Source organism: Daphnia magna, linkage group LG2 (genome assembly GCF_020631705.1).
Source record: "Daphnia magna isolate NIES linkage group LG2, ASM2063170v1.1, whole genome shotgun sequence".
Classification (NCBI taxonomy): Eukaryota; Metazoa; Arthropoda; class Branchiopoda; order Diplostraca; family Daphniidae; genus Daphnia; species Daphnia magna.
The window spans coordinates 1747402-1890720 of NC_059183.1; the positions used below are offsets into that span (position 1 = coordinate 1747402).

A 143319-nucleotide genomic window follows, 5' to 3' on the forward strand; every position below is an offset into this window, starting at 1 on the left:
TTTTTCAACTCACCGAGAAGATCTATTTTAATTGTTCTCCCAAAACAGCTGGCTCTGCCAATTGTTAGGTCGAATTTGATTTCCTCCTTACGTTAACTGATTTCTTCCTCCATCCATTTTCTCCCTCCTCTGCAAAGCATCGCCGCCATTTTCTTTTTTTCGGTGATGCGATTTACGACCACTGAAAACCGTTCGTCAACGAATGACCAATGCAAAGCCAGTAATTCTAAGGCGAAATCAGACAAGCCGGAAATTCTTTTTTTCCAACTCACCGGGAAGGTCTGTTTTAATTTGTTCTCCCAAAACAGCTGGCTCTGCCAATTGTTAGGTCAAGTTTGATTCCTCCTTACGTTAACAGATTTTTTCCTCCATCCATATATTTTTTTCTCTTCTTCTCTGCAAGCATCACCACCGTTTTCTTTTTTACGGTGATGCAATTTACGACCTCAGAAAACCCCTCGGCAACAAATGCCAATGCAGCGTCAGTAACTTTAAACCGAAATCAGACCAGCCGGTTTCTTTTTTTTTTAACTCAATTGGAAAGCCCAATTGAATTTTCTCCCCAAATCAGCTGGCCCCGCCAATTGTTAGTGCACAGTTTCATTACCTTCTTATCTTATCCTCACCCCCACAGTTTTACAGCCTTGTTCAGTATCACGGTCATTTTTTTCCCTTTACGATATTTTTTTGGGTGATACAATTTGCACCATCTGGATCGAATGCGTGCACCGTCCCGACCGCAGAAAACCACTCGCCAACGAATAGCCCACGCAACGCCAGTAGCCCCTAAAGCAAAATTAGGCAAGCCTAGCTTTTTCAACACACTCGGGAAGTCTATCTTGACCACTTTCTCTCCGAAATCAGCGGAACGACGCCAGCCCGCCGTTGACGACGACTGTTACTCAGTCGACGCCTATTTCGAAAACGAGAACGACTACCTTGTCGAGCCTAAACCTCTGCCCGGAAATTCCTCGTTCGAAGAAGACCATGAAGCATTTTTAAGTAAAGGAAAAGGTTTACATAGCACGTCCAATCCAATTCGAAACTTGATCGGGGAAACGTCCAGCCAGCGTCAAGACGATTGGGCCCACGCCGTCAGCAAATCCCTACCTAGGACACCTGTCACCCATACTCGCCTTTATCCCGAATTAAACACTGACGTGGAAGACGTCGAACTTCGCACCGAAGAGGCACCTGAGCAGTCGGGTCCGGGTCTAACGGTGCGGAAAAATCGCAACATCCGAGTAAAGGGCCAGCCGCCGACCCGAGTCAGTGAACGTAATCGAAACAAAGCTTTCCAGCCCCTTGTGCCAGAAACGATTAAACCTGTCAAGTCCACTCTGATTAACGACATCTATCTCAAACTCGAAAGTGATCCCGAGTCAGCAGATGACAACGATGATTTCAGCAGCGTGAAGTCTCATAACGATTTAGAAGTCGAGCAAGACCTTGAACGCACCAGAGAACGTGTCGAGGCAGATTTAAGAAGGAAAGAGAAAGTAGAAACGCCGGCCGACGACCAGTCACTTCCACCCCTCAAATATTCTTCGACGCCTATTAGCAGATATCAGAATTTTTATACAGACCAATCACCACAAACGACAGAGAAACTAGCTCCTACTAATCAAGTAGGAACACAGACGATCTCCCCTTCAACCCGATTGGTGGAAACGCAGACGCCTCACCCGTGCACTCGACAAATAAAAACTCAAACGACCCATCCCCCCTTCGAAAAACCCCAGCCGTCCTCGTCAAAACAAATATAAACAAAGTTAACTCCGTACAAAAGCGTAAATTTCAAATCGACCCCTTCTCAGCAAACGGTCGACACGAACCCATCTAGACCAACGATGGCGCATCCAAACCCATATGAGACTTTGTACAAATGTCTGCGGGAGACAGGGGCGTCAAGAGAAGATGCCGCAGCAGGAGCGAAAGCCGCCTTGGCGTTGACAAAAATAGCTTGTGGCGCGAGCGAGTTCCGTGCGGTAGATATAGTCGAAAAAGAGGTCAACTGCTCCTCTGCTACGAACCAGAGCTATTACAATAGTCAAAGTTATTGCAGAACCAGCAACAACAAACGATAGTATTATTAGCTCAGGTACCCGCTTTCAATGGAATGGGGTCAACCAAATTTGAGGACTGGATACAACATTTTGAAAGGGTAGTCGACACCGCTGATTTTGAAGAAGGGAGAAAAATAAAACTTTTAGGCTCAAAGCTTTTTGGGTCTGCAGGGGACTGTATTACAACCTTCCAGCTAAATTATCCAAGGGAAGCAAAATCATTCGTTAAGGTTAAACAGAATCTCCATGAACGCTTCCACGGAGGGGATAACAGAAAAATGTACTTTACAGAGTTTAAAAATTGCATCCGTAATTCTGGGGAATCTATCAGGGACTATGCTTGCCGGTTACAGAAGCTTTACTCGTTTTCCTACCCAACGGAAGTAGGAAAGACAATTGATGCAGATGTCCTCAAATTAAGAGAGACTATGTTAATGGATGGCTTTCTGGGAGTGTTAAAACCCAACCTACGCGAAAGAATGAGTTTTAAAGACTATAGGAACTTAAAAGCCACAGAAAAATGTGCAGCTATCTTAAATGAAGGGAAACTAGAGAAACGGAGCGTCGAATTTGTCAACGCCGTTTCGGAAAATGCTAATGCCCAGGAATTGAGGGAAACAAAAAACGATATCTCAGAACTAAAATCAGTCATTATGCAGCTTTCGCAGAAAATGAGAGCCACGAGTCAATCAATGCCGTCGCCACGGGCCATAACGCCCAATTAGCGGAAAGCAAACAGGAAATAGAGGAATTGAAAAACCTTTTGAAAGCTAGTAATAAGAGTTATAGCGATATGATGAAACAGTCCAGAGACTCAGAGAAAATGATGAGAAATTTGCAGCTCCAGGTCGCCGGTATGAGCCAAGCGATCCCCCAGGCTCAACCAATGAGACAGTATCAAAAAAATCACAGTGGCTTGGTTACAGACAATAGTACTCGGTTTCCGCATCAACCACCAGTACATCGTAATCCACCACCATTTTACAAGGATAATCACAATAATCCGGTTAATGGACCCCCTCACAGAGGAGAGCGTTATTGTGCTTATTGTGTAAATAATGGCAGGAACCCAACAACTCACAACACTGAAAAGTGTGGGTGGGGACAAAATGGGCCAACTTGCTTCAAATGCCATCAAGGTGGGCACATTGCGCGTGATTGCCCATCCGCACCACTTCGTTCCGACGCCCGATATGCGTCGCCAGCTCAGAATCCTGGTCAGCTCAACCCCTGGAATCAGGAAAACTAGAAGCCACCAATTGTAACGTGGGGCAAAACGGTGGGCCTTGTCCTAAACCCCGGCAGATTATAAATCAAGTAATAGAAACCAGAAAAAATAAAATACCGCGGCTTCCCATCCAAGTTGGAAATAAGAAATTCAAGGGCCTTTTAGGTAGTGGGGCGGGTAGAAGTTTAATTAAGACAGAAGTTTTTAACAGATTGAAGGAAGGTGTAATGAAGTTTACTGCTGACGTTCCGGTCGATTTATACGGTGTAGAGAACACCAGACTAGTTACAAGAGGGCTAGTGACCCTACAAGTTCAAGTTTAAGGCGATAATCTTCTGCAGGATTTTTTCGTCATTGATAGCATCAGCGAGGAGTGCATCTTAGGTTTAGATGCATTGTACGAGCACAAGTTCATCATTGATGGTAGCGAAAGGAGAATTTACCGAGTAAAACAAACCTTGAAACCGGACTCCTCGCCCACCATCGTAGCAAGAGAGAAGATCACGATCAAGCCCTTTAGTGCCACTGTCGTTGAACCGGAAGGGAATGGGGCTAAGCTACCTCCCAATCTTGCGTTTTTTTTCACAGAGGACCGGGACTGAACAGCGGAAAACGAGTTGATCCTTTCATCAATAAGAGTAGTGAGGAGACCCTTTTTACAATAGCGTTAGTTAATGAAACGAATAAACCAATCTCCCTACCAAGGTATGAAATAATCGGAACGTTAGGATTCTGCCGGATAGAAAAAGATAATATCAATTCATGTGATGAGCGCGAGCTGTCGTCCAGTGCTGTAGATTTTGCCAACAATTTGCCACCTGATATGTCAGAAGTAGATAGAACCAGCATTACAAATTTTTTAATCGATTGAAAATCAATATTTGCATCCACTACAGGAGAATTAGGGAAAACGGGGCTAGTAAAGCATCACATTAATACGGAAGGACAAGGACCCATTAGATTACGCCCCTATCGGATACACCAAAACGTAAAACCAGAGCTTGACAGTATTTTGCAGGAGTTATTAGTTAACAAGATAATAAGGCCGTCCGTATCTCCATGGGTGGCCCCCCGTAGTATTAGTAAAAAAGAAAAACGGAGGAATCCGACTCTGTATGGATTATACAAAACTCAATGGTATAACAAAAAAAGATTCCTTTCCCTTGCCTAGAATAGACGATGTTCTAGACTTACTCCACGGGCAAAAGTATTTCACTACCTTAGATTTAGCTTCAGGCTATTGGCAGATAGAAATGGACGACAGCTCCAAAGAAAAGACAGCGTTCATAGTGGATAACAATCTGTACGAATGGAATAGGTTGTCGTTCGGGTTGACTAATGCGCCTGGCACATTTCAACGGTTAATGAATTATGTTTTACGTTCCGTCATCGGGAAAATATGTTTAGTTTATCTCGATGACATTATATTCTTCTCAAAATCGAAAGAAGAACATTTAGTAAATTTACGACGCATCTTCAACCTTTTAGAAGAAGCCGATTTAAAACTCGGCCTCTCAAAATGCAAATTCATGTGTGAATCAGTGCAATATCTGGGGCATGTGATTTCAGCAAGAGGAATCGCCCCGGACCCAGAGAAAATTACACTGTTGAAAAATTATAAAAGGCCGACAACCATTGTAGAAATTCAATCGTTCTTAGGGCTCGCATCCTACTATCGGCGTTTTATCAAAAATTTCGCGGATATCGCGCATCCGTTAATAGAATTGACCAAAAAGAAAAAGAACAAGGATAATCACAACAAGAAAGTTAAGAAAATTGTAAGAGAACAAGATGCTGGAGACGCCACCTTCACATGGGGAGAGGCCGAACAAAAGGCTTTCGAAACGTTGCGCGAATGTCTCATTACGCCACCTGTCATCGCCTTCCCTGATCTCGATAAAGAGTTCCTTATTTTCACCGACGCTAGTAACTATGGAATCGGCGCGGTGCTCAGTCAAATTCAGGATGGGAAGGAAGTCGTGATTGCGTATTCGAGTAGACACTTGAATGCGGCGGAACGGAACTACTCAGCTATAGAGCGCGAAGCTTTAGCCATCGTTTATGGAATAAAAAGATACCGTCACTATTTACAGGACGACAAATTTGAAATCATTAGCGATCATAGACCACTCCAGTGGTTGGAAACCCACAAGGATGAGAAAAGCAGACTAGGTACATGGGCGATTGAATTGTCGGCAGTCAAGTATAAAATTACTCACAAACCAGGAAAGGAGCACGCAAATGCAGACTTCCTCTCTCGTATTCGTGTTGTAACTGCCGAGGAACGAACGGATTTCACTGACAATATTATCGAGGAGCAACGAAAAGATGAAACTTGTTCAAAAATAATTCGTTATCTCAACGAAGGTACATTGTCCGAACAAGCCGAATTGGAAAACCCAGACTGGATAAAGGAGATTGAACTGTTCCACATTAAACAAGGGGTTTTGAGGAGGGATTTTCTCCCACCTTCGAAAAAAAGATGGCAATTCATTCAAGAGCAAACGGTCGTGCCGTATTAATTGAGGAAAAGTATTATTAAAGAATATCACGCTTCGCTATTAGCAGGGCACCTCGCCTTTTTACGAACGTATCTCCGGATACGGGATAAATACTATTGGCCCCACATGTTGCGTGATATTAAGGATTATTGTAAGTCGTGCGAAGCTTGTGCGTTGCAAAGACGGGTAGTAACGAGAGCGTTCTCACACCCGTTAGAGATCACGACGGCTCCATTCGAAGTTATCGGCATGGATTTTCTAGGGCCTATTAAACCCGAATCTTCTAAAGGAAATAAATATGTACTCGTCATGACTGATGCTTTCTCTAAATGGACCGAGGTCGTAGCCTTGCCCGATCAAACGGCAGAAACGACCTGCCGGGAGCTGATGGACAAAATCTTTTTATGTCATGGGCCCCCAAAAATTATCATAACAGATAGGGGGACGAATTTCACATCTCAATTATTCAACAGTTTATGTCAAGAGCTCAGGACTAAACATAAGACAACGACGGCGTATCATCCTTAATCGAATGGGATGACAGAACGCTTTAATAAAACAGTGGTGGACATGGTGCGAAAATATATTGCTAACGGCTTCGAGCAATGGGAAGAAGTCCTCGGCCCAATGGCCTCGGCATATAGAAACTCAGTACACTCTTCCACGATGGAGAGTCCGTATTTTTTAATTACAGCTAGGGACCCAAACATGGTTGTCGACAGGTTTTTAAGACCGGAACCGGAGTTAATCACCCCTCGTGATTACAAAAGCAAAACGATGCAACGTTTAATAGAAGGTTTTGCGCTAGCCAGAGAAAACCTATTGGAAGCTAGAAGGCAGCAGAAGATCCAGTATGATAAGAGAGCCAAGGAAGAGAACTTTGAAGTAGGTGATCGCGTCCTCCTGGACGTAAGGGTCACTCAATTAGGAACGAGCAAAAAATTAAACCCTCGATATCAAGGCCCCTTTCGAGTTTCAAAAGTCTTCCCTAACCATACGGTAGAAATCCGTGCGTACAATGGAAATGGTACCCAGCTTACGCACGTCAACCGCCTGAAGGCGTTGACAGAGTGCATGATTTGGAGAGATGAGGAATGCGTCGATTTCGACGATTTACGAGAGTCTAAGCTAAGAGCCACCAGGCTAAGAGAAGAGGACTCCGACAACGAAGAGGATTTTGCCGACGTAGAAGCAGGAGATGAAGTCAATACCCCGGATCACGAAGGTGACGGGGAACTGATCGATTTGGACGCTGTCGCGCCGAATGACGTCAGAGACGCCCACTTAATTAATTTCGACCCTCTCATCCACTTGAACCAGACGGCTAAAAAAAAAACCAACGGACACCAGATCGAACCAAATCTGGGTCATGAGCCAAGTCGAGTTGACTGGTCAAACCTCCCCCCTCCGCTAACCCCCCTTAGAGTACCTCCAGCACCCCTGGAAGAAAGTAACACAATTTCACGCCCAAAAAGAGCTACTCGTCCTCCGGACAGGTTCCGAGACTTCCTATTAGATTAGCGATAAACACCCAGCCCCACTCCCATCTTCCTCTACCGTTGTATACTCGTCTTGTTCCGTAAATTTTTTTTGTTGTTGTTTGCCCATTCAACATGTTAGTTCGGAATATCAGACTCAATTTGTCTTCTTCTCTAGTTATTTCGTGTTAGTTCTCCTCGCCAGCCTACACACGACAGGGGCAATCATGACCACTGTATGTGACTGTAGTAACGAGCGAAAGGATGGGTTCATCGCCTTCGACGATGAAGACTGCCTCCTTGGATCGGAAGATCCTGCCCCCCCCCCCCAAAAAAAAATGTTACGTACACCCTGTACTCCTATTTACCAGAAGTTAAACGATTCCCAGGACACGTTTGTCGCATGTGGGCGGTAACTCGATCTATCTTTACCGACTTCTTCGGTTGGCATTACACTACTGAAAATAAATGGGCCGTTCCAGTATCCACTTCCGACTGTGAAGAAATGCGGGATCTAAGGAAATGCAAAAACGAGACAATGTACGCGAGAGGCAGTCACAAGTACACCTATAACGTGACATGACTGATCGTTACAGCCGGTTTGGATGACAAAACGTTGGGCCGTCACATTCCATTGTAAAATCGCGGAGGTCGCGCTGAAAAGTGAGTGCGACAATTGCACTATCAACTCCCTTGTCGGTACAATCGAATTCCCCTATAACGGTTCCGTAACCAGAAACCTTTAAACGCTTATTTGGGAAGACGCGTACAAAGAAAAAAAACCCTGTGATCTCAAACTAGCAGGCGAATTGGTAAACGACGGCCTGTTGTACAAGACTCACGATCCAAAAATGCGGCGCTTACAGGACCGGATCAACCAAACAGACTACCTCGTTAATGTTACGAAGGAATTAGAACGGTGTGGCAAATCCGCCTTGTTCAGCATTAATGGAATGGAAAAAATCCTTAATGTCATTAACATACCAACGCCGGAACTGTATACCTCATATGCCTCGGGTTTTACGAACGCTACAGAACCACTAGCCACTCCGTTATTAGTCGAAGTACACACAAACGGGTCTTACGACAGCATCGATTCCCAGAATACCACAGAGCGTAAGATTCCTGCGTCATCAGCAGCAGAGATCAAGCAGGCGGCTCATCATCAATATACCAGGGATCTGGCACTAGACCAAATAAATCGGCTGGCGAATGAAATTAGACGCCTCCAATGCGAGAACCGAAAAGCAACACGCAATAGTATCCTCTTGAGTGCTAAGAACGACTGGTGGTACGCGGCTACCCAACTTCAACTGCCTAGTTGTTCAAGATTGACGGTGTATGGAGCGCAGGTTGAGGTAGCACGTTGCGCACCTTTTAATGTATCCTTCGGGGCCGAGCGGACGAAATGTGGAAATCAGCCCCGTTTTATGAACTTCACAATAGCCCATAACGGATGGCAACTTGTTCCATATCACCCATGTTATTGGCCTGAACCTAACTACGTCAAATTTAATGGGAAAACTCACATCTACGCGGATGGTGGGTGGGTTCCGGTAATCACAACAGTTCCAACAAACGACAGACGCCTGGTCGGATTGGCGACGTATGAAGCTGATAATTCTCTACAAAATTTTTTGCAAATGAATCCCGCGATGCAAAACGGGCCATTGAGTCACGCGTCGGTGATGGCCGACATCTTGGCTTCTATTCATGAGCATTACGCAGAAAATAACTCACGTCAATTATTGACATCAAACGTACTCATTCATCACGGCGACGCACCGAACATTGATTTCGTTGCTAAGATCGGTGGATGGGTAAAGAATTTTGGAGCAGTCTCGGGATTTGGTGCGTTGTCAGTATTGGCCGTGAGATTTTGCGGAATCGGTTCGCTACTACTCAAGGCTTTCCCCCTCCTTTCCAAAATCCTCCAAATGACTTTTTTCAAAAAGCCTCCATTGGCCATCACCGCTGCAGATCTACCCATGTCCATCGACGTACAAACAACCACCGTGACCAACCCATCCCAATCCACCGCATCCGCATCGGCAGCAGTTCCGCCACGCCGTACGCGACCGCGCCAACCACGACCGCCACACATGACGCAGGAAGGCGAGGACTTCTTACCACGTAGACCCCGATCACAGCCACGAAGAGTCGAATAAAATTGCCATAGTGTCGTTTTTCATCGCTAGCACATTTCCTTTTCCCTTATAATTTTGCCAAGGTGTTCCCTTTTTCTCAGTTCTTAACGTCGTCCCCTTATACTATCATTTCCTTTAGTAGTCGCCATAGTGTCGTTACCTTTTTTTTCCCCATTGCTTTTTCATTTCCCTCCACTTATTCTACGTATAATTTGGTCACAGTGTGCCTTATTAATTCTTGTCGTACTGCTTTTCACTCTCACTCTTCCAGCAGTAATCATCGCTTTGTTCTTTTCCATTTTTTCTTTTATCGTGTTGCCATTGTTTGCGCTATTCATTTTTCACATAATTTTGCCACAGTGTCTCTTCTATGTTCGCGTTCGCTCTCTCTACTTCCGTATCCATAAAATTGCCGCAGTTACTTCGCTTTTACTTTCCATTTTTCATTCTTATAGTGCCTCCTTCTGTTCTATCTTGCTCTTCCGTCGCATTCCCTTGCTATTCGCGTTCAGAAGCTGGGAGTGATTGTTGCGGGGCGCCACAATTGAGGAGGGGGGGTGATGTAAAGAATCGAGATCTCTGACAACAGAGAAACGATGTCCTTCGACTTTCTAAAAAGTCACCCCTCTGGCGCCCCAAGCAATACGGGGAGTAGACCGTTGCGGAAAAAGCCCCCTTGTTTTCGAACAAAGAAGAAGGTCAAGTTGACCGTTGGAAAGGACTCTCTCACGACCTCCACGCCAACCAAGGAAAAAATGCTTCCTCAAGACCTAATAAATAGAACTAGAATTAGCTTGCCCCTTCAGTCTTCCGTTAGCATTCTCGCTAGTTGTTCCGGTCTGTCCCGGCCTGTTCCAGCCCTACAAATACAATGCGGTAAAGTCAACGATTCTTTATTACTTTAAATTCTTGTGATAGTTTGCACGCTCCACGCTCGTGTAAACCATTACAAAGGCATGGCCTGAAGGATCTCAAAAGATGCCAGAAACGGTTTATACAATTGAAAACAACAATTAGCTTAACGAGATGGCACTACCACAGAGAAAGGGCAGTATCCATATGTCTACATAGACTCACATCTTGACACAACTACATCAACGCCTTCAAATACAGGATAGACTCCGATGCAGATCCAAGCTGCATAAAAGGCTGGCAAGCTTTGGAAATCACACACTTATATACTGATGAACTGCCAAGCATTCGAACCACACCGCAATAAATTGCGACAGCTGATTGAAAAAAGAACCTTAGCTTTGACACTAACACAATCCTTGGCAATAAAATAAGGGACGTACTAGGGAGATACCTTATCCAGACTGATCTGATCCACACAATTTAAAATTCACGAAAGACAAGAAGAAGAAAATGGCAATATGGAAAGAAGACTCACCCGAGTAAAACAGATATGCCCTCACGCAGAACACGCAGATGATATAAAGACCAATAACCAGGACAACAGCACTCTACTCTATCGCCTATAAAGCATGCATCAACGTAAGAAAAAGGATCATAAGTACTCGCCACATTGGAAAATTGTAAAAAAAAAGGAAGAAAGATGTTACGGACAGAAAATCTGACACCAAAGCGCCCTAAGGGCATCGAAACTTCTGTCCCGAGACGAAGCGAGGCAGACAAGGGGCTAGTGAAAAAACCGACACGGTAGAGTGAGCTCTCGTGCTCGATTGGCGTTTTTCTGAGACAATTCATCTCACCTATGCCGAACATTTTGTCATATTTCGTGCTAATACAAAGTGTTAGTTTTTTCTCACACAATCTGATCAGTCGATTTATTTGACCGTCATTCCGCCCGTAACGTCAATGCTTCTCATTACTTCTTTTGTAGTCATCTTGGTAGTTCCACTTCCTCTCCTTCACCTTTAACTTCTTATCTTCTAACTTCGTATGTAATTCACTAATCATGTAGTTTATCAGCCTTTGACTTAGTCCAAAATATATCGACATTGGAGAAAAAACGCCTTCGATTCTCTTTTTAATTCTGGTCTTAATTTAGTAAAAGGTATACTTTACCAAAGAGGGTGGATTCATACCTTTTACACTCACGAAGACCATCATTTATTTCATCTTTCTCTGTTTTTGGTACCTCAACATATTTATTCCCGTGTCGAATTTTGGCACCGCTTTTTTGCGATTTCTTTCTCATTTATTATCGTTTGTTAAGTTATTTTAAATTCGCAATCTCGGTGTCATTTGGCACGTCTAGCGACCTAATAAATTCATGGTTTTCACGGTCTGTTTCTAATGCTTCTGGCTGAAGTTAAGAAACGTGTGTCGTTGCAACAAGTTCGTTAAAATATTTAAATTCTTTATATTTTACTGATAACTGCAATTTCGAATCCAATCCCTCAATAATTTTTTTTTTATAATTGAAAAAGAAAGTTCTGAATTTCTTGCATTATACGCATGTTAAAAAATTTCCTGCAAACAATGAGCATAATCTATAATCTTTTCTCCTGGCTTACGAGTAGATTTATTGAATTTCTTTTTGTATAAATTTATGGTTTTATCTCCATGAAAGTGATCGAGCAGGAATTCTTTCATTAAAGTATTATTCGGATGATGAATTGTGGTCTTTTATAATAGATTGGATAATTTAAAAAGCCGTATCTAGTAATTAAAAGCAGCATCTGAATAGTTATTCTTCTGACCATCCTGACCCATCTACGATATTTTCACAAAATTCTAACCATGAGTAAAAAAAGTTAATTGCGGTTTCGGAAAAGGAAGGGAGTAATTGTAAACGGAAAAAGTGACCAATTGTTTTGATATTCATTTAGGTCACTGAAAATGGTTGATCTGGGGCCGTATTCTAACCTTGGCTTGAGCACGGTTTTTTTTTCTTAAATTACAGTTTTTTCCTTAAAAAAAAAATTGTTGCTTTAATTTACTAGAAACTGTATTCTAGCCTTTTTTCGCTTGGATTTTTTACTCAAGAAATCTTTCAAAGTTCTCTTTTTATGCTTAATTTAGAAAATTTTAAAGCCAACTAATAGATGGCTTACAGCGATTATTTCCTTGAAATTCCCTGCTTTGAATAATGCTAAAAGCTACTGCTGTCCTAGTTTTCCTTAAACATAGCATTTTCCATGTGTCAATGTTTTGACTTTCAATTTTACTACAACTAAACATTTTCTACAAAAAAACTTAAAGTAAGATGGTGTCGTGAGTATATCTACTTGAAATTCTTCAGAGTTGCATGTTTTTTTTTTGAACAATAAATAAACAAATATTTACATGCTATAATTTCATACTATTTAATAAAAAAAGTGTTTACATATAAAACGTATAAATATTTAAAACTTAAATATATACTTTATTAAAACATTTAAACGTCACTTTTTAAATAAAACTTTTTGTTGACTAGTAATGGATATACTTTACTTTATATACACGAAATTTAAATACATTAATATCTTACTTCAACGAGATTTGAAACATAAGCCTTATTCTTATCCATCAAGTGCTATACCACTAATCTACCCAGTACTGCAATGTTATGATACTTTACTTATGGTATAGAACCAATGTAAACAGGATACCATTTAATGACGGCGAAGAATAAGAGATCCGTTCGTAGACATGATATAATCAATACTAGTATTACGTAAAAAACAAGACCCAATTAAAATTAAATAAATTTAGTACAGTATTATTTAACTACATGTTCCTCAGACTAGAAATAGAAATACTATACTTTACTAAACTTTACTTTTTAAAATAAAATATTGTTGAATAGTAAGGTAAAAAGTAACTTTACTTCATATATACGTAATTTAAATATAGAAACTAAAAATATCTTACTATCACTAGATTCGAACAATATGCGTCATTCGCAGTTATCCAGTGTTTTATCACAAAGCTACCCAATACTGCAAACGTTTGAGTTTGGCAACATTGTTTTTCTAAATGCACTAGTATACTGTCTACCAGTAGAAAACAGAATAGCACAGTAATATTGGGTCTCCACGTTAAGTAACAGTTAAATAATACCGAGGTTACTTTAGTCGGCTAAAATAGACTTTATCCGTTTCCGTAACAATACCCAAAATGGAGTAATGAAATAAAGTTGAAATGATTACCTGAAAATCCACCTCCATCCATATCTGAAATTCCGCCTTAATCACCTCTAAAATTCTCCGCATTTTGCAATTGTAGAGCTCTAAGGTCTTCTTGGTTATCAGCATTTACACAATCGGAAACGACTGTATGACGGAAAATGATTAAGTTATTCGTTAATATTTATGTTTAGGCTTTTCCATTAAACAGGATGTAGACCGTAAAGAGCTGATAGATAAGTGAGGAACGGAATGAAACGTCCCGTTGCTGTAAATCTGGCTATTTGCACTGACTTCCGACAGAACTACTCAGTGGAATCTATTGCAACTAAATTTTCGTTCCAATAAGACACATAATTCTACATAATTTGCCGCGAAAGATTTCTTTTATTTATTATTAATGCTCGGCCACGATCAGCCATAGCTCGATGCACCGCACAACCCAGCCCCCAAAAAACTTATTGGTCCAGAACAGTGCGGGTTTTTTCCCTAGCGGTGCGTAGTCCGCACCACTTTCCTACATCATGCGTGTTAATTAAGGTATTGAAATTGGAGTCGATGATCAGGCTATACACGGTACAAAATTAGGGCAATCTGGGTTTCTGATCGGGTATGGTGATTTTTTTTACACCAATCTTGATTGAGCGAAATAAACGGTGCACGGTACACCGAAAAACCTGCACTACCAAACCAAAGAAACCCAAAAACTTGGCTAATCACTGCCCAAATAACGCAGGGATAAGCGTTTTTTATTAAATCACTCATTATTATTATTTTCTTTAAATATTTCATTTCAATTTATTATTATTATACATTAAGTTCGTTGTTTTACTATTTCAAAGATTTCTTATTTTTAATCGTGGTTTAAGTTAACAGTAGAGTCATTATAAAAATTCATAAAAAAATATATATTAAAATTTAATCGAGATAAATCAAGTTTGTAATTGAATGATCAAAATTCAACTACAAAACTCGTTTTTAAGCGGTACTATTAAAAAAGCCATGAAAACAAGATGTCACCGTGTCTCTTGGGTTGAACCCGACTAAGTCGTACCCGTTCAGCCATTTTCAGGTGGAGCGGTTGGCCCGATTTGGTTGATCGAGGACGAGCCCAAATACCTATTTTTAAAAAGAAATAAAAATAAGAATTTTTTGGTTAAAATATTTATATCAACAATTTATCTAAAATCCTTCGATGCTGTTAATCAGAGGTAGACTGGGGCCTGTCTCAAAACATGCTGTATACATACAAATATTAATAAAACTGGTACGTATATCGGTCTCCATTGGATTAATCAAGCATTGAATAAAGTAAGGTCTGTAACACAGGGGTAGGTGTGTCGCATGCTTTAAAAGAATGGGTAGTTGTGTTGGGCTCTAATAAACGAAGGCGAAAGTATGTCGTATTTATGAAAACGAAGTGCTAGGTTTGTCGTACAGTATTAATTGTAGGGGTAGGGCTGTCTATCAGTTTTAAACGAAGGGGTAGGTATGTAGGACTGTATTAATAGAAGGGGTAGGTATGTCGGAGTGTATTAATAGAAGAGGTAGTCATGACGGACTGTATTAAACGTAGGGGTAGTTATATCAGTCAGTTTCAAACCAAGGGGGTAAGTCATGGCGACGAAGGGGTGAGTCAGTCTAAATAAAACAAATTAGTAGATATGACAGCTGTGATTTTAATATATTTCTAAGAGGGTAGGTGTGACGGGATCATTATACAGTGATATTCGCGTTCTAACCTTGGATGAGACAACCATTTACAAAATTTTTTCGTTCCTGAAAATAGTGTAATGGTTTAATAATAAAATAATCATTAAACATATATATACAGTATATATATATCATTATACATTTTTAATAAAATGTGTGTCATAAAATATTTCTTTCATTGCAATCGTTAGCTAAATTTACTTTGAAAACTAATAACGCAATCAAGCTTTAAACACGAATCTCCCACGTCGCCGACGGAAACCGATCCTATAAGCCATCAACAATTTAGTCGCAGATAGCTAGCATACCGTTAAAAGAATTTTGTGTTTCTATATGCTACCCGATTACCCTACCCGATAATGAAAATAATGAGTAATGGAAAGGCTCTCTTTTGTATTGCAGACATTTTTCTTGTTAGCCTGGGGTAGGGGAGTCTACCGACAATATAGCTTACACTTTTTTTAGATATTTAATACCTGGGGCCAAAAAAAGGGGTCTGTACTTATATTAACTAACCCCCCTTATGATAAATTTGCGCCAAACTCGTCCTACCTCTCTTTAAAATAGTGAACAATTAATATTTTCTACCCACAGATGGCTTTTTCAAAATAAATCGGTGTTCTTCTTTTTCTGTATGATACTGTTCGTATGGAGAGGTTCGTACCAACAAACGGCTTCATTTACAGCTTTCTTATAGGCTCAGTGGGATGGTCTCGTGACCATATTTTCAAGCCACGCAGTGTTCGGACCCTTGCCCTAAAAGTTCCAGCAGCCAGCGTCGCATTTAAACCAGGAATTGTTTTTTTGTTGTTTTTTTTTTCGTTTGTTGTCATTCTGGTTTTTATATGGCGTCCTGCTGTCATTTGAAATGAATGAAGATATTAATTTTTAAAAGGAGCCTACTGCTCGTGAATTGGAAAAAATGAACGTTAAAGGGAAAAAAGAAAACAAGAAAAGGCTAAAGCTCACAGCTAAGCAAACAACGAACCCAAAACCAATAACAAACCAGCTCGTTGTTTGGGAATCTTACGTTCTGCAGAAACTTCCGAATCTAAATAAGGAAAAATAAACTGCTAAACTATTAGTTTCAAAGCAACCTCATGCGGAAATACTGATAACAGTTCTAGCCTTTGTTCTAGCAATATTTCAACCATATTGGAATCTGAACCTCAACCAGATCACAGGTTTCATGTCCCCTACGAAGAACACAGATGACAAACATGGTGCTGCTAAGAATACGGAGGAAATCAAGGGACGGAAGTCCATTTTGGTTAATGACCCTTATCCAAAAGCAAGACACAGTCTGAACTTTCAGTCAGACAAAACTGCTGAAAAGCGTCCTCTTAACAATGGAGATACAGAAGTTGCACTTTCATCTGAAGAGGTATGACGGTTAAGATTTTATCAACTTAATAATTTATCTAATTCACACTTCACTTGTCTTGCATTCGTTATATTTTAATAGGAAATCAACGTATTGAGAGTCAAGATAAAGAGATTAGAAGAGAAACTTGCTAAAGCTGGGGCACAGAGAAATGTTATAGTTACAATCGAGACCAAGGTTATTTCACTTGAAAAGCAGCTGAACCGGATGGCAGAAAAGCTAGGGTAGAGGTAGAATGAGAACATGACCTTAAATGAGCAAATTGAACAGCTCTAAAACACTCATCCGATCACCATAAAAACAGGCATTTCTATTTTTGTCTTTGGAAATGATAAATATTTATTTGTCTTTTTTCTTTTCTAGAGTTGCAGAAAAATTTCACAATTTCCATTAAAGAGACAATCATATGTCTATTCAAGAAGCAATGAAGTCGATCAGCCCGGTTCCGCCTATTTTAAGCCCTCCGAGAGCTCCTTCGACTCCTAACTCTCTGCAAGATTTGGGTAATCAACTGATAAGTTTGAACATATCGTATAATTTTCCATTACTTTCATAATGATTTGGTTTAGCTCAGGTTCCTCTTAGAAAGCAGCAAAAAGGTTCTCAACCGGCAATGATGGTAAATGTCGTAGATTTGCGTCGTACTGCTGGTAGAATGCGAGCAGCACAGCCACAGGTCAACTTCTGCGTCAAAGAGATTTCGTCGGGATTTATCTCGGACGCAGAACTCGCCAAGTTGTCGTTATCAGGACCAAAAAGTCCGACTAAACAAGACGAAGAAGCCAAGGAAAAGCTTCCTGAAAATATTAAGCTATCCATTACCGGCAATTTTGTTAATTTTTGTCGTGTTTTAAACATCCAAGTTTTAATTAACCGTAATTTAAATTTTAGATTTTGTGATTGATCGCTTGAAAGTTTGGCATGGTGCCAAACTTGATCAACGTAATGTGAACAGTGCATTCACAGCAAGATTTGGTGGCGCGAATACAAATCAAAGGAAGCAGGAAGAAAAACATACCAGTACAGTAGATCCCGATAAAAATATCTTTCTCAATGGACCAGTTAGGAGAATGCTGTTTCATGTTTTAGAAGAGATCCTAGTCTATCTCTAATAATCAGGACCTGTGCGGATCTTCAAATCGACACAGAATCAGTGGTGCAATACAGTAACGAATTATAAGCAGACGAATCTGATTATGAATTATCTTCATCAGAAGAAGAGGACGATTAATGCTCGATGTTGTGATTGTAAGCTGAATAAATTACATGAAAATACAACCCGATGTTTTCTTTTTAAATATTATATAAAATCGTAAAATATGCTACATTTTTTCATTGATGTCAGGCCCGATTGCTAATAACGGCTCAAAGCAAAATTAATGAACCATTTCGGTTACTAGTAGTTCAAATTTTAGCACTAACTGTGAAGAAGTTTTTCACGTGGTTTCGTCGTCTGAAACAATAAATTGGGGAAGGGTGGTTTAGTAGTCAATAGTTTAGAGGGTCTGTTTGACATGTTAAAAGCAACAATAAACTACAAAAGGAGTATCGAAACATGTTAGACATCACAAACAATTGTTTCATGCAACAATCAACATTTTATTGGTGATAGAAAATACTGTATGTGTGCTCTTGAATGGCAGTATTTTGGTTGCCATTTTGGCGATTCCAAGACACCCTTTATTTTTTGTATCGCGACTTTTCTCACCCAAGCAACACAGCCGGCAACCATAGGGGCTGTTCTATACTTTTCTCCTTCTTGAAATTCAACCTGGAAACTTTTTTCTTGCTATAAACTTTTTATTTAATGCTATTTTTTTTTGTAATTTTTACATATTTCGATAGGTCTTGTTGTTGTTAATTCTTTGGTTGTTTTTTATAATTTTTTTTTCTAATTCGTTATGATTTTCAGAAGTAGAAATGGAAGAACCGCTGAAAAAGCTTTTTTTTTTACTTTTACTTGACTCAGGTGCTAGGCCGTATACCCTTTGGAAGGAATTGGAAGAAACAATACCAAAAGGTGTATTCAGACGGTTAAGAATTCCTGAGCCATTTCCAGAACAAAAACATCAGCGACAAGAGCACCGAAAGATTACTCCATACTCGAGGCCGGTGCCAGAATCACTCGCCATTCCGCCACTGCTAAGCGCCGATGAGATGACCCAGCTCCACGCACTACATAGGGCCGAGCATCGCACACGGCAGTAATTGCCGCAGCCCAAAAGGCAGCCCAAGAGGCGGAGCTGAAATAGAAATTAATTCTGGAAGCCTCCCAGATAAGAAAGGAAAAAGAAAAGCTCATTTTAAAAGAGAAGGCTCGCGCAAAGGCCACAAAGAAGCCAGCAGCACCAGTTTTAGCACCAGCAGAACCTCAACCGGGAACGTCAAAATCCTCTAGACCTCAGACACTACTAGAGAAAATTTATCAGGAGATTAAGGCGCAGACAATACCAAAGCCATTACAGTTTGATCAACCTCTTCTACACCAAGAAAACGATATTCAAGAATCATTTCATGAGACCAAGTGGAAAAAGTTTTATCCAAAAGATTTGCGAAGCGAATCTATATAGAGATCACTTCTGAGGAGTGAGAAGTATTGAAATCCCCTGTATCTGCCTAAATAAATAAAGAGTAAAAATACAAATACGTTATTAAAAAACAAACAAAATTTCAAAAAAAATCTTTCCCTTGGCTTCTTATTTTTTTGTATTTTTTAAATAGATCTAAATATCACAGTCATATACTATTAAAGGCATTTCCTTACGAGTTTAATTTAAAAAGTTAGATTTTTCCTAAGTTTCGGTTTTACTAAAAATTACTCTTAATGGTTTAATCTTTTGCTTTTTTTATAGCGTTTTGGAAATTTTGATTAACAATAATTTAGTTGTCACGCTAGCTGCTAATTACCACATTTACCAACTTCTCTGTATTTTAATAATTTTTTTTTTGGTTTCTGATGTTTTTGAGATCTATTCAAATTTGATCGAATCACGAGACTTTCGCCAAACAATGAAAGCTTTCCATTGTCTCGGATACCTTGCATACGAATTAACCGCAAACTCGTCTGCTTCCAGTTGCGGAGTTTTTCATTTCAAGCAAATCCAAGTTCCAACTGTGTTTGATTGATTACAATTGAATTTGTTTAATCTACTACGTGTTGTTGATTATGTGTAAAAATATGTAAGTTATAACCTCGTTTACATTCTATCCTATCTATTTAATGTTGTTGTTTTGTGTGATGGTTTTTTGCGTTTATTAATAAATCATTGGCCTGAAAGGCAATGTTTTTTTGTTTTGTTTTTAAATGAAAAATAGACATGTTTTTCTTACGAAGCTGGAAGAAAACATTCTAATACAAAACAATTCTGTGTCACCAAACATAATGATCAAATACAAATTGAATCAGCAAATTAAAAGTTAAAAAGTTGTCTTCCGAATCCTCTACAGAATGAAATGAATAATTTTTTATAAAATTCATAGTTGAATTATGGATTTCCGTAGGGATACTTGTTGCTCTCAAGGCATGTTTCTCATTCTAAAAATAGAACATTAACGTAACAAAGATAAAAAATATGTATAAATCCTTTTAAACTTTTTTCTCCCGCATAGATTTCACTTAAAACAAAGTTCTTCTTGTGATACAGTCCAACTAGAAGGAATGTCAACCTTGATAGCTTGACTTGCATCGCACAGGTGAATCTTGAACTGCATTCTAGTTTTTATTTGTTCTTTCCGGGGAAGATGGGGCGAAGAATTACAAATGTTGGCAACAACTACTGCTGGCATCTGTGCTGGTTCTATTATTGGGTCCTTATTAGGCCTAGCAGTGTTAATTCTTAAAAAATTATTTAGCACCGCTCAATGGGTGATATTATCTTTGGGAGTACAAGTTGATTCTCGTGGACGCTTTGTAGAGGTTAATTTTGACAGCAATACTGGAGTTGACTCAACATTGACTGTAGGTTGATGATGAATAGCAACATTGTGCTTTGGTATTGTCCTGCCTAAAGTTTTCAACATTGTTGCATGAATTTGACTTTGCGTTCAATTCTGTTAATTGAACCATTCAAATAATTTAAAACACAACACTTTAAATAAATTTTGTACGAGGGAAACATGATTATAATAGCCTACACAACTTGTACCTTCCGATAATTCTTCATGGTATTCCAAAATGTATTTCTCAACTGCTATGGCTTTCTCCGCTGTGGGCTTTCTCTTGTCTTCTTTTTTCCCTTTGCTGTTAATTTCTTTTCCATTCACGAGCAGTAGGCCCTTTTTAAAAATTTATATCTTCATTCATTTCATATGACAGCAGGATTCCATTTAACAACGAGAACGACTACAAACGAAAACAAAACAATTGCCGGTTTAAATGCGACGCTGGCTACTGGGATTCTTAGGGCATGGGTCCGACCACTGCGTGGCTTGAAAGTATGGTCACGTGACCATCCCACTGAGCCAATAAGAAAGCTGTAAATGGTGCTGTTCTTTGGCACGAACCTCTTCGTACGTACAGTATCCTGCACGGTGGAAATGGATCAAAATAAGACGTTTTCAGAGGGACGTGATTTATTTTTTTAAAGGGCCGTGGCTTAAGCGCGTCCTTATAATGTATTTTGGCGGTCCAGTACTTCACGTCCTAGTTAGACAGATTTAGGATGAGTTCCTGCATTAAATTGTTATTTGGGATGGGTTTGGATGAGTGCCTTAGGTTTGGCATAAACCCTTTTAAATTTAGCAATAGCGATGTTGTTATACACAATTCTGCATTCCCTTTGAAATATTCTTTGAGATCTCGAATTTTTGCACAGCTGACATTGTTGACGAGTGGATGGAGGCCTTAAAGCTCTACTCAAACGGCGTCCACTAAGGAATATCTCCTTTAAAATGTTTTATTTTCCTTTGGGACAGGCGTGTTGGTTATGGCGCAGCAACAGCTGCCCCTGAAGCAGGAGCGGCTGCTATTTGTGCTGTAGGCCTCAGCGTCCAGTTTGCGTTTTTACTCTGTTTTTGGCGTGAGCGAGTACAATACTCATTTCTTCTTCAGCTTCCGCTACTGGGGAGTAGTCTTGCTTGAACTGCACCTCGGTTGAGTTTGCAGCTTGCAATGCCTATCGTTCTTGGCCGCTGGCCTTGATGAATTTTTGGTAACGTTGCTTCAGGAGCTCAGTCTCCGGGGCAAGGTCGTTTTCGAATTTTGCTGTCATGGAGACTGCTTTATTTTCTCCATTTTCCTAGTTTGATGGTCTTTCTGGCCTAAAGGTGTTGCAATGGCCGTTCGTGATATCTTGTAATTGTTTGCTGGAACTAGCAAAAGCAAAAAATGAGATATATTAGGCTTGGATTTCCTTGCTCCTATCCGGTTTTCCGACTTTTCACTTATTGGATGCTTAGTTGTTCACAGCGGGGTCCACTTCTGGATTTACTTTGATGAAGTGAAAAAAAAATAAGGTGAAAGTTGTCACTTTCGCTGTTGCCACCAGTTGTCGGCTAATGAAAGGGAGCGGCGTTAGCACTGTGCTCCAGACAGTGGGCGTAATGTTTAAACTCCATTGTCTTAGGTTCTTCCTCCTTCCTTTGAACAGGGGACTGGCTGATGTGGCAAATTTGGATTTTGGCTCTTAGTTACCTTTCGGTAACTTCGAGCAATGTACCGACCTTGTTGTCAGTAATAAATTATGTTACGAAGTTTGGTTTAACACGTTTTTAGATGGGTGGGTGCCAAATACAGCTTTCAAATGGCATAAGAATTATCAAGGCAAGATTGCAAGCATTGAAAATAATGGGTATATGACATGGGTATGTAATTTTGGTAAGAAAATGACAACATGGTCTCCACGTACAGTATCCTGCACAAAAATCTGAACAGCGATTTTTGTGGCAAAATCCATCTATTGGCGGGAGAACGCAACTTATGCCGTTTTTGCCATGCATGGCTTAGGGCTGAGATAGTGGGTTACAAAATGCATGTTTGTTTTGGTAAATCATGGGAAGGTGGGTTACAAAATGCATGTTTCTTTTGGTAAATCAATACATTTTAATAAATAACTTGATGTTTACTTTAAATATAACTAAAAGAGTATAAATAATACTTTGCTAGAAAGCAATTTTCTATGCCATGTTTTAATAGTTTTTTTTTCAAAAAAAAAAGATTTTAATGAAAAATAAGAAAAGAAAAGTTTTCCTTGAAGTGCGATTCGAACCCGGATCTCCGGAGTGCAAGACCGAAGCCTTAACCATTAAGAAATTGTGACTGTTATACCTGTATATAAAAAAATTTAAAAAAATTTAATTTTATCATAAGAAGAATGAATTTAATCCGATTTGATTGTTGCTGTAATGTATAACAACAACTAAAAGAATGTCTGTGAATTTGTTGTTATACATTACGGCAACAATCAAAACAGATAAAATACTTTCTTTTTATTATAAAAAAATCTATTATTTTTTATTTTATTTTTTTTATACGAATAATCTAGCTATGTTAAAAAAAAAATCTGAGCACTTGAAATTGATCCCAGTGCCCCTGGTGGCGCAAGCACAAAGCTTAATTTTCTCTGTAAAACATTTCAGTGTTACAACTTTGGGGTATAGGGAAGAACTTTTTTAGTTCAAATAATTCAAAAACATGCACTATATTCTAATAGAGTAAAGAAAAACGCGTCCTTCGGCATAAAAAAAAATAATTTAAGGATGTTTTGAAGTATTTTATTTATATTTTTGGAAACGCCGGTATTAACATGGCATTTATGGGGAGAAAAGTGGTGTACCTAATCATGTGAACGATACTTTAGCGCCCTGGGTGTAATTCCTACAGTTTTTTCATGTTAAGATAATTTTTAGAGCACTTTCTCTTCTGATAGAGGAAAAAAGAAAAAAAATTTAGTCCTTACTAGTAAAAAGATATTGAAGTTTTCCTGAGACCCGTAGCGCCATAAGAATGCACTAAAAAAACGGGGGTGTACCTAATCGTTTGGTGGGTACTGTATATAAACTATTTAATAAGCTGCGACGGGAAACATTTGCTACCCTTTTTTTCCAGAAAGAGGGCGTGTCCATATAATAATAATGTTTTACAAAATGAGCTCAAAATAAATAAAGAAATATCTGTCAGTTGGTTTTTAAATGTATTAATACTTAGTCTAATAACCTTCGTTTTCTATTACCATTTGCAATCTGTTAATCATAGAATTGGCTAACTTTCGCCAATAAGTTCGCCTCCCCTTATACCCTTCCCAAATTGCATTTGCCTTTTCGAACACTTCATCCGCGGAACGCGGATGGAAAAATTCCGAATCCTTCACGATATCTACCCAAACGTTTTCGATGGGGTTCATGTCCGCCCCTTTCGGCGGCCAATGAAGTATTCAATGACTTCCTGGTGATCTTCAAACCACTGCTTGATTAGGTTAGATTGATGTATTGGGGACCTATCTTGGATGAATTTGATTCGCCTGCCAGGGAATTTTTCATGAATCGAAGGAAGCAGGACGTCCCCGAGAATTTGAAGATACTATTCGCTATTCAGCTTCCCTTCAATCCGAACAAAATCTCCGGCTCCGTTAGCTGAAAACCATGCCCAGACGGGCACAGTTTTCCTTCCGCTGCCATCCTTAATTTGGGCGTGTTTTCTGTCGAAACGAGTGCCATTTACTATATAAGCAAACACCCGCCCGCACTCGTCCTTTCTTAATAAATTTTGTTAATTTCAAAATGGGAGCTAACTAACATAAATTATCCTACCCAAATAATTTTTCGTCGCAAAAAATAACGTCCTCCCACCATTCCTAAGGCATGTTCACGAAAGTGGCTGCTAACTGCAGCCGCTGTTCCGCACGCCCTGGAGTTTAAAAAAAAATTCCGTGCCACCCGACGCGGATGAATATTGCGCTTTTTCAGGACACGCATTATTGTCGAAGGGGTTACTCCAATTCCCACTACGTCTTAATTAATATACACATAATTTTAAATACGGATTTTTAAAAAATGGTTTCAAAGTTACCTGCAATTTCCTGCGCGGTTGTAATAGGTTTAGCTTGCGCGGCGGAAACAATGTCGTCTTCGTTTGATTGGGTTAATTTTCTTTTTTTCCCTGAACCCGGTTGCCTTTCAACATCCCCTGCCTCTTCAAATCTTCTCTTCCAATAAGCCACGTTTGAAACTGAAACCCCTAATTTCACACTGATGTAACACAAAGATTTTTCAGCTTCCACAAGCGCAATTATCGAAGCGCGCTCTTTTGGATTTAGCTTTTTCCGACCACGATCTGCGCGAAACATTGTTGCGCCATTGGCGTGTAACAAAAACTAAACAAAGCTGCTAATTTTCCGAAAATGGATGAAAAAAAAATAAGGGGTAAGGGTCATGAAACAATCACTAAAAGTTGTTTGTGTTTCTTCATTTTTCTTTTCCGGCTTAAGCTATCGCGCAAAGTCACATAAACTGTTATGTCCAATGTGACGTAATAAAGTTTAAGTTAATTGTTGAACCTATGGGATGGGAGATAAAATGCTCCCAAAAAATGCATATGAAAAGCAATAAGCAAAGGTGCGCTTAGCGTGCCCAAGGCGGTTAGGTTGATTGATGTAGGTAGCGTATGGTAGCGTATTCGACAATCATGCGGTAGGAGGGGGTTCAAGTCCCTGATCAGAGAAAAAGAATTTATAATGTTAATTGTATGCAGATGGTTGAAAATACCCCGCGAAAAGATTTAATTCGAAAAATTTATATTTTAATTTTTCAATTGAAATTATTTCACGCAGCAATCAATATATTGCAAATATTTTTTCAGGTACAACAGTTACAATTGCTTAATGGTTAAGGCTTCGGTATTCCTATCCGGAGATCCGCGTTCGAATCGCGCTCCAAGGCGAAGTTTTTTTTCTTAGTTTTCATTTAAATCTTTTTTAAAATGAAAATAAACCATTAAAACATGGCATAGAAAATTGCTTTCTAGCAAAGTATTATTTATACTTCTTTAGTTATATTTAAAGTAAACATCAAGTTATTTATTAAAATGTATTGATTTACCAAAAGAAACATGCATTTTGTAACCCACCTTCCCATGATTTACCAAAACAAACATGCATTTTGTAACCCACTATCTCAGCCCTAAGCCATGCATGGCAAAAACGGCATAAGTTGCGTTCTCCCGCCAATAGATGGATTTTACCACAAAAATCGCTGTTCAGATTTTTGTGCAGGATACTGTACGTGGAGACCATGTTGTCATTTTCTTACCAAAATTACATACCCATGCCATATACCCATTATTTTCAATGCTTGCAATCTTGCCTTGATAATTCTTATGCCATTTGAAAGCTGTATTTGGCACCCACCCATCTAAAAACGTGTTAAACCAAACTTCGTAACATAATTTATTACTGACAACAAGGTCAGTACATTGCTCGAAGTTACCGAAAGGTAACTAAGAGCCAAAATCCAAATTTGCCACATCAGCCAGTCCCCTGTTCAAAGGAAGGAGGAAGAACCTAAGACAATGGAGTTTAAACAATACGCCCACTGTCTGGAGCACAGTGCTAACGCCGCTCCCTTTCATTATCCGACAACTGGTGGCAACAGCGAAAGTGACAACTTTCACCTTATTTTATTTAAACTTCATCAAAGTAAATCCAGAAGTGGACCCCGCTGTGAACAACTAAGCATCCAATAAGTGAAAAGTCGGAAAACCGGATAGGAGCAAGGAAATCCAAGCCTAATATATCTCATTTTTTGCTTTTGCTAGTTCCAGCAAACAAATACAAGATATCACGAACGGCCATTGCAACACGTTTAGGCCAGAAAGACCATCAAACTAGGACAATGGAGAAAATAAAGCAGTCTCCATGACAGCAAAATTCGAAAACGACCTTGCCCCGGAGACTGAGCTCCTGAAGCAACGTTACCAAAAATTCATCAAGGCCAGCGGCCAAGAACGATGGGCATTGCAAGCTGCAAACTCAACCGAGGAGCAGTTCAAGCAAGACTACTCCCCAGTAGCGGAAGTTGAAGAAGAAATGAGTATTGTACTCGCTCTCGCCAAAAACAGAGTAAAAACGCCAACTGGACGCTGAAGCCTACAGCACAAATAGCAGCCGCTCCTGCTTCAGGGGCAGCTGTTGCTGCGCCATAACCAACACGCCTGTCCCAAAGGAAAATAAAACATTTCAAAGGAGATATTCCTTAGTGGACGTCGTTTGAGTAGAGCTTTAAGGCCTCCATCCACTCGTCAACAATGTCAACTGTGCAAAAATTCGAGATCTCAAAGAATATTTCAAAGGGAATGCAGAATTGTGTATAACAACATCGCTATTGCTGAATTTAAAAGGGTTTATGCCAAACCTAAGGCACTCATCCAAACCCATCCCAAATAACAATTTAATGCAGGAACTCATCCTAAATCTGTCTAACTAGGACGTGAAGTACTGGACCGCCAAAATACATTATAAGGACGCGCTTAAGCCACGGCCCTTTAAAAAAATAAATCACGTCCCTCTGAAAACGTCTTATTTTGATCCATTTCTTTAAAAGCAACGTTTCCACAATTAACAGTGTAGCGCTGGGGTTCAACTTTGTAAGAATTACGTACACCACATCAAATAATAATCCAGAATTGCTTGTTCAATACGTAGTGATTGGTTAACAAGAAGAAGTTCAGTCGAATGATCAAAAATCATAATAGTTATGTTTCTCTTCTGGTAATGAGGTCAAAGAGCGCAAGGTGTAGATTTATTAAATGCTAAATTTTAATCAAAAATTCATTTCTTAATGATGGAAGGCAAAACAATTTCACTGTAACATGTCTCAGTTTAAAATTATCTAAAATTAAATGAATGTTGACTATGTGGTAGACTACTCGACTGTCAAGAGGGAGACCCGTGTTCGAACCCGATTGTAGGAACTTACTTTTTGCATTTTTTTTTTTAGCAAAAAGTCGTCTCAGTAGACGCCAAAATGTGAGCTTTGGTGACCATAAAATTACGTGTATTAGAGCAGTTTTTGCCGGTCATCAACACCTGCTAAAATGGTCTTTCAGTCGTCATTGTAGGATTTCAGGACAGAATAAAGAAATCATAGTAGTGCCGTTAGGATGAATAAATATCCTTAAAAAGACGTCAGTGTGCTGTGTGGAATTTGTGCAAATTTGACAGTCTGCCTCCCGTCAAAACAATTACGGACGTATCAGCACTGCGGAGACTACAACTCAGCATCCAGTCACATAAAAACGCCCTGGAAACAATCGGACTGCAAAAAGACACCTTTGGAGGACTCCTTGGCACTAAAATAATAAAATTGTTTCTTGCAAAATTGCAGGAAGAATGGTCGATTGCTCTCATGCAAATGACATTACGACATCACAGCTCTATTGGATTTCATTAGGAATCAAGTGGATGCTGCCGAAAGATACAACCGATATAAATCGGAAACTACAAAACCACCGCAGCAGGCGACACCAACCACTCCAGTGAAACAGCCATAAATGGCTACAGCCTCACAGCTGGCGAACGGAGCCAGATTCTCAACCAGCTCCACATACCAGCAAAATCTCGAGGCAAAGTGCACAGCCGTCAAATTCAGCAACAAGGCTACATGACAACTACATCGTCCAAGAATGCGAAAGACCGTGCATATTTTATGGGGAAATCCATTACCCAACAGTTTTTCTAGTAAGCCTAAAGGAGAAAAAAGCCATTATCGGAAGGCAGAAACGGTGCGTCAGATGTTTCAGTGCAAACCACGAAACTAAAAATTGTCTCACCAACTACGTATGTAAGCATTGCCAAGCAACACACCACACTGCTCTCTGCGACCAAAAGCAGACTCGCTTTGCACAGGAAACTGTCAACGACAACAGAGCCCTAATCAGTACTTTCAGATTTCCATCAGCAAGAACCTTGTAGCGTTGCCAGAAAACCTAAAATATGTTGGTTAAAAAAAAACCTGACATTTTTCATTTTAAAAATCAATGTTTGGCAAAAGCCAAACATCAATTAGTGATGGTTATAGTTAAATAATAGGAAAAATAAGAAGATTACCAATATTGTTTTTGTTGTTAACACTATAAACAACAGCAGACGACATCTACAAAAAGTTAAATTAAAATAACTTCAAAAACACTTAAGGTAAAATATTTGTAATCTAAATTTAACCTGAATAATCTAGTTTATTACCTTGTGTCTAACTATTTTCTATCACTAACCACTTTAGAAATAATTCAACTAGAAAAAATAATCCCATAAGAGACCCTGTTAAAAAAGGGTGTGGTTTTCCTAAGATGGCGGATAGAGACATTGCCGAACTACAGGAATCCTGCTATCCGCATTCTGCAAGAGGTCTATTCCGTATTTTTTTTTATTAACAAGGAAATTTCACGTCCAAAAACACACATTTCTGAATAACTTTTTTTTTATTCACAATTACTGTTAAGGTAGGATAACCCTGTTCCGTTAGACAAAATTCATTGCGTGTGATACAGTAAGCCACTGTTACCCTTTCAGTACCTTTAACCCGTTTCTCGAGCCAGCCAACACACTCTGGATCGGCTAACCAATGGTCTCTAAATTTCTGTTTATAAGGTTCTTTCTTCTTTTTTTTTCACTCGCCTGATTTAATTTATTTTCCTCCTGCGAGTTTCATCTCCTGCAGTTGAGGTACCTGACTTTCTTTTACTTTTTTTCCTCGTGTTTTCTTCACAGTTACTTTCATTGTCCAACGTTTCAACACCAGGACTTGATGGAAGTATTATTGATGATTCAGCCACAGGTGCAAAATGTGATACTAAAGTATTGTCAGCGTGTGATTCTTTAATACCAAAATCAATCTGTGTTAAAACTAATGGTGGTTCATTTGTTGATCCTAAAGTTAAGGCCTTATCTGGAACTGATATTATCTCAACATCAAGTTCAGTAGTTGGACTTTTACTAATCGTTGCTGTTTCGGAAAGCAATGAGGCACTAGTGGCCTTCCGTTTTATCCAAGTAAGTAACGATGGCTGGATCATCTTCAAATGCTGAAAAATAAAGATAAAGAAAAGTGTGGTTTAAGAAATCAAGTGAATCACTAATATTTTAATTACTTCATGAAATCAAATCGTATATTATAATAGACACAGACAGATGAAACTCGGGCACTTGCCACTGTGACACAATCACACAAACAAACAAGAAACTAGAACAGACTAGCTGTCCTATGCTGCTGTTCTATTTGGCTAGGGCTTTCGACTCGACTCGACTGTTTTATCTTATATCGTCTGGAAGTCTGCGTGCGTTTGTGTTTGTATAGACAGGCAGCGCCAGAGCGACGAATAAATTGTTAAAAGAGTACTTTAAAAAACCTTAAAAAAAAACCTTAAATGTTTGAAAACCCCAAAAATGTTTTTTACCCCTCAAGTTGTAAAAAATTTTCAAAAACCCTAAAACGGGGTAAAAACCCTGAAAGTGGATGCACTGGCACTAATTAACGTCATGGCATTAGTTTCCACTGCAAGCGCCTTTGGCGATCTTGTGGTAAAAACCGCAACGGTAATAAATCAATTAAATATAAATCAATTTAATGCGAATCCGTTTAAAACGATTCGCATTGATAGGAGATATCGAAAAAGTATTATTGAACATCACCCTGCACCCTGAAGACTCTGAGTCTGTAAGATTGCTGAGGGTTATGGAACCAGAAACGCCAGGCTCGCCTCTACTTTCCTACGAGTGGAAACGAATCCCATTTGGACTCAGCTCTAGCCCATTCTTGCTGCGACTTACCCTCCACAAGCACCTAGATGGAATGGAGAAACTTTACTCCACCACAGTAAAACAGTTAAATGAGCAAATCTACGTCAACGGCTACCTTGGTGGTGCCAACAGCATCTTCACAGCCAAAAGAAGTATAAAGGAATCAAAATCCATCTTCCAGGAGGCAAAATTCAACAAGCGGAGTTGGGTCACCAACGACCAAAAAGTCCATAAATTTCTCAGTGAGAAAAGGCTTATTAACCCCATTGTAAAAATTTTCATACAAAAACTGGAGGAAGGTCAACCGAAGGTCCTAGGGATTCGATTGGATACAGAATCCGACATGTTCCAATTCGATCCCACGCCTATTATCAAAGCCGCAACAGGATTCGGAGACCTAGTGACCAAAAGAAGTATTCTCAGAATATCAGCAAGAGTATTTGATCCCATTGGGTTTTTAGCACCATGCTGATCAAAAAAACGCCGAATTTGATTGAGTGGAAATATCAATACCTCCATAGAAATGTGCACCACAAATTTTAGGGTTCCTTAAGCTATCGGCGTTTTTTTTATCAGCATTCTTCAGCCAAGCCAACCTTTTTTTTTAACTTCTGATCATTTAGTTTTTTTGAATATCTCACACTAGTGTCTGGTAAACTGAAATATTTAACACAGTTATCAATTGATTTCACAGTTCTGTTCTTGCACCCACGAATGAAACAGGCAGGCATTTTCAAATATTAAAAATCGGCTGCCAGCCTGTCAGAAAGAAACTGGAATAGTTATAGGATCCTATGTAAACAACCCGATAAAATAATTAATATAAAATAATTAAGATGTCCAGTTAAGTCAGAAAAAAATAAGTAACTTGTAAGAATGATGACAAATCCTTTAAAAATATTAAACACTAAAATAACCTGTTCTTTCACTTTGTATTATTTAATAGAAAATGAAGCTCTATAACAGGGCTGTGATAATTTCAGGCATGTTGTCCCTAATCGAGATTTTCGACCTTTTCCAGACCTGGCAACTCAGCATCCTTTCGTGGTCTATATATTACGTCCTATATATTATATATTTCCTTTCAGTGTTTCCCCCTGATTATCTTTTCCCAGATCATTCTTTTTTCCGATCAAGGTTAAAAGAGTTGATCTGCGCTCAACTCATGTGGAAAAAGATCTGATTTCCGCTCAATCTTTTCCAAGATAACAGATAATTATTTTCGCCATCTAACGATAAGAATTGTAACTCTCGGTCTATTCAATTTCCATTCAGCAATCAAGAACTGTGCAGACGACGGTGACAAAAATAACAAAATGTTAACAACTTTATGTGTTTTACCGTGTCATGCTGATTCCAGAAATGTTCATAGATGTCACTTTGGATTCCAGAAATTGATCGCGTTCGGGGCTCGGAGATAAAAAATTGTTGATCCGGGAACAGATCGAAGCCTTTGTTCATAGATTTGAGCCCAGATCAAATATTTAAGCGAAATTTTGTTCCCGCTCAAAAATTAAGCTAGCTCAGGGAAACGCTGTATCCTATATATTTACATCCTATAGAGCAAGTGACTGACGCGTACCCCCAGAAACAGGGCAACGAGTGCAACAAATTTGTTCCTAAAATAACCTCATCTGATATTTTTATTTACCTAATTGAGACGAAATGTAAAGAAATTACAGGCGAAACCGTCCAGGCCTTCAAGGGTCTCGCTTATGAATCAAAACAGGCAGTGAGAGATGGCTGGATAAAAAGCTTTAATTGTTTAGTGTTACATTCTGGTGTCGTGTTGGTAAAGGCAAAGGTAATGAAAATTAACAGCGTTATACATTGTATTGTTGTTACTCGATTGATTCATTATTACTTTTATCAACAGGTGTGTCCTTCCCAAGCACTTGGGACAACACCACACAGACCGTGGGCAGCAATAGGAAAGACTGGTATTGTGATTTTGGCAAACTGCACGTGTGCAGCTGGGTAATTTGAAGAAGTTGAAGAATATTATTGTTAGTCAAGTTATATTTTTACTATTTATGTCATTATAGTTTAGGTGAGGTGTGCAATCACGTTGCATCATTGCTGCATGTTACAATGGTGGCTGCGGAAATTAATGAAGGTAAAGGTTGCACCGAAGACAAGTGTGCGTGGAACAACGTTTATTCTAGACCAGTAAGCATTCCTATTTTTTTTCAATTACTTTATCATAGAGAAGAAAGAAATAAAATAGTTTTTTTCTTTAGGATCTTTACAAAAAGATTGAGGAACTCGGTTATGTGCGAAAATCAAAGCTACCATCCATAAGACAGCCAACAGAACAGGATATTTGTGAGATTTTATTTAAAAATGCAGAAATGCCTGGTCCACCACCTGCTGCGTCATTGGTGGAAGATGGGTGTGAATTGTATATTCCACCGGCACTAAAAGTTATTCTGCCAAAGCCTTTTAGCACACTTTTCGATAAGAATCTTGTTGGAAGTAATCTGCCAGAGCTCATTGAAAAGGGCATTTCTGTGTTGCGGCGAGAAAAGCACATTTCAAATCTCTGCAATTTGGCAACGCCTAACTTTACTTCAAGTGCGATTCTTACCCCTTCCTTACCGAGTCTTTGCGTGAATCCGTCTGCTAGCCTTCTTGCGACGTTAAGACCACGCTCGTTTCACTGTTGAAACGAGATAGTTACTGTCACGATTATTATACCTTTCTCTGTTTCGTGAAGCCATTTATTCAGTTTGTGAGTATATCTGTTTATAATTACCAATTGCCCGACCTGTCTAATCTATGAATGTGCTTGATCTTAGTTTGGCTCGTTTTTCTGTCCTGAACTGTCAGTTCAAACCTCATTCTGAGTGCTTTTTGCTTGTCTAGCATTGGTAATTATTATGATAATACTTATATTCTATTGTGTATGCTCATTACTGTTTATTTTAGGCTTCATATCTGTATTCCCTGTCTGTGTGTGTATTGGTCTGGGTGGCCACTCACATTTTCTCGTGTCATCCCAGGTACAATTCCTACTTGTTTCCTTTCCGTTCCCTAATTAATTATTTTTCTTTTGGTTTAGACATCACACGTATGTCATTTCACTGTATGTCAGCACAGTTTGAGTCCCACACATTCTTTCATTTGTGTCGTGCATGACCCAGCAACTGGCGAATAAATTACAGGGGCTGCTTACAACAGACCCCAGAAGGAACTTTGAAGGCTCCCAATTCTTAGCGTCGAAACATTGGTCCTTCGAACCGGAGTCATCCACAGAGATTCTTCTTGGCCTATTCGTCGTTTCAAGTTGATCCTACGTCTATTCTCGTTTTTCCAGAACTTGTCAACGTTCCTGCTGGTCGAACACTGTCGACCATTAGTCCATTCTCTCACCTGGGTTGACTCCTTTCTCTTCATTCACTTTCGGAGGAGCTTCTGCTCGCTGTCTCATCTAGCTTCCAGCCAGTTAGCTGTCTACTCTCGCCTCATTCATCAGTATGGCCGGTGTAAATGGAGACAACGAGGTTCCTCAAGAGACGACCACACCTACAACCCAAAGGGACCTTCAAGATGCTGCTACCTGGAAGAAGCAACGCAGTGCCTTACGTCAGCAGATCACCAAGACAATGCGGTACCTAGGCAACCTAGTTACTGACAGAGGTTCCAGAGGATCCACTTCCAGTTTGATGAAGCACCTTGAGACTCTATTGGCCGCAGCCACTAAAATCCATACCAATCGGTTGACAGTCGAAGATCAGGCAGAAAATGATCGTCAAGACGAGTTTCATCTAAAGTACGTTGAGCTGGCTGGAGACGCGTTGGAGAGAGGTCAACAATATTTGAATTCAAGAGTAGGTGAACCTCCCTCTGTAACTGCAGGCAATCGGGCACCATCTATTTCAGCATCCGAGAAAAATCGTCAAGAGGTTGAACGCAAGTTGGCCCAACAAAGAGCAGATGCAGCCGCTCTACAAGCAGACGAAGCCCGTCGTCAAGCCAACGAAGCGTCCAACCGAGCAGATCAGGCCCGACGTGAAGCCACTGCGGCACAGCAAGCATTACAAGAACTAGATGTTGATGAAGATCGTGCTAGTGCAGTCACGCACGTTTCTCAGCGACTTTCTCAACTTGGTCAAGATTGGAGACAGAACCAACGCCGTTTTAATTCTTCGACTTCACCAGCAGCTCCTGACGAGTGGATCGACCGTTATGCCGCCGGTCAGCTGAGGCCAAACGTTACAGCGAGTTCCCGTTCTTCAGTCAAGACAGAGTTAGAAATTTATTCCGGAAAGTCCCTCGACTGGTTTGAATGGATAGATTTGTACAGAGCTCTTGTGCACGATTCCGGAAAATCCGCTGGAGAAAAATTGGCCATTCTTAAACGCCATCTGAAAGGCGATTGCCTCGACCTGGTTCAAGGTCTCGGAGGTGGCGAGTCAGCCTACATCGAAGCCTTAGTCCGTCTCAAACAGAGCTCTGGCAGACGGGATGTTATGCGAGCTGCCACTCTACAGGCCATCGAGAAAATGGAACTGAGAAATGACCCGGCCATTTTCAAACGTTTTGCCGAGCGGATTAGGACTCATCTATTCGATCTCAGCCGTATCGGAGAATCCAATGCCCCAGATTTGATCGAGAGGATTAGCATGAGACTCCAGCCACCAGATCGTCTTGAGTGGAACCGTGGACGACGAGGAGGATTGGAAACAAGAAGTCTCAACGCCTTTGGATCCTGGCTGTGTGAGAGAGCGGCAGAGTACCAAAATGCATACAGCATTGCATCCGAGCAAGCTTCTTCTTCCGTACCCAAACCACATCGGTCTCATGCTCGCAGCCACCCTGCTTCATCCACAAAGGCAACTGACAACCACTCAGCACCTAAGGTCACCTTCCGGCCATTCTGTTTCAAGTGTGAAGGCAACCACAAATTGGAAAATTGTAGCCAGTTCAAAGCTTTAGTCGTTGCAGACCGAGTTTCTTTCTGCGCCAAGCACAGGTTATGTTTCGGATGTCTTGGAGCGAAGCACTCCGTCCGGAATTGTTTTACGAAGAAGCCGTGCAAGATCGCTGGTTGCAGCCTCCACCATCATGAATTGGTTCATGACCCCGATAGACCAGCCGCTGTATCCACGCCGCATGCAACGAAGACCGAAATGACAAGAACAGCGACGGCCCACCTCCGGAAGCAGAGTCCACAACAAGTCGCCATGGGGATGATGCGGTTGAGAGTTTTCAGTGCCGATAACGGAGCGGTATGGGCGAACGTCTTAATAGACGAAGGGAGCGATTCGACACTCATGCGGCAAAGTTTCGCCAGCGCAAACAAGATTTCCGGTGTTCATCAGATTCTGACCGTGGAAGGCGCGGGCGGTGTAGTCAAGCGCTACCGTTCTCAGCGTGTTAATTTCCAGATAGACACGGTTTATGGCGAGAAGTTGGATCTCTCGTGTTCTACCCTGCCCACTACCGTCGCGAGTACTACCCCGGTTACAGATTGGGGAAATTTGAAGAACCGTTGGTCGCATCTGGCCGACCTTCCTGTTGGAGAAACGGGCGGCAGAGTGGACATCCTGATCGGCAACGATTACTCGCACCTCATCGTCGCTTTGGAATCCAGAGTCGGAGATGACTATGAACCGACCGCCATCAGAAGCAGACTAGGCTGGATCATCCATGGTGTCGTCAACGATGGTGCTTCCGTCCTAGCCGCCCGGACTCATACTCAATAGTTCGACGCAGTTGGATGAGATCGCAGCAGAACTACGCCGTTTTTTTCTGTGACACTGAAAATTTTGGAACGGAGTCGAAGACAAAAGGAATGTCAGACGACGATCGACAAGCCATCGCAATTTTAGAAGCTGGAACAAAGAAGCTGGACGTAGGCTACGAGGTTGCCATCACCTGGAAGACGGGGGAGCCAGCTTTAGTTTGCAACAAGCAGATGACTCAACAACGACTCGGTGGTCTACTTCGGCGTTTCAGCAGAGAGCCAGCGTTCGAGAAGGATTACCGCGCTGCCGTTCGGAAAACTATCGACAAAGGATACGCCTCTGTGTTATCTGAAGAGGAAGCGGAGTCCGCCAAATACTTTCTCGCGCATCACGGCGTTTACAAAGGCCCTAAGTTACGTGTCGTCTTTGATGCCGCAGCCCCCTTCCAGGGAAAGTGTTTGAATGACGCCATACTCAGTGGTCCCGCTCTCCAGCCTCCTCTTCCATCCGTTTTAATCCAGTTCCGTGAGGGAGCCATAGCCTGGGCTTCAGATGTGGAAGCGATGTTTAGCCGTTTTAGGCTTAATCTCTCCGACGCAAACTATTTTTGCTTTTTGTGGCAAGAGTCCCCACCGAAGACTGTCGTTTGCCGGATGGATCGGTTGCCGTTTGGCGCTACTTGTTCTCCCTTCATCGCCATACAAACCACCCGCCGTGCAGTTTCTGATGCCGGAGTAGGAGAAAAAGCGGTCGAAGCAGTTCAAAGAAGAATGTATGTTGACGATTATTTGGGATCCGCAAAGAGTGCCGACGAAGGCGTAGCAGAAGCGTCCACCGTAAGAAAAGCTCTGGCCGGAGCCGACCTTCACTTTCAAGATTGGATCTCCAATTCAGCAGAATTCGTAGCAGCCATGCAGGAAGAAAAGAAGCCAATTCCGCAAATCTCCAGTCTTTCCGCGGACAGCGAAAGTACGAAGGTGCTCGGTGCGGTGTGGAACACCACCTCAGACGCTCTAGGCTTCCAGATAAATCGCTCGACGGAGGAAGAATACACACGGCTCAGTTTGACTAGCCACGTCGCCGGAATATTCGATCCGCTAGGGTTAGCGGCTCCTATCATCATAAAGGCAAAGGTCCGCCTTCGCGATTTGGTCGTCAAAGGGCTAAAATGGTCCGACCCTGTAGAAGGAGCTGATCGAGCGTGGTGGGAGTCATGGTTCCAGATCGTCCAAGAATTGGCCCATGTGTCCATCGAACGCTGTTTATTTCCAGAAGAGGACGATATCGTCGAGTCTCAGCTACACACGTTTGGAGATGCCTCAGAGGAGGCCTACGCTACGGTGGTGTACATCCGCAACCAGTACCGCTGCGGTAAAATCATTATCAGAATTGTGAAGGCAAGCAGTAAGTTGGCCCCAAAGAAGAGTCTGTCGGTGCCAAAATTGGAGCTAAACGCCGCCCTATTGTCCGCCCGTGTTGCTGCCACCGTCCAGAACTGTCTCACCCATTCCATCGACCGCAGATATTTCTGGACGGACTCCAGTACTGTCCGTAATTGGATAAGAGCAACCGCCTCGTTTTACCAAATCTTCGTCGCCAACCGAGTCGGAGAGATCCAGACGTTAACAGAGAGCGACGAATGGCGTTTTATTCCCGGCAAACTCAACCCCGCTGACGCTGCGACCCATTCCGCCATCGGAGAAGAGGTATGGCCAAAGATCTGGCAAGATAGCCCGGAATTTCTACTACAACCTGAATCAACCTGGCCCACAGATCTGCCGTGGATGGCCACGACGGTCGAAATCAAAGCCATCAAATTATATTCCGTCCAGTCCAATCCGGATCCGTTTGGTTGGTCAGCAGTCGGTTTGGACTGTTCTAACCTTTCATCTTTCTTTAAATTAGAAGGGGAAACGAAGAACCTCCTCAAACGATGTCAATCAGAAGCTTTTCCGGAAGACATCGCCAGACTTAAACGAGGAAAGCCACTTCGTTCCTCTTCCCATCTACTGGTTTTAAGCCCGACGCTAGACGAAGATGGAATCTTACGTCTCGGCGGCCGGATTGATAGAGCGAAGCTGCCGTACGATGCCCGTCACCCTCCGTTACTGCCCAGCAAGCACCCGCTCACGGAGAAAATAGTCGAAGTCGTGCACGGTCAGATGCATCACGCCGGAACCGACTATTTATTCGCCAAATTGTGTCAGCATTTTTGGATCATTCGCGGGCGAGAGCTGGTCAAGAAGGTGCGTAGAATGTGCCCAACGTGCATCAAGGAGAGGGCGGTTCCAGCCGCTCAACTGATGGGCAATCTACCAGCCGTGCGACTTGATTCCTATTCTCCCCCTTTCTTCCACACTGCAGTTGACTATTTCGGTCCTATAGAGACAAGTCCCGGCCGGAACAGAGTGACAAAGCGGTACGGTGCCCTCTTCACTTGTCTGGCGACAAGAGCGGTACATTTGGAATTAGCCGAATCATTGTCATCTGAAGATTTTCTGCTGGTCTTTCGTCGATTCATCGGCCTTTTTGGCAAACCTGCCACCGTCCACTCCGATAATGGGACGAATTTCGTCGGAGCGGAACGAGAGTTGAACGATCTTGTTGATCAACTCGAAAAGGACCCGAGGCTGTCGCAGTTCCGAAAAGAAAAGGTGATTGATTGGTACTTCCAGCCTCCACGAGCACCACACTTCGGCGGAGCTCACGAAAGTTTGGTCCGTTCTACAAAACGTGCCCTGTACCAAGCCTTAGATCTGGAGAAGAAAGCTTTACGCTACCCCACGGACGAGATGCTTCGGACTCTATTTGCCGAAATAGCCGGATTCCTCAATTCTCGCCCTTTGACCTACGCTAGTTCGGATCCGGAGGACTTTCGGCCCTTAACGCCGAATGACTTTTTGAATCGCCCACCTACTTTCGATCTGCTGCCCGGCAAATTCAGTGACGCCTTGCCCCGAGAACGGTTCCGTTACGTTCAGAAGATGGCCCAGTTATTCTGGGATTTATGGACTAAATTGTATCTTCCGACACTAGTCCCGCGAAAGAAATGGCAATCGGCTCAAGAGAACCTTACCGTCGGTGACGTCGTCCTCCTGCTGGATCCTAACCTACCGCGTGGTCTCTGGAAAATCGGCCACGTCAATCAAGTTTATCCGGGAGGCGATGGACTAGTACGCGTCGTCAAGGTGAAAACGGAGGACGGCGAGTACACCCGAACGATTCACCGCCTAAGTCTCCTCGAGAAAGCTGTCGTAGCCGATGTTCATCCGGAAGAACCTCATCCATCTTTATCAAAATAGTCTCGTCATTTCATTATCGTTCTTTTCTCTCTTTAATTTTCTCATCTGTTCCTTCTTTACTCATCTTGTCGCCGGATGTAACAGATTCGGGGGGAGAATGTTGCGGCGAGAAAAGCACATTTCAAATCTCTGCAATTTGGCAACGCCTAACTTTACTTCAAGTGCGATTCTTACCCCTTCCTTACCGAGTCTTTGCGTGAATCCGTCTGCTAGCCTTCTTGCGACGTTAAGACCACGCTCGTTTCACTGTTGAAACGAGATAGTTACTGTCACGATTATTATACCTTTCTCTGTTTCGTGAAGCCATTTATTCAGTTTGTGAGTATATCTGTTTATAATTACCAATTGCCCGACCTGTCTAATCTATGAATGTGCTTGATCTTAGTTTGGCTCGTTTTTCTGTCCTGAACTGTCAGTTCAAACCTCATTCTGAGTGCTTTTTGCTTGTCTACCATTGGTAATTATTATGATAATACTTATATTCTATTGTGTATGCTCATTACTGTTTATTTTAGGCTTCATATCTGTATTCCCTGTCTGTGTGTGTATTGGTCTGGGTGGCCACTCACATTTTCTCGTGTCATCCCAGGTACAATTCCTACTTGTTTCCTTTCCGTTCCCTAATTAATTATTTTTCTTTTGGTTTAGACATCACACGTATGTCATTTCACTGTATGTCAGCACAGTTTGAGTCCCACACATTCTTTCATTTGTGTCGTGCATGACCCAGCAACTGGCGAATAAATTACAGGGGCTGCTTACAACAGACCCCAGAAGGAACTTTGAAGGCTCCCAATTCTTAGCGTCGAAACATTTCTGTTTATAGCCAAATCACAATCACAAAGGAACAAGTTGATGCAATTTGCTCTCTAACAAGAAACCAAAGCAGTAGCAAATATTGGCAACGCTACAGAGGATTTCGAGTTACAGCCTCTATATTTAAACAAGTTACCAAAACTAGTATTGAACGCATTTCACCTTCGTTGTTAAAACAATGTTGCTATTCCAGTGCATACAACTTCTCAACAGACGCCACAAGGTATTAGTAACTATTCCTTATTGGAAACTATGTTTATTCTTAAACTAATTCCATTTCATACTTACATGCAGATGGGGAATACAAAAAGAATCGATTGCTATTGACTCGTTCAAGCAGATGTTGTTATTGAAAAACACCCACGCTGGACTGACCATAACACGTACTGGTGTTTACCTGTCTATTACACACCCCTTTTTGGCTGCTTCACCTGATGGTATAGTACACTGTGAGTGCCATGGAACGTCTGTACTTGAAGTGAAATGCCCCTTCAACTATCGAAATTATACTATCTTCGCTGCTACACAAGTCAAAACATTCCCATTGCAGTTTCATGCCTTGACAAAACAGTACTATCTGTGCAAATCACACGAATATTACTATCAAGTGCAGCTACAAATGTACGTAACGGGTTACCATTCATGTTACTTTGTCGTCTACACTTCTGTGGATCTTATCTTCGTCCAAGTAGCATACGACTCTCTGCTGATTGAACAGAGCATTCCTCTAGTCCACAAATATTTCATTCATGTCATAATGCCAGAGGCCCTTGCTGGGTACCATTACTTAAAATCTGCTTTTGTACCCACTGCCGAAGTTCTGCCGCAAAACTCATTTTTGCCGTGTTTTTGTCAAACTAATGAACCCATAATTGTTACTACCGTTGTTTGCGCCAATGTAAATTGCATGAGGAAAATCTTTCATTTGAAATGCATTCATGATAAACCAAACTCCCCTCTTCGAGTTACATGCTTGTGGAAATGTGATATATGTAAAAAAAGTGCGCGAATTGCAGCTATGTCCGAAAAAAGGAAAAAATCTTCAAATGATACACACAACGGTAAAAGACTTCCTCTAGCAAACATAACCAATGTTACCATGTAATAATCAAACATACAGTTTGTACTCTGTGATTCAGAAGTGTACTACTATTTAAAACAGAAGAACTAAATAAATGCTGTTGTTAATTGTATTAGCAAACTCACAACTTCACATCCACAAATTTCTACTTCGAAACTTCCATCACATTGTCACATGACATTGTTAAATAATAGGGACTACAGAGGGACAAGCATTGTAAAGAGCACAAGCTACATTTACCATTTGATCAATAATAGAAATACGTTCTTCATCAGTTCCACTTAGATCAGTGCATTGATGGTTCAAAGTACAATGAAGAATGGAGTACCTTTGTTTGATGGCACCAATTATCCTTTCAACATGAATACGCACACGAGCCAAATCTCTTGACATTTCAACTTCTAAGTTGGTTAACTGATTCCTCTTGCCAAGGAATGATGGTATTTTAAGTTCTGCATTTTGTAGCGAAACAGCTTCATGAACTGTAAAGCCGCGATCAGCTAGAACTATATCTCTCAAAATAAGTTTGTCAAGTAATTCACAGTCGTCTACAATGAACTTATCGCTTATTCTTCCACCATACGCTTTTGACACATAAGATATGTATCTTTGAGGTGTAATAGCGATAAGAAATTTTACGGTGTTGTGTGATTTGTAAGTAGAAAACGTTGACGCTCGTTCTTTAATTTTAGTGGGTCTATCAAGAAATATCTCAAAACAATCAATTACGCAAATGCAACGGTAAAAGCGGTCACGGAAACATAGAGGCATAGTCTTCCTAACATTTTCTTGTTTGGGCCAGCGTATAAAGGCAGGTACCAATGTTTTGTGCATGGCATGTAACCAAAAAGTGATATACTTAGAACAAGTACAAAGCGAGATATTGAAGCGGTATGCCAAATCTTGCATAGTTAAGTTCAATCTTAATCGAATTAAAGTAATAACAAACTGAGTAGCATAGTCAAGTTTACAGAGAGAATGTTGTGGTGGAATGAACTTTATGACAAAATTACACAAAGTCCACAACCTTTCGAAACTATTAATCCCAGTATAAAATTTGCAACCATTCATGTCTTTTTTTATCTTACTCATTACTTGGGTGGATTCAAATTCTAATTCTAAAAATGATATTGTGTGCTGAAATTCATCAACCTGTGATGACAAGACTTTCACTTCTAGTTTTTCATTCGACAATTCCATTTCACTGACTTTAAGCTTTGCAAACGAATCCGACAGCTGTTGGTTTAAATTGTCTATAGTAATTTGCGCATTTATTACTTTACCATCACTTAACTTTAACTTTTCTTGCAAGACAGTTATTTCAGACTGGAGTTTCTTAACTTCATTGATAAAGGTGTTGTCATGCAAAACATCGATGTTGTTGTTGCTTGCAGAAATTTCATTTTCTGGTTCTGAAATTGAAATAATATAGGTAGTCATGTAAATACTGCACAATACACATCAAACATTACACACCTGATGAAACTGTGTTTTCTATAGGTTCTTCTTGTGTGTTGTTGATCACATCCAGTTCTTCGAATGCATCAGCTGCTCTAACTTCACCAAGCTTCTCAGGCATGCCGTCCAAAAAACATGTTGGAACCCAATCTATGTGATTGGATGAATAATAAGGTAACGCTGGTTTTCCTTTACACAAATAATTAATATTTAAGATTATCTTAAGAATTCAAACAGTATCTTACGTTACCTTACCTGTTACAAAATGAATTGAACACACACGAACGTTTTCTATTTTGGTGTTACACCTCAACTTCCTTAATTTCAATTTACCTAACCATTGTTGGCGTCGTAAACTATCTTTAGGTAACGCAAATAGTTTTACACATCCACTATTTGTATTTTTACACTTATCAACACAACAAACTCGACGAGTAACCATTGTTGTTTAACTGTAGAAAGTCTTGGAAGTCAAACGGAGACGCTTTTGCGCTGTGACATTGGCTGCTGCGTTGCCAAGTTTTTTGGAAAGAAAACACAACCCCGAAGAGCCCTATATATCCTATATACTACGTCTAATATGTATTAATAACTTAACGTTATCCGTAAAAACATGAATATGGAATAGACAAATTTTAAAGATGGATAGCTCTCATCAAGAGATATCCATTTCTGTTAAATTATCGCTTTAAAAGGATCTACCTGAGTAGTAAACCGATTTGGCTAGTTTTTGTGTAGATCGGTGTGGTTTGACGGGTCTCAGGGAATTTTCTGCCCCAATAAAAAGTATAACCGGGAAAAAATTGGTCAAATTTTTTTTTATTTGTCGAAATGGATAGCTCTTGACTATCCCTATCTATTTTTGTAGAATAATTGCTTAAAAAGTAATTACTCAAATGGTAAACCGATTAGCCATTTTTAGGGCAGGTCGGTGCGGTTTAACGGGTAGCGGGTTATCCCCTCCTCCCAGTCATATATGAAATTAAAATAATTATTATTGGGAAAACTTTAAGCCCGAAATCAACAAATTTTACAGAAATAGATAGCTCTCTTTGGGGGCTATCTATTTCTGTAAAAGTTTAAAAAAAATATTCATAAACAAAAAAGTTTGAGACAAGAATTGTTTTGGAGTTTTTGTGCTCTATAGATATACTGGACCTAATAGATGTAAGTAACAAATTTCATTCTTTTTCAAACTTTTTAGCTTATAAATATTTTTCCATAATTTTTACAGTAATGGATAGCCCTTAACATTTTTGTTTGTTATTTAAAGTCCCTGTCTTAATATTCAATCAACTTCATTTATAATGCTGTATTCCTTTAATTTCAGTTTTATTACCAGGCTTTGTCAAAATGATAATACATAAACATTTTCACATCAAGTGTTTAATAATCAAAGACAATTTCCATCAGTTTAAGAGAATGGAAACAAATCCTTTAAGAATTGTAAAATCTAATATTTAAAATTTTAAATGGAAAACGAATACAAATCAGTTGAGTCCTTAGACAATTTTACTACTTTTACTTAATTTAATTTCATCCCTGAACGGAAATTCCCGTTTAAAACTGCAAAAAGCAAACAGAGTTCAAACATCGGTGAACGGATTCAAATCTGAAATATTTTTAACCATTATACTTACGTGTACAGGAGAAAGGTGGTGCGCATTCAGTTGGATTCACACCAGTTAGTGGAAACGGAACCGTTGGTACCGACTCAAAGTATCCGTTTTGAGCGCCCAATGCATACGGATATGTATCCAATCACGGGTGAAGACTGTGTTGGGTTGAGGGTAAGAGAGAGAGAGAGAGAGAGAGAGCCAATCATAGTGACTAATAGTTTGGTCCGCGAACAGCATGAACGGTTGAGTTAACTCGCGGAGACCATAGGGACATTTTGGGGTAAAAAATTCTCATAAGGTAAATTATGATTTTTTCTTTTTTTTTATTTTAATGTCCCTTTTTGCGTACATTCCAATTTTTAATTCACTTCAGCTGAATTCTGAAATTCATCTCCCGCTACTGTTTTTTTTTACTTCAGCTCCCCAATTCACTATTCACCTCTAGATTTTGGCTCCTCCTCTTTCATATGTTGCGATATTGCAAAAAGCAGGCGAGATTAACAAAAAAGTCTATTATTTTAAAGTAAAATCATATTTTATACTCCAGATAATTTAAATCCAACTAATCCACTATAAACAAATAATAAACACTATAAAAATTAATAATTAAATCACAAAATCCTAATAATGAAAACGTTTTCGACTGCGTGAAGTTTTTTGTTTTATTCTCTTTTGTATTAAAAAAGTATTTAACAAATAATAAATGTACTATGATTGCATGACAGCTGCAACAGTTAATAAAAAACAAAGCATAGGAAAGAGACTGCTTCAAAGGGGGAGATGGGAAAGGAGCTAAAAAAATTTTGAAATTGTGCATTTTTGCGTCTTTTTCATTTTTTAACATTCAATTCACCTCAATTTGAGATGAATTGTATTTCACCTATATTGAATTCGACAAAATCGAGGTTTGCGTGAATTTAATTCACTTCAGCTGAATAACACCTGTCATAGGCGCAGAGTACGGGGGGGGGGCTCGAGCCCCCCCGGAATCGGAAGCAATTTAATTTTTTTTTGCAATAAAATTAATATAAAATTACACTTGAAGTTTCATGTTCGTCACGTGACAAGTGTTAGGCAAGTAATTAGCCGCTGACCCTGTTCCTACTGATGGAACCTTGCATGAAATTCCTCGTAACCTGGCTGTAGGTTTTGCATGAATGAATGTTGTATTCAATATGAGACGATGAGAAACCAGGTGTGGGAGATAAATGTGCGGTTTCTAGAAAGATAGAGGGAATCAGTTTGTGTTGCATAATAAGTTGTACAACGGGTAATACCTGGGGTTGCAGACACACACACAAAATGTGAAGAGAGTGTGACTCGTACAGTAACTGGACAACACTAGAGGACAATCAGACCTGAGGGAAGGGACGCACAGATTAGGACCAAATATATGTATAATAAATATAAGCAAATATTACCCGAATCAGTAATGATAGACAAATATCAAAGGGGGGCCGAAAAAGGCAGATAAATTCCGGAGCCGAGATGGCGACTGGACACAAATCAGTATTTAGCCCGGGTACACAGAATACAACTTATAATATTATATACCTGGGGTAGTGTATGAAGAGGGGACAATAACTTTCAACGATCTGAAGGATTTAACTCTGAGAATGAAGAAGAAACTAGAAACATGGAAGTGTGACGTTCTTGACTCTGACAGGTCTGCCATGCTATATCGCAGACGAGAACGTCAGAGAGAGGGAGAGGGCTAAAGAGGGGGAAGGCAAATAAAGAAAGCGGAACAATGGCTCAGGGTTGCCAGATTAATGATTATTAGGTTTCGGCGATCCAGACCCGCTGTTGGAGCTAGTAAGTCGTTACATGTTAGGTCAGCTCAGCTAATTGGTCCAGCCTTTCAACTTGAACGTTCAAGGTCAGTCTCGGTCTTCAGTAACTACGTTAAATTGTTCTGGTGAATCTGATCAGTGATCTCCCGAAATACTAGTTAGTTTTATTTTAGTGACCATGAATTGATTTAATGTTTTAAGTTTTCACCGGGTGTTATCCTTGTGCTACTACAAAAATGAGTAAGAGGAAAATCAAAGATTTTTTCAAGCCAAATTCGGCGTTATCGGCAAGAGGATAGGGTTCAGATTCGACTTCGATGGAAGCTCCCAACAAGTTAAGTGACGAAAAATCTAGTGAACCTGTTTTGACTCGGTATAATCATCATTATGCGACATGGTGTGAGGGTACTATAAATGAAGTTTGTTATTCCCGTGAAAATGATATTTGTTAAAAAGAAGACGGACAAGCACCAGAAACTGTTGCTCAGATTCTTCCGAACTCGCAGGATCAAATATCATTTGAATTGATAAAGCCGACTGATCCCGATTCACATACGGATGCGTCTACTGGAAAAGGTATGAAACCATACGGTCGGCAATATCAAAATAAGTGGGCTCAAACATTTACTTGGTTATTGTTCGACTTACATAAAAATTGTGTATACTGTGCTGAGTGTAAAAGGGCAGGGCAAATGGCCATGCCTCTACCAGCGTCATCCCGAGAAAAAGATTCTTACTTAACTTTTGTCGTGAATGGCTTTTCCAACTGGAAAAAAAGCACTGGACAGATGCAAATCACACGAAAATTCGGATTTTCACAAGGCTGCTGTATCGATGATTCGATCTGCGACGGCGACTGTATCAGTGTCCAATCAGATTGATAAAATTAAGATAAAAGATGCTACTGACTCTCGCCATACCCTCAACATTATTTTTACTACGCTTCAGTATCTGGCTACCCAAGGAATTCCAATTCGAGGAAAAATAGAAGAAGATTCAAATTTCCGCCGCTTAATTAAATTAAGGGCAACTGACCGTTCAACATTAAACAAATGGTTAAATCGCGAAGAAAAGTATGAGTGGCTTTCACCCGAAATTTCAAACGAAATTTTGGAACTTATGGCTCAATCAACTTATTATTAATTAAAATCATCGCATCATTTTGGCATGATGCTGGACGAAACAGTCGACATTTCATGCTCAGAACAAATATCGATTGGTTTCCGGAAAGTAACTGAAAAATTCGAAGTAGAGGAACTGTTTTTTGGGTTCTACAAAACCGAGAGCACGACAAGTTCAACGCTTTATTCCTGTGTTACTGATTGCCTCCGCCGTTTTAATTTGAAAATCAAGGATTGCCGTGGTAAGTGTTATGATGGCGCTGCAAACATGTCCGGTCATGTAGGTGGTCTTCAAACTCTAGTTAAAGCCGATGAACCCAGATGTCTTTTTGTTCATTGTCGGGCTCATAACTTAAATTTTGCTGCTAAAGATTCAATCAACAGCCAAGTTGAGTTTTAAAATGTAATGAACCTAGTTCAGTCCTTTGTGGCTTTTGCCCGTGGATCGCTGAAAAGACTTGATTGTTTTAAAAGTTTCACAACACCCGTTGGAGTATCTATGCGTCCCTTCTGCCCAACTAGATGGATTCTAAGATAACCAAGCATATTAACTTCAATTACAAGCAACTACTCTGCGATCATCAAGTGGTTAGAAGATTTCGACACCCATCCAGAAAACAGAAAACAACGTGCTGAAGCTGCTGGTTACCGAGAAACATTTTACAAGTTCGACACCTTTTGGAAGCTTGAGTTGCTGCGTATCATTTTCACAATGGTCGAAGATTCCAACATTGCCCTACAAGAAGTTCAGCTAAATTTTCGAAAAGCCGAAAATATTATCAACACTTTGAAAGAAATTATCAGTCGATATCGCTTTTCAGAGAGATTTGATCTGGTATGGGACTCAGCAGTCTTGGCGGCAAAAGCTGCCGGAATCTATGAACCAACGTTGCCTAGAAAAAGAAAAACACCAGCTCGACTGAATGGAACCGGAGATCATCATTTTTCAGAGACTCCAAAGGATCACTATTGCAAGATTTCTTATGAGATAGTTGATGCTGTCCTTGTCGGTCTCAATTCTCGATTTGAAGAAACGGAGACCTCAAAACATCTCATCACAGTAGTAGATTTCATTATCGGGAAGAGTGACGTATCTCACGGGAAAGAATTCTTCCGTGATGACTTTGAGGACTACGGCAGACTATTTCATCGAGACCTCTTTTTAGATCAAGCAAAAGCAAAAAATGTTACTCTTGAAGACTTTCAATCGGCCTTGGATTTTTTGAAAAGTGTTAATGAAGATATTTCTCAGTCTCTAACAAGCATTATACCAGAGTTTGTCAAGTTAATGAAAATTGTCTTAACTATGCCTGTTTCAACATGTACGGCTGAAAGAAGCTTCTCCTGTCTTCGTAGATTAAAAACTTACTTTCACTCTACGATGACTCAAGACAGACTAAACCATCTAGCAGTCTTGTGTTGTCATTCTGATTTACTAGAAAGTATCGATCTTGATGTCTTACTTGACGAATTTATTTCCAAAAATGCTATTCGTATGAATACTTTTGCTCTTATTCACTAAATTGTATCTCACCTCAGTAAATTTAAAGCTCACTGATGCTCACAACAAAGAAATATCAATACAACCAGGATATATAAAACAGTCTTGGTAATCCATTAATTTTTTGGCTTGGGCCTCCCCCCGGAAAAAAGACAACTCTACGTCTATGAAACCTGATGTAAATTCTTGCGCCAAAACGCGCCTCATCTTGATAGTGATCGTGGTCTTTTACTTCGTAGTCTCTGGGGTTAGTAAGCGACAGGACGCGTTACCCTCTCAGTGCCATCTTGACAACAAATAAGCACTATTGTCAAAAATCTGTTCGTAGTATAGAGACTTTTCACTGTGCAGTGACGCAGAATCTTTTTCCGTCGTATGCGGAAATTTCTGCCATCTTAAGGGCGAATTCAACACAGGATTCCTAATGACAGTAAGGCAATAAATTAATTTTACTATTGTAGTGGTAAATCAACCTAGAAAATGATTCATAACCCTTCTTAAAACTAATTAGAAAATGCGAGATACTTGTTGTCATAGGAGTTGCACAATCAGCATTAAAAGGCCTCCCACACCAACCCAGGAAGCACACAGATCTGTTACAGAATCCTGTAACCGATCTTTTTCACGTACTTATGAAACAGATCCGTATCAGGTTTGATACAGCTCTGTTTTACAGAAAATTTGTCTGGAATTGCTCTGTTTTACAGGATCTGGTAAATGTTTTTTTCACAGATCCGGGACAGATCTGTTATTTTTCTGGAATACATAATTCTGATTTTGAACTGTACTACATACCTGTTCCGGATCTGTTTTCTACCTGAGAAAATGGTTGCTGATTTAGCTCTGATTCCCATGTTTGTCAATAGTCTGTTTTTACTCTGAAAAAGGACATGCTTTTTTTCTGCTGTATTACAGGCATGTCACATGCATGTTTTTTCTCTGTATTACTGAGTAAAACATATTTCTGTTCTGCGTTTGTACCACAGGTATGGTACAGGTCTGTATATCCCTTGTAATACGTCATAATATGTCAGTAATCATCTGTTCTGTGTCTGTATCCCAGGCATGGTACAGGTCTGCATTTTCTATGTAAAACTGAATTATATATTTTCTTATATGTGGGTGTAACATCACTGCAATACCATGCAGCCAGATGTTATACTGAATAAGGCAATGTTGGGGTAATTGATAGGGATTTAGCTCAGAACTCGAAAGGTTTGAGGTTCGAATCTTGGTCAAGTCGAATTGGAAATCTTCTAGAGGTCGAGAAAAGATTTTTAAATTGTTAAAAAGCTTACGGTTTCCGGATATGGAAGTAGAAGATCGGTGGTAACTGTTAAAGATCGCGATAAGATCGTGATGACTGTTGAGAGGACAAGGGAAGAAGATAGAGATGACCCAAAGCTTCAAAATGAGTATAAAGACACATTTTTTAAATGTTCCTCAACTTCTTTGTTGATGATTAACTGTAAAAAAATGACAACGTGATCAAAGTTAAAATGTATTCAAGTTATTACCGAAATAGATCACACTTGACACACAAGAACATAGATTTTGTCAGATGTTATACTATTTTAAAATAGCATAACTACATTCATCATTCAAAATCACGTCAATAAATAAAACCCTTTGTGTCGGTCAGACTCGTCGGGCAAAACATGCCGAGGTCAAATAGATAAAAATGAATTCACTACATACACGTGGGGATGAGGGATGTCAAATAAATTAAAATGAATTAAATTTACGTAGTATGGAGTATGGGGATTACTAACCACCCAAGTAAAACAAGCCTTCGGGCCGAGATCGGAAAGATGTCGGTGGCATCGGCTGTTTTCGGCCGATTAAACGTCTTGGCCGCCTATATGGAACTTAGAGCCACAGTACATAATCGGCGCCACCCTATATGCCGATATCGGGAGCATATCGCCGTCATATCGGTATTCAATCGGCTATCGTTTGGAAGTGAAATATTATTAAAAAAAGAACAACTTAAAATTTGAATGCAAAATATAAATGTATTGTTGAGTAAAAATCTTCCAAAATATTTTTTGGGTTAAACTAGGTCAAATCTACCACATTTGGTGTATTAAAGGCATAATTGCAAACTCAGAGTTAACATTTATCACCATACATTTTTGAACTTTTTGAAATTTCGACTTTTCCCAGCTCGATATGACAGAGCTCTTAGAGCTGGCCTTGAAAACACCAACCAGAGACGATTCAATGGGCTCCGTGTAATAACTTCCAATGTCAATGAACTGCTTCCCATAAACCAATGAATCTGTTAAGGAAGTTACTTGAATAAATAGCCCGTTATCTAAACGACAATAAGAATTGGCCTTTGAATTTGGTCTTATGCTTTCCCGCGTAAATCCCATTTTTGTTCTATTATTAAAAGGTTCTACTCTTAGTGCCGCATATTCGGATAATCTTCTAGATAGTTGTGCTAGAGGATTGTGTCCACTCCGAATCAGGTTTTTTGTGCTGCCCAAAAAATATTCAAAAGGATAAGCACTAAATGAATCCAAATTACCATGTACTAAGCATTCTTTGGCTAAATGAGAAAGAGAATGGACGTTATAAACCCAGTGATGAGACCCATACAATCTCCCGAATTTATCGACAAAGTATTTTAAAAAATTATCAGCGCACTTGACTATGTCATCAGTTAAATTATCTGAAGTAAGAAGGCGAATAGCTACATGTAAGTACAGAAAGTGTTGATATTTTTCCTGATTTAGAACCTGTCGTAAAACAATAGGGCCAATATATAAAAGAAATGATTGATACTCTACTGCTTTCCAGCGGCATAAGTCGGTCATGTATCTCCGTTTCCTGTGAAACTCTTTTGGATATCGCGGAACAAGCGCGTCAATCAGCCTATTTACAAGTTGTCGAACACGCTTCTTTAATCGGTGAATGCTTTTGGTGCGTTTATCTGCAAAAAAAATTTTTTTTAAATAACGCTTTACCACACCGAGATACACCAAATGCATCGGAACTAGAGGAAAACCAAAAATCATATCAAAATCTTCTATCTCTGCTATCGGTGAGAGATACTTGTGATGAGTTTCATCCTCCATATTTCGGAATGATTCGTCAGTTCGAAGCATTCCCGGTGGTACTAAGGCTCTTTGAAACGTCGTTCGATCAACATTCCGAAATCCAGTCTGAGAGCATCGTTCACACCCTTGGAGAAGGCCGTGCCCAACACAACCTTTCACAAAACTTCTAGCGGGGGCGTCGCAAATTATTGCTTTCAATTCTACATTTAACTTTTCCCCGTTTGTGTTAACAATTCCGTCTCTAAGAATTTTTTTAAAGTCTGAAACATATGAGTTAAGAAAAGTCCTGGCGCTACTTGGTTTTAAGAGACCAAAAAAAGACGTAAAGCGAAAGGTGTATCATCTACGGCATTGACGACGCGGCAAGCTATGACCCAAAATGATTTTTTTGTACTATTGTGCAATGGTATCCCATCTATGTTGAAATGCAATTCAAGAACAGACCTCCCCCCAATTTTCGTGTAACCTTTTTGAATTCGATTAATGATTCCTTTTTCTAAATCAAAATGGCAAAGGTTTTTGTTAATCAGTGGAGCTTTTCTAATAGTTTTCAAGTGCGCTCTAGCAGTTTTTGGGACTCGCATGCCATGTTTTCTGAGGACTCGGTTAATTTTGTTTATCGTAGAGCGTGACACCTTACACTGCGCATAGATTTGGGCAAGCTCATTTTTCAAAGTACAAGTATCCTCCTCTTCTGAATCATTATCGCTACTATTACCATCCCCATCTAACCCCTGATTATTTTGATCGAAATTTCCTTGATTATCCTGATTTAAAAATGGATCATCAACAGTACGAGTGAAATTGTTAGAAACATAAAATGATCCGTCTTCGGCGCCATCCACTTCGCCCACTTCACCATCATCAACACTACCAGCCTCAGAATTTACACCCTCGTCAATACTATTGCCCGCAACTTCACCGTCGTCAATACGGTTTGACAAATCGCCGCCATCATCGATACGGTGGGCCAGCAATTCGCCGTCGTCACTATCACCTGTAGCTAAAGCTAATGGAATCTCAGGCTCCGAAACGTCAGCCGCTTCTACTTCCTGTTGAACATCCACTGTAACTCTAATTGGAACACTTAATTGTTTCTTAAACTTATTAATACTGCGGTAAAATGAATGACGACTACGTCCATTTACCATCCGAGAGGCAGCAGGTGCCATACTGAAATAGAAAAAAAAACGGCTTAATTATTAATTTAAAAAACTAAAATAATTAAAAAGAAGCAGAAAGAAATAACTCGGCAAATTGACTATGTCTTTCACAACACACTGAAAACACCATGAACATAAACACAATGGCAAAATATTTTAAAATTTTACAACAGGTTGGACAATTCTTTGAAAATATGACTCCAGTCGAATAACTCAGCCACTCACACAACAATCCACTTATCACACAATCCCTTGTCACACAATATCCCTAGTCACACACAATACACTTGTCAAAAGTTTGCAGAAATCGAGTCGATCGTAGAGAAATAGGTTTGAATGCCTTGACACTCCAGACACTTGCTCAGCAATGGCTTCCCCCAGCGTCACAAGCATGGTACAGTGTTGCCGAATTTGACAATCTCCTATTTTCACTAAATATATACAATAAATGGCATTTTCTGGTCCATATAATTAGGATAACACATTTTCCAATTATTTCATAATAGCTAGTAATTTATATTATGAAAGGAATTTGATTTTGTAATTTATCATGTGTTTCAGAAACCTGGCAACCAACAGCGTGGGCCTCAGACGCAGCCCGCCATTGCCATTGTTGTGGGCGTCTGCCCGTTCCCTAATCGTAAGTTATAAAAGGCTTGCCACGATGTGCTGCGACGTAACTAGTATTAATTGGCTCATCTTATCGAAAATAATGGATCCGCCTATGCCGGTAATGTAACTTTCACCTTTTGAAATTTATCTTTCAAGTCTTCAAAATGTGTAACTAATCTTTGCAACCGTTAGATCGTGAGGCCAAAAAGGACTATTATGAAAAAATTGAACTTCACGTTTTCGAATTCGGCATTATACGGTAATCCTAAAAACTGTTGTAAAGTCGATGTTGTTTAATGTTATTTAATGTTGCATAGGTAAAAGGAGAGGTTCAGTAGCTGCTGCGATTAATAAGGTCGTCAAAGCAGCTGGTAAGAACAACTCAACAACATCGGTGCCAGGTTTCATTCCACAAATTCCAAAACCAGTTCATGCATTGTCTCAATTAATCCAAGGAGAAACCGCTCTTGTGTATAGCTTCATGTTTATCGTTGTCAATATTCATAACATTTCCAGGTGGTGCATTAACAGTGAGAGCGGAGAATGGATTGGGGCCAACCACCAACAACACAGAGAAAACCTCATCAACAAGAGTACCAGTTTACGTTCCACAAATTCAAGGACCAGCTCATGCAGCATCATTATCTCAATTAATCCAAGGTGATATTTCTGTAAATATCCTCTTGAACATTATTGTCAGTATTGCTAATATTTTCAGGTGCTGCTTTAACAGTCAGACCGGGGAATGAAATGGAAAATGGATTGGGGCCATCCACCAACAACACAAGGAGAACCTCATCAACATCATTACCAGTTTCTGATCAAAGAAGGACTATCCTTTCAGAAGCCGGACTAAATCGTATAGTGGCAAGAACCAAACCTATGACTGAACGTTTTAATGGTATTTTAATTCAATCAGACCCCCCAAGTAGCTAAGTTCGTTGAGAATAAATTGGATTATTCGGTAGGCGCTGATTTAATGTCCAACGGTGGTGTCGACAACTCACACAACCCACTTCATTCTGAATTAGGTTACATAATCAAAGTAACTACCTTTATTAGATAATTATCAATTTTGTTTCTTAGGTGATGCTTCCTTAACCTTTTCATCGGCTGCATTTCTTAGTTCTACTCCGTTAAGAGACAGACTTAGCACACCACCTCGCACAGCAGCACCAATTACCGGAAATCTCGGTAGGCAGCCATGAATTGGCGTGTAATCACCGTATCAGTTTTAACTTCTTTTATTCATCATTAAGGTCAATTACCGCAGGAAATTATTAACTTCATGGCTGAGTCTAACGCTAAAAAAGAGCGTTTGATGAGCATTGTTACGACGCTTGCCACACAGAAAACAACACAGGCAGTGCCACAGGACGAGGCCGATGATATGATAGATTCCTTGGAGCTTCCATTCAACGATTTTGAGGAATTTCTATCTTTTGACGAGAAACTTAAAAACAGTTCTGGGTTTCGTAAGAAATTTGTAAGTTTAAGTACATAAAATTCAAATTCTATTAAGATTTAACGTTTATTTGACGCAACAGGTTAATTACTTAGCCTGCATGGGGGGAAGCTCGTTGAAAGAGAGCTATAAGTTCATTTTTTTCCACACCATAGACAAATACGTTTCCCTACGTTACTCGCGTCGAGGAATGGGAAGACTAAAAAAGCTGCCTTTTGAAAAGACGAAATTTTATAAATGTTTGAAACGTAAGTCTTCTTCTTTATATACTGGCTTTATTTTGTTGAGTGAACTTCATCTGCTTTTAACATTATTAGGTGCATTGGGGATAAGACATCCTGATAAAAACGGGTTCCAGTTAAAGCCCATGCAAGAAGCGATCACGATCTTCCTTAAAGACGCAAAAGACCGTAAAGGAGGTCGACAAATGCGTAATCGAAACAAGGAAAACGTGGCTGAAAATTCCTCGTCGTCTTCGTCATCGTCTTCAAGCGAAGATGATGACTAAATCGTTTATATGTTCAGTCGTTTATATGTTCAGTGTTAACGAGGAGAGTGAAAGATTTCCTATCATAGAAATCTTTCTCTCTCCTCGTCGTTATTTTTGTGTTTTTTTTATTAGTCATGGCTTAAGAAGTCAAAAACTTTTTTTCTCATTTATCTTCATTGAATTTTGTGCAGTTTACTGTTCTACCGATTAATACAGAATCATTTTGACACAATTTCTCGTTTTCACTTGTCATTCGGCATTTTATTGGTTTATAGGTTATAGATTTATAGTTATATTACATCTTATTTTATTTTATTTTAAAAGAATTTTATACTGTTTGTCCGATATCGAGAACCATCGTTCGTCCGATGTCGGCTCACCGGTTTTCAATGAAATCGGCCCGACGGTTTTAAGGGGGCGGCTCCGACATAGGGCCGACAGGTGGCATTGGCTCGTTACCCGATATCGCCGATATCGACATTTCGTATCGACCCACTATCAGCCCGAGTGGGCTGTGTTACTTGGGTCGTTCAACCATCCCATCGTTGAAAGGAAGTTTAATACATTTGATGGATTTTTCTACTAAGTCAATAGGAATAAGTTGTCGTTGAGGCTTTAAGTCACCACAAATATATAAATCAACATCAGTTGCAGGCATAGGCACGTTAAAGAAAATTTTTTTGGATCCATCTAAATCATATAAAATGTTAAAAGCATGGGCAACCGCTAAACCACCGCCAGATTTGAATGATTTAATTTTTAAAATTTTTTTGTTAGCCAACATTATGACAGAATCCGCAATAGAATCGTTCTTCAATGACTCCGTGATACTTTTAACCTTTAGGCTGCCACGGAATGTTTCATTATTATCTTTTTCGGCTTGGCTGCGACAAAATTGCGCTAAAGGTTTTACTGTCCCTTGAATGTCATTCTTCATTTGACCAAGATAGTTTTCAAAGGGAAACGCATTTATGTCGTTAAGTGAGGCTTGGTAAAAATCACAGTCATCTGTAAGGTGAATAAGGTTATGCAAATTAAACACAAGATGTTGATCGCCATAAATAACGTCAAATTGATGAACGTATTTCCTAAGACATTGGTTAGCAAACGAAATTTGATTAGAGGTTGGGGAAGGAGACAGCAAAAGACGCATTGCTACAAAAAAATACAAGAAATGATGATACTTTTCTTCAGATAACACTTCTTTCAAAATGCCCAAACCTGTATAAACAAGAAACGTCCGAAATTCAGTTGCATTCCACCGTCCTAATTCTTCTGATGAACGGCCTTTGCGATTAAATTCACTGGAAAGATATTTACTAAGAGATTCAATCAAATAATTTACTCGAAGAATTTGTTCGTCTGTTAATTTGTGGTTCTTATCATTTTTGCAATATCCATCTTTTAAAATAATGGTTAAAAAGCGTTTAAATGTTCCTAAACAGACTAAATGCATATAGCCTTAATCAAGAGGAAAACACTTCACCATGTCAATACCAAGATTCAAAAGAGGTGTACGTCCCTTGTGATGTCGTTGATCTCGTTGTCCACGGAAGCTTGAGTCAGTCCTGAGCCGTGCATTAAATGATTTAAATACACGACGTCTCATTTTTGTTGTTCCCACAACATCACATCTTTCACAGCCATGAAAACTTGTGTGACCAACTGTTCCCCTAAAAAATGCTCGAGCAGTTGCATCACAAATGAATGCTAATGATTGCAGCAATACAGTTTCCTCATTAATGCTATCATTTGCATTCTTAACCCCACAAAGAATTGGCCAGAAAACCGTCGGACGACTTTTACACAGCGGGAGTCCGTCAATACTTATTTGTAATTCAGCACCAGCTGAACCAAGAAGGCCAGATTTCAGTTTACGATCAAGACCTTTGATTAACCCAAAATGTTTAAACGATGTGGAACAAAGCTTTGTCCGAGGAGTCTTTAAAATAGTTCGTCGATCCTTATAAATTGTATGACCTAAACTGATAAGTAAATTAGTAATTGATCTTACAGCAGCTCCTGATAGACGATGTTTGATAGCAATTGCAGCTACTCTGTTTTCCAAACTCTCTTCTTCGTCTGTGAACTCCCCATCTTCCTCAAAACTGCTTTCCATTTCACTTAATTCTCCGTCTTCATTGTCTCCCGAATCGTCTTCATTCTCTCCCGAATCGTCTTCATTCTCTCCCGAATCGTCTGATGCACCATAATCTTGCTCATTATAAACTTCACAACATGACGTGTTAACAAAATCCAAAAAAACAGCTTCAACATTTTCTCTGTCACAGTCGCTTACGTTTTATGCTGAAAACAAACTTTCACGAAATTTTTTAGCGTCACTGTATAATGAATAGCGACTTGCGCAATCTGAACGCTTCATTTTCAGGTATATAGGCAACAAAAGGTTTCACGAAATGTCTATGCTTGACAAACACTCACTAAATAAACTGTTGTTCCGCGAATAATTTTCCCGCTTTTATATTGCAGAGAAAGATAACCAATTTGCGCCATCTCTTACAGTTTACAATAGACTTAAACGTTATTTGAATTTTAAAATCTTAACCCTTACCCTCAGGGACAATATGAAGAAAAGTATTGAAAATCATTAAATTTTTTATTGGAATTGGAGATGCAGAAAGAATATATTTGAAAACGTAGCAAGTTAATTTAATAACACGGAATACAGAATTTGTAAATTAAATTATCAATTTCAGATTTCCCGTTTACCACTTAAATTTTTTTTCCTCGAATCCTTACTTCCATTCAGCCAATTTGAAATATGTTTTTGAAAAAATTTCTCATCCAACTCGGATTTCGGAAAGCTTTCCCTAACAGATTTCTTTAATAATTCACAAATATATGTAGTGTTAAACGCGAGTTTGTCACCGTCACCGTCTTTAGTTTTTACTCCAAAATAAGTAAATTTCCCTGCTAATTTAAGAGAAACCACGGATTTTAATATATTAATGGTGAGTTTTTCTGCAGTCGAGCCTCCCTCAAGTTTGAATGCACTTCTCTGTTTGGAAAGAAAATAAAAAAAAAACTATTTAAAATAATTCCATTGAATACTCTTAATTTTTACTTACTAAATACTCAATCGTAATGCTTTTATCAGCAATCGCATCCTTGATTTCTTCTAGAAATTCAGTCATTTCATCTACTGAGTTTAGCGGTAGTTTTGACAGCAATCTGGCAACATGCTCCGATTCTGATTGTCCAGCGTTGTTTACGCCTGCTAGTTTTCTTGTGATGCCTTCCATTTTTTGATCCAGCAATTTCAAATGTCTCATAGTGTTTTCTTGGCACCGCAATACCTCGTTTAAGGTGGATTGCATAATCGGTAATAGTTTGAATAATTTAAAAATAGAGTCTTGGTTGACTTCTATTTAAAATTTTTCACCGTCATTTCCTTCCTGTGACTCATGCTGGGGAGCAGCTTCACTCTGCTCTTCATGATGTCTGAACTCCAGTCGAGATTTTTTTTCTATACACGTAATATATGAATTATTTTTTAATTGTGTAATTTATTTACAAGTTTATCTATTCTTACTGTGAATATATGTTTTAGGTGTGCTAGATAAATTGGATGCAGACATCCTGTCCCGATCATTCTCAGCAAAATTAGTTTGCTGTTCCACATCACTAGCTTCTTCATCATCCATTTCATCTTCTCAGTTGCCCTTTTGAGGTAAGTATTCTCTGCTTGAATCCAAGCTGTATCTGCTGCCGCTTGAATGCATGGGTTGAGCATATGCATCATCATCACTAGGACTAGGTTGAGGCTGTGATGGTGATGCATCAAACATATCTATCGTAATCAAATAAATCATCTAATTCATGCACTAATTTTAATTAAGATTTTACCCGGTGACAATGATGGTTTGGGATTAGATTTCATTCCAGCTTTTGACACGGATTTGGCTGAAGAATTCACTGAAGCTTTGGCTGAAGAATTCACTGGAGCTTTGTCTGAAATTTTTTATGCGGCTTCAACTGCGGCTTTGGCGGTAGGTTTTGATGTTTTTTTCACTAATTGTTTCGCCGTTTTTTTTAATGCTGGATTTTCTGCAGGTTTAGGAGTTTTATGATGGTATTCATTAGAAAAACCTGGCAATGGAGAAACTGATCTTCTGTGATAAGTGGCCCTGCCACTTGGATTTGGCGGACGTGGACAGGCTTGAGCCTCACCAACGACTAGGCATGTTGGAAGTAATCAGTATGGATTTATGGAACTAAAAATTCAACTGAAGAGCATGATGGAAACTAAGGGGGTGTGAGTAGGGGGGAGTAGTATGTAAGTAGGGTTGCCAGCTTAATTAATTTGTTGTGCATCTTGTTTGCCGGGGGGCACTAATTCCCCTTTTATTGAAACAGCCAAAATTTCACCAACAAGTGACGCAATTTGCCACTCAAGTAGAGCAGCGTCTCAAATGGGCAGTGGGAGCGGATACCAGTCTTCTCAAGGTATTTCGCAACGATTGCTTGTCCGTGACCAATTTCCCTTGATGTCATTACATTGTTATCAGGTTCTCAATGAATATACCGAACTCCATAGCAAATGCTTCCATCGGTTACAGTCACTTTCTTCACTGGCCACTGCTCTGGCAAGTGTCAGCACTGCTATTTTGCACTGCGAGTCTTTTCGCACGAGAACTCCCAGGTAAAAAAATACTAGATTGCACTACAATAAAATGATAATGTAGCCAAGTAAACTATCATTTTACTGTAGTGAACGCAGTAAAATAAAAGTAACACTAAGGGGGCGTATTTTTTTTCTTTGTTTCAAAATCATTATTACTAACACACACTACTGTTTCACTAGTGACCACTACAAGTTTACTTGGACACACTTTGTTTTCAGTAGTGTTCACTGTATATTTACTGACACAAACTACTGTTTTACTTAAGTAGGCACTAGTAATTGCTGTTTCACTACCGAGGTAAAAAAGTAGTAGATTGCACTACAATAAAATGATAATGTAGCCAAGTAAACTATCATTTTACTATAGTGAACACAGTAAAATAAAAGTAACGCTAAGTGGGAGTATTTTTTTCTTTCTATCAATATCAGTATTAGTAACACACACTACTGTTTCACTAGTGACAACTACACGTTTACTTGGACACACTTTGTTTTCAGTAGTGTTCACTGTATAGTTACTGACACAAACTGCTGTTTTACTATAATAATTGCTGTTTCACTACATTGGGCATTAATGTCACTATATTCTTACTGAGACTCACATTGTTTTTACTGATTGCCACTGTAGTTCTACTTTATATATTTTTATGCGTGTATTTTTCGTGATATGCTTTACTCTCAATTTTTGGTTTCTACCTTTTTCCTAACTTTCTTCTGATGACTTACAGATAAATTTTACTTCCCCCTTTAAATTTGTCATATTTTATTTGCTTTTATACAACTATTTCCACTTTGGCTTTTTAAATTTGTTATTGAACTGTAACATTTTCTTTGTTATTTGGAAATATTTGGGTTAAATTAGCGATTAGAAATGAAAAACATAGAAATTATAGTTTAAAATTAATATATAATTATTAAAAGTAGGATTTAATTATCAACACATACTCAAATGTCTTAAATGTAAACATACTTTAGTTTTCAGTCAGAATTTTTTCTAAGTTCTTAACTGAATCCTCGATATAGTCAGGAAAATGTAGTAACAATTTTATATCAAAATAGCTGAGTGGTTAAGGCGCTATACTGTGAAAGTCAGTAATGTATGGTACCGTGTTCAATCCCCACCGAAGATTTTCTTTTTTTCCGTTTTAGTCAATGGTAGACTAGTCTACTATTATATTATATTCTAAATTCACTGAATTTCATTGTACATTTACGAGGGTTTCACTAGAAAATGACTGCTTCGGTACTGCTTGCTTTATTTTCTAAAAGTTTTTTTGCTTCAAGTAATTCTATAGTATTTCTATGTTATTATTGTAAAAATACTTGTTCCAAAATCCTTTAGTATTACTCGAGTTTTTTTTATTGTATTTCTTGAGTAATTGCCAAGTAAATTTTTACCTGGGGCTCCAGAGGCACTTGCCGTAGACTCTAAATTTGTTCAAGTAAATTATTCCTTTTAATTATTTCATCATGACCAATTTTTACGATTGGATTGATGATCTGTTCTTGTAGTTGCTGTCTCAATGTCAAGACGTTTGCTTGCTGAAGGTTTGCGATACCAATTGATGGTTGACCAGTTGACCTACGCCGAAGTACGATTAGCCCAATGTATCAATGTAGGAGAATAAGGTACCACTGAAGACTGGATTAACCAGACAGAAAAATATATTTCTGGTAATAATAATAGATAAATTGCCATAATTTTTGAATGTAATGTTTATATGTTTTTGTTTATTGTCGATAAAATCCTCGCATCTAAAGATCGGATGAATGAACTGGTGTCGAAACAATCTACACGAGTTGAGGAGTTACATGAGTTGAACCCCATCATGCGAAGTCAATTGGCCGTTCACCACCAACTTTTATCGGATGTGCACTCCGTATTGAAAAGCATGGCTAAAGTACATAAAGCTTTACATAATTTTGCTGGGACAACAACTAAATAATACTTTTTCTAAGTGTAGTGTGAAATGGGGGATGGATCGGTTTCTCATTATTTGGAGAAGCATCGCCAGTTTTCGGAATGTTGTTCGTCAGTACCCCGTCGTTTGGCCACTAAAGATTATCATTTTAAGAAATGTAAGTGGTGTATAAACATGAAATGCGTGTTAAATACACATTTTTAATGTAAATTGTGAGTTGAATTATTGAAACGACGGATTTGTGGGATGAATCTGTAAATAGTGTGTAGAACAAAGACTGTTGTACAGTATCTTGCACAAAAATCCGAACACCGATTTAATTTTTTAAAGCCACCTATTGGTGGGGTAAAGGGTTTTTTTTTGGTTTGTTTTTCTTTAAGAGGGAGGGTAGACGGGGTGATGGACACATAGGGCAGGGTTGGGTAAGTCTAGACATTTTTTTTATGCCTTAAGGTATTACGCTTTAAGGCAAGTAACAGGTCGGGACATTTTTGCAACCCCCAGGGTGGTGTGTTTTTTTAAACGACAGTTGGAAATGTTGGACTTAGGCTGTGTTATATTCTATACCCAAATAAGTTAGATAGCTGCCTGTGCACAATGTTGCCAATACCGATGGCATATGTGTAGAGGCTCTGATTGCGACGCCGTAGATCAGTGTTCGATTCTCGATACGGAATTGCGAAAATATTTGGTATCGTTTTAACATTCTTCATTCGAATTTGCTGGGAATATTAATTACTTTAAAACGAAGGGGTTTATTATTTTTTAAATTATAAAATAAAAAAAAAGGCACATATTGCTCGATAAAAATTTGTTTCATATATAATCGAGAATTTCTCGTAAGATATCCTCAATTATTTAACACCTCATCTGGAATCGAACACCGATCTCCAGCATCACACTCAGAAACGCTACAACTACGCCATTGACGACGACGTAAATCTTCACAGGCAGCTGAAACATAAGCTAAATTGTTTCGGTAAGAAACATTACTAAGCTCAAGCCCTAAATTTCCAACTGTCGTTTAAAAAAAAACACCACCCTGGGGGTTGCAAAAATGTCCCGACCTGTAACTTGCCTTAAAGCGTAATACTTTAAGGCACTTTTTTTTTATGTCTAGACTTACCCAACCCTGCCCTGACGTGTCCATCACCCCGTCTACCCTCCCCCTTAAAGAAAAACAAACAAAAAACCCACTACCTTGCCAATAGAGCAGTAAAACATCCTGCGTTGCGCGTTTTCCACAAATGCGAATATCTCATTTCTGTCCAAGTTGGTCTGCTGCGGCTGCAGCGTCTTATGGAGAAACCAACTTCTTCATGTTAAAAAATAAGTTTTCATAAATATAATTAAGATTTTCCCCCTTTTCTTCTTAGCAGTGGGTACCCTATTCATCTTTTCATTTCCCAATATTTTTTTCTAGCTCCAGTTCTATCTACTTTATTTTTTTTTTATTTTTTTTTGTAAGTTGCTCGTCTCTTTTAGCCGAAGAATTTCGTTTGCTGCCAGAAATTCGTCTGCTACAAGGGGATGAACAACAAACCATTCACAAACAATAGCTAAATAAAAATAAACCAGATAGAACTAGGACTAGAAAAAAAAATGGGAAATGAAAAAAATGAATAGGGTACCCTCTGATAGGAAGAAAAGGGGGGAAAATCTTAATTATATTTATGAAAACTTATTTTTTAACATGAAGAAGTTGGTTTCTCCATAAGACGCTGCAGCCACAGCAGACCAACTTGGACACAAATGAGATTTTCGCATTTGTGGAGAACATGCAACGTAGGATGTTTTACTGCTCTATAGGTGGCTTAAAAAAATTAAATCGGTGTTCGGATTTTTGTGCAGGATACTGTAAGCGTTATGTAACAAACATGTTTTACAGATTTTGTAAGTCAGGTTTGTCACAGACCTGTATGACAGTCTGTAAAATTGTTTCACTCCAAACAATTTACAGACTCTCAAAAACAGATCTGTAACAGACCTGAAACAGAGTCTGTGTGCTACCTGGGACACCAAGGAACAGGGAAAAGGTAGTGCTGGAGTCGGTACTTAATACATCAATCCATAGGCGGTAATAATTGCTTTTGATTTCTGTAAAAAAAAATCAGAACAATAAAAGATTTGTCGTTTAATTGAGGGGTCGCCGACTCTTTTTCTCGAGGTTCACTCCTTGAAGAAAAGCGGGCAAAGGGGTAGAAATTTAGAAAATTTAGGGAAATCACGGAAATTTAAGAAAATCACGGAAATAAAAATAAGTGTCCTTCAAACGTCAGATAAAGTGTTTTGGATGTTTATTTAGTTAATTTTAACAAATTCAGGTTTATTACAGATGAATTACTCGTGGACTGTTGGTAATTTCAGAATTTCTTATATTTTTTTTACAAAACGCTATTTGGGATCGAAAATGCTCCCCGACCCTAATCGGGGAGCATTTTTGCCAATCGGGTTTCGATTCGGGTCTTGGGGTGGGGGGTTCGGGGGGAAGAATTTTGAACCCCGATCTCAATCGTGGTTGTATCGGGGTGCCTAGTCGGGGATGCAACTCCGATTGCAATCAATCGATTGACGTAAAAATATAATCGATTGAGTCGAAATCCATTATTATGATGAAAATCGGGGAGTTCGCCCCGGTTTCCCCGATAAATACCCGACCCAACTTCGTAGTTTGAATTCAGGCGCCATTTTTGCAAATGGCGTCGGGGCAAGCGGGTTAACCTCGATTTTTTCCAGCCCCACCCTGGCTGACGAAGTGGCACCCCGATTCAGCCCCGATTGCCGTTTGCCAGGGTGGGGCGGTTAACCTGATTTTGGCTAATCGGGACCGATCGCTAAACGCCATTATGTGGAAGCATTCTTTTGTTATGTAGCTATTTGGCAACTCTGTAGTCGCTAGATAACAAATATAGCAGACGAAGTAAGGACTTGAAAATGGCGTTATGAAAAATCTAAAATTGGACGTTTTCTGTCTTTTGAGGTAGAATGGACTAAATCTGGTGTCTCATATGGTCATCAATATCCTTAAACAACTAAGATATAACAACTAGGATCAACCACGAGCCCGCTTGAACCAATCGGGGCACTTTTTGCCAATCGTTGTTCACATTTCGGGGCATCGGGGTGGGGCTCAATCGGGGTACGTAATCAGCGATGCAACCCCGATTGCAACCAATCGATTTAAGGTAAAACCTAATCGATCGAGTATTTCGACCCGATTGCCTCGATTACAACCCCGATTATACCTTATTCTGCCCGCCTACCCAATAAATGTGGCTTGACATTATAAATAAAATAAAATGAAATCATTTTCTTTAATTTGATTTCATTTTTTCATGGTTTATCCAGTGGGTAATAATAAATCGCGAAAAAATGGAGAAATCACGGAAAACTAGGGAAAATCGCGGAAATTTAGGGATAAGTTCGGGAATTGCGGAATTTACGGTATTTTGGGAAAAACTAGAAATTACGGAAATTTACGGAAATCACGGAAATAGAAAAAAAGCAAATACGGAAAAATTTCTCGAGGTAAACCCTGGAAAAGAGTCGGCGACCCCTCGTTTTAATCCCACTAGTGCATAACAGATCCTTACCGATAAAACAAAAAATCAACGAGAAAGAGCTTGTTTAATAGACCAGCGTAAGCGATGATAGCAAAGTACATTTATTCGCATTGTATTCAAAAGCAATGCAGTGGTGAGAATTCACGGTGTATGGGAGGCTGTACGTCATAACCTTTTTTTTTTTTTTGCTTGTTTAGTTTGTGTGTTTCTCTACTTTCCATTTTCTTACCTTTACGTTTTTATTCTTAGAGAGAAAGTCACAAGAGGGTTACAAGTAATACATGCCTGGATTTCTTGAGAAAAGCAACGCTAAATAGTAAATCTCTTCAATATTCTATTAATGTTATTGAAATTCCAACATAAATATTTAGGAGGTCATTATGAATAATAAAATTATTACTATAAAAAAATGAAGAAATGGATTTTGTATCATTAATTTAATCAAATTTAGTGACGTAAATTACGGGAAACAGAAATGTGTAATGATTTAGTCTTAAAAAACTATCTTGAATGCTGGCAAGACCTTTTTTTTTTTTCTCATTTTAAATACCAGAAGACATCAGTACTTCCATACATAGGTATAAGCCGGTAGTGCAGCTATTTAAAATAAACGATAATATCAGCTTGAAAACGTCCAAGCTTGAAGTCAAGGTTAACATCTTTGGCTGAATTCCCAGCGAAAGCGGATAGACGCTCATAGAGCGTGCTACGTAGTACTATATATGGTATTTGCCAAGTGGCTTAAACCCTTGTCTGTTCTTATAAGGTGTGATTGTGCCTCTCCTCTCGTCCTGATGTTAGCTGATGCACGTGCAGTATTGGGCTAAAGAAAACCTTCTGTTTGCAATGTAAAGATTCTTGGCGTCTATTAGATTTCAGTCTACAGCAATCGAGTCTTTAAAATGGGTCCATGAATCAAACAACGTTGATTAGCAATGAAAAAATCGAGGAAATCCGGTAAAACTGCGTACACCATTGAACACGATGTGTTCGAATAAGAGTGAAACAGTTTGAATACTGCTTCACAGTATCAATGAAGTCACAGTTCATAGACGAGTAAACTAATTTGATGACAAGTTTAATGAAAACACACACCAGAGTTCTAGCACAGCCTATTGGCCCTATTTTTTGATCGCACAAAACGTATTTGATGCCCAATGGAAAGAGGATGTTCTAACCCTGAGTAGTGGAAACCTCCTTAAAAATTTGTTTTGAATAAGGAAAATAACAATCTAGTCAAAACGAAAAGCTATTCAAGCTGTTTTGGTGATACAAAAATGTGGTCAACGAACGGTGTCGTGGCATGTTTCACGCCAGTATAGCTCAACTCCTTCCATAAAAAGATTGGAAAAAAAATTTTGTTTTTAACCAAAATATTTTTTTTTTTTTTTATGACATGTTTGCATCTCTTTGGAACGTAAATTTTTATTTAAAAAGATTGCTGGTCGCTTTTTTACATCCAATGCCAGGCTGTTGTTGTCGTTTGCCAAAAAGACCAAATTAATCAATCAACAGCCGATAGACTTCAGCACCATAAATATCGGAAGAGGTTGGTAGCTAAACTTTCTGCAGCCAGTGATTATAGGACGCTACTCACACAGGATCGGACCTGATTCAGTTGCACAGTATTAAACATGAAAAAAAATTGTCATGGCTATCGGTAAGGAAAACCATAAAAACGAGCTTTCTCTGACAAGCGTTACCTATACTAGGGAAACCAGTATATACAGGTAAGTGGGAATCAATTGAAGACTTATTATTTGGTTTGGTCTACTTGAAGAGTGATCGTTTGTCGAGCTGGATCAACTGCTCAGTCGACTATTGTGAGAGAGTCGATCTGACAAGAGAGTCGACTATAAGGGCGTCCGCTATTGCCGTCGGCAAAACAGCAAGGACGAAAAAAAAAATAGCCTTGTATGGATTCCAAATCCAAACTGATATGATGTACCGTACTTTCTTACTTTTTATTCTTCCAAGATATTCCTGGAATTAACCAATAAATATTGTATTCCAATCAAATGCGCAAATGAAAAGCATTATAAAATAACCTGAAACGATTTAGAGACTCTAATCCTTTGTTTTTGCAATCCGCCATCAGTCACCTGCTCCTGTGAAACTCATCCATGTAAAGACGCTTGCCGAGAACGATTTGATTTTGCAAAACCCTGCATCATGTGACTATTGTCACCTACCTTATGCCATTAGGATAATGCGTATTTAGGAAGTCGTGTTATTACCCCGCCAAATGGGTTTGGTCAAATTATGAACCTTGAAAACAATGACCATTAAATTTTGAAGCGATTTTATTTTAAAGGTTTGTTGATCCTACGAAAAGGGGGGAAAATAAAACTTAGATATAAGAAAAACAAACAAAAACAAACTTGAAACTAAAAATATAACTTCCCAACCACCGGGTTGGGTAAATGTCTAAATGATTTGAATGCTATACTTTTGAAGCAGTGTTAGTAAACTTCACGAGCTTTTGTACGTGAACTCGGATCGCCCTACGAATGGGAAAATGACATATGAAGCCGGGCAGGGGCAGCTGGACCGCTCCTTCCGGTAGCTGACTCGGCGTAGGCAAAAATCTCCGTAAAGCTTTTTGACGTGAATGAACTGCTTCCAAACCTCCATGTAAGCTATTTAGTGATTATTCGGTGATTGCTTAATGAAACACGGCACACATCATCATTCTCTTCCGACTCGGCCACTGCCAATATCGTACAGGTTCAAATCATATTTTGGTAGATTAAACTAGTAAAACACTTTCAAATTGAGTCACCCTGCTGTAGTTTAAGTTGCACAGTCATTCTAGCCACAGGAAATAAATTGCATGTCAATTTTCGGCAATTAAGCCTAACATATAGTTGAGGAATTCGTCTGTATGTAAGAATGCACTGAGAAATTAATGAAAGCCAATTTAATGACATTTGGCACATTTGAACTTAAATAAAATAGATAATTGAGTTTTTCTTATCAAATTCATGTCTAATGTGTGTTTTCGTTTAGCGTTAGTGGATCGTGTTCTGACTACAACAATTAAAAGTGAGCCTCAAGCGTCGATCCTTACTGAAGTTTAGCACTTAGCAACTTAACAGTATTCATTACTTTCTTGTCTATGGCAAGAACATTTCTAGACGACAGCGCATGAACAGCGTCTCGAAAAGGAGTTGCCTGAACTTGGGACGCGAGTAGCACCAGAAAAAAAAAAAAAAACTAAATAAAGAAAGAAAGAAAGATAGAAAAAAAGAGAGAAAGAAAGAAAGAGAGAAAGAAAGAGAGAAAGAAAGAAAGAAAGAAAGAAAGAAAGAAAGAAAGAAAGAAAAAACACGAGCCTGAGGGGTTTTGAATTTTGTAACCCAAGCCATTCGTGAAGACCAAGAACAGGTTGATGACGCTTCAAGAAGCAGGTTGGATTGCTGACTAACATTCAGTTGCTGGTGTGCATCAACCGTGGTTGGTCACGCATGCTGAGGTGCATGGAAAAGAAAGTATTCAGTCCCAGTTTCGTCGCTGTATGACTCGCTTTGCCATAACTACGCTGAGTCATCAGAAAGAGGCAGTTTGCCAGAAAACGCATTGCTTTTTCTCTTAGTCGTGCTGAATAGTGTGTGTGCCAGTTTGTGCCGTGTGGCTGAATTTGATTCGGATTAAACCAACTTCGTCTGGAAACCAAAAAAAAATAGGAAAAAGAAAAGAAAAAAAGGGGAAAGAAAATCAAAATAAATAAATAGAAAACAAATATATTAAACAACGTATACATTCAATGTTAAAACCATATCGAACGGCCTGTGACTGGCCAGTTACGATCAAAGGATGAGGAGCCGCACCGGGTCATCCAACGGACCTGGTGGTACTGCATCCTCCTCGTCTACATCCGGTACCAGTGTTGGGATTAACGTTAGTTCATCTACGATGGAACGGAACGGAGGAGGCGGTGGAGGTGTTGTAGGCGGCAGTGGAGGCAGCGGCGGAGGCCGATCGCGACTGCATCACAAGCGGCGACCAGGCCACCGGCGTAACACGCAGCACAGCGTGGCTACCGTTGAGCCAATCTGCGACATGCGCAAAGTCGTCAACGGTGTTGTTACCGTCGATCAGGATAAACTCAACAAACTCGTCCAGACCGACCCAATTGATTTGCACTATGCAGTCGAGGAAGAACCATTTGCCAGGTTTGATTCGCTTGCATCATCAACCAATGCCAATATCCTGTTCGAGTTTTAATGCTACCGAAAATGGGTGGATTGAGAGTTTATTTTTATTTTATTTGTATTTTTTTTATTTATTTTTTTCCTGGAATGTGAACGAAACGATAGAGATAAGTAGGAAGAAAGAAAAAGAAAGAAAGGAGAAAAAAAAAAGAAACACCTTTTCGTTTCTGCGAAGCTACATGCATGGCTGTTGATATAATGGTTTCTTTCCTATCTTGGATGGGTTTTAGTTTTTAGACATCAAATAGTCTACGAACGAAAGAAAGATGATCGGCTCCCTTAAGCGAGCCTCATGGTCACAGTATGAAAGTCAAGGAAAGAGGAAGAACGTTCGCTGGGTCTGAACTTGTTTGAAAAAAGAAAAAAAGAGAAAAAAAAAGAAAAAACTTGTATGGCAGACTATGTGCTGTGTGTGTGTGTGTTTTTCCACCTTTCTTTCTTCCCTTTTTCATCGTCGCGTTCTTCTCTTCCATTTCCTTGGTTTATTGCCTAAATAGTTCTGTGGCAAACCTGCTGCCTCTCGCTTGCTCGGTCGTTAGTTCAATGGCCTTCCTCCATATTTGGCCATCTTTTTTCTCTCAAAGTCGTTTTTAGCCATGCTCAGGGGCCAGCAGCATCACCGCTTGTCCCTCCGTCTCGACTACTCTTAGCAGAGGTGAGCTGCTGCTTGGCTGCATATGGCTTGATTCTCATTCCCTCCTTTCTCCGTTGCTTAAGAAACAAAAGACGAACCAAGGGTAGTACAGCTAACCTCCTCTTGCAACTAGGCAAAACGTACGTATGCCACCTTAGTACTTCTTTAAACAAAATTCTTTTTAAAGAATTTTATTTGGTTGCATGCGAAAGTCACTTGGAAGTCTTACTTGGTTATGCAGCTAAACAAAATGGTCGCATTTTGAACTCGCAACGACCAGCGAGATGAACGATGACGTGTCGCAGCCAGAATCGCATTCACAGTTGTTTCATCGCAAGTATGAGAAGTCATGATAAAGCTAGGTATGAGACCAACACCGCCAAGTTTTGTTGCAACGTTCGTTGAAGGCCAGTCGATTGAGGCAATCTTAATACGGCGAACAGAGCTAGGCAATAACGATTGGAAAACGTACAAAACCAAAAGTCAAGGAGGATGCCTAACATGGTTGTTTCTTGGCGTCAGCCCCAATGAACAAATTTTATGTGTTAAATTTTCATTGCTCATTGTGCTTTCGTGGAACAATATCCAAATGCCAATTTATCAAACGATCCTTCCAATATGCACACTCTGCAGTTTTTGCGCCTATTTTCGGTTTTATCTGATCAGACCACCAATTCATATTTTATAACATAGTTAAGGGAGAGGGAGGTTTGGCACATTAGAACGAAAATTCTAGTACTAGCCGGAATGCATTATCATTACATAATATCAAAAGGACGAAAACTCATGACGAAATCAGTGACAAAGTGCATGTTCATGCGCATGTCTCTAGTTAGATATTTTAATCAACTACAAGAAAAGAGGACAACGTGTTCCCATGTTAGGAGTGTACCTTTAAAGCATCGGTTTTTGTAATTCAGTTTGGTAATTCAGCTGCAATTCGATTTCATTTGGCGCTATAGCGCCATCCCTTAGTGCATGCGGATAGGGCTTGTCAAGACGAACCCTCAAGCTCAACTAGCTAACTTTCACAATAAATTTGTGTAGTAAAATACATGTACATTAATATATTTAATACAGTATATGGATAAAAGAAATAAGAGGTAAAAAAAAAAGCACCGAGATTTTGGCAGACACCGCCTTGACGTGATAGCAAGACGCAGAATGGCTAACCTTGACTGGCAAGTCTCTTTTTGGAAATAAGCACGAACAGCAAATACGAAAACGAACATTTTAGTCCCAAGCCAAATGACTAACCTAACGGAGTTTCTAAAATTTTATTTCATAAAATTAAAAAAAAAAAATTACCAAAAATGTTTTTTACAGCACAGTTTCATGCACCAATGTCGTAGGAGGAAATGTGATGATTTTGGGATATTAGCCATAATGTCGGCCCAGAAACACAAATATCCTACGTAAAAACATTAAACAAATGAATAACCAAAACCTAAAGATATCGTTGAAACGGTAGGGACACCAAATTCTTTATTCTCAAGTACCAAAATACCTGCGGGTTCTCGCACCGTAAACTTATTTTCATGTCGCTTTATGGGCAGGCCATATTTTTTTCGCGCAACTTAGCACCTGTGGGGTGAAAATTCCAATTCAAATCTACTCCCTCCCAACGTTATCTCAGGCAAAAGATAGATAAACGGAAAAACGACGTCGCTCATCACTCCCAGCTCGTTAATACAGATGCCACGTTCCCGCAGAAGGGGTATAGCGCAAAAGTAATTTATTCTGGTCCATCCTGATCATTAAGGCATCTGAGTCTATATGTCTGTACGCGTGGCCCCTTGATCTAATTTCGGGAGGTGAAAATATCCAATGCGCCCTACATTCCCCACGTAGATTTGCAGATGGGGGCTTATCCTGACCTGCGTATTAACCGGCACGCTAAACTGACCAGTAAAACATGTGTCTATCCAGAACTAAAAAAAAAAACCCAAAAAAAAACCAACATTCTATAGATAGCTGAAGTGACTGTTTGAGTTTTCAACCAGTGAGGCTCGTGCTTTCATCCACATGATATTCAAATAGCGGATGACGTCAGTCAGCCGAGGTATAGTTTTCCAGTTGTAGGCGGGCCCAGATGGCAAGGGGTGACTCAAAGATTAGTCCGAAATTCAAGTAATGATCGAAATATACTGTCTGTATTTAGTTTGTTATGCACAGCATTTTCCCGCCGAAGAACTAAAAATCGTTTACAACAATAGGGAATGTACGTGGAAACTATGTTGAGTTTTATTGGCAGCTTTCAGAAACAAACGTGTTTGGGTTTATCGAGGGTGTGGTCAAGAGGCAGTTTGAGCAGCGGCAAATTCTAGGAAAGGCGACACGTCGACACGCTACGCTTGGAACGTGTAATACATGGAGTAACAAGACAATAAAAGTTTATTTAGATCCGAACCTATTAGCGTGAAGAATATTGATTTGCATAAGTCCATTGTCAGCTAAGGTGGCCGCAGTTTTAAACTTTATATTCAAGGAAATTATCACTTGAAGTAAGTGCAATGACAGATTTCGCCAAATATGTCGACAGACTTGAACGCTGCGCCCTATCCACCCATAGTCGACACACCCAATTTTTAAAATAGCCAATGGCTTCTCGGCCTTCTCCTCAGCCCAAACTTGCGCAGTGCCTAGTTCCAAACGAGATAATTGTGAAGCTACAAACTGCCGCGTTCTGAACAAGGGGATAATGTTTACATGCGGGTGGTAAAGCGAATCAAGTTTTTAACACTTTGCAGGTCGAAACTAAAGAGATTTCGATAGCTGAGAACCCATGTGACGGAAACAGATTCAAATTATCGAATAAGCTCTTTATACAAACTGGCAAATGCAAAAGTCACTTTTCGGAAAAGTGACTTTGGGGACAATTGTTGGTTGGCAGAAGAGTAAATAATTCCTAATTGAAGTGGTCAAAATACTAAAATCAGGCTTGATTCTTGCCGGAAAACGAGGATTCTTCACCAGCTGTGACTCTTTTATACCGCACTGTGACTCTCTCACCCAATTATGATTCTCTCACTAATGGGGATATTTGGGTGTCAATAAAAACAGTTTCATTCCACAGGTCTCAGCGAGGCCGAATCGCGTGCACGCTCTGAAATTTCCTAGCCTCAGAAATTACGGGTTTCAAGTTCTGAGTCATCTTCTTGGCGTCGCAGCCCGTGCGATCCCCTCGGGCTTAGGGACGTGGGTGTGCAGAGGATGGTTTTTAAAACAATAGGTTAAACGGGGAAAAGATGAGGGGGGATAAGCAAATCTCGGAAATTGACTAAATTAAATTTTTTTTTTGCGTTAAAATTCCTACGGTGTTGACTAAAACTAAATTATAATTTGAGAAAAAAATGAGAAAAATAGGAAGTAGTCAGTCGTCAAAAGGCGATTTGGAAAAGTGTGTCGAAGCAAGCCTCCATAAGGTGTGTAACTTGTGACGGATTGCGTCATCATCTTAGCATGGGACCCACAACATTTTCAACTGGTATTTTTATCACCATAAATGTCTTAAAACATTTGAAAAGGTGTGCTCGATTTGTGATTGGCGCTGGTGTTATCTAAGTACGTCTGAGTAGTACAGCCTAGGAGTTACGCATCATCTTCATTCATGAAATAAGCGTCAAAAAAGTAGTCACAAGCTATGAATGATTATATAGCATCATAGCTGACAGGAGAACAGCAATTCTAAAAACTCGACGTTCCACCCAATCCAACGGGAAAAATCGACGTCGTCATTCCTCATTTAACAATGGACGAGGAAATTATTTTGTTTTTGTAAACCTCATCATTTGTTCACAACTTTTTTTTCATTTCTTCTAAATTTTTTTGTTTTTGTTTTTGTTTGTTTGTTGTTTTTTTTTTTTGGCGGTGGGTGGTGAGGATTCAAGCAAAAATTATTAATGATACTTGTGGTTTTTTATTCTTATCAAGAGTTCTGAGCAAGTGGTCATGTTTCTCTAAACACTCCTATTTCTCGTCCGTCTCGTAAATTCGTAGTTGCAACTTAATAGGCTAAACATTTTCCAATAATTTTGAAAAGTGTATTTGTAACCATCGCAAGGAATTTGAAAATAATGTGATATTGGGGGGTAGGGCAGGGGGGGTGGAGGGCTTTGGCTCTCGTTCTCGTAATCGAGATCAAATTGAAGCATTTTGTGTTGCTGTCTTCTGGCGCTTTGCTTATGGCACCCTTGAAATGCTTCATCGAATCTTGGCAGAAAGCAAAGTTCTGTCAGACAGTTTTATAGCTGACATGATTCCATTTAGCACTGTGAGGACATTGTTCCATCGATGTCACGAACGGCATTAGGAAAACAGACGTTGAACCGAAAAACAAAAGTCATTGACCACAAAATTTAGGTGCACGCTGTGTGTATGTGGTTTAATAAATATTAAAACATGCGCAAGATTAACATGCTAAATAAATATTTGATTTCTTTTAGTGGTTTATTCGCTACCGTCCGAAAATGTCGGCATCGTACCACTGGTGTAGAGTATGCGGCCAAGTATGCTGCAAAGATACGCTATGGCCAGGACTGTACAACCGAAATTCTGCACGAGATTGCTCTCATGTCCCTCTGCACCACCAATCCTCGCATCATCCACTTGATTGACGTTTTTGATACGCCAAGCCATATGATCCTCGTCATGGAGTAGTAAGTTTCACTTAGTAGACATTATTTCTGCTATAGAGCTTCACTGTTTTTTATGATTTTTTTTTTTTTCTTATTATAACGTTCGTTTCCCCAGACACTTAGAATTGATGTATTCAAGCGGTACACAGAAATATATTTACATTATTGCGGTATACATGGGTGCGGTCATAAGGGAAATCATCGGTGAGGTCACAACCACTTATTATTATCAAAGAAAATGTAAATTTGAAAGCCAGAACGTGCGGAGCAAAAGCCGAAGGATTACATTTCTATGGGAAGGGCCGAGCATTGATTACGAAGCAAAACAACAGTTGAAAAACCCCAGATTTTACCAAGGCAGATTTTGCTGTCTGCTTCGTTTGATCTTTGATGGGTTTCATAGAAAATATTACAATGTGTGACTAACGATCACCACGCTTTCACCACGTATGTTTCCTTCCTACAAAATGGAGAAAGCTCTTGGCCGAATCTCCGCACTCGCCTCTTTACGCGTGTGTATACATATTTTCGCGTCTCGTTGTCTTTCTCCTTTCGATTTCTCTGATCGTATGCCTCCTTGTGACATGCTCGATCATCCAGCGGCCTTACAATGGCACATCATTCGAGAAATGAGTAGCTGGTAGCCTTTGGCCTATTCAAGATTCCAGCCTTTTCTCAGGAGGGAAAAGGAAGTGTAGACTGTAGAATCAAGGCATGGGGCTTGATTGAGTCATGTCTTATCCCTCGTCATAGGCGAAAGACAGGCGTCGGTTAACTGCTGCCGTCATCGGGGAAATATGAGTGCATGTAATGGAAATCTCTAGAAAGCTGTTGTGCGTTTATCACTGAAGAAGGAAAAATACTAAATTCTTCTAACTATCAACGTTTTAAACACAGTTTGGAAACATTGAATTTTCAGCTTTAAATACAGCGCTAAATGTGAAACCGGACGCAGAAGTTCCAGAGGAGTGCGAAGAATTTTTGGCTCCATAAAAATCGTTTTCTTTAACGACACGTATATCAGATGGAATTATATTTGCCACTTGTAATTAGTATTGCAATTGCTAACTACAAAAAAATAAAAATAAATATTTTCACCAAGCAAATACAGGAGGAGGATATTTAATTAAATCTCTTTGCGTCATAACTGGAAATATCGCGTTAAAGTGTAGCACACATGTAGCAAGTTCTTTTTTGCTTTGGCTAATTGATTACGGCGTCCCCAACGTAAATAAACTTGGCTATGTTTTTAATACACATTTAAAAAAAATTTTTTTTTGCCAAGTGCTCCTGGTGGCGACCTTCAGACTCTCATGGACGACGATATGGTGCCTTACGAACGCGATGCCGTCAAGTTTGTCCGTCAGGTTTTGGAAGGCCTTCTTTTCCTCCACGAGCGCAGCATGGCTCACTTGGATATCAAGGTACACAAAATTCCCTCAAGTCCGTTTTTCATGCCCTCAACTTCCCTGATTTGAAAGTTGAACATGGCTACAAAACGGATTTTCTAAGCAAATAGCCTACCTCATGCAAGCTAAGAAGCAAATCAGTGCTACCGAAAAGTTGCCAAACCAGCTGTTTCATTTCCTTATTCCCCCTCCTAATACCGTAAAAGACGTACAGGACAAGCTATATTTGGAAACGGGAGACGATTGACCAAACTCGGTCAATCAAGGACGACTTGTTGACTCTGTGATGCCCTTCGTCTTGGATACCTTGAATCCTAATGTTTAGTTTTCTTTTTCCCCCTCGCATTTCCGCCATGTATTTTCCCATCTTAAGCAGCAGCCCTGATTAATGTGCCAAAAAAAAATTTTAATAGTAGTGTAAACTGCTCTTTCCTCATGCCGTTTCCGTATTCCCAAGCCATGTCGCTAAGTTGCTCTACTTGAAAACACGTACACAATGTAACAATGATCTTGTGTGGCGTCGGATTTAAGGTTCTTACGTTGGTTTGCAAGTCACCGTCTTTGGTATCCAGAAGTACTACATGTCATTTTTGCACACACGAATAGTCAGTTCATTTTTATTTCTATCTGGTTGATGCATTCACAATGCTGGCTTTTTCTGCTAATGTACATGGGAAGTAATGATGGACATTGAACATAGATTTTCCATTGACATGCGTAGGTATAAACTGTATTTCGTAGCTATTGGGCTGCGATAACACACAGCACTACACATGTCGTGGCCAAGCTACTTCAAATCTAATATATATACAGTATACATAGTTTTTTTTTTTTACTTAGTAGTATTAATTTGAAAGTAACTGACCAAAGTGTTTTGGGGAGTACGACCGAGTCCGTTCCTGTTTGGCAACCGTTTTCGATAGCCGGAAACTAGAGTTACAGACCATTTTGCTATTACGTCAGCAGCATCCTGTTAGGGCTCGCCAGTCGCCACTCCGAAATTTCATTCACAATCGAGTCTTTTCTTTACGCAATATTAATAGAGGTAGCTATCAATACCAGTCTTGTTGTTGCGAACTTTATAAGAACATCAAGTTAATCGAAAACCCCGGGTAGAGGTAAAATTTTAAAAATAAATACGTACGTAGGTGTTTGCTACATATCCTTTTCAACCGAGTTTTGCTGTAATATTTTCATTACCTTATTTAGTGTAACACAATCCAATTAGAGTCCTAACAAACACGTAATCCATTGTTAGGTTTGCTGATGTTTGAATCAGTTTCAATGTTTTCACACACACCTGTTTCTCTTTTCTCTGATTATTCTGGACAGTTGCAAAACGTGTTACTCATGGGCACTTTTCCAGACTGCGACGTGAAACTATGTGATCTGGAGATATCGAGAGTCATCGTAGCCGGGCAAGAAGTTCGCGAATTATTGGGGACTCCGGATTATGTTTGTATGTCGAGCTCATTTCGAAGTTGTCAATTGATTTACTGTTTGTATAATTTGTGGATATCGCTGCAACTTTATCGCTTTTCTTTTTCTGTTCACTTACATTTGCTTGCCACTCGGTCACTCTACCAGCGCCTGAAATTTTACATTACGAGCCTATCAACTTGTCGGCGGATATTTGGTAAATATTTTGCAAACACATTTTTGTAGAGGTATTATCCCACATTTTTTTCGAACTCATTTCCTCTATAAATTTGGGTTGGAATAACAAGTATTTCTTGATGTCGGTTCACATAGGTCGGTTGGAGTAATGGCCTATGTTCTATTGACCGGCTTCACACCCTTCGGAGGTGATACTGATCAAGAGACTTTCCAAAACATCTGTCACGGGCAACTGGATTTTCCTGACGAGCTTTTTGAGGACATTTCCCCTCAAGCAGAGGATTTCATCCGTAAAACATTATCCAGAGAACCGAGGTATTCCAAATCCAATATGCCTCTGCAAACGCAAATTCTAAAACGATCGAGGGTTTGTGATAAAGATCCTTAAGGTTGCGAGATACGATTGAAACAAATTGCATAGTTAGTTGATTTCCCAGGGAATATCTCGTAGGCGGCGTTGGCTTGATACGCATTGAATCAGCCGATTGCCGAAAACAACTTTCATATTAACGCACATATTAATTAATAGGATGCATGTGGCCCGTTGTGGGGGAAGAGAGATTCGTGACTTGGTCAGTGCTTGAGAGTTAGTTCTGCTGGGTTAGCATTTCACTCGCACATCTAAGAGTCGTACTGATGCATTAGAAAAAAATCTATGGGGGAATTTTAAAAACTAGATTGGAATAAGAGAGGTGACGAGTAGTTCAAGATTTTAAAGCACTCGCAAATCTTTGTTAAACTATTTACAGTGTTCTACTATCCAACTTTTGCGCGATGCCACGCTGTGACGAAAAGAATAAGTTCAAGCCGATCAAATGTTTTTTTTACCTTTTTTTCAAAAAGAAACTAACTGAAATAATGAAAAAACAAAACTAACAAATTTGGTTGAAAATTTATTTCAGCTGTCGGCCTACGGTGAAAGAATGTCTGAAGCATCCGTGGTTGACTTCTTGGAAAAACGTGGCAAGTCATCAAAGGGAGACCATTTCGTCGGAAAGCCAACGGAAAAATTCCGCTCTTCACAACGGTCCTTCAGGTGCAGCGACTTTAGCGTGTCCCCGTTCGGCCACGTCAATTAACGGACACGGATCGTCACCGTCGACAACTGCGCGTTCGCTCCTACGTGCCATGTCGAAATCGCGCGAGGTCCTTTATGAAAGGGTAGCGGCTTCCAACCTGCGCAAGAGCACGTCGAAATCGCGCGAGCGTCTCTGCGAGATGCGCTTGAGCGTATCGCGATCACGCGACCATCTCTGCGAAGAATTCAGATCGACTGCAGCCCAATCGAGGGAGCGGCTTCATTCTTTGCGCAACCTCTCAAAGTCACACGAGGTCCTTAGCCTCCTAACTGAGCAAAGTCCTGCCATGCCCGTGCCAGATTCTTCAGGCTACTTTGATATTCTGCCGGCAACGCAGTCGCTCGAGTGTTTCACAATTCCAACTCTGGATAAGGGCGAACTTCCAAGAATTCTGCCGAATTTCGGCACGCTTTCTACCGAGCTTACGTCACCAGCAGAAGGGATCAGGGTAGAGGAGATTTTAGAATTAAACAAAGTCCTGTCGGAGAGCACCGAAACGTTGTGCGATGAAGAAGAGAAGACAACCACGGCCGATTTCGCCGATGAAATCACACCGTCCAATTCCCGTTCGGAGACTCCGACGCAAGAGCTCAGCTCAGCCACCCAGAAAGCTGATGCCGATGCTGCTGTGTCCGACGCACCGGCCAGCTGCAGCCAAACGACGACGAATGCCACTTGTGACACTGCCCAACCGCAGGAAGACGTGAAACATGAGCCAGTGCTTAGTCGAGCGGACGCAGTGGCGTCGTCGTTGAAGCGACTCAGCTCGAACGGCCCACCTGTCCCGAAAATAACATCACTCACCGATTCTCTGTCGCCATCTTTAGGTAAATCTCCGTGGAATTGGCCCACGTCTAATGCCAACACGGCAGACGGAAACACTTCGTCAGCGGCTAGTAAATCTCCTGTCAGTCCCAATATCATTGCGGGTTATTCCGCGCGTAAAAATTTTGCATTTCCTTCCTCCTTCAGTCTTAAAGACCAACCCACTTCTACTAGTCCTTTGCCAACCGATGAATCGATGACGGCGGCCCTTGGGTCTGATACGGCCTCTGCTCTGCTTTCTCCTCCAAACTCGTCGCCAGCAGCTGTAAAATCCACTGACTCACCGACGCCTGCTAGGATGAGTGTGACATCCATTGATACGGCCTCGCTGTCCGATAGCCAACGCCAACTGCTCACGTCGTGTCTGAACCGGCGACGAGCCTCTTGGGCATGCGGATCGAGGCAAGAAGACGTTTCTTCTATCGTTAGTCCTTCGACCACAAGCAAACAGCCCGAGATCAAACTGTCAGTTAGCGAATTAATCACAAGTTTCAACCAATGTCAACTGCCTGGCGTCGCCGTGAATACCGCAGCGAAAACTATCTCTGAGACGGCTGTGCCTAGACCTAACAGCGTGAAGAAATTGTCGGAAGGCTTCATTCACCACCAGGATTCGGTTGCGCCGCTTCCCGGGTCGGCTTCTACCGGCAAACTTGAGAAGAAAAAAACAGCTTTCAAGCCGGTGTCGACATCTATTCAGGTTTTCGAGAGAAGCCTTGTGGCAGGTGCTGTGGCGGGAGGGCCAACCAGTTCACCGTCGGCACCTGTTACCCAAGGAATTCAACGGAATGCCGAAGTTACCATGCGAACCAGGCCGCATCACTTGTCGTGGGACATTCGGGCTCTTCCACGTTTGCCAGAGGATGCCATTTGCAGTCCTCGAAATGAGGAACCAACCCCATTAGGGACACCGGAGGGCGGAATGACTAAAAGCTCGGAGGATAAAACAGTGGAAGAGCAGAAGGAGAAAACAATAACTGCGCCAGAAGTGGAGGAGGATTACGGACTAAGATCTGGGTCCGTCTCTAGTGACACAGGCTGCAGTTCGAGTAGCGACCTGAGCGATCGGTCCAGTGATGAAGGCCTTGAAGGCACGCGTGAGCCGCGGCGCAAGAAGACAGCGGGTGGCCGTGATTGTGGTAACGGACCTGAACCAGAAGCAGATTTGATCGAAGGCGCACTAACCGGTCCACCAGGAAGCTGGACGGGGCGACCACGCTCCTTCAGCGTTCAGTCAGAAATATCTTTATTGGCCCAGCCTTGGAATCGAGTTTGCGTTGGATCTGTGGCGCGTGCTTTTGAAAAGTTTGGAACGAAAGTCGATGGTGACAGTGCGGGCAGTAACCCGCCATCAACGAGCAGCACATATAGGTCCCGACGCCAATCAACACCCGGCCCGTTCAAATGAGAATCCCCCACAACGTCATCCTATTCTTATTGGTTGTCAAGTCTTCTGTACCTTTCGCAACATATTTACATTAAAACAATTGAATAAAATCATTATTAAGTGTGAAAATGAAACTACCAGCTAAGGGCATCGTCTAACCCCACACCTTTCCCTCACAACCAACACAAGTCCCCACTAGATCAGGAGGGGAAACCAGTGGCCTCTGACTAGTGTATTTTCAAATCTTTTTTTCTTCATTTTATTTTTTTATTTTATTTTTTTTTTTTCACTCCCCATATGACTGCCACTGGCTTGCTAAACCAGTTTTTGAATGTTTATGGTAAAAGTGTCGCGCGCACGTTTTTGTTGATGGTTATACACTTGTGAATAGTTATCCGTATATCTCATATTTACTACTGACACCGATGGGCATGTGGTTTGGGGCGAATGCGTGAAAGAAAAGTAGGCGATAAACCCATTTCAAAGACGAACTGCGTTTTTCGCCCATTGCGTGAAGGAAATGAACGATGGCATAAGAACAAAGTAAATAGAAATTTTCCGATAATGCGGCGTATGGTCGTCAGAAAGTAATCAAACAAAAACAATAATTCTATTGGCCAGAATCGGACGTAACAAGTGAGCAGACCAAAGCACGGCCATGCTGGCGGTGAGCGCTAGGTCTGTTCGATACGTCCTAACGATCACGTTCTGTACCGTCGCTTGCCTTTTCTTCTCCTCTTCGAACATAGCCGAATTCAAGGGCACGCAACTCAAGGTTCCCTATGTTTTTAAGGAAATACGGACAACTTCGTGCTGACATTTATCTCCCCCGTCGGTGTAAACGCAGGAACATACGAAGTGAGGGCCACGTCTTGTAAGTTGGGCGAAGGATAATGCTATAACCAAAAACGGCAGCAAGGACGAAGATACAAGACCAAATTAAGAAAAAGTTCTTGTCTCCTTTGATGTGTGGGCAGATGTGTTTTGCATTTCGAATTAACGGCAAAAGTTTTACTACAAAGAATAAATAATAAGCCTTTTGGCACGTCCTTTTTTGAGTTTCAATGTAGTTGAAGTTAACTACGTTGGCAAACATTTTAGCTATAAATAGAAAATCTGGGTTTTATATACCCCCGTTTCTAATTTAAGTGCCAACATTTTCGATCAGAAAACAAAAACTCAAATCGAAACCGAGAGCTAGTTCAATAGTTTTTATATGAAAGGCTCCTTTACATGTTCCGATTGTGCAGTTTATTTGAATTGATTTTAATGGAACTATCAGAAGACTGCAAATTCGATCGTTAGCACCGGGTAAGAAATGTGACTTGTTGCATAACAAAAACATGATTCAGATACGTACCCATGAAATGCCAACTTACCCAGCAATTCACATATTTAGATTTTTTCCTGCGGCCTCGATATCTGGTGTTTCGATAGAATAAAAGCTCATCAACCAGTTTTTTTGTATGTTTTGTTGAGCATGTTGCGTTTCAACATCAGAAGAAAGCACAATAGAAAGGTGGGAGGGGCCACAACGCGGGACATTTTTTGCAAAGGCGGCTACAAACCAGCTTCCAGAATTCGACTTGTGGCGAATGCAAGAAAAATCCAGTCGATTTCAAACCGCCAACTGCGGGGCAATTAAGCGAATAAATGGAATCGTTGTCATTGGACTGCGGGTTGATGACTGATTTCCAACTCGCACACCCGGCCAGGAATAACAGGAATCACTTTGATATAAAGCCAACACCATAAGTCTTACACAAAATTTGTGAATCTTGTATAAAATTTCTGAATCCTCGGCCAACGTTTAAGCTGGAAGTGTGATTCTGAAGACTTTAAGCAATAATTTAGAATTGGACGATACATTCTGTTCATTAAAAAAATTAAAAACATGAAATTAACAAACATTGCTTGGTTGATTAACACAAATTGACACAAAATTTTCGTTGATTACGCTTGACGATAGGTCAACATAAAAAAATTTCAATGATTTCCAATTGATAAAAGTTCGTACTTGCTAAAGCCAGATGGCAATGACAGAATTGCACGATTTGAATAATTAATTAATTACAGTTCACTCGAAACATGGTTTTTACTTTTCCTATTTTGTTGTTAATAAAAGAAATTCAAGTGCAATCGAACTCTGTCAAATATAAAATTCAAACGAGGTGACAAAAAATAAAATAAAAACTCAGTTACGCTGAATGTCTCTGCTAAGTTATCGAAATTATTTTATTTTTTTAAGGAAGCAGCCTTAACCTCAAATGTGTTTGTATTTTTCATGCATCGCGCGATTTTGCAATATGATAATCGTCCAATTTGAATCTATCTATGGGTTTTGCCCTGTCAAGTGCCAACGACAGCTGTCCCATGAATAGAGATTATGCAGCTTAACGTAAAGAACGCTTTCCTGTACGGCAAATTTAAAGAGGAAATACACATTATATGGGATACATATTATATGGTCTTAAGACTACGTCATGGCTTGCCATAGAAACAATGTATGTCAGTTTGAAAGATCCGTACAAATAAATACGAGCAGATTTCAAGAAACTGACACATCAAATTCAACGGACCTTAACTAATCTTGGCTTCGACCGAAGCACTGAAAACCAAAATTGTCAAGATCCGCCAAGGACAGACAGTCATCCGCCACTGGAACATATAGGATGAACACGCCGTTTCGGACACAGGGCAAGTTCCTGCTTGTTCCAGATCAAAAACTAAGTTTTTTTCCATGCCTTAAATGTAGTCGGAAAGAAAGTTTAAAATGACATCTGATAAAACAAATTCATAGTAAAAGAAGAAATGTGTACTTCAGTTAAGGAAAAACCTGTGAAATTTTAAAACGCCCGAGGAATGCTAACTGAAAGGTCAAAGGTGGTCATTTTACATTCCGGCAGACAATTAACTAACTTTACTTTGCTCTATCAGCTAGCAAACGGCGGGAAACGGCTAATCTCTCGAAAAACGTTGCCCCTTTTTGGAACACCTATTTCTTTGCAACATTTAATCAAAACACTAGTAGTTTTTGTTACTTTTGTCGACTTCTTTTGGGTGATGAAGTCGGATGTAGTTGGGATTTACCGGGATTTACTTAAAAATCTTCCTGCTACCAGAAACAGTGCTACTTTGCTTCTGCCTTTTCCTCATTTGTTTTCGAATAAAACAATCGCAACAACTTTCCAGCAGACAACCATCATATTATTTTCAAACATCAAGATATTGTAGCTCTGATGGGAAATGAGAGGCTAGTGAGACGTTGGCCCGGATTCCATCCCAGAAAACAATTATAGAGAAACATTTTGAACACCTTTCAAGCAACCATACGTGTTTCTAAAAAAAGACAGACGGAATTTAAAAGGATTAAAATCATGAGTAACTTTTCAGTGTGCATTTTGTGCATTTAGCGTTTAGCAAAAAACAAATTTAAAGATTAAAAAATTTAGTTTTCCCTTTAGAAAAGTGTTAGAGATTTACAACTCGGATTCGAGGGGCTAGGTTCCAGAAAGTGACCGAAATGTTGTACGTGTAATTAAAACTTCTTCCTTAATCAATATTTGGAGAAAAGTATTAGGTAGCGTTGAGGGTACAAAAAAATATAAAAATCACAGAATTCTTATAAAAGCGAAAAACTAAAATTTGCATTTCAAACTTCAGAAATGGCTTACGGTAACGGAAATCCCGAAAATACGGCTACTATGTACGGTCCGTTATTTCAAATGAAAAGAAAATTATCTGATATAAAAAGTTAAAAACAAATCAATTGGCAGTTCAATTTTGAGCAGCAGGTAATTTAACTTAAATTACGGAAGACAAGAACTGAACAACCTTAATTAATTTCATTATTAGTATCCTATTGGGATCGAATCATCTACCTAGGAAGTTGAAAACTAGGGTCTTATGATTGTGCTAGACTGGCAATTCTTTGAGACATTTTACGTGTTAGTTTGTATGTAGCCTGCCGTCGGGAATTAGAAGAAATCAAACGATTTTGTTATTGGTGCGGATAGTGTTATTTTAAGAAAAAATGAGCGACATTGTCTCGCAAAATATTCAAAATAAAAAAGAGCTTTTGAAGACAAGAGTGAAATACTGCTGAAAAAATGTGCATCCTTTTCATATCATTGGAATTCGAACCTTGTATCTAATACCCAAGTAATAATAAATCGGGTAGAAATCGGTGCAAACGGGACAGAAAGCGCTGAAATCGGGGTTTGAAATCGGGTTTTGCAACAAGTTTTCTTTTTTTCCTGGCACCGGCTTAGACTCGGAAACAACCCGAACTGATAATAAAAAATTATTAAAATAAAAAAAGGTGTTTGCCCTATCACCCCTGTAGACGAACGGCCTCCTAGACTAGCGAACCTAGCGGGGAATCCTGGAACCATTTAGTAAACACCCGCCGTTTTCCCCTACAGAGAGTGATTCGGTGACGTCGTGGTTCAGTTGACAATGAGCGAGAACTTGGGATTTTTGGTTGATAGATGGCACCGGCGGCCCGCCCTTTTTCCCCTTCATCTACAATTAGAATCAAAATATCTCCTTAAATGATCCGTTTCGCAAAGAAGAAAATTATGTAGTTACAATCGCCTTTTAAAGCTGCATTTCATGATATATTTTACATTTTTTTCGTGAAAAGAGCCCAGAGGCCACCCGACAAGCTTTAACCAGAGTCATAGAACCCTGGTTGGTTCACGACATGGGGGAAATCGTCTGTCGTTGTGTCTAATTTCGGAAATAGCAGTCAGAGCCTCCAGCGGGTGTATGATAAGTGCACCAATCAGGAAACACGTTTGAAAACTTCAACAGCCAATCACAACAGTGATAAAGGAAACGAACAGAGCAGACGATACCAGAAAAATTGAACCTCGAATAGAAACACTGACAATGGCCGTTGAATAACAGTTTCTCTCGATAGATGACTCTGATTCTAGTTTCCACCACTGTGCCCCGCCCCAAAACCATCGAAATTTTAGACATTCAGACCAACGAAACGCGGTATAGGGATTCCTCTCAGCGTGAACCAACCAGGGTTCTATGACTCTGCTTTTAACACGGCGAGATAGGGAAAGAATCCCGTCCTTAAATTATATGTCGATTTCGGATGGCTGCACTCGGTGCAGTAGCCAGTAGGGCTGTGGCCCCGGTCATGAAAAACCGGGTCAGATCCCGGGTCAAGGAAAAAAAAACCCGATAAAAGGCAACCCTTTTACAGGGACTTATGGAAAATCAGGATTCGTCTGATTTGCCACTTGACGCGCCCCAGATCACCTTTAAGGAGTGGGGTAAGACAAAGAAGCTTTTAACTCTTACGCTAAGTTACGAGTCAACAAAGCAGAATATAGCTTAAAAACATAGCAATCTACAGTAACGGTCAGGAATCGGGGTATCTCTCTGCGTACTTGGGAACTTAGGTCCTCCCACCAAGTCACCAACCCACAGGCGCCTCGGGACGTTTGTCTCAATATAGTGCTGCGACTGGTGACCAATTTTCAAAACAATTTTTCCACTTTCCACAATTTCTACACAAGTTTTACACAATTCTATGCCAAACAAAATCACATATAGTTTTGAACTGCTGGAGACTATGCTAAAATGCTATGCTTTCCTACTTCAAGTTCTAGCTCATTGTAAAAAAATTTAAAGATATTGTGGATAGTGGAAAAAATCGTTTTGAAAATTGGCCACCATTCGCAGAAAACGTCCAAACGTACCTAAATCCTGTCAATCAGGCGATGCTACTGGCAAAAAAAGAAGTTGTCCAAATATAAACGTTGTAATGGTTGAGTCTGATGACGAGAGTGAAAAGAAGAGAAGAAAAGTGCATTTGACCCGATAATTACACGGGACATGACCCGACCCGGGTTGTTTTTTCTGACCCACGGGTCAAACGGAACGGGAAATTTTTTTGCATCTTCGACCCGGTTCAAAACCCTTTAAGGAAAAAAACCCGTTAATTTTAACCCCTTAAGAAAAAACCCGTCCCATTTGGTCCGGGCCACAGCCCTAGTAGCCAGTGCTCACTGGCTCGGAGCGAGAAGGGTCATGTGACGTCATGCACTCCACCGGGTTGTAAGAAAATGGAGGTTACACTCGAACACTTTTTTTCACTTTTTACACCGGCTGGAGGAAGTAGCAGACGAAAAAAAAAGGCTCCTATCACTAAACAACACACTCTCTAAATTCGTCTGCTAGAAATTGCACTGCACCGCTTGCACTGACTAAAAAGGTCGAACAAGAAAGTGCAGTTTTCGCAACACAGTCTTCACCCGTGAACGGATTCAGATCCAAGTACGTTATTCCATGAAAACGGATGCCGTGAGTGGTGACCAACGGATTCGTTTCCCTTCACTGATGGGCAAGTAATCGCGCCACCTTTCCTCCGTACATGTGAGTATAATAGTTCGAAGGCACTCAGATTTGAATCCATTCACGGAAGTATAAAGCAATGTTTCCTTTTTTCAGAGTTTGAATGTTGAATTTCCGTTCACGGATTGTATTTCAATTTTCAGTGTAAAATTTGTATTACAAGTATTACAATGTTTACAGGATTTGTTTCCGTTTACGGATTGTTTACCTTATTTATACACGTGCCTAATTCTTAATTTTCATTAACCACTTAAAACTTCTTAATTAATATTGATTGAATTGTTGTTTTCTCCAACAGTTGGTTTTCTTTTGGATTAAAATGCTTTTATCGGAAGAGCTTAAGGAAATAAAACAGATTTGCAGTACAACAGTTTTACGTGTATTAATTAATATTTAAGTTTTGCATGATTAACAACAAGAAATTTGAAGAACTGAATGACTGAACTGATAATTACTGAAATAATGCCATTTAGTGTTATTTACTTAATACTGAATTATTAATTATTAATAATCAATAATAGTTTAGTGTTTTACGTTTAGTTTTCAATGGAAAAAGACGAAATTTTAACTGGCGCCAAAAAATGATGGCCGCCGTCGTGCTCTTTCACGATTGGTTCATACATATTTGCTTATTCCTAATATAAAACTATGTTTAATGACGTTTTTCTAAGTGTCATCGTGTTCCTCGTGATAAGAGGATCACGAAAAGTACATTGTATATTAGTTTAAGTGAAGAAAATTATCCGAACGGTGTACGAAAAGTTGGGTGTGTATCTACGTCATCCCCCCTCCTCCCCCAAAGTTGGCAAAATTTAATAATTTATTGTATCCAAACGAAAGGTGCCATCATTATGAATTTTATGGCAATCGATAGCTCTCATTAAGAGCTTTCGATTTCCGTAAAAAAAAATTAAAATATTAATATGGAAAGAAATCTTATCATGATGAAAAAATTTCCGTTTTTTCGCTGTAACGCATATCTCGGTCTAGCCGATAAAACGGAAATTTTTTCATCATGATAGGATTTCTTTCCATATTAATATTTTAATTTTTTTTTTACGGAAATCGAAAGCTCTTAATGAGAGCTATCGATTGCCATAAAATTCATAATGATGGCACCTTTTGTTTGGATACAATAAATTATTAAATTTTGCCAACTTTGGGGGAGGAGGGGGGATGACGTAGATACACACCCAACTTTTCGTACACCGTTCGGATAATTTTCTTCACTTAAACTAATATACAATGTATTTTTCGTGATCCTCTTATCACGAGGAACACGATGACACTTAGAAAAACGTCATTAAACATAGTTTTATATTAGGAATAAGCAAATATGTATGAACCAATCGTGAAAGAGCACGACGGCGGCCATCATTTTTTGGCGCCAGTTAAAATTTCGTCTTTTTCCATTGAAAACTAAACGTAAAACACTAAACTATTATTGATTATTAATAATTAATAATTCAGTATTAAGTAAATAACACTAAATGGCCTTATTTCAGTAATATCAGTTCAGTCATTCAGTTCTTCAAATTTCTTGTTGTTAATCATGCAAAACTTAAATATTAATTAATACACGTAAAACTGTTGTACTGCAAATCTGTTTTATTTCCTTAAGCTCTTCCGATAAAAGCATTTTAATCCAAAAGAAAACCAACTGTTGGAGAAAACAACAATTCAATCAATATTAAATTATTAATTAAGTAGTTTTAAGTGGTTAATGAAAATTAAGAATTAGGCACGTGTATAAATAAGGTAAACAATCCGTAAACGGAAACAAATCCTGTAAACATTGTAATACTTGTAATACAAATTTTACACTGAAAATTGAAATACAATCCGTGAACGGAAATTCAACATTCAAACTCTGAAAAAAGGAAACATTGCTTTATACTTCCGTGAATGGATTCAAATCTGAGTGCCTTCGAACTATTATACTCACATGTACGGAGGAAAGGTGGCGCGATTACTTGCCCATCAGTGAAGGGAAACGAATCCGTTGGTCACCACTCACGGCATCCGTTTTCATGGAATAACGTACTTGGATCTGAATCCGTTCACGGGTGAAGACTGTGTTGGTTTTCGAGTGACCTCGGACGGTGCCGGAGTGCCATTGGAAGATTTGGAACGTACAAAATCGATGCACCGAAAAAGTGGATTGCACTAAGATTACCACTCGAACAACTTCTTCTCGGGGCAATTGCACCAGTGCAGAAAAGTGCAGCCATCCGAAATCGACAATAGTATTCCATGGTAGGCCATGGTTCCCGCCAATGAGCTTTGTTATTCTCAAACGTTGTTTTCCTGTCTTCAAAGTTCAAGTTGCCATTTGCCATAGCACTCTGTTATTACTTCTTACCTTAGTGACTAATTTACTTCTGCATCTGCAGTTGCTTGAATTTTAGGGACACTGAAAGTGTGCGGATACTCCTTAAGCTTGCACGAAATGGAAATTGACGTTAATGAGAGCTCCATGTCAGTCGATCCAACAAAAACCAGTGGAAAGAAGGACAATATGCCATGGTAATTTAAATTAATAACAGAAAAAAAAAAAAATTGGCCAGTGTTTTGTTAAGTTGGAATGATGGCTAAAGCTGCCTAAAGAGAGTATTTGTAGTTTATTGTTGTTTATATATTTGTGTGATTGCTGCAAATTTGTTTTCACAATTTGTATCAGGGTAGAAAAATATCGCCCAGTAACTTTCAAAGAGATAGTTGGAAATGAAGATGCAGTTGGGAGATTGGATGTTTTTGCAAGAGAAGGGAATACCCCTAACATCATAATTGCTGTAAGATCAATCAGTTATTATTTTCTACTTAATATATAAATAGGCAAATGTTGACTTTGATAGGGGCCTCCTGGTGTGGGAAAAACAACAACCATTCTTTGCCTGGCTCGCACCTTACTTGGTATTTTATTTTGTTAAAATACCTTTTATTTACTTCCATAATTTTTGTTATATCCTACAGGACAAAACTATAAAGATGCTGTATTAGAACTTAATGCATCAAATGAAAGAGGAATTGATGTCGTGAGGAACAAAATAAAAATGTTTGCACAACAAAAAGTTACTTTACCAAAAGGCAGACAAAAAATTATTATTTTGGATGAAGCAGACAGGTATTCATTCATAGAATGGTCTTTGCTAGTTCTATGTAATTGTTACTATTTTATTTTTATTAATTCATTTTTTTTTAAATCTCCAATAATAAAGCATGACCGAAGGTGCCCAGCAGGCTCTCCGACGTATAAACGATACTCATAAGTATAACCTAATAAAAAAAACTTCTAATACCTTTATGACAATATAGGGACCATGGAACTGTACAGTAAAACGACGCGGTTTGCATTGGCCTGTAATACTAGTGATAAAATAATAGAGCCGATTCAGGTACTAACTAACAATTCATTACATTAGACTTCCGTTTGGAAGTGTACAAGGAAAATTCACGTTATATTATATGTTACATGTAGAGTCGATGTGCCATGATTAGGTATGGAAAATTAAGTGATGCGCAAATTCTTGCGAAGGTGATAGAAGTCTGTCAATTAGAACATGTCAGTCACACTGATGATGGACTGGAAGCAATTGTCTTTACGGCACAAGGGGATTTACGACAGGTATGTTTGGAAACCAGGAAATTTTATATTATTTTGGCATCTTTTGCATTCGTTAGTAAACAAAAATAATACCAAAATACTAGGCATTAAACAATCTGCAGGCAACAGTACAAGGATTTGGTCACGTAAACAGTGAAAATGTTTTTAAGGTGACATCGACTTCCGTTGTAAGTTTCTGCATCAGGTATCCTGTAGTTTCTGTTTTGTTAGGTATGTGATGAACCTCATCCCATGTTAATCAAAGATATGATTGACCACTGCGCGAAAGGAAAAATTGACGATGCCTACACGGTATATCATCAATTTTGTCGATTAACATGATGTTTCATTGTTCAGTGATTGATGCAGATCATGTCGCATTTGTACGAATTGGGATATGCAGCTGAAGACATCATATCCAGCGTGTTTCGAGTGTGCCGAAATCACAATCTTCCAGAATACATAATGCTTGAGTTTATCCAGGTACGTATAGCCACAGCTACACGCATAATTGGGTTAAATTATAAAAATAATTTACATCTTCCATGTCTATTGTAGGAAATAGGGTTGACACACATGAAAATAGCTCAAGGACTCGGTTCGTTACTGCAAATGTCTGGCTTGCTAGCGCGATTGTGCAAGAGAGTCATCGCCCCCGAAAAGTTTTCCATGTGAATTTTTTGTACCTACAAAAATAAATCATTTTTGAGAAAAACAACTATTCCTCTTCAGTTCCTCAGCCTCTAAAGCATTTTCGACTTAATTATTAAAAAATTTCGCTTAAAAATTAAATTCGGAATCAACAAAAGTTGGAATTGAAAAACATCTTTTACCCTATTATCGAATAACGAATACAAACATGGTCTCAGTTTCTCAAGCGAATGCTTTCGCCCAATCAGGAATCAGGCAGACTCGTTGATGAGCCGAATCAATGTGAAAAGTGATTGGAATCAAATAAGAATGGAATAACACAATCAAAGAATAAAAGAAAAAATCAGAATAATTCAATGATTTCTTATTCAGAATCAAGAATCAAAAATCAGAATCAAAACTAAAAAATCAAAATCAGAATTAATAGTTATCGGTTACCAAGAAATCGTCTAGTTTATTAAGATGTGTGAATTACAGAAATTTAAAAAAAATTATTCTTATTTAGAGAATCCTTGATTCGAATAAATCAAATTGAAAAATGATAAAATCAAAATCAAAGTCAAATCAAATTTTGGTTAAAATAAAAAATCGGAAAATCAAGCAAAATTGATTCGAATCACTGATTTGAATCAAATATTGATTGGAATCAAAACATTCAACTTGATCTCGGTCGCCGGGGCGAACCCTACCGTCTTTCATGGGTACACAGAAAGGTGGTAGGGTTCGCTCCGACAACACTAGGGGGAATTATTTACATCGTGAAGCTGCGCATCTTCCCTCCTCTACACAAAACCCCCGAGCCGTTATTTTTTTTTGTTTTGTGTTTGTTATTATTTATGTTTATTGTTTATTTTTCTTTCTGTTTCCTTTCCGTAATACAATGCCTAATAACTTTATAATTTTGTTTTCATTTATTAGAATATTACTTAATTAAGCAATGGCATAATTTCATTAAAATTACTGTAATAATTATGAATTTCAACTAATGGGCATTCGGGTAGTGAAACCGGTTTCTAAACCCGATATCATTACTGTGTACCCTATTTGACTTGTTTTGTGCGATACATTATAGTTTTATTTATTTTCCTTCACTTGTCCACTCTTTTTTAAGTTTAGGCTGAGCCATATCTTTTAAAGGGGGTATTTTGAACGAAAGAAAACCGCTTGAAAAGCACCTACCCGAGTAATGACCGATCAGCTATTTTTCAGGTAGGTAGGTCGGTGCGGTTTAACGTGTCTCGTGTAATCCCTCTATCCCAGTACACAAAATTAAAAAAATTTCATAGGTAAAAATATTAGGTCTAAATAAACAAATTGTACAGAAATGGATAGCCGATGATGGAGGCTATCCATTTCCGTTAAATTTTTGCTTAAAAATACCTAACCGAGTAGTAAACAGATTGGATATTTTTGTCGGTGTGGTTTGAAGGATCGTGAAACTAAATGAATTATAATCGGTAAACTATAAGCTCTTTATATAAAAAAAAATTACAGGAATGGATAGCTCTTGATAAGATCTATCCATTTGTGCAAAATTATTACATTAAAAATTTTTACTAGGGTAGTAAACCGATTTACAATTTTTTGTTTAGGTCGGTGTGGTTTCACGGGTATCGGGTAACCCCCACCTCCCTGATTAATGTAAAACTTAAATAATTTTTTGCGGAAAAACTATAAGTCCAAATTTAAATAAATTTTACAGATATCGATAGCCCTCATCAAAAAGTATCCATTTCTGTAAAAAATATGAAAAAATACTCTTAAACAAGAAACTTGAGACAAGACGTTTTTTTTTACAGTTTTTGCGCTTTATAGATATACTCGACCCTATTGACAAAAGTAAAAAATATAATCTTTTTTAATTTTTTTTCTATGCATATTTGTTCAAAATTTTTTATAGAAATAGATAGATCTTGATGAGGGCTATCGATATCTGTAAAATCTATTTACAGGTTGAAAGATCTCTTTACCTTCATCGACTCAATAGCTGAAAACTGGGAGTATGCTAATTCAACCGAGAACCAAGAAAAAAAGAAAACAAAAACAGAAACAAGTGAAAAAGCGCAACGAATAACATTCGAAACTACTTTTTTACTCGAGGGGGCGCCAACTCAAAAAAGTCGAACAAAAAAGACAAAGAAAGTGAAGGTTGGGTGACAAAAGAAATTTTTTGGGGGGAGAGGGCAAAAATGGAAATAGCAAACGGGTAAAGTGACAAAGAAAGAGGGAAGGCAATTTTTTTTCTACAAAAAAGAGGAAAAGAAATTTACTTTGGGTTAAAAGTTTTTTTCTTTGGTGAAAATGTTAAAAACATAATGAAGCCAAAGGCGATTTCGATCCTAGCGCCACCGCGCGCCACATTCAAAATTAACTAGTTACATTTTTTTTCACACCTGTCGATGTTGTGCGCGTATGCTATTCTAATCATGGATAAAATACAGTGCCCTTTTCAGCTTTTACGGCGATATGATGTAAACATATCTCCCAGAATAGTGTCGTTATTAAAAGAAGTTGATGTCAATAGTCTAAGATCTATTTCTCAACTTGATTCACCAGACAAATTAGTTGGCTTACAAGAAGCCATTCGGGAATCGGTGAGTGAGCCAGGGCGTTTTAAAAACGAAGAAGAAAAGCTTGTGTTGTTAGGTGATAAATTTGCGAGTGCTCCATCAACATTCAAATTCTCTTTTGGTGAGAAACTAATGCTGAACGATGCCATTAATATGGCAAAACAAATTTTACTTGAGTACTCTAAACAGTACACCTTTCTTCGCCAGCCAGAAAAGCGTAAGACCTCGGCCAACACTACTGGTTCGCTTATAAAGAGACCCCGTTTTGACTATGTGCGTTCGGCCGGTGAGAAATCGGCAGTTTCGGATGAGGTAGAGTGTGTTGCTTCAGCCTCAACTACAACGACTCAAGATCCTGCTACTACAGCCTCAACCTCGGCCTCAACTATAAATGAAACTGAGAACTCTGCCGCTCTCGTTCCCCTAACTAGGAAAGGTAAAACCCTCCATGATTACCTCATGAAATGGTTCATGAACACGAAGCTTATTGCTGAGAAACAAATAGCATTTGTTATGGGTGACTGTGAAGTGATATCTGAAAATAACACAATCAAGTGTTTAAAATGCAACTTGATCATAAAAAGTCATGTTGATGAAAACGGAGGGTGGAAGATAAGCCTCTTTTGCAGTCATCTTCAGAGATGTCATAAAATTACCCCGGAGCCACAAGAAACAATACCGAGTCAACGTTGCGCAGATCCAACACGCAAAGTCACAGCAAGTCCCGTGTCGACAATCAGCGAAAAAAATAACACTCTAGAGATACTGAAAGAAAATTTTTAAAGGCCGGGAACGATAATGCAGCAGCTCTCGTTCCCGGCTTTCCAATGTTGCTCCAGTGGATTTATCAAGAATGCATTTTGAATAAGGAAAAAAAGAGTCGAGGACGACGCTTCACAAATGAAGCGTTAATACGCTTTTGTATAAATTTTTATTGTATGGCAGGTAAACATTCTTACGAAGTTTTCTATACTAATATGGCCGGCGCCATACCGTGCCTCAGTACAGTGACATCAAAACTCTATCAATATGATGGATCAGTGCCGGAAGGTGTCATTAATGTGAAATATCTTAAGGATTTTCTTATTCAAAACAATCTGCCTTTCATCGTTTCCCTTAGTGAAGACTGCTCCGCAATTGTAGCGAAAAGGGAATATGATACCGCATCTAATTCCGTAATGGGTGTAAGTTTACCGATGGAAGCCAACGGACTAAGGAATCAAAAACTTGCAGTAGTCACAGATGTCAAGTCCATTGTTGATGTGTTTGAACGTTTTCCCCGAGCTACGTTGATGCTTGTCGTTATGGCACAACCTATAGTGGATGGCATTCCGCCAATCCGCATTCTCTCCTTTTGTACCGACAACAAATTCACGGCGGAAGACGTCACCGCTCGAATGCATACCATTATTACCGCATTGGCAGCGGAGGGGATTCTTGCTTTAGTGTGTTCCGCCGACGGTGATGCTCGCGAAGTAAAGTTTATGCGTGAGACGGAAGAACTTGGACTTCCCGTCCCTAAAAGTATACAGTGACTAAATTTTTCAACATATTGAAAGCAGCATGTTAATTTATTCATTTACCTTTGTTATTTTAATAGGCATTCCTGTTGGCCAGGAAATGCTATATACCCTCAAACAGAAATATTTTTATTTCGCGGCCCTCAGAATTCCATGTGGAATATCAGTCCAAGATCCCGTACATTTAGGTAAAACAAAGCAATTTTTATAGTTAATATAGTGAGAAATGACAAATGCCTACATTTTCAGTTGCGAAGGAACGCATGAGATTGCTCCGGTCAGAAAAATTTTTAGCTATCGGTAATTTCATTGCCTCTCCAGTGCACCTACAGACAGTGATGAATCAATACGATAAAAGTCGTCATCTGTTAAAGCCAGAAGATCTGAATGCCCACGACAAAATGAACTATGGGTCCGCCGAGCGGCTCTGTCAGCCTCATATATCTCAACTGCTTGAAAATGTGGAAGGTATTGGCTACTTGTAATGAAATATGGTTATATTAAAAATTTATAAACGATATGGGTTTGTTCATGGGAATTTCAGGTTCGGAAGCCACACAGTTTTATCTTAGGCTGATGTACTATTCCTCTTCGAGTTATTTGGACAAAGCATTGTCTCCAATTGACCGAGTGTATCGCATTTGGTACGTGGCATTCAGTTTACGACTGTGGCGCTATTGGATCACCTTCGATAAAGCATACACTCTGGCTGCTAATTTCATGACGCTAAACGTATATCTCTGTGTGGAGTTCAACGCTCACGCTTTGGTACTCATGATACTGGCGCTCCAAGACAAGCCAGAATCTTTCAAACCGTGGCTTTGTACAAGCCAGCCATGTGAAAGCTATTTTCGGGGTGGCCGCTCCTGTACGGCGAATTATTCAACAATGATCAACTTTACTGCTCGCGATTTTTTAAAATGCCGATGCCGCAAAATAGATGCTACCATTCGCCTGACAGCAGAGGGAGTGAAGGATGGCTTGTCATATCCTCGTTTCGAGCGCCCCTTTGATCAGCCACCAAACACGAAGGTGTGGGACATGCCATCCATGGAAGAAATGGACATCAAAATACGTTTAGCTCTCACAGACGCCGAAGAAGACTTGAAAAAATTAGGTCAGATATTTGCGATCACTATAAGCCCTCCTGTTTCAATATCTTTTTCTTGTATCAAATAGGTTTGCGTGTATCTGGCAAAAACAAGTACTGCTTCAGCAAGCAGTTAGCTGAGCAGCTTTTCAGAATGAAAAGGAAAAAAAAACAGGAAACTCTTGCGACGAGGACAACTCCGACCTGCTAGACGAGAGCGATGAATCGCATTACGAAGTCAGCCCAGACCAAATTGTCACTGTTTTCAACCGAGAGTCTTCGGAAGATGTCTCGGAAGATGTCCTGAGAGTAGACGCGGATAATGACGAGTTTGATGCCCTTTCCGCTGTCATGAACGGAACATTTCGGGATATTTCTAAGACTCATCCTGTTCATAGCAATATTGAAAACACTGCTTTTGCAACTATTGCCCGGTCTGATGGCCACATACAGGTTGTTTCAAAACAAACAATTTGTTGGTTTCTTGAGGGAATTGTGTGGAAAAATAGTCGCGACCGCAAATGGAGATTTAAAGGCTGCCCGTCTGGTTTTTTTGAAAAACAAAAGAAGATTACAACTGTGGAAAAAATGACTCTTAAAAAGGGCCATTGGGCAGTTTTTATTACAATTGATGGAAAGGATTATCTGCTCGGGCAGGTTCTAGCTTTAGTTACAGTTGATGGCAAAATCAACAACTATATCAGTGAGTGGAGGGGGGATGAAAAAATTGAAATTCGTGCTTTATGTCAGTGGTATGACATGGAGAGGGAAAACGGAAAGTTTACGGGTAAATTAAAAAGAACATTTATGTTCAGTAATGGTTATTATTCATGCAAATACTACATCTGTACTTGTCCCGTCCCTAAAGTGATGCAATTTGATGATGGTCATTGTCTAATGTTGGATCAAACAGCCGTTAGTCAGCTGTCCCGATTTTGTAAATTTCAGTAGTAAACTGTTCTGACAACCCCGCTTTTATTCCGCCTCCGGCTAAACAAAAAGACAAAAAGTTTTTTTTTTGGACCAAAAAGTTGAAAAAGTTAAAAACATAGAGAAAAGACAAAAACCTTGGTCAAAAGAAAAAAACCTTGGTAAAAAGAAAACAACTTTGTCAACTTTTGGTGAATGGCGCGAAAAGCTAGAGAACAACAAAAAACTTAGGCCTAAAAAGAAAATCTTTTTTTTTACTTTTTTGAGTTGGCACCCCCTCGTTTTTACTTAAATAAAAGATAGGAAACACTGCTACGGTAAGATTTCAAGCGATGCTCTCTCTCTAGAATGAAATCGGAGGCAGAAGATGGAGACTTATTCAAGTTGCCATGTACTGCGCAGCACTGGAGTTCAATGCCGTCTGCTGGCCCAGTTAACTGGTCGTCCATATAGCATGTAAACAAATCCTGTAGTAGATCTGCGTATAGATACGTCTCCTTCAAAATCAGCATCCATGTATCCGTTTAGCTGTGTCCCGCCATCTCCCTCAAAACAAATTTTAGTTTTAACTACAGTACCCACGCCAGGTATTGGATCACCTCGGTCCAAAAAAGGCGTTTTAACCCGCGCGAGATAGGCCTAACGGTGTCTCGCGCGTGAATTTTTTTTACATACTAAGATTGCTCGTACGAGTTAATTTTTTTTTATCAGAAAGATAAAGAACTAGTCTTTATCTTTCTGATTTTTAATTTGTAAAAAGTATAGTTGTTATATGGGGAAAAGGATCGTTTTGAAATATTGGATCACCCCCGACATGTGCTGCATTCGTTGTCCCTACCCGCGGCTATGCCGTCGGGAAACTTGATTGTAATTTGGGTCCCTTTTTCACCTTTCGACTCTCTCCCATACCCGACGGCGTAGCCGCGGGTAGGGACAACGAATGCAACACATGTCGGGGGTGATCCAATATTTCAAAATGATCCTTTTCCCCATATAACAACTATACTTTTTACAAATTAAAAATCAGAAAGATAAAGACTAGTTCTTTATCTTTCTGATAAAAAAAAATTAACCTCGTACGAGCAATCTTAGTATGTAAAAAAAATTCACGCGCGAGACACCGTTAGGCCTATCTCGCGCGGGTTAAAACGCCGTTTTTGGACCGAGGTGATCCAATACCTGGCGTGGGTACTGTAGGTAAGCAAATATTTTCTGCACAGTTCCTCAGTGGCTTGCCTCTGGTTTTTGCACAAATTCTGCTACCTGGTTGACTGCTAGGCAGATATCTGGATGGTTCATGGCCATCAAATACATCGGTGAACCCACTGCTTCTCCATAAGGTGCGCTCACAATCCCTGGATCAGGGTACGGCATTATTTTTTACGTTGATCTTGTTTTGGAATTGCAGGGAATGCTTATTTATAGTTATTCAAGTTCTATCTTTTGAGAAGATTTCTGGCGAAATCCGGCTGATTGACATGCATCTGGAGCTTGATTTGATCTCTCATGATGTCTAGGCCAACAATCCTATTGACTGGTAGCGAGTGGACGCAGAATTGCGCACTTAGCCAATTCCAGGATACCTGTGATCGTGCTTAACGCATTACTGCACACTAGTCCATTATCGACATAGTTGATTACGATAGTGTACTCAGCATCGTTTCAACGTGCAACAGTTCACGTATTATTCTGCATGATTGATGAATACTTATCTTCAAAAGCTTCTCTCTACAATGCGGAAACTTCAAATTCAACTGCATCTCTGTAACTAGTAGGAATATATACTTTACTTGGTTCTGGGTATGATGTTACTGTAGCAGGTAGCAGTTTGTCCTTCCAGCCACCCGACTGGACCAACATCTAGTTGTAGAATTCTTCGTGATCGCCTTAAATAATTTCCCTTGTGGCCCATCCGAATTGTATATTCTTGTATAACGTCCTGGTAAGGCTCTGTGGTGGTGATCATTAATGTATTCGGCCTGGAAATATGTGCAGGACCCAGTTTTTCAACGTTTTCAGTTGTAGGACTAGGACTATGGGCAACACCTATTTCTTCATTCTCCATGCGCTGGTTATCCTCCTCCATAAACACCTCTAGCGAATTTTTTTTTCTCTGTCCTCTGTTGTGGATTAGCGGTGTTATAGGATCCACTCTCTCAGGCTTTTCTAACGGATTAGGCCCGATCTTCATCGTAGTCAGTGCTGCCACTTTGGTGGGAAGGTCCCACTTTGGTGGGAAGGTCCCACTTTCTGGGATTTTTGATTTCCAAAAGTGGAAATGTGGGATGGGATGGGATTGGGATTTTTGAAAAAAGGTGGGATTTAGAAGTAGAAGATAATTAGATAAATTATTTTGGGGTTTGGCCAAATGGCCAGTTAGTGATAAAAAGTGTTATTGTCTTATTGAGTAATAGTAATAAAAATATTATTGGCTATTGGGCAACCTTGCCAAATGACTGCGCACTTGCGCAGTGCTTCAGTGTGCAGACGACAGTTTTTTGTGTTTGAATTTGAAAGTGATGTAAACAATGGCCAATAAACCAACCAGTAAAGAATGTGAAGTGAGTAAACAAAATGTTTGCAAAGGGAGTGACAGTCAACCTAAACCTATGCACCCTGTAAGTAAATCATTATGCCAAAAGATAGACTACTCGTAACTTGTGCGTCTGCGTTTCAATGCTTTTTAGTTTAATCGTTAGTAACGTAATTGCAGAAAGAAAATTCAGTGAACTTAACAATACTAAAACGGACAAAAGAACTAGTATAGATGATGATACCGTAGTTAGTCTAATGAGAATAAAGTCTTGGTTAAAAGCTCATGATAAGAGTGCTGATGAAGTCAATATCACCGACGAATTAGTCCAGGCCGTTATTAAAGTAAAATCCAATGCCACCATTCCAGATTCTAAGTCATTGTAAGTTTTGTGCAATAGACCTTTTACTAGTTTTATATGATGCGAAATTTCCCTCCCATGTGTCATGTCCTATATATCCCCTATGCCATTTGTTTCACCAAGACAGTTTAACGCTCGATAAATAAAATACAATTTAACCCTGAGTCAGAGACTTATATTTTGAAATAAAATTTTGGGAAAATAGGTGGGATTTCAAAAAAAAACAGGCGGGAAACGTGGGATTTTATAAAGAAAAAAGGTGGGATTTCCTTGGGATTTTTAATCGGAAAATGTGGGAAAATTGGGATTTTTTACATGGTTCCAGGGGATTCCGGGTTTTTTGGCGTGGCAGCACTGATCGTAGTCATGTTCATTGATAACATACTCCATTGCTCCTCCGTTGCTTGACTTTCACTCAGATTAATTGGTTCTTCTATGATGAGGTCTCTTCTAACTACCATTCTTCTCGGTTCTGGTAGGTTACACAAAGGGAAAAGATGCGGCAATTTCTATTTGTCAAAATAGGTAGTAAAACCATAACTAGGTTGCCACCAATAGTCTAAACATTACTTAACATTTTGTTTCTTATCGTTGCCACATATAAGCGGAAGAAATATGGTACCTCATACTTCTTTTTTAAGAAGTTTACAGCTACCCAGCCACTGTTGTCATCTTTAAAACTGACATAATAGTTTGCTTCTCCCAGCGGATATTCAGACATGGGACCATATACGTCTGAATTGACTAGTTTTCCAAGAGAACTTGCTCGATTTTTTCCTTCCGGAAAACTGGATAGATGCATTTTTCCTTTTGTACAATTAATACACGCGAATGATTTATTTTTTTCTGCAATTTGGATCAAGTCCAGGCCATCCACTAGGTCCTGAGAGAACATTCGCCAAATTGTCTTAGTGTTGGCATGAGCGGGTCTTTGATGCCAGATAGCCAAGGAGGTTCCTCTAGTGGCGGCACCTGCTGTGTCTATGCTGTTGGGAAGAGATCTGATGTTGAGGATGGTACAGTGTTCTTCCAGCACGTCTTCTCGTGATTTCAAGGGGGTTTGGGTAATATAGGTCCAGACACCTTATTATTGGCCCCAGGTATTAAATGTCTGGAAAAAGTGTAGACTATTATCGGTAGACTCCCCTATACCCAGGCTAATAACAACAATTTCTGCAATACAAAACAGAGTCTTTTCATTACTCGTTATTGTCATTATCGGGTTGGTTAATCGGGTAGCATATAGAAAAAAACAAATTCTTTTCTACGGTATGCTAGCTATTTGCTTTAAAATTGTTGGTGGCTAATAGGAACGGTTTCCGTCGGCGACGCGTGAGATCCGCTTTCAAAAAGATTGATTACGTTATTAGTTTTCAGATCAAATTGATCTAAGAAATGAAATGAAATATATATTTAATGATATATTATTCATTTAAAATTTATAAAAAATATTTATTTATATGTTTAATGATTATTATATTATTAAACAATTAACTATTTTCAGGACCGAAATAATTTTGTAAACAGTGTTTTCATCCAGGTTTAGAACGCGGATCTCCCGCGTCACCGACGGAAACCTATCCTATAAACCACTAACAATTTTTATTAGTGGTACAATATTTTTTATACTTCACAAAAATTAGTTCAAAATAAATTTTATCTAAAAAAATACAAAGAATTCAATGCATACTTTCATGTATAAAAGAATATGCTACAGAAAAACTGCCTTGCAATACAACTGCAGAAGATCATAACATCGCGACTTGAAGAGCCATTCTATTCCATGCTTGTCATGAAAGTGGGAAAGGTAAATGAAATTGGAATTGGTGAAAAAAAGCTGCGAAAAAGGTGGAATTTTGTTGGAGGTAATACAAACCTCTGGCAATTTAGGGGCGTAACATCCTTTTTTCATTTGGCAACAGAGCGTCGGCGCGATACTAGGCCGTTATTATAGTAGGCCATGTTTAAGATTAAACCGCTTATTTCAATGCGCCATATTGGGATAAAAATACGAAGTTTTTTATTAAATTTTTTATTGCTTACACTGTCAGCCTATAACGGCCAGCCTGTCACGATGGTTCTTAGTCTACTTCTAAAACGACAAACGACTTATTGTGTTGACTTGATGGTGCGCTGTTTTTCGAGTGGGAGATTGAGCGCGAACAAACTCAAACGCCCTTAAGCTGTTCGCTGCTCAAAAGTTTGAGCTTGTGCATGTGCGCTCGTTGCATTACTCGGTAGAAAACTTACTACCGAGTAATACCGAGTAGTAATACTTACCACGGAGTAATACCGAGTTGTAATACTTACTATCGAGTAATACCTACTACCGAGTAATACGGAGTAGTAATACTGACTTGTATACTGTAGTAATGGAGACTGTACCACTTAGACGCCGGGTTAAGACTGCTGTATTGCGTATTGGACTTTGTCTGTATCTCCCTAGCGACCAGTGAGCCACCTAGTGAGCCAACGTTACAACATCTTCCATTCATATAAAAATTGAACAAAACAATTCGAATAAACAAGGAAACCAACCAATTAGTCTGAGTAACCAATACAACAATGTTATCCACGCACAACTATTTCATTGCAAAACCAGAATCCTATTAATTAACACACACAGAATTTAACATCAATGACGGGGCCGTGCGCCATATACTCGACCAGAGCGAGTCACACGAATATTTGAATGTTCCAACGAAGACGACCGGAGTCCTGGCGATTGAGACGAAACAGGATCAACTCCGGCCGACTGTGAGCGTCGAGGACGACCCCTAAGGATTGGAGGTGGTATACCCGCCGTTTCAAAGCCATGGAACACCAATATGAAATCTTCTGGATCACCCAACTCCGATACTGTAGGACTGATTGAACTTGAGCGGCTCCTAATCGGTGTCGGTGTTGAAACGGGAACAATTGAAGATGACTGCCACTCCTCTATAAAGTTGATTGACCTGCGCATCAGTTGATCGATTGAAGCAGCCGGTCATGATAATTCAATTGATGGAACCCCTTTCTTCTGCTGAGTTCTGCGTAGTTGAACGAGCGATTTGTCTAAGTTGATTGCTTGCAGATTACGACGAAACAAGCGACCACAGTTAGTTGACACAATGTAAGAATTCGGTTCTGAGCACACGGACTGAATGACTCCTGGGATCCATTTTTTTGAAACCCGAACACGAACCGGATTGCCAACTGACAATGGAGAGAGATACTTTTTTCGTCCCACAGAGTGAAAGAATTGAGAGGCTTGACGCTGTTCCAATTTCTCTTTGACGAATGTGTCGCTGAAATTTTTTGACTTTAGCTGTTGGGGTGTGAGCAATAATCCACCCCTGAGATTTCTTCGTTGCAAAATAACAGCTGGAGTAGGTAATCCGTTCCCAAGAGGAGTAGAGCGAAGAACTTGCAATGTATCTAATAGAGTCTTTCCGTCACTTTGAGTTTTGATAAAAGATTCTTTCACCGTTTGCACCATCCTTTCTACTAACCCATTGGAGTGAGGATATTCAGAGCTGGAAGTTCTAGAACGAATATTTAATGCGTTGCAGAACTGACGAAACTCTGCGGAATCAAATTGTTTCCCGTTATCCGACACAAGTTGTTCCGGAACACCGAAATCAATGAAGAAACGCTTGAGACATACATGACACCGGTGTTTTTTTGTTACATTATTTATAATATTTATATTGAATCTAGTATCCTAAGATTCTTTGCAATGTATTGTTTCGGTGGTAAATGTGGTAAGTAGTGTTAAACTTTTTGTTTTCCATTTTTTAAAAACATGCAAATGAATGTCCTTCATAAAAAAAGAAAACAAGGATCCAGCGCCTCAAGTGGAAATGGGGCAAACTATGTTTTACGGATAAAACTTAGTACCCTCTTCTTGTAAAATAATTCCCTTTCCCAAATTATTTAAGTTTTAGCACAATAAAAGATACGGGGATATAGCATAATTAATATACAATTTAACTGCATAATTTGGGGAATCAGAAAATATTTGTTTGTGTAAAACAAAAATTTTTTAAAACGTGCCACTGTGTCATTTGGCACCCCATAGGGCGAAGCAGTGTTCGGATATTTGATGACTAGCATGCTAGTCACCAAATCTTGTAGGTAAAAAATAAAAAAAATGTACTGGATAGCTTATTGTTTATTTAACACTAGAAAATTTTTTTGTTGCTTTATTTACATTTTTACAACCCCATTTCCCTATCCGCGCTACACACCATTCGCCATAAGACGCTGGGTTAAATGGCCCTAGCGTTTGGATACTAAAGGCGGGCACTGTATATAGGAATATGTATATATATATACACTTGGCCGTTTTCGGCCGTTTTAACATGGCCTCTTATGGCACAACTTCTCCTCGTTTTTCTTTACGGACTTTACGTAAAAGTTATGTAAATAAAACAAAATCGGGTTACTTATCGATGAATTTTCTTTCATGTGATGTGTTGCGCATCCATGTAAATATTATATCCTGGGCGGTATTTTTGCGTTCAGGTTTATACAATTTCCCCCTTTTTCCCCGTTTTTCGCTGCCATTACTTTAACAGGATTGACAAAATAATTACCTTTTTTAATTTTGCGCAAAACTTTTTTATTAGGAATCACACGATGTTCTAGTTTTTTCCCTTGGATTAAAAATAAGTTAATGTTTTTATGTTAAAGTATAATTTCAATAAATTTAACATAATATTTTCCCTCTAAAATGCGTTGTAGGAACCCAATTTGATTTTCTAAATTCACAGAAATTATATCTTTCCATTTATTTTTTTTCTATATACAACGCTTCTATTTTCTTCTTTAATGGATTTTCTTTGATGTCCGTGACAGAATTTTTTTCTTTGGTTTGTGTAATCTTTGCGAAGAGCTGATGTGATAGGGGTTTGGTAACGTGTCCGTATCGGCAAAGGCTTCGGTCGTCGGGTTCGTCCTCGCTGCCACCAGATGAAACAATTGGAAAAAGATTTTAGTTTCGGGTTTGGATTCCATTTAAATTTGGCACTAACACATTATAAAATATCATCCGACTGAAATCCATGAGTGGATTGAAAGGAAAGAAAATTTTCCAATTTAAGAAGACAAGACGTTAGATTAAGTGCAAATTTCTATCAAGTCTGCAGAAATTTGTCTACTTCAAATGGCGCTGAATTACACTTTTTAATATTTTAGTATAACATTTAGGCAAAGCTGATTATAAACACCTGCTTGGTGACGAAGATGTAATCGGTGACGATGAAATATGTTTTGATTCTGATGGTTTTCAAAATTAAAATTGTGCACAATAAAAGCTGTGTCTCCTCAATGATATAATTTCTTATTATTTTATGACACCTAAAAATGTTTCTTTTATATTTATGATTCTTTGTATTATCAGGTAACAATCAATAAAGTGCTAGCTAATAATGGTTAAATAAGAGATTTTATGTAACTCGAGTAATAGCCCTTGATAAAAAATTCCTTGTCAAGGGCTAAACTCAAATAACCCCTTTTTAAATACCCCAGTTTACAAGATGGCACTGATAGGATGTAAAGTTTTAGCTTCAATATTGCAATAATTAATCAGCCACGTCTGACGTGACTGATTTGATTGCTCGCAAGCAGAGTGATAAATACATAAAATAGTGTTAGTACAATTAAAAGTAGTATTTCGGATTGTGTGGGTGGTTTACGGTCATGTTTGTTAAGATCTGTCAGCCAGTCACGTCGGCTGCCCGGATATGAAAAGAACCAAAGGTAGGAAAGCTAGCAAGGTGAGATTGAAGGTTACTTACGCTGGAGTTGATGACATGTTAACGCCTTGTTGGTGACGGTGAGTGCCGCGACGTCTGGTCTGGAAGCATGGGTCGGGCTGGCAGTGGGGAGCGGCGATGTATAAGAGGACACGGTGCGTAAGGTGAGTCTTGGCACGAATCGTTTATTTCTCCAACACTTGTTATTAGGGTTCTACACGAGAGTAGGGAACACAAAGTGCAACAACTACACACGACTCCTAAAAGGGGAACTAACTCGAACATCTAAGATACGTTGGGTTTTATACCACACCCAAGATGCGGACGCTATAAGGTTAGCGTGGGCAATAAAGATGAAGGAATGTGCCACCAGTTCGCAGGCCATGCGAATTGGTGTGAAAGAAGAAACAAGGTCAATGATAAGACTGGGTGTCATCGACACCTCGGTCAAGCGGAAGACAGTCATAAAAGAGATAGCGAGGGAAAGGAGGTCAATGGTGAGGAAAAGGAATATAAGATTGTACAAACACTTAACTAATGCAGTTAACTTAATTTTACTTAAAGTCTTAACTCTAGTGGGAGTCCTTACATAGCTCCCGTTCTTACAAGTTTGCGTCCCGCAATCAGCATTGCGTAGGGCGGTTGGGTCGTAAGGGGGTCAGTTATTCCTCGGCGGTTCTTCCTCCGTCACAAGGGGTGGATGACCTCGGCCAGGGCTCCTCCTAGCTGCTCCACGAATGATTCCTGGGAGTGTCCAGCTCACCGATCTCCCATCCGTACTCCGGCTCCTTTTGTGGGGGTAACCGATAGATGCGTTCGACATACCACGCTGCTGCCAGGTCCTCTTCGTCGGAGTCCAGGGAGTAATGACTGCTGACGAAGCTGACATTGCATTTACCGCCACGAAGTCTCACGATGCTGTCGTTTAGCGCTGCAATGTCTGTGCCCCTTTCCTGGACGTCACTGGCCGGTGACATACAGTATGGTGAGGGCCTGTCTTCGAGTAGTGCGACCGGATCTAAGGAGAGGGTGGAGGTGCCTGAGGAAAAGGAGTCTTCTTCCCACGGGTCATCTACCGAGAGTAGGGAGACGTCGTCGATGTCACCTGAGACGTCTGCGTCGTACATAACCTCGTCGTTGTCAGGGTTGTCCGCGCAATACAGGATGTCCTCTTCGTCATCTGGGCAGGCCGCCACCTATCGGAATTCCTCCATGTCAGACGAGTAGTCTGCGCAGTAGAGGATGTCTTCTTCGTCCGGGTCAGGGATCCAGGCCACTTGTCCACCTTTCTGGTCTTCCCGATTATCCGTGGAGGGAAGGAGGGAGGGTTGGAGCCTAGGGATAGAGTCCGGTAAGGATTAGGAAGGCTTGGTATCGAAGGGTTGGTGGGGTGTTATGGGGTACATGGTATACTCGGCACGATTTTGGTTGGGTTTATTCTAAAGGACACTAACATAAAATCTACGACATTGCATGATACATGGGAAAATTAAGAGGGGCAATCAACGCGGTCGGTTTTCATACTAGGGGCGCGAGAGGAGGGCTGCTGCTTCTCTGTGTTAGGCCAGGCTACGAGGACATGAAGTGGGTGGGATGAGGCATGGTTGTTGGTTTAACCCTAGCCGCCCTGTGGAACCGGTGGGAGTTAGGGACGGGGATATATTGACAATGGTGACCGGAGCAATTGGGGCCAAGTTGGTGGTTGCTTGGGGTCCCAACTCAATGTCTCGATGAGCAGACTGAGGTGGCGTTAACCAACTGCACGGGTTAAAGTACCGACAGCAAGGGATGTAAAGACCCAGGAGGGAACCGAGTCCGCAGAATCGGAAAACCAGACCAATGGATACTCCTACTCCCGACATGATGCCGAAGTTTCGAAGTTAGTATCCGATCCTTGCCATGAAGGAGACGTCTGGTGCTTGTCCGGGGTGGACGAGGACTGTGTTGACGTGTCGTTCGCCCGACATTTCTGTGACATAGCCCATCTGTATGTACGCTAGGATGTCGGCCATGATGATTGAAGCACTGAGGGGATGCGACGTTATTGTTGGGTGCAACTGCAGTATCATGCCCAAAGAGTTATCGACCTTCAGGGGCATAGTGTCGATGAAACGGCGGCCTTGTATCTCTAGGTTGGGGTTGATTGGCATCCAGGTGTTGTTCTCGAAGGTGTGGGCTTTGCCGTTGAAGTTGACGAAGTTTGCGTGCCAGTATCAATCGGAGTACTTCGTGAGCTCCCAACCTTCCACGTTGATGGTCTGGTTGCCCCACCGAGGTTGGCCTCCACATGGCGTGAAAACCGTCTCGAAGGTGACGTTGCAGGGAAAACACTGCAACACGGATACGGATGTTCCGACCGCCAGTAGCTTGATGCATAATGGAAGGTCCAGGTGTTTAGCGGCTAACCATCCGTCGTACTGTGCAGTCGTCGTAGCGGCATGGTAGGCGGTTTCCCGGCTTTCGCATTGCAGGTTACGAATTTCTCGGGCCAGGTGGTTTGAAATGTCCATTGCGAGGTCTCTGATGTATTGGGTATGACTGGCGTATTCGATCTCCGCCCGTGTCAGTTCGGACAGTGCCATCTTGGTCACGGCGTCCTCGTTATTGGGCCTCATCTCGACGAGATCGGTTTCCTTGGTGGCTTCCCGAACCGCGATGACGACACTGTCCATTCCTAGAACCGGAGGGTAGGCAGGGAGGTTTCCTCCTCCGCAGACGGAACTGTTTATCATTGAATATATAAAATCCAGCTGCTTAATTGGGTCCCGAATACGGAAGGTAGTGTCGTTTTCGGTCGAGTACTTGACGCCCATTCCCTTTTCGATCACCCTTAACTCACACGGCTTCGCTTCCTTCCAGGAATCGTCCCAGACGAGGGTCACGAGGTTGTGTTTGAAAGAACCGCTTATTCCTTCAGGTATATTGCCAAGTGGAGAGCTGATGGTACAGTTCGGGCATTCGCTCTGTAAGGTTGATTCTTCGAGGCGACAGTTGGTCATCTTTTCTGTCGCCGTCCGAAGCCAACTGGTTTCCACGAATGGGTGACCTTGCAGGGCGAAGGAGTTGGGACCTGTTATATCCATTACCTTTCCTCAACATTTTCGTGTGTCTCTCATCCTTCGGCACGTTGCTGCATCCACTTCGATGGGGTTGCGGCCGTAAGACACTTAATTCCATTGCATGAAGTCCTTGTACACTGTGGTGGTGGCTACCCACATGCTACACGTGTGGCCAGCAAAGCGTTTAACTTCTGGTAGTGTAGAGTAGATAGCGTACGTAATGGGTACCGGTGGAGTGGGGGCGGCTTCAAAAGAGCAGTCTTCCTCCGGAACTCCAGGAATCCCAGATTTGCCGCACCATCACAGTTACACACAGTGGCGTTAAATGCGGCCAAGGGGGTGAAAAAACAGGAGGGCGAGGAGGGACATCAACAATAATCTAGGCAAGCAAAGATACGATACGGTGAATAACACGAAATAACGAGTAAAACAAGGAAATACATAGCAATGATACATAGAGAAGTCACGGATTTTATTCTAAGGCACGTTATGTAGTAAAAAGGCAAATGGTTAACTACGCATGATGAACTGTTCATATGGCTGCTACGGGGGGACTGGTGGGGCTAGTGGCTCTAAAGCCGTTAAAGGGGGTCGTTCCGGGGTGAAAGAGAGGTCTATGTTTGGTCCTTTGTGGAGGTTTGAAGTTATCGCTCCTTCTGGTAAGGGGGATGGACCAGCGGCGAGGTCCATCAGATCCTGTTCTTCCTGCAGAGCGTACTCTTCATCCGTTGGGGGTGGTACTTCTAGTTCGTTGGTGAGCTCCGGTGGTATGGGGTGAGCACGGCTCTCTTGGAAATCTACGTAAGGTTCTTCCTTCCAGATCATAGATTCATACAGGGGTTTAATCCTGGTTACGTGCACCAACTGGGTCTGTTTTCCCACGCATTCTTGAATTTCCACGGTGTGGTTGTTGTTGATTTTTGTGACGCGGTAGGGCCCCATAAAACGGGGGATTAGTTTCTTGCTTGTGCCTGCCATTGGCGTTCTTACGTCGATTAGCACCTTGTCACCGATGTTGAATGCTTGCTCACGAGCCCGCTTGTCGTACTGGGTCCTTTGCTGTTCCCTGGCTTGGGTCAAGTTTGCTTTAACCAATACGAAGGCCTCGTAAAGACGTTGCATTAGCTGGCTTTTGTAGTCGGATGGGATGATGATGTTTGCTGGCTTTTGTAAAAATTGGTCAATGGGCACTACTGGATCACGGCCATGATTTAAAAAGTAGGGGGTTTCTAGAGTGGAGGAGTGTACAGAGTTTCTGTAGGCGAAAGCGACTGGGCCTACACTTCTTCCCATTTAGAGAAACCCTGTTCCATGTATTTCCGTAGCATTTCTACTACGGTTTTGTTGAATCTTTCGGTTAAGCCATTAGTCTGTGGATGGTACGCAGGGTCCACAACTGTTTAATTTGTAGTGTCTTACAAAGTGAGGAGAACAGCTCGGACGTAAAATTCGAACCACGGTCGGTGACAATGGCCCTTGGGGGACCATCATACAAAATGACTCTATCTGCTAGCGCCTTGCTCTTTGAAACGGCGGTCTGGTCTGCTAGAGGGATAACTTCTATCCATTTCGTGAAGTAATCAGTAATTACTAGGATGTGATTGTTCCCTTGCAGGGATTGTGGTTGAATTGGCCCTAAGAAGTCTAGCCCTAAGACCTCGAAGGGTCCTGAGGTGAGATCTAGGGGATTTAAGAAGGCCCGAAGATTCGATCGTCGTTGGAGGGCGCAGGGCTTACAAGCGTGGCAGTACTCCTTTACGTCGGAGAGCATTGTTGGCCAGTAGTATTTGTCTCTAATCCGGAGGCATGTCCGCTGGTATGCCAGATGACCGGATAGAGGGGAGTCGTGATACTCGTTCAATAGCTGTTTTCTTAGGCTGAAGGGGACCACCACTTGTTGTTGAGCGAACCGTCGTCTCTTCTTTGAGATGGGCTCTTGTGTACGACACAGAAGGCCACCAGCAATGCCATACAGCTCAATTTCTTTCGCCCAAATCTGGTCTGTATTCTCTTCACTAAGGGTTCCATATTCTAAGTAATTTGTTATGTTCATACATAACAAATCTTTTTTCTGAGTATGGCGTCATCTTCTTCAGGGGCTGTTCGAACTGAATTAACCGGGATTCAGGATAGAAAATCTGCATTCTCATTGACTCGACCTGGCAGGTACTTTATCGAGTATTTGAGGTTAGCCAACAATATTGACCATCTTCTTAATCTACTCGTCTTTGACCGTCTGCAACCACTGCAGCGGGCGATGGTCACTGATGATAACGAATGGCTCGTCCTGAAGGTAATGGCGGAAACGCTTAATACCGAAAATCACGGCCGCAGCTTCCTTCTCGATGGTAGAATACTTGGTTTCTGCGTTATTCAGGTGTCTACTGGCGTAGGTTATTGGTTGGTCTTTTCCGTCGTGTATTTGGGACAAAACGGCTCCTAGCCCTAATCGCTGGAATCAGTGTAAATTAGGAATTCTTTATTGAAATCCGGGTAGGCCAGAACAGAGTCGGTCATCAGGCATTTCCTAAGGAATTCGAAGGATTTTTCTTCAGCGGGCTCCCATTTTATCCTGTCCTGCGGTTTACCTTTCGCTTGATGTATGAGCGACTGTGGAGAACCCCTTGATAAACCGTCGGTAGTATGATGCTAACCCCAAAAACGACTGCATCTCTATAACGGTAAGTGGTTTTCTGTAATTTACTAGGGATTTGATTTTGGCGGGGTCTGGTGCTACGCCGTCTGCTGAGATGACGTGGCCGAGGTACTGGGCAGATGTCTCTAAAAATCTACATTTTGATAGTTTCACCTTTAGGTTTGCCTCTTCAAGTAAATAAAAGATTTTCCGCAGGTTCGATATATGTTCTAAGGGAGTCTTAGAGAATATGATAATTTGATCTAGGTACACCAAGCAAGTCTTTCCTATCTCTTCCCTAAGGACAAAATTCATCAATCATTGGAAGGTTCCTGGGGCGTTAGTCAGACCGAAGGCGAGCCGATTCTACTAATGCAAATTGTTCTCAACGATGAATGCCGTCTTCTCTTTCGAATGTTCGTCCATTTCTATTTGCCAGTACCCTGATGCCAGATCTAGAGTGGAAAAGCATTTTTGGCCTTGTAACAGGTCAAGCACGTCCCCAATGCAGGGCAAGGGAAAGGAGTCCTTCTTCGTGATGGCATTTAGTTTTCTGTAGTCAATACACAGGGGTCGTCTCCTGTTTTCTTCTTTACTAACACTATTGGGGCCGCCCAAGGGGAGAGGGAGGGTTGCTAGTAGTTCGTCTATGATTTTCTTGGCAACCTCCCGTTGACGGGGGGATGCTCTGTATGGCCTTTGGCGGATGGGCCCTTGCCCCTGAGTGTCGATAACGTGTTTGACCAGGCCCGTGTTCCCCAGATCGCGTGTTTAAAATGCAAAGATACTTTGTTTTTCTAGGAGCAATTTGCGCAATTCCCCCTTTATGGTTTCCGTAACATCTGGGATGGAGGCTTCGAAGATGGCGGGGTCGATGGTAGTAGGCTTGGTGGAACAAGATGCTATGAGTGTGGGTGGCTCGAAAACCACATGACCTAAGATGGTGTAGCAAGGAAGGGACATAGTGTGGTTTGTTTCGTTGACTATCACAATTCTGAACATCCCATTGTCACGTTTTGTAGAGACGAAAGGGTCCAGTCGAAGACCGGCGGGTAACCGTGGGTTTTTTACTAGAAAACAGGCAGTGTCGAGAGATAGCTTGACGTCACTATTCTCGCTCTCCACCACGCATGCGGATGATGGAGGTATTTTCGTTTTAACAGCCACCATCATTGTAGGTTTGTCATCTCTTTGGAGTTGATCAGACTCCCTCACTCGATAGACTCGCCTCTCACGACCGTCGATCATAAACTTATGTTCATAAAGAGCGTCTAAACCTAGTACGCATTCTTCCATAATTTCCGGAACGACGATGAACTCCTGTTGAAAGGGTTCACGGGGCCTCTCGTCCTCGACCAGAACATCCACTGTTACGGTGCCCTGGCAGGCCAGGCGCCTGTTGCTTATATCGAAAAGGTTTACCGCTACTTCTCTTGTGTCTGAATTCTTCCATTTGTTGCTGTAGTCTTTCGAAGAGTCGACTACTAATGAGGCTTTTGCCTGCTCCACTGTCTACTAACGCTTTGAATGAACAATTCCCTACTCTGAGTCCAATTCTGGGGGTGGTAACTTGGGTGGACACGGATTTGACAAATTGTTGGGGCTTGAGGCACCCACCGAGTGGCCCAACAGTTGATTCGGTAGTTTCTAGTTTTCTGCCTCCGACCGCAGGATGCCGGTTGGTGTCGCTGGAGTGTTGGCATAATGCCCTGATGGTGGAGGGGGTCTTGGGTTCCGGATGGTAGGGCAGAAATTATGTCGGTGCCCTATGTTTCGACACAAGCGGCAAAGCTCGTTCTTTTGTTGTAGCTTTGTGAAACAGTCTGTTTCGGTGTGGAACCCCCAGGTGTTGTGGAATTCGCAAAAAAGGGCTGCCCTTTTAAAAGCTTCGGGCTGCGTCACGTTCGGGTCTCTCTGTCTTCCACCAACCTGAGAGGGCCTCTGTGCTAATTGCCTTTTCATTTCTGCTAGACTCTGTTGTAGTTCCACGTTGTGAATCGTGGCATTTTGGTCAACCTTGGTGCTTAAGCGATTTAGAGCTTCCAGTACGCTGGTCAGTTCATTTTGATGGGTTGGGGCGTTCGTTGATGAGTGTGCTGCATGGATTCTAACTCTCGTCTGTTATTCTTCAATAGCTAATGCGGTAAGTTCAGCTCGATCGATAAGCGTCTCGAACGATGCAAACTTTTTATACTTTAAGGGGACTTGCACGTCGCTGGGTAGACCTTCCAGAAACCTGTCCATCATCATTTGCTCCCGGGATGCGGCGGTAGCTGAATCTAATATCCCATCCATAGGGTAAGCTTTATGAAACGCCTTACAAATACGATTTGCGTAGCGGCGCATGTTTTCCTCCGGCTCCCTCTTCATGTTGTGAAACTCGACACTCCTTTGTGACCACGTTTCGGTCGAGTGGCAGAGTTTGAAGAGTCGTGCTTTCACTGCTGCGAACTCTTGGGATCAGATAGGGTTGTCTAACTTGAATGTGTCGAATTCTTCAGCAGCCTCCCCGTAGAGTTTAGAGCGCATTAAGCGTAATTTCCTAGCTTCCTCGAAGTTGCCTAGATCGAGGGATGATTCACGGTAAACCGCCCAATCGTCGAAACGACCAGACCTCTGACGATCGCAAAAGATTGTCACTGAACCAAAAGCTTGCATTGCCTGTTCCTGATGTGCCCTCCTAATTTGGTCGTCTATGGCTACACTTGTTACGGATGAGGGACAGCTGGTACTTTGGATCCCTGGGTGTGGGGTGGAGGGCGATTGTGTGTTTAGCCAGTGGGGGTTTGCTGCCCACGGGATGGCGGGTTGACTGTTGTCGAAGCTATGAAACCTGGGTGGGCAATGCTCTGGGAGGGTTGTCCAGATGGGGCAAACGGATTGGTGGAGGGTGTGTTATAGCCCCACTATGGTACGGGTAATGTGGTGACCCCCTGTAGTGTTGAAGTCGGGTACGGGTTGGTGGTTACTTGTAGGATGTCTGTGGTTGCCGTGGGTTGGTTCTGTTCTGCTTGGGCAAGGGTTATCGCGGTACTGACCACTGTCTTCGTGTCGACGCCAGCTTCTAGGAGGCGGGTCAACTCTTTTTCGTACGTCTCAAAGAACGTGCTCGCCTGTACTGGAGACGGTTTGCTTGCACCCGCCCCATACACGGGGAGCACTGGTGTAAATGACACCTTCCTGTTTGACGGTGTCTTCATCGACGTAGGGCACGGGGGGCCGGACACTGGTGTTGGATGTAGGGTGTGGTGGTGGGACATCGTTGGCGTGGTGATTGGCGAGCTAGTCGAAGTCGGAGGCGTGAATTTATCTGTCTCTTGGCGGGGAGTGGGCTTCCCGGGTGTTTCCTCAATTGTATCGGGATTCGAGGTCGTCACGGGCTGAACTCGGTTGAATCGGGTAAGTTCGGGTCGGGTCTGGCAAAGTCTGGGCTGGGTACGTCGATAAGCAGCTCCTTGTTGCTCTGTACTGTGTCGGTTCTCAGCGGTGGGGTTGGGGCGTCGATAGATGGGGCGGAGTCACTGCTGTCGTACGAACGAGGTAGAACTGGTATATACCCCGTCCGTAGGTTTAGAAATTCGAAAAGTCTGGCTGGAGTATCGAGGGAGGGGTAAAGTGCTAGAAGGCAATGGCGTGAAATATCCTTCTCCTGACCCTTGGCTACCTATCGAGGGAGGGGTAAAGTGCTAGAAGGCAATGGCGTGAAATATCCTTCTCCTGACCCTTGGCTACCCTTACAGCTGTCTACAAATTTCTCTAATTGTTCGTCGATGTATTTTTGGTTTGCTGCGGCTTGGTTTGGTCCTGGGCCCGTCCTGAATGATGGGAAGGATTGACGGAAGGACCTCCCCCAACGCTTAAGAAGCGGAATCTTCTTTCCCGCGCTGCTCTCGTCCTTAACCATTACTATTTTACACGGATGTTATGCACGTGGCAACGAAGCTAAATGGGAGAGGCGGTCTTTTCTCCCAATTTTGGGTCTTCGGGAGTCTGCGGGAGTCTGCGTGACTTAGCGTGAATGCGTTGTGGAACAATAGTAATGGGCTTAAAGGTCTCCTGGCTTGAGAGCACGCAAAAATCCCTCTTCGTTAATTTCTACTCCCGCGTGAGCAATCACGGTTACCAACTTTCCCTGGGTAGTCTATGCACGAGCATGAGTGCCATAACAAGGATCAGAAAAAATGAGTTATTTTTATCTGGTGATTTGCGGGTTTCGGGAGTCGGCGTGAGTTGGCGTGACTTAGTGTGAGAGCATTGTGGAACAGTATTATTGGCTCAAATATCTTCTGGCTTGAAAATACAAAAAAATCCCTATTCGTGAACTCCTACTACCTAGTGAGCAATCACGGTTCACTGCGCGGCAGAATAAGGGAGTAGTGTTTAAACCAAAAAAAAAAACGGGTGTTTCTGAACCCTAAAACCGTCGCTGGACGAACTCGACCAAAAAGAAAGATGGCGTCTGTCAACCAAGTGGGACATAAATAAGCTAGGACGACCCACACGTTCAATCACGCTACGCAGAAAACTATCCGACGCATGTCCGTTCATTGAATGTGCATGCGACGCATAGTGTCCGCACCACGGAGACTGAACGAGCGAATCATCTGTTTGTAGCGGCGCGAGCGGTAAAAAAAAAGAACGAGGTCACGGTTCGACTTCGCTGCCACCAGATGCAATAATTAATCAGCCAAGTTTGACGTGACTGATTTGATTGCACGCAAGCAGAGTGATAAATACATAAAAAAGTGTTAGTACAATTAAAAGTAGTATTTCGGATTGTGTGGGTGGTTTACGGTCATGTTTGTTAAGATCCGTCAGGCAGTCACGTCGGCTGCCCGGATATGAAAAGAACCAAAGGTAGGAAAGCTAGCAAGGTTAGATTGAAGGTTACTTACGCTGGAGTTGATGACATGTTAACGCCTTGTTGGTGACGGTGAGTGCCGCGACGTCGGGTTTGGAAGCACGGGTCGGGCTGGCAACGGGGAGCGGCGATGTATAAGAGGACACGGTGCGTACGGTGAGTCTTGGCACGAATCGTTTATTTCTCCAACACTTGTTATTAGGGTTCTACACGATAGTAGGGAACACAAAGTGCAACAACTACACAAACTGCAACAAGGTCAATGATAAGACTGGGTTTCATCGACACCTCGGTCAAGCGGAAGACAGTCATAAAAGAGAAAGTAGGTCAATGGTGGGGAAAAGGAATATAAGATGTTACAAACCCTTAACTAAATGCAGTGAACTTAATTTTACTTGAAGTCTTAACTCTAGTGGGAGTCCTTACAATATGCTACAAAAACTTTCAATAAAATGGATTCAAAGGCATCCCCAATAACCCTGGGTATAATTTCCAAGGTATCCCGGAAATCCCAAGGTGACGGTGGTGGGACCAGTTAGATTCAGCTGCGAATTTCTGTAGTATTGCGAGCTCAGATATATAGGAACCTTTCGCGGATGTAATACCCTGCTCTAATGGAATGCCGGGGTAAAGGGATTCCACGTCGGCTGAGAAAAAGGTTGAGCAGTGCAGCGGAAGTTGTCTGCCCAGCTGGTCATCCGGTGAAATTGCCTGTATCTTCCAACTTCTGCTTGTGTATTTTCGGTAAACAGTAAATACAAAGGATATTTGACTCAATTATTAGTCGACACTCCTCTGCGGAAGATATGTAGATCCTTCTGCGAAGGCTATGCACTAGGCTGGATTTTACGGCGTTAAGCTCTTTTATCATGTTTTCTACTTGGGAGCGAGTTCATTCCCTGTAGGTCGAAGCGTCCTTCGGTTGGTAGAGTGCTTCCTTCTGTGATGTTCGAGTGATTTGGCAAGTGGGTAGCGCTTTCATCGGCCAATAAAAATGAAGCTTACTGATAGTCTTGCAGACGATATTTTGAAGAACTCTAGAAATCTCGTAATTGCTACGTCGTCACATGTGTCGTTACTTTACATAAAGTTGTTTCTCAAAGTGTTTTGATTAAAAAATTGGTAAAAAACCAAACGAGGACTGGGAGAAAAACGGGACGTTTGGTCAGAGCGTGAGACAGAAACTGTTGTTGACCATTACATTATAAAAAGGTACGTAATATAATTTGCGTAAACATATGTGGTCAGTGTTTATTTGTTTACCTTTCATTTGTTCCTCTTTCAAACTGTGTAACACAACAAATATTTTTAATTTGTTGTACAGGATATTATCACAGGTTTGTATACCATGACAATTACCAAGGAAACTAAAAAAGCAGCATGCTAGGATACAGATTATAATTTCTGTAATTCAACGGGAGTGCTCAGATTAAGCAAAAACAGTCGAGAAAGTAAAAAGAAGACAGGAACAGGTAATCAATATTATTACATTGTATTCATATTAAACCTTTTACTAAATCTCATATGACACAAGTGGTGGACCACTGTTTGAGCTAAAGCCACTGAACGAAAAGTTGTACAGTCGGTTATTTCAAAAACACAATCCAAGTCTTGGGAGAGTTGAAATACTGAGCATTGTTGACACAGAAACTGTGGACCACCCCAAATTAGAAGCTCTTTTTAAAAAACGAGTTGCAAGTAAATACGGCTGGTGGTGTGAAACTATTGGTCGAAGTTGTAGAGGAGCAGTAAGCTCTTCTATTCTGTGAACATTAATTTTTTTTTACTTTAACTTATTTTGTAACTGCGTTTAAGGAATTTGCAGCCAACTCCCGTTCCCACCAAACCGTTCCCTAATGGTCAGCTAGCGATAGGTGATAGTTCATCAACACTCGATACGAGCTGGTTAATTGTTATTGTCCCGGGTGAAAAGGGAGATTGGTTAACTCTTCGCAGAGATGAGTCATCCGCACCTTAGACAACGCTGCGATCGTGGTGAAGAAATTATCGGGAGAAGTCCGCTCTAAGAAAGATACGCAGATACGCAGTCCGGAAGGGGAGTAATTTGCACGACGGTATAAAATGCTGCCCCGAATCTGAGTTAGATGAGTCTCCATCGGGTGAGCTCCCGGATCTGGGCTTTTCTTTTGTGTTCGAGTTAAACTATTGTTTAGAATTAAGTCATTACTTGTTGTATTCGTTTGTGCTTGTTTAAATACAACCAGTGTGACAATTGGTGGAGACTCAGCTCGTTACCCGTAAGTGACAAATTAGTGCTGCAGAGTTTAAATTTTTGAGACGCAGCTCGTTACCAGTAAGTAACGAATTTGTGCTGCGGTGAGGCAATTGTTGAAGACGCAGCTCGTTGCTTGAGAGTAAACGAAGTCGTGCTGCAGTCATTGTTAGCCGATGCCGAAGAGGACAAACCCACGGCTACCTAGTTGCCTAAGAAACCCCAGCAGACGATTACATCCGCTTCGAGAACTGTCAAGCGTTCCGGTAGAAACTTCCCCTACCCCAGCCTCATCGTTGGAGAGTGGAACTTCCTTTGCTGGTGAAGCCCTAAATTTTGAAGGTCCTATTCCAAAGGACCATTTGACCGAAGAAGCTGACAGTCAGGGTGAATCAGTCGAGACTGCAAGAGGCTTAGATTCAGATCCAGAAACCGAGGTGGATTTGAGAGCGGCGACAAATCCAGTTGTTCCGGTCGGGGGACAACAATTTGTAGTGCCATCAAGGCATATTGAGCAGCCGCAAAGACAAGCTATGGAAGCTGTCAGAACATTTATTAGCCCGTCAATCTTCCGAAAAAGTTCGGAAGAAGATGCGCACCAATGGATGGAGCGCTTTGAAGAACATTCAACCCACAACAGATGGGGTGATATTGTAAAAAGAAACAATTTAGAAAAGTATTTTGATGACGCTGCCAGGAGCTGGTTCAAATGTGCAAGGCTCCCGAACAAGTGGATGGTAAATCCCAAACTGCCAGAAGATATGCGATTGCAGCGTCTCTTCCGTGGCCGAAGGCAGGTGGATTAAAAAAAAAATAAATAAAATAAAATAAATCGTTAAGACTATCCGGGAAATACAAGAAACATTTGAACAAGTAAGCGCAACCGGATGGAATAAAAACGACGGAGGAAAAGTCCCTTATTTACCAAGAGGACGCAAGCTGATTTTTTTTAGTCTCATCAACCTTCGTGGATCGCAGAAGATTAGTACAGTCGGGTCGCCTGTCTTGAAGAAGGGGGGCCTGTCGCGGGTGAAATGGGAGATTGGTTATCTCTTCGCAGAGATGAGTCATCCGCTCCTTGGACAACGCTGCGATCGTGGTAAAGAAATTATCGGGTGAAGTCCGCTCTAAGATTGATACGCAGATACGCATTCCGGAAGGGGAGTAATTCACGCGACGGTATAAAACACTGCCTCGAATCTGCGTTAGATGAGTCTCCATCGGGTGAGCTCCCGGAGCTGGGCTCCGTAAGAGGAGTTCCCTGATTTCCCTAGAGGTCTTCAGACGCTTCTCCAACTTTTGGTAATGGTTATCCCATTTTGTTCGAGTTAAAACCTTGTTTAGAATTAAGTCATCACTTGTTGTATTCGTTTGTGCTTGTTTAAATACTACCAGTGTGACACTATTCATGTTTCTGCTACACCATCGACGTCAGGAACTTCGTCAGCTTCCGGCTCCGACAATCATTCCGGCTCCGTAACTCCTCCGACCCGTTCCAAAATGTAAGATGATTGACAGCAAGATATGTTTTAAATAAAATTACATTCCTTAAGGCTCTAATTGGAGTTTAACGTAGCTTTCGGTTTAGGCAATCAAACTATTTTTCAAAACACAGTAACAGATTCACTGGGTCAAGGGATGTATTTAGTCATAGACAGCTTACACGACACACACACAGCATCACACAGTAACAGTACTAACAGCACCAACAACTAGTCTGGATCACAAAATTGAACTGCTCTTCTGGCCAGCCATAGACGGGCTTTTGAGTCCTCTGACGTCCGACCAGAGTGGCAAAGTCAATTGACATCGCACATATGCCTCTTTTAGCACCCAGCGCTAAGTGAAAAAGTACATTGGCGCTACAATACCAAACGACCGTTCAATAATGCATCTCGTTGATTTGTGGGCTTGATTGAAACGTTCTTATAATCGTTAGTTATAAAGTTAAGAATGAAATAAAAATTCATCATAGGATAAAATCATTTAACTTACTATTACCTCTTGAACAGTAGCAGGATTGCCATAAGGAGTTATAAGATACGTTGAACAGCCATACCCACTGTCCCCAAGAAGGAAGCCATGACCAAAAAAGCTGTGAGCAAATTTTTTACCAATCAAGCTGGCTTTGAATATGGTAGTCGTGATAACTGCCAGGCTTTGTTGCGTTGATCGATAAAAAATGACAGTCTGCATAAAAAATTCCCTGTTTGAAATGGATACAAATTCTTAGAATTGATACAATACGATGATATTCCTTGTACTTGAACATTGATAGAGAGGTATAATACTTTCTGTTGGCGTAGGCCTTTTCATAGTTGACCGGTCGCACAATGCGTACGTGAGTCCTATCAATACATCCTACCACACCAGGCATTCTGGTGACATTTTGAAAATCTCGTTTTACCTAGTAAACATTAAGGTAAAGTTTTCCATCAAATTTGGTGTGATATTACGTGTATTGCCTTAAGAAGTTCATCCGGAAACGAGGTATAGTTTTAAGATATTATAGAGTGTGCCAATGAAACATTGTGCACAGTGTTGCGGATCACAAGCTGCCACCTGACGGACAGACCACTTGGCCGGGCCGACTAGTCCGAAAACCTACTGTATTTGATTTATAATGTATGTAAGGCCGCCAGGGGCGCTGTAATCAGTGCCTTCTTGGTGGCCGATAATGTTCAATATATTTCTTCGCAAAAGTTCAACAAGGTAGAGCAGATGTCCCTAATAGCTGTGTCAGAGTTCAAATAAAATTAGAGAATCAGTATTTTTCACCTGCGTTAGTGTTTTCAATCGCAAGAGTTACTTAGCAGGTATAAAATTAGGAAAAGCAATTCTCGTCATGGTCCTTCGAACTAACTAATTTTAAACAGAATTCTGTACAATTTAATTGAAGTAACTCTGCTAAGAGGTCTAGCCATGCTAAAATTTTTGTCAAAAAAGCGTGTTGAGTACTTTGCGTAAGCATTAGTTTTAATATACCTAATAATTTAAACTTATTTAAGTATTGTTTATCCTTACTATCCCTTTTTTTTAAAAGAAGTTAGTCTAAAGCTGAATTCAGCCACTCCAGGGATGTACCCGAGAAGGATTCCTATTAGTCATGAAGCATCTCAGCGTATCAATGTAATCTAAGAAACAAGGTAGTTTTAAGTTAATGTGCTAATCCTCCTCTGAACAGTATCTCAACAGAATAAAAAGACTTGGGGTATGTCATGCTCGTATCAAGTTTGGAGAATTTAGCCCACGTTTCACTCAATCTGTAGAACCTGAATACAGGCCATTGCCCTATGGGGTAACTATTGATTCCAAACTAAGTGCTTATGAAGAGGGTTTTTACAGCATCGCAATCCAGTATCTTCCCCGTGCTGAAACTGTAGCCATTACAAACATTCAAGTGAACGCTGATTATGGAAGATATCTGGACTTCCTGAGAGGGTTACTGACTCGTGAGCCAACGCCAAGAGAACAAATTCATCCAGAGATTCCCTTGCCAGCTGTGCTCCAAAACCCAACACCACGTGAGCCACATTACGGAAGGACTTCGATTGCAAGATTTTACGGGTGTCCAGGACCTAGAAGATATCCGGGGCCACGTAATTTAAATCAAGGTCAATCTACCGTTCCAGACCAGTCAACATCTGTGGCAACTAGAAACGGGGTCGTTCGCAGCTTTCTCAAAAACGAGACAAGAAGAGACGCTGAGGAAACTAGACAACAAGACGGCACAGAAGAGACAGAAGACATCACTGAAGTGGATACGAATTTTTCAATCAGAACAAACGGTTCTGAGACTATAATTCAGGAAGATAGTGAAGTAGGAGAGACAGTGAAGGAAGAAAGTGAAGGAAACAGTTCGACTTCATCTGAAGAATTCGTCTTGTCAATCAACGAACGAGAGTTTTGAAAACCCTCAGCGAATTCACTCAAGAAGAGGCTTGGAATGGGAACACTACGATAATGGGTAACAAACGACCCGCAGCTGCGTAGATATCTACAACAAAACAGTTTAACAGATGACTCATCTGAATCGTACTTGTGTCTTAATTTAGACCCACAAAAGGTACTAGGAGTGAGGTAGAATACCAGCACGGTTTGCTTTTATTTCAAGTCTGACGTATCCATAGATGCAGCTGCAAAAGTGAAAGTGCTAACAAAGAGATCTTTTGAAAAAAACTCTACCAAGCTATTCGATCCTCTTGGATTCTTTGGACCCATAACACAGCAGTTTAAGCTACTCTTCCAAGAATTGTTGCAAGAAAAAATTGGATGGGACGACAATGTGAACTCACAAACGGAGAACAGATTCAGGGCTATAGTAGAAGATATGAAAGGTATAAAAAATATCCAAATACCCCGCATGATCTCAACAGCACAAACAGACGTAATTCAAGACTTACACGTATTCTGTGACGCTTCAACAAAAGCGTACGGAGCAGTAGCATATTCCAAGTAAAAAAATCCTGAATTCATCCGACATGTTTGCTGTAAAAATAGAGCAGCACCACTCCCGAAAACGAAGTTTCACTACCAAGGCTGGAGCTGCTTAGCGTCGAGCTCGGCAGTGTCTTAGCTGAACGAATTGTGAACGCAATCGACAAAGTGAAGTGGGAAGTGACACTATGGACTGACTATATGGCAGCGTTAGGGTGGATAAAAGGGGATCCGGGACGGTGGAAACTGTTCGTAAGAAATAGAGTAGAAGCCATTCAGAGAAGATTCAAACCAGAACGTTGGAAGCACTGTCCTGGAAAATACAATCCAGCTGATTTTGCATCTCGAAGTTGCTCCGTCAAAACATTGACAGAGGCTTTTTCGTGGTGGGGAGGTCTCTCCTGGTTGAAACAAGAATCGACTGAATGGCCTAAGCAAGACAACCGACTTCGGATGATATACAATCAATGGAAGCCGAGACCAAATCCAAGCAAAGAATGCAAATTCTAGCAGTTTACAATATTCCAGATTGGTTTGACACACTAGTTTTAAGAGTAAGCAGTTACCTGCATGTATTGAGAACAATAGCCTGGATGTTTAGACTTATGAAGAATATACCGCCCGGTAAAGCAGTAGAAACGATCGAAGGAGTAGAAATTCATTGCTTCTCTGTTTGCGAAATCGCCACCGCTGAGAACTTCATCCTAAGGACTATTCAACAGAAGGCAATCCCAGAAATCTATGAAGCCCTTAAAGAGGGAAAACCGAATGGGAAATTGCTACGCGATCTCGAAACGTTGCGACTAATTTGGGATGAAAAGGAACAACTGATACGAGTTACAGGTAGAGTAGGCCCAGCCTTAAAGGACCTGCTAATTGAACCGCCGATGCTTCTCCCCTTCTTCCCTGCAAACAAAGGAGAATAATTGACTTGCTGATTCACTATAATCATGTCAAACGGAAACACACCGGTTTTCAATCAACGCTAACCTACCTCTGAAGTCGGTTTTGGATTATTCGTGCTCGACAACGCATCAAGTGGGTCATCAAGCATTGTGGAAAATGTCAACGTTCACAATCTTGCCCTTCGACGAAGAAACCGCTTCCATGCCTTTGGATCGTACCAAGAAGGCACAGCCATTTGAAATCATTGGAATCGACTATTTCGGGCCAACCAATGTTTTGGAAGAAGTCGTCCTTATTGAGAAAGACCCAGAAGGGAACGATGTCGAGAAAACTCGGGTTGGTGAGAAAAAGGTGCACGCGTGTCTATTCACTTGTGCCGTCACAAGAGCTGTTCACATTGAGCTCGTGACAGACCTGACAATGAAAACGTTTATGCTCACTCTACGCAGAATGATGGCAAGAAGAGAAGATTGTAATACAATCTACAGCGACAACGCATCAACATTCACATGCGCCGCTAAACTGGTAACAGAAGACCCTTCTTTAGCAAATTGGCTATAGAGCAAGGGCATTGATTGGAAGTTCTCTCCAAGCCTAGCACCCTGGTCGGGTGGGTTTTGGGAGAGGATGGTGCGTTCGGTGAAATAACCGTTACGCAAGGTATTAGGGAAAATGAAGGTGAGCTATGATCAGCTTCACACCGTTCTGGTTGAAATCGAAGCGATCGTAAACTCACGCCCTCTTACATACGTTTTTGGAGACGCCCAAGCTTACGAAGTGCTTTCTCCACAAAGATTGTTAACTGGAAGACAGCCTGGTGCTACAACGGAATCCCCCGAGCTGCCAAAAATGAGCCGCAACGAGCTGATCGAATTGGATAAGCAACGAAGCGAACACGCTCTAACTTGGTGGAGACTATGGCAAGAATCCTACTTGTCAGGCTTAAAAAGGTTTTATTGTCGCAAGGGTAAGGGCACTAGAATCCCACTAATTGGCGAAATCGTCTTACTAAAGGAGCCAAACATCAAGCGCGTTTCATGGCCTACGGCCATTATAACGAAATTATAATTTCGTATAATATATATATATATAATATTTTATTGCAAGATACGAGCCGTAACATTATGCCTTCGCCTGAGGTCTCCAGACAATCTATCCTCCTAATTCAACATGACGCTGACACACACATCAATGTTACTGAAGTCGGACCAATAGAAGCCGAGCAAGCCAAAGGGAAGGAGTTGAGTCCGCAATTAGGAAGAATCCAAACCGCAAGAAGAAAAAGGAATCGCTTACGAAGACTCGCGATTCCGGTGGGGAGGATGTTGCGCATCACGAGCTGCCACCTGACGGACAGACCACTAGGTCGGGCCGACTAGTCCGAAAACCTACTGTATTTGATTTAAATTGTATGTAAGGCAACCAGGGGCGCTGTAATCAGTTCCTTCTTGGTGGCCGATCTCGTTAAATAACTTTCTTCGCAAAAGTTCAACAAGGTAGAGCAGACGTCTTTAATAGCTGTGTCAGAGTTCAAATAAAATTAGAGAATCACTATTTTTCACCTGCGTTAGTGTTTTCAATCGCAAGAGTTACTTAGCAGGTATAAAGTTAAGAAAAGCAATTCATGTCACACAGCCCTTGACACAGAAGAATGACTGATCCTTAAAACATTTCCGATTACAGCCTGAAAAGATCCTGTAGCATAAAATTGTAGGGCCATAAGAACTTAATCCAATGGAGTGAGCCTACGTTTGGCTCTAGTTTTTCCTTTAGGCAAGTGAGGGGTAACTATTTCGGAAAATTCAATTTCAATCCATTGGGCAATTTAAAAAAACGAGGAGTAGTATAACAGCACACATGTAATAAATTGAATAGATGGTCTCTCGAACCAGAAAGTTCGTCGCACCTTTTCTACATAAAACTGTTCAAGGACGTCCTTGCGTTTCGCGTAAAAAGGTAGCAAACGCTCATGTTTCCTCTTTCAAATTTCACGACGATGCTCACTATCACCACTATTTGAAGATTCGTCGTTTTTTTCACCAAGGACTTTATCCAAATAGTGTAAATCAGAAATTCATCGAGCTCACTGAACTCACTTAAAATGTCACTAGATCCACTAGATTCTGTGTTTGACGTGGAGTCTGTGCTTGACATTGTGTTTGTTTACTAGCAGACTGCGATTTCAATTTTCGAAAATGAGTACCACAATAAGGATTCGACAATAGCTAAGAAAGACTTATTTGCCGTAAATCCTACATATAGATGGCTTGAAATATTGTCTAAGTCACTATTGCTACACCTGGTCCTTCAGCCAGCGCATTACCGAAGCTTGTCATGCCCATCATTAAAGGAGACATTCTTCATTGGTCCAGCTTTTGGGATGTTTTTGAATCAGAAGTAGATTCTAAAAGTTATGGTGGCGCTACTAAATTCAACTTTCTCATATCCAAACTCGAAGGAGAAGCGAAAGCCACTCTTCTTGGCCTCACATCTTCCAACGACAACTACATCAAGGCTAAAGATATTCTTCGCGAACGCTACAGTCAACCCAAGAAGGTGGTAACCGCTCACTACAAAGCTCTCATCAATCTACCCGTTGCAAATACTACTCGTTCCAGTCTACGCGCGTTTGCCGATCAACTCGAATCTCATATTCGGGGTCTCGAAGCCCTTGGTACAGCTTCTGCCTTCTACGGCGATCTTCTAGTTTGTTTTCATATCGATAAACTTGCCATCGACGTACGTCGAAATCTCACACGCCATCAAAGCACCGCGGATTGGACTCTCGATGAGTTAAGAGCAGCCATCAAGCGTGAGATTGAAATCATGGGAGACACTTGTGACTTGCATACACCTCATCGTCCTGCCTTAAAGAAGGTTCTTTTCAATTCATCACACTCTCCCCAAACAACAAGAAAGAAAACATGTGCATTTTGTTCTGGAGATCACTTCCCGACGAAATGCACCGATTTTAAGACACCGGAAGAACGGACAGGGATCGCCAAAATGAAGAAGCTATGTTCCAACTGTCCTCATACAGGGCACACGAATTTAAAAGATTGTCCTAGTCGTTTTCGATGTCTGCACTGTAGTCAAACTCACCACACGAGTATCCACAGCGACAAGGCTGCTTCCGGCTCTTACCCGAAGACCACTTCGTCTCACACTAGTTGCCTACAGACCAAAACATCGCCCAAGACCGTGAATTCCACATCAACAGATGTACTCCCTTTCGTCTTCCTCAAAACGGCCATAGCCAATGTTTCTTCTCATCATGCCTCTCACTCGGCTAATCTACTGATTGACGATGGTTCACAGCTCACCTTCATCACCGCTCAACTCGCAAACATCCTTCATTTGCATCCCATTCGACGAGTATTGCTGTGTCTCTCTGGATTCAAAGGTTTTTCTGCCTCTTCTCCAGAACCAAGCTATTATGACGTAGTCAACCTTTGGCTCAATAGTTTAAATGGCGATCGCATCCAAATTCAAGCGGTGGTCCTCCCTACAATCGTAGAACCACTGGAAGATCCTTATCGTACTGCTCTCTTATCGCTACCTTATCTGAAGAATATTGTTTTTGCACACCCTCCAACGTCTAACGTTAATTTTTCCGTCGATATTTTGATTGGTGCTGACTCTTTCTGGACCATCGTTGGCGACCAGAACGTGCACGGTCAAGGCCATACGGCCGTCAACAGCCTCATTGGTTACCTTATCTCAGGTCCCCTTCCTGGAGCCGTCACTTCAAGTCAAAGATCTTCCTATCACATTTCTGCCAGTCACCCTGACGACGTTGATCGTTTATGGTCACTAGAAGTGATTGGAATATTCCCAAATGACGAGAATGATACCGATGCATCCATTTATCAGGCCAACTCAATTAACAGCCACCACACGGAGCGAACGATTTTGTATCGTAGAGATGTAGGGTTCCCGGCTAAGCCTGGACGGAACATTACAGCATCTATCAAAATGACAAGTATTCAGAGGATTGAAAGGGTGAATTTCTTCTTCTCTAGTCCCTAGAAGACTAGTGGAATTTAGAGGAATTCTCAAAGATTTGCTAATCACAAAGGGATTTTCTGTTTCCTGGAAGTTATCAATTTCCGGGACTCGGTAGATGGACTGTTGTTTTCCGTTATAGATAAACTGATGTTTCAAAAGTGCATCGTGCTCTAGAACGCAATCTTTAACAATTCCATTTACGACAATGAATTTCTGCCTAAGTGCTTGGCGTGGCGTTTCTTCTGCCACAAAAAAGTTAACGGTGATTGTGTCTTCCATGACGAGGCGCCTGTCATTTATGCTGAAAAGATCCACATCTACCTCTTTAGTGAAATTAATTAATTCCTTTCCTTCTTTAAGCTTATGAAAAAATGTGCTGCTAATAACGCTTCTCTCGGCTCCAGTGTCAAACAGCGCTTTTACAACAGAATTTCCTATTTTTATTCTTATCCCATAAACTGTAGATTTTACTGCTAAACTATTTATATGATGTCGGGGCTTTTTCTTAGTTCCACCGAGGGGCCCAACGCTTACATCGGTAGTTTTTAGTTTACCCTTTCTTCAAACAAAGGGAGTTTTTTTCCATTTCCGTCATAACCCTCTGGAGGAGTGGGTTTCAAATTTTTTATTTGGGGACGAAAGTTTGCTCGGTGTCCAATTTCTTTACAACGAAAACATTTATCATTAGCTTGACTCTCCCTTGCTTTACAATTGTTTATTGAGTGATAGCCCCGATCGTTGTGAAAATCACAAAAATATAAATCCCCTGTTTTATTGATTGGAGGGTTTAACTGTGGTGAGCGCTGTGAAAAACTCACGTTTCTCCTGGTAGATACTTGCCTTTGCATTTTCTCCATGTTTTCTTCTAAATGTTTTTGGTGGGTGTTTGATTCCACCTGGGTACTAAGGCGATCTAAAGCCTCCTATACTTTAGTCAATTCTCTATTAGGTTCGACGTATTTGGCCTGAAAAGCATTTAGTCTGGATCTAACTTGGGCTTCTTCTACTGCCATGGCCGTCATTTCAGCTTTTTCTATGAGTTTTTCAAAAGTTGCGAATTCTTTATACTTTAGTCTGGTCTGGACGTCGAAAGACAGCCCTTCCAGAAATCTGTCCATCATAATTTGCTCTCTGGAAAAAGCTGTTGCTTTATCTATCGTGAATTTTATAGGATACGCTAAGTGGAAGGTCTTGCGTATACGATTCGCATAACGTCTCATATTCTCTTCGGGTTCCCGTTGCATATTATGAAATTCAACGCTTTGTTTAGATCTGGTCTCTGTAGAGTGGAAATGTTTAATTAAACGCTCCTTTACTCTGTCGTAAATTTGCGCGCTAATTGGGTTTTCAAGTTTAAAGTTATCAAACTCATCAGCTTCACCATACAATTTGGAGCGTAGTAAGATAATTTTTCTTGACTCCTCAAAATCGCCTAAAACCAGTACTGATTCTAGATGTGCAAGCCAAACATCAAAGCGACCGGAGCGATCACGATCTACGTAAATTCCGACGTTACTAAATAACGTCATTGCTTGGCTTTGTTGTAACTTTTTATTTTTATCGATGGCGTTAGAAATAAAATTGTTTGTGTTTCCTACACTGTTTACTTTTGACGGACACATTGCAAAAGGATTCATTTTAGGAATTGAGCTGGTAACTGAGTACTTTGGAGTTGCTCCGTTATTACTTTGCTTATTGTACATGCTTGGGATTTTTACACTTTGTCCACTTAACGCAAGTGAATGTGTATGTAAAGGGGTTGAGGTAAGATATGAAGGCTGAGAGCTAGTTCTAATAACAGGCTGTCCATTATGCTTCGTTTTCTGAGAGGAATTAATGCAACGTTTAGTATTCGTTAGAACGTGTTGCACAATACAATCAGCTGCTTTAGAAGCATCCTCATAATCCATTCCGGATTCCATCAAACGGCTCAATTCTTTTACGTATATTTTAATGGGCATGTCTTTATTTGTTTCTTCTGACGGTTTGTTTTGCATGATTTTGTTTGACTGCTCAACGATCGACGCTGGAGTAAAGGAGACTTTCCGACTTTGTAGTCCTTGATACGTTAAATAGTTACACGGAGTGGACGCTAACTGTGATTGAGGAATTTGCGTATTCATACTTGACTGTGAATTATTAACCGCCGGACAAGTGATTGTTGTGGTACTAGGGGTCGATTTAGGACAATCTAAAGGAATCTGATCACCTTGCGAGTGGATTTCCGCTCTTACAATTTTGATGGGTACGCTGTTGTTAGAAGTTTCCTCCTCAGTTTCGAGTGTTACTAAAGATTGGAGCACTAAGTCTGATTCTGACCTACTTTGTATTTCTCCCGAGTGCACTGATTCATACTCTGAATCAGTACTTTCGTAGTATGTTTTTAGACCACAGTGCTTAAAGAGTTCAATTGGTGTCAAAATTGTGGGTTCGGTTAAGAGTAATGCTCTTAAGGCTGTTCCTACTTCTTTGTTTGTTAACTCTATTTTTTTTTTCACTTCGAAGTAAATACTGCAATTAAAAAATAAGATCCTCAACAGGAATTTCCGTTATTCTCGTATTTCCGTATTGCTGATAAAACCATGCCCGATCTTGGTTCTCTTCATTTATTAGTTCTAGGTTTTGGAAATCTATAGAGATATCTTCTGTGTTTTCTACCCTATCTGTTGTTTTTTCAAGGTCCGTAATTGCCCGAGCCTGTTCTAGAAGTTGATTATATGATAGCAATTCTCTTGTCTCCTCGCCTATCAGGGGTTCAACTACGGTTTCGTCTTGTGCTGATACTTGCATATTAAGTACTTCGTTCCACTGATCATCATTTCTCAATTCTTTAATTTCATTGGAATCAAGAAGATCAATATCGGATTGATGTGAGCTATCACTATCTAGTTCGACACCTAGATTTTCGATATTTCTCAAAATTGACGTCGCCCCGCCTCCTGACCGTAAGGGAGTGAACCTTTCACGTACTGATCGAACAAATCTTTGTATTAGTGGCCCTTTTCTTACAGATCTTCTTTCTAAAGTGGTTTCTAAACCGCTATCCTCATTTGCCCTCATCTTTTATAACGAACTAATTCCTAACCAAGCATGTTCTTTTATAACTATGAAAAGTTATCAAAAAATTCAACCAAATAGGAAGCCAAAAAACGAAGAGAAGGTAATAAGTAACACTTATTACCATAAAAATTTAAAACAAACAATAAAATAAAAAAAAAGCACACGCTATTCAGCTTAAAACGAAAGCCGAGTTCGACTCCGCTGCCACCAAATGTAAGTTATTAATATTTTAAATTACTTTTTCATTGTCGTTTCTTGGAAAGTATATTTCAGTAGCACAAAACATTGGGGAACAACTCTTTAGGAACTGAACTGTGAAATGTGTCTCTCTCTATTTTCTATAGAACAACTAGTTTTTATACGGGGTTCGTGAAGGTCGAACTACAAGAAAATTAAGTTTGAAACGTTTGAAGGGTAAATCAGTCTGTAAGACGTCTAAGGAAGAAATTACATAGAAAAGAGGGGCGTATAAAAAATTAATGTTACGTAAGAATAAAGGGTAGGGAAAAATAAGGAAAATAATAAAGAATAAATTATTTTGGTACTTTACAATAAGACGTCTTGTGAGCGAATCAATCTTGCGATCCAGAACTGGCACACTTTCCCAAGCTGAGAGAAATTTATGGAAGCTTGGAGGAAGAGACGTAGTTATTCTGATAATAGGATTGGATTCAGTTACAGGAGCTTTAGCATCCTTCAAATGGTGAGCCAGAAGCTTGATTGCCTCAATATGATTCTTGACGTCATAATCAGGCTTGAACTTGTAATTCAGATAAAAAGTCTGAAGACTTTGTTGTCTCTCCTCGGTAATTTATAGCATATATCGTGTCGTTAACGACGTCCCCATAGAAAATGCAGTCTTGCATGTAACTAAAGCTTCTTGCTGACCTTAATCACAAGAGTGATACAGGAAGCTGCGAGCAAGGTTATCTCTTTTGAGCCAAGTTTTTCTTGTTAAAACATTTGCAGCAAGTACCGCTGCTGTTTCTTCCATCACCTAATTTTTTTTTTTTTTTTTTTTTGTGGAAATCCATATTTTTGTTAGACTTTGCCTGAGAATGGTATAATGAATAATAAAATTCACCTCATCTGGAATCCTGTCCGTTCCTAGGACTATCTCCTCCGATTAATTTCTTTGAATGGGAAACCAAACGCTTACATTCCAATTCACAAAATTGGTTCCATCAAATATTACAGGGCGTACATTATCTGGAATGCCCTCATGAGCTAAAGAATCGACCATCTCGTTTATTCCAACAAAGCGTGAGCTGGGTCCATAACCTGTTAAAATATAAACGAGGAATCAGTTTTTCATTCATTTATTACAATGAGTATCTTTATACTTACACGTAGACAACACAAAATTCACTAGCAGAATTCGATAGAATCTTCCGATCAAGAATCGATCACGCAATATCTAAGATTCCCCTACCACTTCTCCATCTGGTATCGAAATTGTCCAGTCCTCCCCCCCCCCAACTTCATTCGTTAATTTTCTTCATGTTAATTTATTTTTTTGAAATTTAATCTACGCTAAAATAGATGTTCTATTGATGAAGTATTTAGGGAAATTTTTTAAACATTAATAGCTAGAAACTTTTAGTGCAATTAACCGTGTCCAGTATGGGACACCATCTGTCCAGTTTTACCCCCACATTTTTCCTCAACAACAATTTTACCCCAATTTTTAAAAATTCAATAACTCCTAAACTATATAACGTATGGCAATGAAAAAACCCCTAATGTTATATAAACAACGATGTTTACACTAATCTATTTTTTTTCAGCATAACATTGTTACACACTGAATTACAGACAAAACAAAGTTTTTGTCCAGAATGACCCCGGTCTCCCCTATGTATTAAATGGTTTCTAAAATCTGCAATATTTTATATGAATGTAGTGTTGGGTAGCTTAATGGTATAGCACTGGAATAGTGCGATTGAGGTCTATGGTTCAAATCTAGTGAAAGTAAAATTTTTTTAGATTATGTTAATAAATTACGTTTGTGTAAAGTAAAGTTACTTTTTACTTTACTATTCAACAATTATTATACTTTAAAGACTAAAGTTTAGTAAAGTGTGGTATTTCTATTTCTAGTATGACAAACATGTAGTTAAGTAATATTTAACTAAAATGATTTTAGTTAAATTGGTTTGAGTATTTAACGTAATACTAGTTGATTTGATTATTTCTACGAATGGATCTATTATAATTAGTCGTTATTAAATGACATGTTCAGATCGGCTGATACAATGTGTAACGAATCTTATGATTATATTATTGAGTACCTCAGTGGAACAGCACTGGATTACTATAAATAAGGCTTAATGTTCAAATCTAGATGTGGTATAATTGTATAAGTTTTAACTAGTTGAATTAAGTTTGTTGAGTTAATAATTAAGTTGAATAAAGTAAATTTACTATTTACCTTACTCTTCAGCAATAAATACTTTTAACCCGAAAACACAAACCGGATAGCCACAAAACCCACCCATTGGGCTCGGGGTCAAGCACTAGAATTGGGTAGCTCAGTAGTATAGCGCTGGACTGCTAAATATAATGCTGATGGTTCGAATCTAGCTGTGGTAAGAATATATTAGTCTATGTAGATAAATTATGTGTAAATAAAGTACAGTTATTATTTACATTAATTTTCAACAATACTGTATTTTAAAAAGTTATGTTATTTATGTCATTATTAATTTTCATTATCTACATGTTTTATAATTAAACACTTTTATTTATAATTTAATAGTATGAACTTATTGCATGTAAAGATTTTACTTTTTCTTCAAAAATAATACATTCAACTTTGGGGAATTTCAAGTTGCAGACGAAAAATTTTTTTTATTGTAATTCTTCCGGTTGTGACAGTGTGGTGTGTGTACATACCTATTACCTATTACGGATATCAGATACTAGTAGGGCTCGGCCCCAAGCTCAATGGGTGGGTTTTGTGGCTACCCGGTTTGGTCTTTTCGGGTCAAAAGTTGGATCCGGGTGGGTAACGGTCTAAGATGTTGTATCCGGGTGCTACCTGGGTTTCACCCGGTTTCACTACCCGGTTCCGAAACCCGGTTTCGATGTCATTTCCAAGGCATTTTTTTCTCGATAATCGGAAATATTAATTAAAAATCATTAAGTATTTATGAAGAAATAAAAAAATCATTAAATATTTCATTTGAAACAATTGCATTTCCCGGTTAAATTTTTGTTTTCGTGAAGCAAATATTAAATAAGTAATTGCCAACCAGCAAGAATGACACAAAAACAAGTAAAGACGAAGCAACCAATGTTGCAACTTGCGAGATTCCAACGTCTGAAACGCGTAGTCTACCTGGCCGAAGCATGATCGACATCATTTTCCTATAATGTTTGACAACATCAACCTCCCCCACCAACCCTGCTTTATACCAAGACCGTAAGCATACAAGGGCTTCGATGGTCTCGGGATGAAGACTCATTCTCGCAATTCCAAAGACATCTTTACCAGTGCTAAATGCTCTTTCGCTAGCAGCACTGGTGGCAGGTATCGAAAGCAGATCTTTTGCCATGGCAGACAATTTTGGCCATCGACTAGACCGTAGGGCCCAATAGTCAAAAACTCTGTACGGACCACCGGCAATGGGTTCCGTCTCCTCCTTTTCATATTCGTGCAGTTCATCCATTTGGGAGTTGTTGGACGGTGTACTGTGGTCGGCTAAAATAGACTTTTACCTTAATGTTTGCTTCAATCAAATGTTGAAAAGGTATCATCACTTACACCTCCGACATCTTCTTCGCGTTGGAGATCTTCTTAACGTTCGAGATCTTCATCTGAATCACGTTTACGAGATTCACCACCATAACAAGTCTTGGCGACAAATTTGATTAAGAACTCACAAAAAGTAGGAAAACACCGCAAAAAACAGGTTCTTTAATCAAATTGGTTCCATCGAAGTTTAACAGGTGTTTTTCTTCCTGTACGTTAGGAGCTTGGGTCCACAGATTTAATGCTACATTCGCCGCTGACGTCGTAGCTGGCGCTGTATCCAGTGTCGGAGCCTTATAATTTGGAGATTCTGGATTTTTGAAACAGTACCGAGCGATGTGTCCGGGTTTCTTGCAATGGAAACAAAATGGTTTCCCGTCAGTAAAACTCCCTTTTGGCTTGTAGGGCCCTTTTGCTTTCTCTTGCTTGTTCTTCTCCTTCGCCGTTAATTTCTCACAGGTGACTTGGATTAACTCACGCATTGACTTCATAAATTCTGCTTGCTGGTCTGGATAGACGACGGAAAGGTTTGGTGTCTGCTCATGAGGTTTCTGTGGTCCCATCCTTCCATCCTCTTGCTTCTGACATGAGCGACGCTTCCGTATAAGCTTTTGCCAGTGTTAAAAATTCTTCACATGTTTTAGGTTTCAACGGAAAAAATTTTCTAAGAAGAGCTGGTCGAAGGCCTCGAAAAAGGTGCTCCAATCGGTGTGCTTTAGACATATTTGAGTCGATCAGTCTGCAAAGATTGAGGATTTCATAATAGTACCTAACAGTTGGCTCATCTATTCCTTGTGTTCTACTCCTTAGTCTTGTCTCTTGAAAAAGACCATAGTTGTCCGGTTGAAACTCTTTTAAAAACATCGAACGAAGACCGGTAACTGCAGGTGTGGCAGGGTTTCCTCCTGCAGCAGGTTATGCCGTCGTATCTTCCCAGTCGTTCGGGATTCTTGCACACAGGAACCAGTTTCTTGCAGTATCGTCCAAGTACATATTGAAATTATTACGTTTTTCGGCGTCACCCCATTCATTATGGGAGGAAATAGTCTCATAACGCTCCATCCATTGGCGCGAATCTTCATCCAGACTACCTCGAAAGATAGGCGGGCTAATAAATTTTCTGACAGCTGCCATAGCTTGTCTTTTTGGCTGCACAATATGCCCTGATGGCAGTATAAATTGTTGTCCGCCGACTGGAACAACTGGACTTGCAGCACTCAAAACGACCTCGGTTTCTGTATCCGAGTCTGAATCTCTTGCAGTCTCGACTGATTCACCCTGACTGTCAGCTTCTCTGGTCAAATGGTCCTTTGGAATAGGACCTTCAAAACTAAAACTTTCACCAACAAAGAAAGTTCCACTCTCCAACGATGGGGCTGGGGTAGGTGAAGTTTCTACCGGAACGCTTGACAGTTCTCGAAGCGGATGTAATCGTCGGCTGGGGTCTCTTGGGCAACCGTGGGTTTGTCCTCTTCGGCATCGGCTAACAATGACTGAAGCACGACTTCGTTTACTGTCAGGCAACGAGCTGCGTCTTCAACAATTGTCACACTGCAGCACAAATTCGTTACTTACTGGTAACGAGCTGCGTCTCAAAAATTAAAACTCTGCAGCACTAATTCGTCACTTACGGGTAACGATCGGCGTCTCTACCAACTATCACAATGGTTGTATTTAAACAAGCACAAACGAATACAACAAGTGATGCCTTAAATCTAAACAATGGTTTTACTCGAACAAAAAGGGGATAACCATTACCAAAAGTTGGAAAAGTGTCTGAAGACCTCTAGGGAAACCAGGGAACCCGTCTTTTACTGAATTTTACACTCGTATTTATACTGCTATGCTAATTACGCCCCTTCCGGAGTGCATGTCCCCGTATCTACTTCTAGTGCTGATTATCTGCAATGATTCATTCCCTCGGTCGTAGGTTACGACCGAGGGACACTCGGTCGCATTTCCCCGATCACATTTGTCACTCGATCACATTTCCCCTTCTTCACCCGCGACAATAAAATGATTTTTGCACAGTTTGAATTTCAAGAAACTATAACAAAAGACGAAATTGAAGAATTTGGAAAAGGGAAGTATTTCAATACTGAGCACATTAGCGTTACCATTGCGTTATTGAGAACAGAGTTTTTGTTAAATAAATACGAGGAATCAGTTTCCTTCCTAATATATGTATATTAAGTAGCTTTATACTTATAAGAAGACGACAAAAACGCACAAGACCTTAAGAAAGACAATCCAAACAGCACGCAAACCTTTTGTAAGACACATTATACTTAACTACAGTTGAAGACTGAAGAGAAAAGAACAAAAAATTTTACTCTAGGTTTCCCGTGAACAACGTTTTACTCATACGTTACAAATAGGGTAGACCTAAACAGCATCTACGTTTCTGTTTGATTCGAACACCTTCCTTCGATAAAAAACGTGATTTGAATAGAACTTAATCTACAAAGAAAGGAAATACGACGACAACCATAGCAATCCAGAATTTTGTGAATGCAACAGATAAAATTGTTTTAGTAAAGATGTCTGCTAAATTATCAGCCACTGATGAATGAACAACACGTCAATTTCATCCCTGAAATACATTTAACGGATGTAATGAAATTTGACATCTATGTGTTTCGTTCTGTCATGAATGTACTCTTCCTTCATAGCCTTCTGCCAAAATTCAGCATCATTGCTGGCAATAGCCTCTTGAAAATTGATGGGCTTGGCTTGTCGACGTTACATTGTTACCATACTGTGCCACACAGTTTTACGACGTTTACGTACTGGTCTTGAATTAAAAAAGGAAGTCGGCTGCATCTCAGAAAACTGTTCTTTTCTTTCTTGCGAAAAACGCCCTAATTTTTTACAGTTTAAATTCTCTATTGTTCCTACAACTCACACCATTTACTGATGCGCAATTGCGTCACACTAAAGAAAATTCTCTTAAAATAAGTCTTCTGCCGTGTGGAAATCAGAAGGATGAGGTTAATTGTGTTACCATTGCATTTGCAACAGCCCTTGCTTTCAAATTAAACCATCACAGCTTAGATTTGATAAGAAAATTGTGAGGTAACATTTAATTAAGTCTGTTTTTGATGGAGAAATGAAAATTTCCTGTCGTCAGTACCCACAAGAATTCGAGTTGGCGGCCTCATAAACAACTGAACATTGATTTGAATTGAATTTGTAAATTGCGATTTAGTGAGAAAGATTGTGGGGTACCAGCAGACCTGCCGCGACCGAGATCGATTGCGATCGATCGATCATTTTTTCTGATCGTGAAAGATTGATCGATCAACGACCTCAGTCGAGATCGAGATCGAAATGTTACTGATCAATTCGATCAACTTTCGTAACGCCATCTATGAGTCGCAAATAGTACTTCTTCTACTTTGCTTTGCAGAAACGATACATCATGCTTACTATTCTTAATCAGTCACAGAAATAGTTTACTGCTTTCAATCAATTTTGGTCAATTTTTTTATAATGGCTGAACACTGAAGCATCTCTTTATTAAGTAATGAGGAAAGTGAAATGCATCGTTAAGTAAATGTATACTATTCTGCACAAATATCCGAACACCGATTTAAATGTTGAAAGCCACCTATTGGCGGGGTAACGGGTTTTTTGTTTGTTTTTCTTTAAGGGAGAGGGTAGACAGGGCGATGGACAGGACAGGGCAAGGTTGGGTAGGTTTATACCTTTTTAAAATGCCTTAAGGTATTACGCTTCAAGGCAAGTAACAGGTTGGGTCATTTGACTGTTACCTGACGGAATGGCTCAATTACCCAATCTGCACACAGGAGTGGCCTACGACAACTATGACCGCTATGCCGACCCACTTTCCGGTAAGAATACGATTCATATAACTGTCGGCATTGTGTATCAGGATAATGCCTCAAGTCCAATTCATTCAACGTTGACTCCTGACGACCAACATGAAAAGCAATCATCTCCATTCGTTCCCGGAATCAGAAAAAGAAGAGCATATGAAGTTCGCAGTTTTTTTTTTATCCAGCTATACTATAAGAAACCAAAGATGACGAAGGAAAAATGAGAGCTGTAGATGACCCAAAACGACTAAATGTTCCGGATAGTCTGAAAAAAGCTAGATGTTATGACTTCATTTGGATGTGTTACCTGGCGCTCAAATTACCCAACATTCCAATGTGGTGCGGATTTAATTCAACAAAAAAAACTGATGCGCTGCCTATTCAAAAATTGTGCTACTTTCCTCAAATCAACATGTCACTGACATCATTGTCAGTTGTGGTACAGACAATGAAAATGTCTCAGCGCATAGCAGAAGAATGTGATCAGAAATATTGTAACGAGAGTGTGAGAGTAGACTGTGTATTTTCGTACAACTTGCAGAAAGGAATTACAGAGACTGCCCCGAGTGGTTCGATTTGGATTCTCTTTATACCCTCTCGGCGGAACTACCCGATACTTTAATGTCTTGCCCTTTGTTCGAGCTCTAGTCTACAGGACGCTGTTGCTTCCGTTACGTGTTATTCTACACGGCTAAAGGCTATTGATCTAGCCGTTACATATTTCTGTCACATATGACCTAGCTATCGCTAAACTGGCACTAAGCATTCAAGCGGAAGAGTTTCCAAGGTTCGACAATCTTTTTATCCAGCTGGAATATTTTCACATCATGATGTCTTTTTTCAAAGCTCTCGGGAAGTTCATTACAGATTCCGGAGGACCGTATATCCTAACCGAGACGGGAGCAATCGCGCCTGGATCACTTTTGTGATTTTTGACTGGAAAAAACTACAATCGCTGTAAAAGGATACATCCGATATTTCCTGCTGCATTAGAGAGTCGCACTTTCAAGTATTTCTTAATACTTTTCGCGTTCCGTTGATCGATATTGAAGCGATCGCTGAGTTGAACGTATTAAAAGATTAAGATTTCCATTTTAACAAAATAGAAGACAATTTTTCGCCTACCCTGGTCGAACTTTTCCAGAAATATGACCGTTATTGCCAGCAGACTATTAATGGAGATCATGGACCAACTGCAAAGTTTTAGATGATATACATTCAACTCGTCGGAGTTTACCACTAGCTTGAACGAGCAGTAAGAACCGGGGACCATCGACTGTACGTTTGTCTATTGCCCCAGCTCACTAGTTTTTTCTTCACTTTTAACCATCCAAACTATGCACGTTGGTTGACCAAATATCACGACAACCTCAACATGGAAGCAAGCCATCCAGGCATAACTGAACTTTTCGATTCCGGAGCTATTTCTATTAGGAGAACTAAAAAATCATTCTCTCCGTCTCCTGTTGAAATTACGTTGGAGCAAACAATTAATGCTGACGATGCAAGTTCCTCGAAAGGTATTTCATTACGACCATAACGTGTATGATAAAAACTGACTATATTTTTATATCTGTAGGAATAACTCACTTTACGAACTCAGGGGAAGCACAACGACGATGGGCAAACAGTCATCATGTTCGCGTGGGACTTATTACCACCTTGCTCGATCATCTTGGATTAATCCGCAAAGAAGATATTTCAAAGGAAGCTTACCCTCACCAAAATAAAAAGGATAAAATTCTATTCAACGCCTTAATTGAGTGCATAAACATTTGCTAAAATCCGTTTGCGGAGCAAGAGGAGAGCTCAGAGGGTGACCACTTATATAACATTTGCTCAGGGAAAGTGGCATCCACGGAGACAACTAATTTTCTACTTAAAGGTGCGTCTACACTAGCAGTTTTTACAGACAAGTTACGGTCATACAGGCATACAAACATGCAGTCTTACTGCCACGCTATTTCAGTTTTTCCGTAACGCAATCTACACTGCACATAGGTTTACAGCCATCATACGGAAAATGGGCGTTGCAGAAGGCGGGGCAACCTTTTGGTAGTTTCTGCACATCACGCTAAGGGAACTTTGTTGTCAAAACAAACTAGTGTCAACTCAAATCTGTCTGCTTCTAGTGTTGATGAAATAAATCTCGAATTATTTCGTTCATCCTCAAGGATTCGCTTAACTGTGTCTTTTGTTTAATTTTAAGCCATGGATCTTAGTTTAGACCAGCTTATTGAAACCACAGAAATTGTTTTGCTGTTAGCACTGATGTGGAATATATGAAAAATGATGAAGAAACGTAAACATCGAAGGAAACATCCTCTTGGTAATCTTTCATGGTTAATAATATTCAAAATTCAAATTGAAGTGATTTCATTATTCATTTACAAAAATTCATGAAGGTCGTAGGTGGACTCGTCTACACAATACGCAACAAAACTGGGATACCCATTCATGGTATCATACTTTAATAAAACCTGCTGCTCTCCATGATGTAAGCTTCACGTCTCTCTCAACTCTATTTGTTTGCAGAACCAAGAAGGAGTTGTCGGAGGAGTTGCCTGTGATCCACTTGGTGGCTGTTTGTTCAACACCTTTCTTTCTTTGGTGTACCTATCTTTGAACGATTGCCATGTATCCTTCACCTTAGCAAGGGCTGTGAATCAACTTTTTATATGCATTATTATAATGGTGCTTTTACTGCAATTAAATTGTGCTGCAATTGTTGCCCTGGCTTGTGCTTGAATTTGTCCTTTCTTTTAATCTTTCAATGTAGTATCATAAAATACAGGATGATTTTTCACACACAAAATGAACCTCTCGATGTCTTTTGTTTCAGTCTAAAAAATATTAAAATTCCACATAAACTGAGAAAAAGCAACAAATAGAATTCAATTATTTACTTTTCGGTTTTTTTCTTTGAGATTTCTTCTTGTTTGGAGATGGTTTGGGCCCCATGTTTTTGATTTACGTATTTCAACTTCAAGTTTTTAAGTAGGCACGAGGACTGTGGGAGACGAACATCAACAGACAATGTTGCAGTCATTTGTGGTTGTACTAATAAAAAGTTTGTGAAAATATATGCTTTATTCTTATTGGTTGAACCATGGTTGAACCTTATTTTTCAGCTAACGGAAACTCTCACTTACGAAAAAAGTTTGAAATATTTCAAACTTTTTTTCTTACAGACATACAGGCATACACGCATACGGTTACGGAAAATCGCTAGTGTAGATTGAACGGAATAAGCTTTCCGTATGCCTGTATCGAGTCTGTATGTCTGTATGACCTTAACTTGTCTGTAAAAACTGCTAGTGTAGACGCACCTTAACGTCCGAGAGACTGGAAATTTTGCAAGAGATCAGTTCATCGAAAGGTGCATCGAGGATCCCGCTTCGTTTGAAAAGCCGATACAGAAACAACAAATGTTTACATTTGCCTCCGAAGCCGTCAAGATGAATAGGAAAACAGCTGATGGGAAAATGAAAGAAGTCAAAATGCAAGGAGATCTTATGGGGCGCATTTTGGCAATTGCACTGGAAAACAAGGTGGATATAAAACAAGTTTTAGAGTATCCGCTAACGCCCGTCTCGCTATCTCTATGTCACATCGATGGACTGATGAACAAAACCCCGAAAGCAACACTCTTTCAAAAACTTGAAGCTTGCGTCACTAATATCCCTTTTTCATTGATTGACGCATATATCGTACACGGTATATGCGT

At 40.3% G+C, this 143319-nt stretch overlaps 8 protein-coding genes, 2 long non-coding RNA genes and 7 pseudogenes across 14 annotated transcripts; 12 read left to right on the top strand and 5 right to left on the bottom strand.

The window, feature by feature from the left end:
• The first annotated feature begins 1850 nt into the window (after window positions 1–1850).
• Window positions 1851–3346, top strand: LOC123470069 (annotated as a pseudogene).
• A 61-nt stretch (window positions 3347–3407) lies between these two features.
• Window positions 3408–4165, top strand: LOC123470265 (annotated as a pseudogene).
• Window positions 4166–6617: 2452 nt separating this feature from the next.
• LOC116936758 lies at window positions 6618–9441 on the top strand (annotated as a pseudogene).
• Window positions 9442–32838: 23397 nt separating this feature from the next.
• LOC123469747 lies at window positions 32839–36026 on the top strand. Its single transcript, XM_045169026.1, has 4 exons — window positions 32839–33048; window positions 33116–33187; window positions 33246–33319; window positions 33379–36026. Exon 4 carries the CDS (start codon window positions 33794–33796, stop codon window positions 36023–36025), a length of 2232 nt encoding a protein of 743 aa, XP_045024961.1. The 5' UTR covers window positions 32839–33048; window positions 33116–33187; window positions 33246–33319; window positions 33379–33793; the 3' UTR covers window position 36026.
• A 13-nt stretch (window positions 36027–36039) lies between these two features.
• Window positions 36040–41318, top strand: LOC116934976. Its single transcript, XM_045169025.1, has 5 exons — window positions 36040–39627; window positions 39695–39766; window positions 39825–39898; window positions 39958–40348; window positions 40420–41318. Exon 1 carries the CDS (start codon window positions 36040–36042, stop codon window positions 39307–39309), a length of 3270 nt encoding a protein of 1089 aa, XP_045024960.1. The 3' UTR covers window positions 39310–39627; window positions 39695–39766; window positions 39825–39898; window positions 39958–40348; window positions 40420–41318.
• Window positions 41302–43211, bottom strand: LOC116917172. 2 transcript variants are annotated; one of them, XM_045169028.1, is made up of 3 exons: window positions 42920–43211; window positions 42683–42814; window positions 41302–42618 (listed from the first exon to the last, which is right to left on the bottom strand). In XM_045169028.1, exons 1-3 carry the CDS (start codon window positions 43104–43106, stop codon window positions 41390–41392), a joined length of 1548 nt encoding a protein of 515 aa, XP_045024963.1. In that variant the 5' UTR covers window positions 43107–43211; the 3' UTR covers window positions 41302–41389. The 2 variants fall into 2 exon arrangements, with proteins under 2 accessions (XP_045024963.1, XP_032778436.2); XM_032922545.2 differs by having other exon boundaries at window positions 42683–42853; window positions 42920–43210.
• Window positions 43212–45267: 2056 nt separating this feature from the next.
• Window positions 45268–46077, bottom strand: LOC116917180. The gene is made up of 4 exons (XR_004391038.2): window positions 45838–46077; window positions 45705–45778; window positions 45561–45641; window positions 45268–45502 (listed from the first exon to the last, which is right to left on the bottom strand). It is a non-coding gene; the product is annotated as an uncharacterized LOC116917180 (long non-coding RNA).
• Window positions 46078–47909: 1832 nt separating this feature from the next.
• Window positions 47910–48719, top strand: LOC116917721 (zinc finger MYM-type protein 1-like). The gene has a single exon (XM_032923314.2). The coding sequence runs from the start codon at window positions 47910–47912 to the stop codon at window positions 48717–48719; it is 810 nt and encodes a 269-aa protein (XP_032779205.2).
• A 4810-nt stretch (window positions 48720–53529) lies between these two features.
• On the top strand, window positions 53530–55725 carry LOC116917173. Of its 3 annotated transcripts, none has more exons than XM_032922546.2 (10): window positions 53530–53656; window positions 53731–53797; window positions 53856–53939; window positions 54055–54198; window positions 54257–54439; window positions 54507–54569; window positions 54625–54732; window positions 54798–55024; window positions 55086–55251; window positions 55321–55725. In XM_032922546.2, exons 1-10 carry the CDS (start codon window positions 53591–53593, stop codon window positions 55509–55511), a joined length of 1299 nt encoding a protein of 432 aa, XP_032778437.1. In that variant the 5' UTR covers window positions 53530–53590; the 3' UTR covers window positions 55512–55725. The 3 variants fall into 3 exon arrangements, with proteins under 3 accessions (XP_032778437.1, XP_032778439.1, XP_032778438.1); XM_032922548.2 differs by having other exon boundaries at window positions 53561–53656; window positions 55159–55251; window positions 55321–55448; XM_032922547.2 differs by having other exon boundaries at window positions 53563–53656; window positions 53856–53909.
• A 285-nt stretch (window positions 55726–56010) lies between these two features.
• Window positions 56011–59302, bottom strand: LOC116917729 (annotated as a pseudogene).
• Window positions 59303–61060: 1758 nt separating this feature from the next.
• LOC116917182 lies at window positions 61061–62264 on the top strand. Its single transcript, XR_004391040.2, has 3 exons — window positions 61061–61812; window positions 61900–62039; window positions 62103–62264. It is a non-coding gene; the product is annotated as an uncharacterized LOC116917182 (long non-coding RNA).
• A 6776-nt stretch (window positions 62265–69040) lies between these two features.
• On the top strand, window positions 69041–81819 carry LOC116917766 (serine/threonine-protein kinase par-1). The gene is made up of 7 exons (XM_032923359.2): window positions 69041–69798; window positions 74917–75129; window positions 76394–76532; window positions 77850–77976; window positions 78105–78153; window positions 78270–78449; window positions 79037–81819. The coding sequence occupies exons 1-7, from the start codon at window positions 69440–69442 to the stop codon at window positions 81444–81446; spliced, it is 3477 nt and encodes a 1158-aa protein (XP_032779250.2). The 5' UTR covers window positions 69041–69439; the 3' UTR covers window positions 81447–81819.
• An 8243-nt stretch (window positions 81820–90062) lies between these two features.
• On the top strand, window positions 90063–92122 carry LOC116915837 (replication factor C subunit 2). 2 transcript variants are annotated; one of them, XM_032920972.2, is made up of 11 exons: window positions 90063–90326; window positions 90481–90592; window positions 90656–90713; window positions 90774–90924; window positions 91019–91050; window positions 91116–91195; window positions 91279–91425; window positions 91509–91574; window positions 91636–91716; window positions 91774–91887; window positions 91963–92122. In XM_032920972.2, exons 1-11 carry the CDS (start codon window positions 90250–90252, stop codon window positions 92077–92079), a joined length of 1035 nt encoding a protein of 344 aa, XP_032776863.2. In that variant the 5' UTR covers window positions 90063–90249; the 3' UTR covers window positions 92080–92122. The 2 variants fall into 2 exon arrangements, 1 of the variants encoding a protein (XP_032776863.2); XR_006643037.1 differs by lacking the exon at window positions 91636–91716 and having other exon boundaries at window positions 91509–91635; window positions 91762–91887.
• Window positions 92123–94370: 2248 nt separating this feature from the next.
• LOC116935931 lies at window positions 94371–95218 on the top strand (annotated as a pseudogene).
• Window positions 95219–95563: 345 nt separating this feature from the next.
• On the top strand, window positions 95564–98186 carry LOC123469726. Its single transcript, XM_045168938.1, has 6 exons — window positions 95564–96149; window positions 96226–96333; window positions 96395–96613; window positions 96690–97262; window positions 97325–97349; window positions 97478–98186. Exons 1-6 carry the CDS (start codon window positions 95564–95566, stop codon window positions 98184–98186), a joined length of 2220 nt encoding a protein of 739 aa, XP_045024873.1.
• A 10693-nt stretch (window positions 98187–108879) lies between these two features.
• Window positions 108880–111152, bottom strand: LOC116917731 (annotated as a pseudogene).
• A 2113-nt stretch (window positions 111153–113265) lies between these two features.
• Window positions 113266–115179, bottom strand: LOC123470267 (annotated as a pseudogene).
• Window positions 115180–143319: the final 28140 nt, after the last annotated feature.

Excerpts from the sequence above, each read along its gene's own strand:
- LOC116917173 (XM_032922546.2), top strand. The coding sequence starts at position 53,591 with ATGTGCTGCGACGTAACTAGTATTAATTGGCTCATCTTATCGAAAATA. Across the intron at positions 53,798-53,855 it reads TTCGAATTCGGCATTATACG|GTAAAAGGAGAGGTTCAGTA; the intron begins GTAATCCTAAAA and ends AATGTTGCATAG. Across the intron at positions 55,025-55,085 it reads CTGGGTTTCGTAAGAAATTT|GTTAATTACTTAGCCTGCAT; the intron begins GTAAGTTTAAGT and ends TTGACGCAACAG.
- LOC116917172 (XM_032922545.2), bottom strand. The coding sequence starts at position 43,106 with ATGGTTACTCGTCGAGTTTGTTGTGTTGATAAGTGTAAAAATACAAAT. Across the intron at positions 42,854-42,919 it reads TTCAATTCATTTTGTAACAG|GAAAACCAGCGTTACCTTAT; the intron begins GTAAGGTAACGT and ends ATTTGTGTAAAG. Across the intron at positions 42,619-42,682 it reads AGAAAACACAGTTTCATCAG|AACCAGAAAATGAAATTTCT; the intron begins GTGTGTAATGTT and ends TTTCAATTTCAG.
- LOC116917721 (XM_032923314.2), top strand. The coding sequence starts at position 47,910 with ATGGTCGAAGATTCCAACATTGCCCTACAAGAAGTTCAGCTAAATTTT.
- LOC116934976 (XM_045169025.1), top strand. The coding sequence starts at position 36,040 with ATGAGATCGCAGCAGAACTACGCCGTTTTTTTCTGTGACACTGAAAAT.
- LOC116915837 (XM_032920972.2), top strand. The coding sequence starts at position 90,250 with ATGGAAATTGACGTTAATGAGAGCTCCATGTCAGTCGATCCAACAAAA. Across the intron at positions 90,593-90,655 it reads CCCCTAACATCATAATTGCT|GGGCCTCCTGGTGTGGGAAA; the intron begins GTAAGATCAATC and ends TGACTTTGATAG. Across the intron at positions 91,575-91,635 it reads ACAGTGAAAATGTTTTTAAG|GTATGTGATGAACCTCATCC; the intron begins GTGACATCGACT and ends CTGTTTTGTTAG.
- LOC123469726 (XM_045168938.1), top strand. The coding sequence starts at position 95,564 with ATGGCAGGTAAACATTCTTACGAAGTTTTCTATACTAATATGGCCGGC. Across the intron at positions 96,150-96,225 it reads TGGACTTCCCGTCCCTAAAA|GCATTCCTGTTGGCCAGGAA; the intron begins GTATACAGTGAC and ends TTATTTTAATAG. Across the intron at positions 97,263-97,324 it reads AGAAGACTTGAAAAAATTAG|GTTTGCGTGTATCTGGCAAA; the intron begins GTCAGATATTTG and ends TGTATCAAATAG.
- LOC116917766 (XM_032923359.2), top strand. The coding sequence starts at position 69,440 with ATGAGGAGCCGCACCGGGTCATCCAACGGACCTGGTGGTACTGCATCC. Across the intron at positions 78,154-78,269 it reads AACTTGTCGGCGGATATTTG|GTCGGTTGGAGTAATGGCCT; the intron begins GTAAATATTTTG and ends CGGTTCACATAG. Across the intron at positions 78,450-79,036 it reads ACATTATCCAGAGAACCGAG|CTGTCGGCCTACGGTGAAAG; the intron begins GTATTCCAAATC and ends AATTTATTTCAG.
- LOC123469747 (XM_045169026.1), top strand. The coding sequence starts at position 33,794 with ATGGCCGGTGTAAATGGAGACAACGAGGTTCCTCAAGAGACGACCACA.